This window comes from Tasmannia lanceolata, unplaced genomic scaffold, assembly GCF_043159265.1.
Source record: "Tasmannia lanceolata isolate RefF3 unplaced genomic scaffold, GAP_Taslan_0.1 ptg000012l, whole genome shotgun sequence".
NCBI classification, from domain to species: Eukaryota; Viridiplantae; Streptophyta; class Magnoliopsida; order Canellales; family Winteraceae; genus Tasmannia; species Tasmannia lanceolata.
Window position 1 is genome coordinate 42,071,624 of NW_027518689.1, and position 144,179 is coordinate 42,215,802.

General features: G+C 40.8%; 5 protein-coding genes across 10 annotated transcripts; 3 read left to right on the forward strand and 2 right to left on the reverse strand.

The window, feature by feature from the left end:
* Positions 1-64,137: 64,137 nt before the first annotated feature.
* Positions 64,138-82,389, forward strand: LOC143888262 (uncharacterized). Of its 3 annotated transcripts, none has more exons than XM_077392622.1 (3): positions 64,138-64,371; positions 64,485-64,632; positions 80,471-82,087. In XM_077392622.1, the coding sequence occupies exons 1-3, from the start codon at positions 64,278-64,280 to the stop codon at positions 80,544-80,546; spliced, it is 318 nt and encodes a 105-aa protein (XP_077248737.1). In that variant the 5' UTR covers positions 64,138-64,277; the 3' UTR covers positions 80,547-82,087. The 3 variants fall into 3 exon arrangements, with proteins under 3 accessions (XP_077248737.1, XP_077248738.1, XP_077248739.1); XM_077392623.1 differs by lacking the exon at positions 80,471-82,087 and adding an exon at positions 82,094-82,389 and having other exon boundaries at positions 64,144-64,371; XM_077392624.1 differs by lacking the exon at positions 80,471-82,087 and adding an exon at positions 82,109-82,389 and having other exon boundaries at positions 64,150-64,371.
* A 4,243-nt stretch (positions 82,390-86,632) lies between these two features.
* On the forward strand, positions 86,633-107,818 carry SHM7 (serine hydroxymethyltransferase 7). 3 transcript variants are annotated; one of them, XR_013254519.1, is made up of 4 exons: positions 86,633-87,920; positions 93,068-93,473; positions 106,645-106,922; positions 107,090-107,174. XR_013254519.1 is itself a non-coding variant. In XM_077392625.1 (4 exons), the coding sequence occupies exons 1-4, from the start codon at positions 86,886-86,888 to the stop codon at positions 107,511-107,513; spliced, it is 1,767 nt and encodes a 588-aa protein (XP_077248740.1). In that variant the 5' UTR covers positions 86,634-86,885; the 3' UTR covers positions 107,514-107,818. The 3 variants fall into 3 exon arrangements, 2 of the variants coding, with proteins under 2 accessions (XP_077248741.1, XP_077248740.1); XM_077392625.1 differs by lacking the exon at positions 106,645-106,922 and adding an exon at positions 107,290-107,818 and having other exon boundaries at positions 86,634-87,920; positions 107,090-107,191; XM_077392626.1 differs by lacking the exons at positions 106,645-106,922; positions 107,090-107,174 and adding an exon at positions 95,933-96,244.
* On the reverse strand, positions 98,838-101,805 carry LOC143888265 (uncharacterized). 2 transcript variants are annotated; one of them, XM_077392627.1, is made up of 4 exons: positions 99,915-101,805; positions 99,442-99,817; positions 99,022-99,353; positions 98,838-98,934 (listed from the first exon to the last, which is right to left on the reverse strand). In XM_077392627.1, the coding sequence occupies exons 1-4, from the start codon at positions 100,006-100,008 to the stop codon at positions 98,861-98,863; spliced, it is 876 nt and encodes a 291-aa protein (XP_077248742.1). In that variant the 5' UTR covers positions 100,009-101,805; the 3' UTR covers positions 98,838-98,860. Both variants share the same exon structure in this region; 1 of them encodes a protein (XP_077248742.1).
* Positions 107,819-112,468: 4,650 nt separating the features above from the next.
* Positions 112,469-114,465, reverse strand: LOC143888266 (uncharacterized). The gene is made up of 2 exons (XM_077392629.1): positions 113,564-114,465; positions 112,469-113,484 (listed from the first exon to the last, which is right to left on the reverse strand). Exons 1-2 carry the CDS (start codon positions 113,915-113,917, stop codon positions 112,879-112,881), a joined length of 960 nt encoding a protein of 319 aa, XP_077248744.1. The 5' UTR covers positions 113,918-114,465; the 3' UTR covers positions 112,469-112,878.
* A 16,660-nt stretch (positions 114,466-131,125) lies between these two features.
* On the forward strand, positions 131,126-137,501 carry LOC143887372 (inactive RHOMBOID-like protein 8). The gene is made up of 6 exons (XM_077391470.1): positions 131,126-131,607; positions 134,981-135,144; positions 135,593-135,756; positions 135,840-136,102; positions 136,198-136,324; positions 137,215-137,501. Exons 1-6 carry the CDS (start codon positions 131,312-131,314, stop codon positions 137,335-137,337), a joined length of 1,137 nt encoding a protein of 378 aa, XP_077247585.1. The 5' UTR covers positions 131,126-131,311; the 3' UTR covers positions 137,338-137,501.
* The last annotated feature ends 6,678 nt before the right edge of the window (positions 137,502-144,179 follow it).

A 144,179-nucleotide genomic window follows, 5' to 3' on the forward strand; every position in this document is an offset into this window, starting at 1 on the left:
CACCAATTAGGCATGGCACTCATAACCTAGCTATTCTTAGGCGACATATCTTTCATTTCGTTTGTGTGTGCTTCTTATTCATCTCCGAGACATGCATGATTAGCTAGACGTTATCTCGGAGATATTCGTTCCCATTTCGCATGATTTTCGCCCAAAACTCTTCAAAATTAATAATAAATGGCATAAGAGACCAGGTGCTAGCACTTGGGCGAATTGGGGGCGCCTAATCCCTTCCCCATTCGTCATCAGGCACGAACCCTATTTTATATCTCTGGTTATCCGTTGCAACAGAGCACAGCATGGGATCCAGGGCCCACTTCCTTGGATGGCGACTCTTCTTTGTTTAAGGTACGCCTCGAATCTGGGCTAGTCCCCGAATCGAGAGGTATCTCACTTTACATCGCCGCTCATGCTGTGAGGGGCACTTTTTCGAGAGTTCCTTGGTGGGGCTCTCCTTCACGTGGATGATCCTGAGACTCGCGCGGGGGCCCGTCCCCTCACGCCCGTCCCGGATCGGGGTCCACAGGCTGGCGACTCTGCTGGGGATTTCTTGAAACATTGCCTAACTCTGTAAAAATGGCATTGTTACTAATTTTGAGGAAATTTGGGCCAAAATCGAGTTAAATGGGAACTTTATCGTTAGAAATCCAGGGGCACCAAGTAGGTGCGTAAATAAAACAAGGGATTCACACACTGCACATCATGCATTGTCATATTCTTTATTTCTTTCATTATTTTCCTTATTGGCCTCAGGGAATAGATATGACGCGCACCAGATGGGAGCCGTTGTATCTATTTCCTAGCTATGCGCCGGAGCTGCAGCCGTAGACACTGGGTGTGCTGGTGTTCTACAGCAGCCGATGAGCAATGAACATACTCTGTATAATGCTGGGTGTGCTGGCGTTATACATCAAGGGTATGGTCATAGGCATAGTACCCTGCAGAAATGCCTGGGCCCTACTTTCATTTCATTATATTATGTATATATATTAGTTGCTCCCTTTAGAACCAAAATTAGGGAACCCTTGCTAGGACACTATATATATGTACTCATATAGGACGAACATGTGTTGCTCACACGTGTGGAGCCTAGAGTTAGGAGCTTTGTCCCCTTTGTAGACTAGGGTAGTTCATTTTGACATGGCTACAGCGGTCCTAGTACACTCATGTAGACACCCACATTTTGCTTTACTTTAACCAACAATAACCTAATATATGTTTTAGGTCATTAATATCTTGATCTGACTTTACGGATCATCAATCGGGACAAAATAAGATAGGGTCACTTCATAGCCCGAACCCTGATTCCATTCCGAGACCCGATTTCCGTAAATCGTTAGATCAATGGCAGATCTCGACCTAGGTCTAACCATCCAAAATCACCTAACCTCTCCTCTCATCCTAACCATCCAAACCTCACCTAACCTCACCTAACCTCTCCTCTCATCCTAACCATCCAAACCTCACCTAACCTCACCTAACCTCACCTAACCACCTAACCTCACCTAACCTTACCTAACCTCACCTAACCTCACCTAACCTCACCTAACCTCCTATCCCATTCTCCTATAAATACCCTCTCATCCCACCATCCAAAGGAGGAGAAGGAAGAAGAGAAGAAAAAAGAACCCCTCTCTTAGAAAATTCTTCCCTCTCCCTCATCTCTTCAAGGGTTCGGCCATCCTTGCCGGATCGGGTGATTTTATACGTTGGGTGATATATATCAAAAGCAGTCATTATCAAGCAAGGAATCATCTTCAAGGAATTAACATCAAAGAAAAATCAAACACAAAGTGGGTTTCCAAAGAGGTAGGCATTTATTTCAATTCTATGTAGGGTCTGTTTTCATACATATCTTTTACTTTAAAAGAAAAACCATGTTAGGAAGCATGTAGGGTCTGTTTTCCCCCTGGTTAGCCTCTGGTTAGACCCTGGTTGCACCCAGGTTCGCTGCTGGTTGCATCCAGGTTCGATGCTAGTTGCACCCTGGTTCCCTACTGATTCGCACCCTGGTTCCCTGCTGGTTGCACCCTGGTTCCCCTGCTGGTTCGCACCCTGGTTCCCTGCTGGTTCGCACCCTGGTTCCCTGCTGGTTCGCACCCTGGTGCACCCTGGTCCGCACCCTGGTTTGTACCCTGCTTCCTCCTAGTTAGACCATGGCTAGTCTCGGGTTTGCTCCTAACTTAGACCTGACTCACTTGACCCTAACCATTAACCCAATCCAACCAAGTCATATCCCAACACAATCCGAGTCGCATGTCTGAATCCATTTGGCCAAATCTCATAAGCCCGCCCACTTTGAATTCCGAAAATTCAAACCCTTGATGATTCCTATATGCTCAATTCTTTGATGCAAATTCCCAATTCCAAAATCCCATTGCTAGATCAATGTTTCTGAATCTCAAGTCCAATGCTCAAATACAAACCCGATTCCAGATCCAAATACCAATTCTGTCTTCCAAAATCCAAGCAACCTCCCCAGTGGAACTACGTGTGGCTTGATCCCCATCACGGGGTACGTAGGCAATTTGGCACTCCCAAGTTCAGTCGCACCTTTCTCTATCTTTCCCATTCCCTCACACTATTCATCATCTCGATTCATCTCGTGTCTCTCGGAACCATTGGATTATGGTTTCCGTCGTAAGGACCCTTAGAGCCCAATTTAGGAACACCGGTGTCGTGTCGTGTCCTAAGTTTTAGGGAGTCTTAGGTTTTAGGGAGTCCTAGAGTTAGGAGTCCAGCCTCATCACGGACGTTTGCTATGTATAGCAACCGTGCCATAGGTCTAGTTACACTAGTCACCCAATCTTTCCCTAGGACAAGCCTAGTAAACTAGGATGTAGGCAAACCTGCATTAGTCTAAGGGACCATTTGCATTTAGATGAGAATCATATAGCATCTTAGATGAAATCCTAAGATAATAAAATCCTCAACTTGAATTAAATAACTTCTCCTAAAACTGTTGAAACAGTCAATCCCGTCTAGGTCGGTGTCCTAGTTGAGTTAGGCATAAGTAGCTTAGCTTAGGTGCACCGAACTACGTCGACTCTGATCCCAGTAAGGCTTGGGTACGTAGGCAGCTTGGATGTCTGATGGCATACCACCCGCGAGTCGGCACCACAAACAAATTGTGGTGTTTTGTATATTAATTTTCTCGTAAATACTTAATCAAATCACTTAGGACTTTCCATGAAATTAGAATTCTAGGAGAACTTTCACTTAGATTGAATCCAGACAAATTAATAAATCAAGATACACATTTAGGATTCTCATTGAAATTAGATCATAGGATGCATGTCACTTAGTTCGCACATTAACATAGAGTTGAATGAGCCATTTAAAATAAATTTAAAAGAGTTAGCTTTTGGAATCGAAGACCGATTATCGGGCAGGAATGGTGCATGTGGCGGATAACTCCCCATACCTTCCATTCTCGTAACCAGGTAGCGAGTCTAGATTTCTGGTTAATTACGGGTCCTAGATCCCACATCTAGGTGGCGACTCTGTCAGTCTCTTTCGTGTGGAATTCGGATTGCCTTAGTGATCCCAAGTTCACAGGAAAGATTAATTCAAATCAACATTAAAATGCACACGCCAATCGCGTGGAAACGAGAGACCAAGAGAGAGTGCGAGGCGGCTCGCGCCCCACCCCTCTCGCGGGATCAGGGTACCACAGTCTGGCGACTCTGCTGGGGATCACCTAACTTCATTAAAACTTCAAAAGATAATTCATTTGAATTTAATTTTAAATGGCTCATAAAAACTCTATACTTGTTAGATTAGTTTGTCTTGTTTTATTTTCTCATCACATTTTACTCAAACTTAATTTAACAAAACCTGAAGGCATCATAGATTGCGCAAACATATTGCACACACTTACATCACTTGCATCTAAACCATGCATCTCACGTGCACACACATCCTATTTTAGGAACCCGGAGTGTTATCTAGCATGGTTGACTGGGATTTCATCACCTGGTGCCTCTGTGCTAGAGAAGCATTCCACCCTTAGCCTAGTACCTTTATGGTACGTAAACGGATCCCTTGTTCACGTACTGATACGCCGGACACTGGTACAGTATATCGAACATGGATTCGCGCTAAGGGAACTCTTGGCCTTACCCCTAGATTAACCCACACATGCATGTAATATACGAACACATGTGCATCACGTGTGTGAGCCTAGTTTAGGATATTCTACCTATTTGTGTCTAGATTAGGCCGTAGTCCATCTTCCAATGGCTACGATCGGTCCTTAGATACACGAACAAAGGCATGAGTCGAGATTCTCTCTCCACTCCGATAGATTAGGATTAGGGTTGATGCCTTCAGGTAACACTGATAAAATGTGAAAAAAAAAAAAAAAAAATTTCCCTTTGGGTTAGGATATAAATCCCATCATTTCCAAAAATCTCATAGGATTAGTCATTCATGATCTATCCGTTGAAAGCAATCTTATGCTATCTCATCTAATCTTTTGATCGTGCGTCTTTCGTTCTTCTGTCATACGATTCGATCGTATCTTCATGCCATCCCCTAACTGGCAGATGCAGAATCTCACAATCTTTCTATTATGCATTCTCATGATCTGATCATGCCTGGTCCAGATAATCCAATCTTGCTTGTACCCCTGGTCTCTTCCTCCTCTAGGGGCTACCTTTTCAAGATTATTTTGCTAAGTCCTTCAGAGTTCACTCTCAGAATCCTTGAGCTAGGGGCATTCCCCTATGCGAATCAGTCATCATTGTCCAAAATTGAAAGTATCAGCCATGATGATGTTCAGAACGAACCAGCCTTCGCCGAGCCTTCAACGCCAAACAGTTGCAGCAGTTAAAGTTTTAGTCACTTACTATTTTATGTTGAGTCAGTCATCATGGTCAGTATAATTGTTGAGTCCGGTCTTACAGTTAAAGGTCAATGCCTAGTCCAGGCAAGTTATCTTCTGTTTCCCTTTCTTATTTAGAGTTGTGAATCCTGAGCATGTTCAGGATAGGTCGTCTGATGTAATAGCTTTTCTTTAAATAAAATTTCAGTCAGTTCCAAAAAGTTCACTTGTGTCTGTTCTTAAGTGTGCTTCTGATCTTAAAATAAGACTCCCTCCTCAAATGAGGACAAAATTGACGAAACTCCACTTGAGTCACAGCAATTACTTGAACGAGAGGAGGAGCGCCAATCCCAACCTTTCAAAGATGAAATTGAAATGATAAACACTGGCACTGAAACTTTGATTCAGTGAATGCCGATTGAAAATACATTACCCTCTAAAGAGTGTGAAGAATTGATAAAATTATTTCAAGAATAAGAAGATTGTCTAGAAAAGCTACAACCGATACCAGGGGCAAGACATAGATGGAAAGCTCAAAGAAAATGAAGAAAGTGAGAAGATATATGCTATACAAGGGGCATAGAGTGGAAACAACTTTCATATTTCCAATCAATGACCTTGGTTCTCAAATTCATAAAGCCAACAAATTCAAGATGAAAAGTTCAAGAGCAAACAATGAAAAGTGATCATCAGATATCGAGAGTACGAATCCATAGATGGAGGATGTCAAAGAACAAGTTTCGCTCTATGAAAGTCAAAAGCACGTATTAGAATCTTGAAAGAAGAAGATCCATTATCTCTTACCTGGAAATGCCGTCAAACTCCGCGAAAAAAAAAAAACAAAAGAGAAAAAAAAATAATCAGTACCAGAGGGACTCTAGTAACCTAGATCGATTCCCAATCTGAACATCGAAAGGCCTCCTTTGGCCGATTAAATCCCAAAATCAAAACCCAATGTCAAAAGAATACCGATTTGCAAACCCTTCGAGCCTAAATCAAATTTTCTTGAAAACCCATCAAACTTGGGGCATTCCCCCGAACTACGCGAGACCTGATCCCTATACTGGGGTACGTAGGCAACTCGGTTGAACCGAGTTCGGTCGATTCAAAAAGGAAAAGAAATTCAATCCTTTCAAAAAAAAAAAAGGGAGGGACAAGTTCCAAAAGAAGAGAAGTTAATTGTTCCAGAAAGAAAAGAAAAAAGGAAAAAAAAAATCAAACAATTTATCTTCAAACTAGGGGCATTCGCCCTGAACTACACACGACCTGATTCCTACCTTGGGATATGTAGGCGACCTGTTCACAGGTTCGGTCGAAATCTTTGTTGAGCCTTAAGCCATTCTTTGAAAAGCCCTATCCTACCTATAAAAGTCCTTCTGGTGTTCAGAACTAATGAGCTAGGTCCTGAGATACAATAAAAAAATGAAATGATGATGAATAAGAAAAATAACGGAGTTTGAAGATCTGCTAGACTGAAAACCTGAAAGGGCGGTCTAGGCAAAATTTAAGATCATTCCCCTGCTAAGTTGAAAACCCGAAAGGGCGGCTTAGGCAAAAGCTAAGGGGATAGCCTGCTGGATCGAAAACCTAGAAAGGTGGTTCAGGCAAAAGTTAAGGCTAGCGCGGTCCGCCAAGTTAAAAACCCTGAAGAGGTGACTTGGTCACGGTAAGAGAATCAGTATAAGAAGGCAACAGCCGGTATCAAGACTGAAGATCAACTGAAGTTCAAGCAAATTCAAGTGATATCCTCAAAACTGGGGGCATTGAAGCTAAGCAATCTTAGGGGTCGTAATTAAATTCTTGAGGCATTACTATTTCGAGGAAGAAGTCCGGTGTTTACCAATTGAAAAACTATTCCTTGAAAGGATAGACTTACCAAACAAAACATTAACTAAGTCAGAAGCATCACTATGTTTGTCAGTATAGTCAGTCAATCTTTATTATTCTAAGTTCACTCCTTCAGGGCTGCTCAATCCTTTGAGTAGTGCCTTTCATCTAAGTTTTCTCTTTAGAAAGAGTCAATTGTCGTTCCTATGTCCAAATGATGTAACTGTCTTGGTGAAGGAGGCCAGGCCTAGGCAGCTCCCTGCAATTATACCTGAAAGAGCTCGAAAATTTAGTCAAACAACTTCATTTCAAAGAAGATCAGCTCAGAAAAATTCAGAAGTAGAAACATCAGAAAGCCCAGCTTCCGTAAAAAGATCATACCCCAGGAAGGCACCTTAAGCTTGGAAGAACCTCAGATGCAATGGTGGTTGAGCCAATTTCTCAGAAAGATGAACCATTCAAATTCATAATTCCCTTCCGGTTAGTTATCCTGGTCAAGAAATGTTTATCTAAACACCTGTCAAGAAGCAGATCCCGCTTTTCCATGTTAATATCCAAGAGAGTCGTTGTTCTAAATTACCAATCTCAAATGTCTTGTTCAAGGTTTCAGTTATCAAAATCCCCAGAAGACAAGACCAACAGTCTCATTGAGAAAAATCTTGTTGAAGTTTCATAAAAGTGTTCCTAATCCATCCTTGTTACTAATGGTTCTTCGTTCATAAGGTTGGACGTCTCATCATTCGTCAAAGTCTTGGTTTCCACTGTCTTTACTGGGCGCGATCTATAATGTCCCCGATTTCATTGAGTTCAAAAAAAAAAAAAAAAAAAAAAATCCAAGATTCAAACAAATCCAATCTTACGTCAAATTCAAGTTCATGAAAAATCTCATGTCCTCTTTGAGCCCTTTTGTGAAAGGTGCATCATTTCTCGAGTCCATTTGTGAATGGTCTCGTCTTCTCCTTGAACCCGTTTGTGAACAGGTTTCTCATTCTCTGAGTCCATTTGTGAATGGTCTCATGTCCTCTTTGAGCCCGTTTGTGAACGGTGCGTCTTTTCTCGAGGCCATTTGTGAATGGTCTCATCTTCTCCTTGAGCCCATTTGCGGACGGTACCTCATTTTCCAAAAATAAAAAAAATTATCAAATCCAAATCCTTAATTAAATAAAAAATAAAAAATCCAATCCTACGTCAAATTCAAGTTCATAAAAAATCTCTAAATTCTTCGAGCCCGTTTGTGAACGGGGCCTCATTTCTCGAGTCCATTTGTGAATGGTCTCGTCTTCTCCTTGAACCCGTTTGTGAACGGTGTCTCATTCTCTGAGTCCGTTTGTGAATGGTCTCATCTTCTCCTTGAGCCCGTTTGTGAACGGTGCCTCATTTTCTGAGTCCATTTGTGAATGGTCTCGTGTCCTCTTTGAGCCCGTTTGTGAACGGTGCCTCATTTCTCGAGTCCATTTGTGAATGGTCTTGTCTTCTCCTTGAGCCCGTTTGTGAACGGTGCCTCATTTCTCGAATCCATTTGTGAATGGTCTCGTCTTCTCCTTGAGCCCGTTTGTGAACGGTGCCTCTTTTCTTCGAGTCCATACAACTATGGTCTCTTATCCTCTTTGAACATCATACATCTATGATGTCTCATTTCCTTGGAATCCGTACAAATACGGTATTTCATTCTCTTCGAGTCCATACAACTATGGTCTCTTATACTCTCTGAACATCATACAACTATGATGTCTCATTCCCTTGGAATCCGTACAAATATGGTATTTCATTCTCTTCGAGTCCATACAACTATGGTCTCTTATCCCCTTTTGAACATCATACAACTATGATGTCCCATTCCCTTGGAATCCGTATAAATACGGTATTTCATTCTCTCCGAGTTCATACAACTATGGTCTCTTATCCCCTTTGAACATCATACAACTATGATGTCTCATTTCCTTGGAATCCGTACAAATATGGTATTTCATTCTCTTCGAGTCCATACAACTATGGTCTCTTATCCCCTTTGAACATCATACAACTATGATGTTTCATTTCCCAAAAATAAAATTTTAAAAAAATAAATTAAAAAAAATTCATCAAATCCAATCCCCGATTCAAAAAAATAATAATAAATCCAATCCTATGAAAAATCTCTAAATTCTTCGAGCCCGTTTGAGAACGGTGCCTCTTTTCTTCGAGACCATACAACTATGGTCTCTTATCCTCTTTGAACATCATACATCTATGATGTCTCATTTCCTTGGAATCCGTACAAATACGGTATTTCATTCTCTTCAAGTCCATACAACTATGGTCTCTTATACCCTTTGAACATCATACAACTATGATGTCTCATTTCCTTCGAATCCGTATAAATACGGTATTTCATCTTGCCCAAGCCCATTCAAAAATGATGCTGCGTTTTCATTAAGAATCTTTCAAAAGTCATCCATTATTCTCTCTGAGACCATTTGAAAATGACGTCTCATTTCCTCTGAAGCTGTTCAAAAGCGATATTCCTTTCCCTCCGAAAATCCATTTGAAAATGGTATCCCATTTCTTTCGTTGCCAGCGGTACCGCAGCGGGTTTGTTTTATTGCATTCCAATTCTAGGATTTCATCTAAGGTCTTGCATTATATTAGGTTGCATTGTGTTTAGGGGGTTCCTTTGTCGATTAAAGTTACGCAAAATGGTTCTGTCATTTTAACTTTGGTATTCGATGACTACGTCGTCTCTACCAAAGAGGGGCATCTGTAGACACCCACATTTTGCTTTACTTTAACCAACAATAACCTAATATATGTTTTAGGTCATTAATATCTTGATCTGACTTTACGGATCATCAATCGGGACAAAATAAGATAGGGTCACTTCATAGCCCGAACCCTGATTCCATTCCGAGACCCGATTTCCGTAAATCGTTAGATCAATGGCAGATCTCGACCTAGGTCTAACCATCCAAAATCACCTAACCTCTCCTCTCATCCTAACCATCCAAACCTCACCTAACCTCACCTAACCTCTCCTCTCATCCTAACCATCCAAACCTCACCTAACCTCACCTAACCTCACCTAACCACCTAACCTCACCTAACCTTACCTAACCTCACCTAACCTCACCTAACCTCACCTAACCTCCTATCCCATTCTCCTATAAATACCCTCTCATCCCACCATCCAAAGGAGGAGAAGGAAGAAGAGAAGAAAAAAGAACCCCTCTCTTAGAAAATTCTTCCCTCTCCCTCATCTCTTCAAGGGTTCGGCCATCCTTGCCGGATCGGGTGATTTTATACGTTGGGTGATATATATCAAAAGCAGTCATTATCAAGCAAGGAATCATCTTCAAGGAATTAACATCAAAGAAAAATCAAACACAAAGTGGGTTTCCAAAGAGGTAGGCATTTATTTCAATTCTATGTAGGGTCTGTTTTCATGCATATCTTTTACTTTAAAAGAAAAACCATGTTAGGAAGCATGTAGGGTCTGTTTTCCCCCTGGTTAGCCTCTGGTTAGACCCTGGTTGCACCCAGGTTCGCTGCTGGTTGCATCCAGGTTCGATGCTAGTTGCACCCTGGTTCCCTACTGATTCGCACCCTGGTTCCCTGCTGGTTGCACCCTGGTTCCCCTGCTGGTTCGCACCCTGGTTCCCTGCTGGTTCGCACCCTGGTTCCCTGCTGGTTCGCACCCTGGTGCACCCTGGTCCGCACCCTGGTTTGTACCCTGCTTCCTCCTAGTTAGACCATGGCTAGTCTCGGGTTTGCTCCTAACTTAGACCTGACTCACTTGACCCTAACCATTAACCCAATCCAACCAAGTCATATCCCAACACAATCCGAGTCGCATGTCTGAATCCATTTGGCCAAATCTCATAAGCCCGCCCACTTTGAATTCCGAAAATTCAAACCCTTGATGATTCCTATATGCTCAATTCTTTGATGCAAATTCCCAATTCCAAAATCCCATTGCTAGATCAATGTTTCTGAATCTCAAGTCCAATGCTCAAATACAAACCCGATTCCAGATCCAAATACCAATTCTGTCTTCCAAAATCCAAGCAACCTCCCCAGTGGAACTACGTGTGGCTTGATCCCCATCACGGGGTACGTAGGCAATTTGGCACTCCCAAGTTCAGTCGCACCTTTCTCTATCTTTCCCATTCCCTCACACTATTCATCATCTCGATTCATCTCGTGTCTCTCGGAACCATTGGATTATGGTTTCCGTCGTAAGGACCCTTAGAGCCCAATTTAGGAACACCGGTGTCGTGTCGTGTCCTAAGTTTTAGGGAGTCTTAGGTTTTAGGGAGTCCTAGAGTTAGGAGTCCAGCCTCATCACGGACGTTTGCTATGTATAGCAACCGTGCCATAGGTCTAGTTACACTAGTCACCCAATCTTTCCCTAGGACAAGCCTAGTAAACTAGGATGTAGGCAAACCTGCATTAGTCTAAGGGACCATTTGCATTTAGATGAGAATCATATAGCATCTTAGATGAAATCCTAAGATAATAAAATCCTCAACTTGAATTAAATAACTTCTCCTAAAACTGTTGAAACAGTCAATCCCGTCTAGGTCGGTGTCCTAGTTGAGTTAGGCATAAGTAGCTTAGCTTAGGTGCACCGAACTACGTCGACTCTGATCCCAGTAAGGCTTGGGTACGTAGGCAGCTTGGATGTCTGATGGCATACCACCCGCGAGTCGGCACCACAAACAAATTGTGGTGTTTTGTATATTAATTTTCTCGTAAATACTTAATCAAATCACTTAGGACTTTCCATGAAATTAGAATTCTAGGAGAACTTTCACTTAGATTGAATCCAGACAAATTAATAAATCAAGATACACATTTAGGATTCTCATTGAAATTAGATCATAGGATGCATGTCACTTAGTTCGCACATTAACATAGAGTTGAATGAGCCATTTAAAATAAATTTAAAAGAGTTAGCTTTTGGAATCGAAGACCGATTATCGGGCAGGAATGGTGCATGTGGCGGATAACTCCCCATACCTTCCATTCTCGTAACCAGGTAGCGAGTCTAGATTTCTGGTTAATTACGGGTCCTAGATCCCACATCTAGGTGGCGACTCTGTCAGTCTCTTTCGTGTGGAATTCGGATTGCCTTAGTGATCCCAAGTTCACAGGAAAGATTAATTCAAATCAACATTAAAATGCACACGCCAATCGCGTGGAAACGAGAGACCAAGAGAGAGTGCGAGGCGGCTCGCGCCCCACCCCTCTCGCGGGATCAGGGTACCACAACTCATCAGTCTGTCTTGAGTCGAGACTTCCTTGACTCCGCTAGTTAGACTAGGGTTGGTGCCCCTGGTTAGGATGTATATATATATATATATGTATATATTTATTATTAGATTAGGGCTTGCTTCTTAGTTAGGTTTCCTTCTAATCTAATCAATTTTTCCCCATCTATCCATTCTGTGGATTATCATCAGATTCTTGGCTCTTTTAGTCATGATCTGTCTTCCGTGAGCTTGATCATTTGATTGATCCTGATCAGACCGTGTTCCACATGTCGATTGTGAGTCTATCTTGCCATTATCATTACCGGAGTGTGTTCTTGCTGAGAGCACTGCTTTATCTTGACCATGACGGCATACTCTTCATGTTTAGTTGCTGAGACCATCCTAGTATAGCCGTCATGCTGCCGATTTTTTTTCAGAACCCTTGAGCGTAATCATTATCCTTTTGGGTTCGTTGACAACCATGTGCTTACCTTACCACATCTCCTGGTATAGCCGTTATGCTGCCGAATTTTTTCCAAATACCTTAAGTGTGGTCATCATCCTTTTAGGCTTGTTGACGAACCATGTACTTGCCGTACTACATCTTCATGTACAGTTGTTATGCTGTAGGATTTTTATCCAAGGGGAAGGATGTGTTTGTGCTACCTTTTGCTTCAACTTGCACATTACATTGTCATGCGATTAATTCTCATTGAGCCTAGTGTTTATGGTGTCCATGACAGGAGTCTTAGTCACTCGTCTACCATCAACCCCAAAAAGAGCTTCCATCTCTGAACTCGCTTGGTCTAGCCCGCTACCTGATAGACAGGGATCCCCTCATTCTTCTTGAACTCAAATGCTTCCGAGAACCCTGCACCTAACCATGTTGCACTTCTTTCACCCACCATGGGAACCATTTCACCCGTTCAACCCTTCACATATCTTACCACCTTTACCTGTACCACTTCTGGGCTGGAAAATAATTGGGAAGGAAAAAGAAAAATGTCAGAGCTTGAACTCCTTGAAAATATCATACCAGAGAAAGCCTTGCCATTGTCAGGTGCTAAAGAACAATTTGAGCTGGGTCAACAGAAACTTGAGAGGCCCTCCCTTCTGAGATTCTAACTCCAGGATTGCTCTCTCAAATCATTATCATCATTAATGAAGGCACGTTGCCCTTGAACTTTCAGCGCCAATCCGTTGCCTCCGATGAAGTGTCCCATCTTTGAAATTTGCTTTGAAGTGTGTATACCGACCCTCCTGTCAAAGTTGGTAAGTCTAACCATGTCAATATCAATTCTAAGTATGTCGTGTTTTGTGGTCTCTCTCATTGTGAGCCAATGTCCCATCTTTTGTTGAATTTGATGGAGAGCCTATCGTGGCGCGTCAAAAATCAATGTATGTACTTCAAACATTCAATGCAACGAACATTTGATTCCAGTGTCGTCAGTATTCTTGTATATGTTCACTCTTGGATCTAGTGTTAATAAACAAATTAAGACACCCCCCTCAGACGAGGATGCCGATGAAATTCTCCTCGAGATTTGAAAGCTGATCAAACGAGGGGAAGAGCGTCGAGCAAAGCCACTCGAAGATGAAATCGATACCGTGGATAGTGGTATCCAAATCCGAAACTCGGGAAATAAGGATTGGCAAAATCTCCCGAAGAGCGCAAAGAATCGATAAACCTATTTAGAGGGTTCAAAGAAGTGTTGCTTGGTCCTATGAGGATAAACCAGAAGCGTGCCTTGGCATTGTTCAACGTAAGTCACCCTCAGCTTCAGACATCGGGTCGAAAAAGCAAAAATTTCAAACGAAGAATACCAGATATCAAGTGAAGTTAATGAAAAATTGAGAGAAGACTTTCGGACAACAAAGTCATGAGCATAGAACATGAACCCCAAAAAGAATACTTGGGCTATACATTACGATGGAATTCTAAGTCAAAGTAATCAAAGGGTAAGGGCATTCCCGCATTTCAAATGAACAAAAAAAGAAAGATAGAATCCAGAGACGAAAGGAGAAGGGAGCATGCCCCACGTCAACTCCTTAGAAATATCAGAATCCCGAGAATTTGAGTCGGTTTTAAAGCATCTTCAGCATATAGAGAAGACCCTGAGTCTTAGAATACTGAGCATCAGTGCAAGATCCCAAAGACAAAGTGGGAATTCAATCAGTCTAGCTCGCACAGTGCAGATGAAGTCTTGCCAGGAAATGCCGCCAGACTCCTCAAAAAAAAAAAAGAGGAAAGAGAAAAAAGTTCAAAGCCATTGAACCTTAGCCATTCAAGAAGCTTGTATGCCAAAACACCAGAAGGCCATCCTTGGACGCCTGAGCCTTAAATGCCAAAATCCCAAGTTTTTAAAAAAAAAAAAACATTTTGCAAACACCTTCGAGCCTCAACAAAATCAAACATTATTTTCAAGCACCCACAAACCAGGGGTAGTTCGTTTCGAACTACGTCTGACCTGATCCCTTTCTACAGGGTACGTAGGCAACCTGATCAATTCAGGTTCGGTCAACCTTTGGAATAAAAGTCAAATTATTCCCTTTCAACCTTGGGAATAAAAGTCAAATTATTCCCTTTCAACCTTTGGAATGAAAATCAAATTATTCCCTTTCAACCTTTGAGCTTAAAGCCAAATCTTTCTGTTCCAAACCCCAGGAAACTACGCGAACCTGATCCTCCATTTTTGGGGTACGTAGGCAACCTGACCAATCCAGGTTCGGTTGAAACTTTGAAATCCAAAGAAAATATCCAACCCTTTTGTACCCAAACACACCTAGAAAGTCCTTCTGGTGAACAAGCAGAGGTTCAAAGTCAAAAAAAAAAAAACGATGGAGTCTGAAGACCCGCTAGGCTGAAAACCCGAGAGGGCGGTCTAGGCAAAATTTAGGGTCATTCACCCGCTAAGTTGACAACTGAAAAGTCGGCTTAGGCAAAAATTAGGGTATCAAGCCCGCTGGATTGAAAACCCGAAAGGGCGAACCAGGCAAAAGTTAGGGCAAGCGGTCCGTCAGATTGAAAACCTGAAAAGGCAATCTGGTCAATGGCAATGACTTCCAACGAAAAAGCGAATCATCAAGATGGAGAAACAGTCTTCAACCAGGGCAAAATCTCAGAGTCCAAGTAGTGCCAGCAAGCTTACTTTAACATTCCTCTAAACTGGGGGCATTGAAACCGAGCAATCCGAAAGGGATAATAACCATGACGGAAACACCGAAAGAGGAGAGTAGTGCCTCTTGACACGGTCTTCGAAATACTCTAAGAGTGGCTAAGCCAAACCCTTAAAAAATGACACATCAGATCCAAGAATGAGTCGAAAGTGAGGCTAGTCCTTCGAGCAATAAGAGTCTTCTTTGATTGAGTCCTTGGAAATCTGTTCCTCCTTCATATTTGTGTTCCCTTTCCTTGCAAAGTCCAAACTGTCAGGTGCTGGAAGAATGGGAGTGTGTCCTCCAAAATGCGAAGAAAATTCAGAGTAAATCCTGGTTTAGGTATCAGAAGGGGCGGGAGACATCTTGTTCAAACCTACCCGAGACCTTAAGCCTCCAAAAGTGAGCCATGCGAAAGAAGAGATTTTCAGACTCAGCCATCATGGTTATTGTCCTATTCTCTCCATACAAAAAAAAAAAAAAAAAAAAAAAAACTTTGCATCCTCAAGCCTTCATGAAACGAAACATCTTTTCTTCAACCATCATTGTCTTGCCTTCTTAAAACTCCTGTCATGGAAACACAATATACTAGGGGCATCTTTTATGACTTGCGTCATAAAAGATGTCAAGCGCACAAAGGCAATCAGTAACAATGTCTCAAGCAAGTAAGGATAAGAGGGGTACAAGCACATCTCAAGCCTAACCTCTAAACTCCTCAGTTGAGTCCTCTCTTCAGAAGAGTCAATTCTCTAAGAAAATCAGTTTCCCAAGCGGAGTCTAGAATTTGCTCGCGCAGCCTTCAATCCCCGGCAAAATCAGAAAAAATGGTCAATATCCAAATCCCTGCAAGTTATCTGAGTCCAATTCTCTGCAAGGAACTCATACTCCCAATTTCCTCGGCAAGAGGCAATCAGTCTAAAAAAAAAATCATCATTCGAAATCAATCAATTCTCAGCAATATCACTGTCCTTCCAAGGCTCTTCGTGGTTTGTCAGGCAGGCACATCATGGACCCTTGCTCCCTGAATGGCTCTTCGTGATCTGTCCTTTAGGATATATCATGGACCCGCTCTCCATGCTCATTTCATTCATCTCCATTACTTGTTATTCTTGTTGGGCTCTTCGTGGCTTATTGTCATGGACCCCAAATTTCATTCTAGGCTCTTCGTGGCTTATTGCCATGGACCTTAGATTCATTGCGTGGCTCTTCACGGTTTGTTGCCGTGGACCCTCGATTACTTCTTGGCTCTTCATGGTCTACCATTCAGGTATACTACGGACCCATGCTCCCCGATTGGCTCTTCGTGATATGTCCTTCCAGAAATATCATGGACCCACTATTCATAGTCATTCCATTCATATCTTTTACATGTCATTTGTTTCTACATGTTGGGCTCTTCATGGCTTATTGTCATGGACCCCAAATTCAATGTTTGGCTCTTCACGGAGTATTGCCGTGGACCCTTGATTCCTTTCTGCTGGGCTCTTCATGGTTTCTTGCCATGGACCTTAGATTCATTGCGTGGCTCTTCACGGTTTGTTGCCGTGGACCCTCGATTACTTCTTGGCTCTTCATGGTCTACCATTCAGGTATACTACGGACCCATGCTCCCCGATTGGCTCTTCGTGATATGTCCTTCCAGAAATATCATGGACCCACTATTCATAGTCATTCCATTCATATCTTTTACATGTCATTTGTTTCTGCATGTTGGGCTCTTCATGGCTTATTGTCATGGACCCCAAATTCAATGTTTGGCTCTTCACGGAGTATTGCCGTGGACCCTTGATTCCTTTCTGCTGGGCTCTTCATGGTTTCTTGCCATGGACCTTAGATTCATTGCGTGGCTCTTCACGGTTTGTTGCCGTGGACCCTCGATTACTTCTTGGCTCTTCATGGTCTACCATTCAGGTATACTATGGACCCATGCTCCCCGATTGGCTCTTCGTGATATGTCCTTCCAGAAATATCATGGACCCACTATTCATAGTCATTCCATTCATATCTTTTACATATCATTTGTTTCTGCATGTTGGGCTCTTCATGGCTTATTATCATGGACCCCAAATTCAATGTTTGGCTCTTCACGGAGTATTGCCGTGGACCCTAAATTCCTTTCTGCTGGGCTCTTCATGGTTTCTTGCCATGGACCCTAGATTCATTGCGTGGCTCTTCACGGCTGGTCACCGTGGACCCTCGATTACTTCTTGGCTCTTCATAGCTTATGGCTATGAACCCTTGATTCTCAGTTTTTCTAATCCATTAATCACTCAATATCTTTCTTGCAAGGTTCTTCGTGGCTTATTACCACGGACCCCGGATTATGGCTTGGCTCTTCGCGGTTTGTTGCCGTGGACCCTCGATTTCTAGTTTCCTAAAAATAAAAAAAATATAAATAAATTTCGTTCCGCGAGGCTCTTCGTGGCTTACTACCATGGACCCTCGATTCCCGTTTGCTTGGCTCTTCACGGTTCACCACCGTGGACCCTCATTTTCTGCAAGGCTCTTCATGGCTTATTACCATGGACCCCTGATCAAAATTTTCATTCAACTGTTGTTCTTCCTTGTCTAATTTGGTGAAAAGCTGGACAACAACTCTCTCTAGTTATTTTGTTGTCAAGTCATGGTCCGTCGTTCCACAGTGTGCCGTCACCCAAGTGTGGAGTCAGGAATACCTGTGTGACCGATGTGTTACTCGAGTGTGACCGATGTGTTACTCGAGTTATTTCTCTGGTGGGAGGCTATCTCACCAATATGTTTTGAATGCTGAGTTATGTGTCCAGCATTTCACCAAATTAATATTAAGTCATGTTGAATGTGAAATTTTAAAACGAAAGTCTCTCTGAGAGCATCTTTGAGAGCATCAAGCCAATAATCAAAATCCTTTTCATTCAAAACCCCTGAGGCATCCCTTCCCTCCAATTCGAGTGAGACCCCTGAGACATCTGTTCCCTCCACGAGTTCAATCTTTGTAAAATAAATTTTGGGCCAGTCAAAATGTGTTGTCTGTTCAGCTTTGACATTCGCGCGACAAGCACACTCTGCCAAAGAGGGGCATCTGTAGACACCCCATTTTGACAGGGCCCTAAACCCGCGTATTCGAATGGAATTAATCCGAGCAAAAGAGAATGTGGGGCCCACTTGTGTGGGACCCGTTTGTGTGGGGCCCGCTAATGTGGGATCCGCTTGTATTCAAATAGAGAATAAGGACATCATCATTTTCTTTTGATTTTTAAAACGGGCGTAATGATTATGTTTTTTGTTTTCTTTTGGTATCCTATGCATGTAATGATTTTTTTATTTTATTTTTTTTGAAAAATTAAGAAAATGGGGGGGACATGAGGGGGACAACCACTCTCATCATGATGGTTTTCTTCTCTCTCGCGAAGAAAAACCAGAAAAAAAAGAAAAGAAAAGGACAGTAGAAGAAAAACCAGAGGGGAGAGAGAGAGAGAGATCTGCAGAGGGGAGGGGGAGAGAGAGAGAGATCTGCAGAGGGGAGAGAGAGAGAGAGAGAGGAGAGATCTGTAGAGAGAGAGAGGGAGAGAGAGAGAGAGAGAGAGAGAGTCTTCTCCTCCGGCAATCCAGCCGGAATCCGGCGAGGCCAAACCCATCTCCGACCGGCCATCCACCGATCACCACCATCTTCTCCGGCATCCTCCCAACCAACCACTGGAGCTCCACCGGCATCCACATCTCCTCCACCCCACATCAGCGGGTCCCACAGCGGGTCCCACATCAGTGGGTCCCACAACGGGTCCCAGCGGGTCCCACAGCGGGTCCCACATCAGTAGGTCCCACAGAGGGTCCCACAACAGCGGGTCCCACAGCGGGTCCCACAACAGCGGGTCCCACAGCGGGTCCCACATCAATGGGTCCCACATCGGCGGGTCCCACAGCAGGTCACTCATCAGCGGGTCCCACAACAGCGGGTCCCACATCAGCGGGTCCTACTATGAATAGTAGTTTTGAATAGTACTTATAAATAGTAATTATGAATAGTAGTTTTGAATAGTACCTATAAATAGTAATTATGAATAGTATTTTTGAATAGTAATCTTGTATAGTAATTATAAATAGTAATTATAACAGTCTTCAGCACAGGAGTCAGTCCTTCAGTCAGTCCAGGAATTTTTCCTGTCATCATAGGGGTTAGGATTCTGTCCATCCTCCCATCAAGTTGTGATCTTTACCCGCTCCTGCAAGGTATAGGATGCTGTCCAACCCTTGCCGAGTTATTTTCCTGTTCGTTCCCCCGCAAAGTATAGGATGATGTCCAACCTTTGCGGGATTCCAGAAGTCTCCCTACCCTTATGATGATAGGATTTTATTCTCTGGTGTCAAAAACAATAAAAACATTTCAAAAATACTTGAAAACAACAAAAACATTCCAAAAAACAATTCAAAATCCAAAAACATTTTAAAAATCAAAATTTCAAAAAATCTTGAGTCATGTGCAGAGTAGTTAGGAATTCTGGTCCGAACTACGTTGGCTTGATCCCTTTCAACAGGGTACGTAGTGCAGCTTGGGATCCACATCCCAGGTCCAGCCAAACCTTTAAAAATAAACATTTCAAATATTCCAAAAAAATACAAAAAAACTTCAAAACCTTTTCAAAAAAAGATCTTCCCCTAGAGTTAGGAGTCTGTCCTAGATATTTAGGGTGTTTTAGAGTTAGGAGTCGGTCCTGATTTGTATTGATGTGGTGTGTCCTGTCGTGTGAGTGTCCCTAGAGTTAGGAGGCCTCAAGTCGATCGGTTAGACATTTAGTCGAACCGATGGCTAGACTAGGAAGCATATAGTCAACCCATGGTTTTCCTTAGAATGCACAGCCTAGATACACATAGGATATAGGGCCCACCTGCATTAGCTTAAGGCTAATCAACTTGCATTAGTTAGGACATATAGAGTCCTAAAAATTACAATCCACTTGAATTTAAGCAATCGCACAAAAAGCTTTAAATATCAGTCGAGTCTAGTGGATCGAGTCTAGGATAGCGGTCCTAGAGTTTTAGGCATCGTAGTTTAGAATAGGGCACCGAACTACGTTGGCTCTGATTCTTCCCGAGGCCGGGATACGTAGTGCAGCTAGGATGGATGGCCATCCTGGTCCGAGTCAAGTATTGCATTAGAGTCTAGGGTTTGTCGTGTCGGGTCGTGTGTCGAGTCGTGTTGTGTTGTGTGTTTTGCTGTGTTTTCTTATTTTTATGTACAGATCTTATACCTTTAGCTGTAACATGCATGTGCTTGTCCACCAGAACTTAGACACCAATTAGGCATGGCACTCATAACCTAGCTATTCTTAGGCGACATATCTTTCATTTCGTTTGTGTGTGCTTCTTATTCATCTCCGAGACATGCATGATTAGCTAGACGTTATCTCGGAGATATTCGTTCCCATTTCGCATGATTTTCGCCCAAAACTCTTCAAAATTAATAATAAATGGCATAAGAGACCAGGTGCTAGCACTTGGGCGAATTGGGGGCGCCTAATCCCTTCCCCATTCGTCATCAGGCACGAACCCTATTTTATATCTCTGGTTATCCGTTGCAACAGAGCACAGCATGGGATCCAGGGCCCACTTCCTTGGATGGCGACTCTTCTTTGTTTAAGGTACGCCTCGAATCTGGGCTAGTCCCCGAATCGAGAGGTATCTCACTTTACATCGCCGCTCATGCTGTGAGGGGCACTTTTTCGAGAGTTCCTTGGTGGGGCTCTCCTTCACGTGGATGATCCTGAGACTCGCGCGGGGGCCCGTCCCCTCACGCCCGTCCCGGATCTGGTTCCACAGGTACCATGATTGGCACTGATGCTGGACCCAAATTCATTTTTTAGCAAAAGCTCGACCCAAATTGCACCCATATTTAACCCCCAACAGAACCCAACAAAAAGAAGAATGTTGGGTAAAGATAAAACCCGCAACAAAACGAAACATATGTAGTGTTAGGCCTAAAATCGGTAACAGGTTATGGTAGGGCTGGATGGTCCGAGCTAACAAGTCACGATTGAAGGGCCGGTTGAGTCCTGCGCTGCACAAGGGTACAGACAAGAAGGAAAAGGGTCAGAGGACCAACCCGGAGTGATACTCCGGACGGGCGCTTCGACACTCAAGTCAGTATGAGCAGGAGTGCAGAGCAATGTCAGAGCAAAAGCTTAGAGTTTTGATTCTCAGATTTTCAGGACCCTCACCTTAGTACAAGTGAAGGCTATTTATAGTGATTCTGAGCCACCTGTCTAGGACAGGTGGTAAGTCTGAGCCACCTGTCCAAGACAGGTGGTGGGCTCTGTATGGACCAGGTCTCATACCTAAGAAGGGCAGGTGGAAGTCCCTGATTGGTCCAGGTGCCACACCTAGTGGGGACAGGTGTTGGCCTTCCAACGGTCCTTGTGAGGGCCACGTGCCAGCAGCCAATTGGATGCTGAGTTCGGACCCCTCAGAGCTGAGTTCGGACCCCTCAGTGCTGAGTCCGGATTCCCTCAGTGGTGAGTCCGGATTCCCTCAGTGCTGAGTCCGGACCCCATCAGTTGCCCCCTGGTTCTTCAAGCCATGAGAGTGGCTAGAAGAAGCAAAGAGAAGGTAAAGACAGCGTCGGGCCGGCCTTAAGGCCTCTGGGCAGCTTAGGCTGGGCCCAGATTCAGCTAGGAGAAATCGTGGCCGGACAGGGGCCTCCGGGCGCCCTGGCCTGGCCTGGAAGTTTGGCCTAAAGGAGCAAGGCCGGGCAGAAGGCTTTCGGCTATCCAGTACGGCTAAATGTTTGACCAGAGGTCTGGGCGGCCAGGCTTCCTGGACGTCCTTGGTTCAGGAGGTTATGCGGTCCTGTTCGGCTAAGGCTGTGAACGGCCAGCCGGGCAGGTCTTTGCTTGTAGCGCTTTTTGTCGTCTAGCGCTTTTGTCGTCTAGCGGACGCGCCATATCCTGTCCGGACAGCCGGACAGGTCTTTTGTCTTCTAGCGAATGCGCCATATCCTGTCCGGACAGCCGGACAGGTCTTTTGTCTTCTAGCGCTTTTGTCGTCTAGCGAACACGCCATATCCTGTCCGGACAGCCGGACAGGTCTTTTGTCTTCTTTAGCGAACGTGCCATATCCTGTCCGGACAGCCGGACAGGTCTTTTATCTTCTAGCGCTTTTGTCGTCTAGCGAACGCGCCATATCCTGTCCGGACAGCCGGACAGGTCTTTTGTCTTCTAGCGCTTTTGTCGTCTAGCGAACGCGCCATATCCTGTCCGGACAGCCGGACAGGTCTTTTGTCTTCTAGCGCTTTTGTCGTCTAGCGAACGCGCCATATCCTGTCCGGACAGCCGGACAGGTCTTTTGTCTTCTCTAGCACTTTTGTCGTCTAGCGAACGCGCCATATCCTGTCCGGACAGCCGGACAGGTCTTTTGTCTTCTTTAGCGAATGCGCCATATCCTGTCCGGACAGCCGTGTGGGACATGATCCCGCGAGAGGGGCGTGGGGTGCGGGCCGCCGCGCGCTCTCTCTTGGTCTCTCGTTCCCACGCGATTGGCGTGTGCATTTTATTTGTTGATTTGAATTCGTCTTTCCTGTGAACTTGGGATCACTAAGGCAATCCGAATTCCACACGAAAGAGATTGACAGAGTCGCCACCTAGATGTGGGATCTAGGACCCATAATTAACCAGAAATCTAGACTCGCTACCTGGTTACAAGAATGGAAGGTATGGGGAGTTATCCACCACATGCACCATTCCTGCCCGATAATCGGTCTTCGATTCCAAAAGCTAACTCTTTTAAATTTATTTTAAATGGCTCATTCAACTCTATGTTAATGTGCGAACTAAGTGACATGCATCCTAGAATCTAATTTCAATGTGAATCCTAGATGTGTATCTTGATTTATTAATTTGTCTGGATTCATTCTAAGTGAAAGTTCTCCTAGAATTCTAATTTCATGGAAAACCCTAACTGATTTGATTAAGTATTTACAAGAAAATTAATATACAAAACACCACAATTTGTTGTGGTGCCGACTCGCGGGTGGTATGCCGTCAGACATCCAAGCTGCCTACGTACCCAAGCCTCACTGGGATCAGAGTCGACGTAGTTCGGTGCACCTAAGCTAAGCTACATATGCCTAACTCAACTAAGACACCGACTTAGACGGATTTGACTGTTTCAACAGTTTTAAGAGGAATTATTTAATTCAAGTTGAGGATTTTATTATCTTAGGATTTCATCTAAGATGCTATATGATTCTTATCTGAATGCAAGTTGTCCCTTAGACTAATGCAGGTTTTGCCTACATCCTAGTTTACTAGGCTTGTCCTAGGGAAAGATCGGGTGACTAGTGTAACTGGACCTATGGTACGGTTGCTATTCATAGCAAGCGTCCGTGATGAGGCTGGACTCCTAACTCTAGGACTCCCTAAAACCTAGGACACGGCACGACACCAGTGTTCCTAAATTGGGCTCTAATGGTTCTTAGATTGGAAACCATAATCCAATGGTTCCGAAAGACACAAGATAAATCGATTTAAGTTCTCGAGGTTAATGAGTTTCAGATTTCGAAGATTTTCAGTTTCTAGACATTTAAGGATTACCAATGGTTCTAGGGTTCACCAATTTCGGCCTTGAATGGCATCCAAAGGAGGGAATCGTGCGCTCTTTCCTTGTGCAATTTAATACTTAGGTTATAGCATCTTATTGCCTGGCAGAATCTCAGGATTTCCGTGGACACTAACCTCGGAGCCAACAACATGCTATAACTTAAATATTCAAATTGTCAAAGATCAAGTTGCAATTGGGATACGATTATGGATGCACGGGCCATTTTTCCAGGAAAATCTAAAGATCCTAAAATTTCTGTTTCAATGGATTAAGGAGTGAACATGTGACAGAATTTTAAAGTTCTTTAGGAATTTTTATATGATTTTCAATTAATTTCGAATTTTCCATGGATTTTATCAATTTTAAGCATATGAGCGGTTTTACAAGTGAAATTGTTGCAAATGAATTCGAAATTATTTGAAATTTCTACAGCAGCAAGATGAAAATGTATGTAGCTTACAGGATGAGTTTTGCATATTTTTACATTAAATTCACATTTAATCTTGATTTAACAATTGATTGACCAGATTGCACAAATAACACAGAAACCACTAGAAATATGAATCTAAATTCAATGAAATTTCTACAGTAATAATATATAAGTAAAAATAACATACTGAGAAATTTTCATGAATTTTGGAAACCATTTACTATCAGTTTCAGATTTTTTAATTTTCAGACCAGATTATGAATTAACCCTACATCCCATATGAAAACAGATCCAAATCACTTGAAACTTTTACAGTAACTAGAAATGTGAGATTGAAGACTACTGTAAAAATTTTAAGAATTTTAGTTGTGATCTGATGTCAGTAACAATTCCTCCAAAAGCTGGTAAATTTCAAAGAAAGCATAAAATAATATACCAAACAAATTCTCAAAATTCTCAAAATTTCATGGTAGAATGTACTGGTATCATATTAGTTTCCCACGAAATTTCATTAATTTTGGAATTCATTTAGTATATATTTTATTTTTGAAACACTCATGGAGATCATGATTTTGAGCATACATATTTAATTTTCAACTAAATCCAATTAAATACTAAAAATCATGCAAATATACCAAATAATTCTAGAAAAATCTAAAAATTAAGTACCTACCTGTGATCGAAATCCTCGCCGAATCCGAGAGCCGAAAAATTCAAAAATCGCACCGCCGCTTGATCCGCTTCCGCTTTCTTTCTCTTTTTCTTTGTTTTATTTTCTTTTATATTTTTTTTATATGGAACAAGGGAGAGAGATGGGGAGAAACAAATAAGGAGAGAAAGTAGATAATGATAGTGTGAGAGTGAGAGAGTGAGAGATATTGAGGGAGAGAAAGAGAAAACTATCCAAAAACAATGTGTTGTTTTTTCTCTTTTTCCTCCTCTCATCACCTCTCTTTATATAGTGAAAAACTTAGTGGAGAGGTGGAAATAAACAATGAGAATGGTGGGTGTGGTGGAGAATAATGGAAATAAACAATGAGAATGGTGGGTGTGGTGGAGAATAATGGAATATATAATGGTAATGGTGGGAATTGTGGTGGGGAATAATGGAATATATAATGTGAATGGTGGGTGTGGTGGAGAATAATGGAAATAAACAATGGTAATTGTGGGAATGGTGGTGGGAATAATGGAATATATAATGGTAATGGTGGGAATGGTGGTGGGAATAATGGAATATATAATGGTAATGGTGGGAATGGTGGTGGGGATAATGGAATATATAATGGTAATGGTGGGAATGGTGGTGGGAATAATGGAATATATAATGGTAATGGTGGGAATGGTGGTGGGGATAATGGAATATATAATGGTAATGGTGGGAATGGTGGTGGGGATAATGGAATATATAATGGTAATGGAGATAATGGTGTTATTTTAAAGGGAAAAATGAAGTTAGTGGAAATGGTAGAGAAAGTTAAGTCATGCTAATGGTGAGTCCCACATCAGCGGGTTCCGCACAAGCGGGTCCCACATCAGCGGGCCCTACACAAGCGGGTCCCACATCAGCGGGTCCCACACAAACGGGTCCCACATCAGCGGGTCCCACACAAACGGGTCCCACACTAGCAGGTCCCACACTAGCAGGTCCCACACCAGCGGGTCCCACACAAACGGGTACAAATTCTCCCTAGTTTAGATTTTTCTGAATAATCCTTCTCAACATTTAGCGGGAAAATGCGAAACACGACGGAAATGACCAAAAATATTTAGAAATGTAACAAACGGATGCGGGAAAGAAAGACATTGGAAAACCGACGGAAAACAAACCCTAATTTCTTTATCGATTAAGGTAGAGCAAAATGGGGTGTCTACAGATGCCCCTCTTTGGTAGAGATGACGTAGTCATCGAATACCAAAGTCAAAATGACAGAGCCATTTTGCGTAGCTTTAATCGACAAAAGACTCTACACAAAACGGAGCCTAGACGCAAACATTTACTACCTAATGCAAGACCCTAAATGAAATCCTAGAATTAGAACATAATAAGAAATCCTGATGCGGTGCCGTTCACAAACGGGCAACGAGAGAATGAGATACCAGTTTCGAATGGATTCCGAAGAGAAAGAACAAAGATCGTTCTCAAGCGGTTTTTAAAAGAAAATGAGACATTTTTCACAAGCGGGCTCAAGGAGGATAAGAGACCATTCACAAATGGACTCAGAAAATGAGGTACCGTTTACAAACGGGCTCAAAGAAAACACGGGACCATTCACAAATGGACTCGAGAAACGAGGCACCGTTCACAAACGGGCTCAAGGAGAACATGAGACCATTCACAAATGGACTCAGAAAATGAGGTACCGTTCACAGACGGGCTTAAGGAGAGGACGAGACCATTCACAAATGGACTCGAGAAACGAGGCACTGTTCACAAACGTGCTCAAGGAGAACATGAGACCATTCACAAATAGACTCAGAAAATGAGGTACCGTTCACAAGCGGGCTCAAAGAGAAGACGAGACCATTCACAAATGGACTCGAGAAACGAGGCACCGTTCACAAACGGGCTCAAGGAGAATAAGAGACCATTCACAAATGGACTCAGAAAATGAGGTACCGTTCACAAACGGGCTCAAGGAGAAGACGAGACCATTCACAAATGGACTCGAGAAACGAGGCACCGTTCACAAACGGGCTTAAGGAGAAGACGAGACCATTCACAAATGGACTCGAGAAACGAGGCACCGTTCACAAACGGGCTCAAGGAGAACATGAGACCATTCATAAATGGACTCGAGAAATGAGGCACCGTTCACAAACGGGCTCAAAGAAACAAGATAGCTTCAACAACGAAGAATTTAGAGATTTTTCATAAATTTGAATTTGACGTAGGATTGGATTTGATGAATTTTTGATTTTTCAGAAATAAGGCACCGTCCACAAACGGGCTCAAGGAGGACATGAGATCATTCACAAATGGACTCAGAAAAATGAGACACCGTTCACAAACGGGTTCAAGGAGAAGACGGGACCATTCACAAATGGACTCGAGAAACGAGGCACCGTTCACAAACGGGCTCAAAGAAACAAGATAGCTTTGATTGATGAATTCAACAATGAAGAATTTAGAGTTTTTTCATGAACTTGAATTTGACATAGGATTGGATTTGATGAATTTTTGATTTTTCAGAAATAAGGCACCGTCCACAAACGGGCTCAAGGAGGACATGAGACCATAAATGGACTCAGAAAAATGAGACACCGTTCACAAACGGGTTCAAGGAGAAGATGAGACCATTTAGAAATGGACTCGAGAAAAGAGGCACCGTTCACAAACAGGCTCAAAGAAACAAGATAGCTTTGATTGATGAATTCAACAACGAAGAATTTAGAGATTTTTCATGAACTTGAATTTGACATAGGATTGGATTTGATGAATTTTTGATTTTTTAAACTTAATGAAATCGGGGATGTTACAGATCGTGCTTGACAAAGATATCGGAAACTAGGACTTTGACGAATGATGAAACGGCAAACCGTGACGAATGATGAAACGGCAAACCAAAGAACCATTATTAACAAGAATGGATTAGAAACACTTTTATGAAACTTCAACAAGATTTTTCTCAAAGAGACTGCTGGTCTTGTCTTTGGGGATTTGGATGACTGAAACCTTGAACAAGACACTTGAAATTGGTAATCTAGAACAACGGCTCTCTTAGATATAATCATGGAAAAGTGGGACTTGCCTCTTGATAGGTGTTTAGATAAACATTTCTTGACCAAGATAGTATTTAACTAACTGGAAGGAAATTCTGAATTTTAACGGTTCATCTTTCTGAGAAATTGGCTCGACCATCATTGCATCTGAGGCTCTTCCAAGCTTAAGATGCCTTCCTGGAGTATGATCTTTTTACGGAAGCTGGGCTTTCTGATGTTTCTACTTCTGAATTCTTCTGGGTTGATCATCTTTGAAATGAAGCTGTTTGACTGGATTCTCAAGCTCTTTCAGGTACAATCGCAGGGAGCTGACGAAGCCGGGCCTCCTTCACCAAGACAGTTACATCATTTGGACATAGGAACGACGATTGACTCTTTCTAAAGAGAAAACTTAGATAAAAGACACTACTCAAAGGATTGAGGAGCTCTGAAGGAATGAACATAGAATAACAACGATTGATTAACTACACTGACAGACACAGTAATGCTTCTGACTTAGTTAACGTTTTATTTGGTAAGTCTATCCTTTCAAGGAATATTTTTTTTTTTAATTGGTAAACACTGGACTTTTTCCTTAAAATAGTAATGCCTCAATGATTTAATTACAACTCCTAGGATTGCTTAGCTCCAATGCCCCCAGTTTTGAGGATGTCACTTGAATTTGCTTGAACTTCAGTTGATCTTCAGTCCTGATACCGGCTGTAGCCTTCTTACAATGATTCTCTTACCATGACCAAGTCACCTCTTCAGGGTTTTTAACTTGGCGGACCGTGGTAGCCTTAACTTTTGCCTGAACCGTCTTTCTAGGTTTTCGATTCAGCAGGCTATCCCCTTAGCTTTTGCCTAAGCCGCCCTTTCGGGTTTTCAACTTAACAGGGGAATAATCTTAAATTTTGCCTAAACCGCCCTTTCAGGTTTTCAGTCTAGCAGATCTTCAAACTCCATTTTTTTTTATTCATCATCATTTTTTTTTTTGTTTCGGGACCTAGATCATTAGTTCTGAACACCGGAAGGACTTTATAGGTAGGATAGGGCTTTTCAAAGAATGGCTTAAGGTTCAACAAAGATTTCGACCGAACCTGTGAATAGGTTGCCTACATATCCCAAGGTAGGAATCAGGTCGTGTATAGTTCAGGGCGAATGCCCCTAGTTTGAAGATAAATTGTTCGAAAGTTTATTGATTTTTTCCTTTTTTTCTTTCTTTCTGGAATGATTGACCTCTCTTCTTTAGGAACTTGTCCCCTTTTTTTTTCTGAAAGGATTGAATTTCTTTTTTTTTTTTGGATTGATTGAATTGCTTTTCTTTTTTGAATTGACCGAACTCAGTTTAACCGAGCTGCCTACGTACCCCAGTGTAGGGATCAGGTCTCGCGTAGTTCGGGGCGAATGCCCCTAGTTTGATGGGTTTTCAAGAAAATTTCATTCAGGCTCAAAGGGTTTGCAAACATGTATTTGTTTTGACATTGGGTTCTGATTTTGGGATTTATTCGGCCAAAGAAGGCCTTCCGATGTTCAGATTGGGAGTCGATCTAGTTTACTAGAGTCCCTCTGGTACTGATTATTTATTTTATTTTTTATTTTTTTTACGGAGTTTGACGGCATTTCCAGGTAAGAGATAATAGATCTTCTTCTTTCAAGATTCTAATACGCGCCTTCGACTTTCATAGAGCGAAACTTGTTCTTCGACATCCTCCATCTATGGATTTGTAACTCTTGATATCTGATGATCACTTTTCAATGCTTGCTCTTGAACTTCTTATCTCGAATTTGATGGCTTCATGTTATGAATTTGAGAACCAAGGCCATTCATTGGAAATATGAAAGTTGTTTCCACTCCATGCCCCTTGCATAGCATATGATATTCACTTCATTCTTTCTTGAACCTTCTATCTGGGTCTTTCTCCTGGCATTAATGGTAACGCTTACCGGACCATCTTTTTATCCTCAAAATGGGTTTACCAATTCTTCACACTCTTCAGAGGGTAATGTATTTTCAATCGGCATTTACTGGATCAAGGTTTCAGTGCCAGTGTTTACCACTTCAATTTCATCTTTGAAAGGCTGGGATTGGCGCTCCTCCTCTTGTTCAAGTAATTGTTGTGACCCAAGTGAAGTTTCATCAATTTTGTCCTCATTTGAGGAGGGAGTCTTATTTTAAGATCAGAAGCACACTTAAGAAACGGACACAAGTGAATTATTGGGACTCAAATTTTATTTAAAGAGAAAGTTCTTACATCTGACAACCTATCCTGAACATGCTCAGGATTCACAACTCTCAATCAAAAGAAAAGCAAAAGATAACTTGCCTGGACTAGCCATTGACCTTGAACTGTAAGACCGGACTCAACAATTGTCCTGACCATGATGACTGACTCAATCATAAAATAGGAAATGACAAAACTTTAACTGCTGCAACTGTCTGGTTTCGGAGGCTCGGCGAAAGCTGGCTCATAAATGGTACTTTCAACTTCTGATTCTTTTCATTGCAACCGGACCTGTGCCCCTTTGAACCTTCAGTTATTTAAGCATTGCGAACGGCTGGCGGCAGTACTGCATGATTTGATAATGGGTTATTGGTAGCAACGGGACTTGGCTCAAACACAAGGCTTTTATTGTCGAGCAACCTCTGGATTCTGAATTTTAGGGCAATGCAATTATCAGTGAGATGGCCAGAATTTCTATGGTATTCGCAGTGTTGATCTGTTCGCAAATTTGCTGGTAAAGGATTAGGAAGAGCCCTAATGTCGGGCAGGATTATGCGACCTGAAGCTAGACACTCCTTGAGTATCTCAGATGGCGGAAGAGGGAGAGGGGTAAATTCTGTCTGGGCCTGTGACCGAGGTGCGACAGCAGGTTGGGTATAATCCATCACCATGGGGTTCTGAGGTTTTGAAGGCTGAGGCTTGGAGCGGGAAAGGTTATTAATTTCAGCTGATGGAGGCTTCCTGAATTCTTTGGTATTCGGGTTACTTCGGTTGAACACACCTTGAGCCATAGCCTCCTCTATTTGGGTGCCTGCCACGATAAAGTGTTTGAAGTCCGGATAATACTGCAACGACATGTGATACTGGAGCTGGGGGGAAATATTTTTCATGATTATTTGGACCTGCTCTTCCTCAGAAGGGCGCTCCATCATCTGCGCTGCTGTTCTCCTCCATCTTTTCACAAAAATTAGGAAGGACTCCCTCGAGTCTTGCTTGGTCCTTTCCAAATCCTTTCTAGTGATTTCTGTACCATCATCATATTTGAACTGCCTGATGAATTGCTCGCCGATATCCTTCCATGTCTTGTAACGAGTCTTGTCCAAGACCATGAACCACCTCCTGGCAACCTTGGTCAGGGAAACCGGGAACAATTGAGCCATTTGCTCAGAAGATAAGCCTTGAGGCTGACACATGATGGTGAACATTTGCAAATGTGTGATTGGACAACCCACACCATCATATTTATCAAAGTCCGGCATTTGAAAATTGGCTGGGAGACGGATTTCTGGGAACAGTGTGAGATCACTCGGATTGAAACCACCTTGGTCTTGAAACTGAATGTCCTGAACCTTCCTGGTAAGACTTTCTAATTTCTCCATAACTACTTTATCAACCATGGACTGAGAAGGCCTGCTGCGATTTTCGCTGTACTGCTCTTTTTCAAAATCTTCTTCAGTTTTGTCAGGGATAGGAATGAACACTGGCTGGGCAGGTGCGGCTGAAGTAACTGTATGGTGCATGGACCCTTTATCTTTGGACAACGATGGCCCCAACTTTTCAGAAAGCTGGGCCTTGATAACTCGGTTCTCTTCTTTGAGTTCTTGAAGCTGCTGGAGAATCAAGGTAAGAGTATCGATAATGGCAGCGGGTGGAAGACCATCTTGGTTGTCTGCCATTGGCGAAGATGAGGTTGAGAAAGAAGGAGATGCTGGGATTCTCAGGGAAGGTGGCGGAGAGACAGATTTTCTCTTTAACCGTGAAGAAATCCGAACCCAAGGAGTAGCAGGGTTAGCTATGGTGTTTACTGCTCTGTCATGGAAATAATGAACACGAGGTATATGAGCTTGACATTCATGGAGTGTTTCTTCTCAATGACTGAAAAATATTACACGTTTAAGCAAGTAATTGGGATAATAGAATGAATCCTAAAGGACCAAGACATGACAATGATGACAGATTCGCATAGGGGAATGCCCTTAGTTCAAGGATTATGAGAGTAAACTCTGAAGGATTTAGCAGAAATATTCTTGAAAAAGGTAGCCCCTAGAGGAGGAAGAGATCAAGGGTACAGGCAAGATTGGATCATCAAGATTGCACGATCAAATGATTGAGACACAATTTCCGCCAATGAAGACACAATCGAATCCCACAAAAGACGAATGATAGACACATGATCAAAAGATGAGATTGCATAGGATTACTTTCAACGGATAGATCATGAATGACTAATCCTATGAGATCTTTGGAAATGATGGGATTTATATCCTAACCCCAAAGGGAAAGTTTTTATTCTTCACACATTTTATCAGTGTTACCTGAAGGCATCAACCCTAATCCTAATCTAGCGGAGTGGAGATAGGATCTCAACTCATGACTTTGTTTGTGTACCTAGGACCGATCGTAGCCATTGGAAGATGGACTACGGTCTAATCTAGACACAAATGGGTAGGATATCCTAAACTAGGCTCACACATGTGATGCACATGTGTTCGTATACTACATGCATGTGTGGGTTAATCTAGGGGTAAGGCCAAGAGTTCCCTTAGCGCGAATCCATGTTCGATATACTGTACCAGTGTCCGGCGTATCAGTACGTGAACAATAGATCCGTTTACGCACCATAAAGGTACTAGGCTAAGGGTGGAATGCTTCTCTAGCACAGAGGCACCAGGTGATGAAATCCCAGTCAACCATGCTAGATAACACTCCGGGTTCCTAAAATAGGACGTGTGTGAATGTGAGATGCAAGGGTTTAGATGCAAGTGATGTAAGTGTGTGCAATAAGTTCGCGCAATCTATGATGCCTTCAGGTTTTGTTAAATTAAGTTCGAGTAAAATGTGATGAGAGAAAATAAAACAAGACAAACTAATCTAACAAGTATAGAGTTTTTATGAGCCAGTTAAATTAAATTCAAATGAATTATCTTTTGAAATTTTAATGAAGTTAGGTGGTCCCCAGCAGAGTCGCCAGACTGTGGGACATGATCCCGCGAGAGGGGCGTGGGGTGCGGGCCGCCGCGCGCTCTCTCTTGGTCTCTCGTTCCCACGCGATTGGCGTGTGCATTTTATTTGTTGATTTGAATTCGTCTTTCCTGTGAACTTGGGATCACTAAGGCAATCCGAATTCCACACGAAAGAGATTGACAGAGTCGCCACCTAGATGTGGGATCTAGGACCCATAATTAACCAGAAATCTAGACTCGCTACCTGGTTACAAGAATGGAAGGTATGGGGAGTTATCCACCACATGCACCATTCCTGCCCGATAATCGGTCTTCGATTCCAAAAGCTAACTCTTTTAAATTTATTTTAAATGGCTCATTCAACTCTATGTTAATGTGCGAACTAAGTGACATGCATCCTAGAATCTAATTTCAATGTGAATCCTAGATGTGTATCTTGATTTATTAATTTGTCTGGATTCATTCTAAGTGAAAGTTCTCCTAGAATTCTAATTTCATGGAAAACCCTAACTGATTTGATTAAGTATTTACAAGAAAATTAATATACAAAACACCACAATTTGTTGTGGTGCCGACTCGCGGGTGGTATGCCGTCAGACATCCAAGCTGCCTACGTACCCAAGCCTCACTGGGATCAGAGTCGACGTAGTTCGGTGCACCTAAGCTAAGCTACATATGCCTAACTCAACTAAGACACCGACTTAGACGGATTTGACTGTTTCAACAGTTTTAAGAGGAATTATTTAATTCAAGTTGAGGATTTTATTATCTTAGGATTTCATCTAAGATGCTATATGATTCTTATCTGAATGCAAGTTGTCCCTTAGACTAATGCAGGTTTTGCCTACATCCTAGTTTACTAGGCTTGTCCTAGGGAAAGATCGGGTGACTAGTGTAACTGGACCTATGGTACGGTTGCTATTCATAGCAAGCGTCCGTGATGAGGCTGGACTCCTAACTCTAGGACTCCCTAAAACCTAGGACACGGCACGACACCAGTGTTCCTAAATTGGGCTCTAATGGTTCTTAGATTGGAAACCATAATCCAATGGTTCCGAAAGACACAAGATAAATCGATTTAAGTTCTCGAGGTTAATGAGTTTCAGATTTCGAAGATTTTCAGTTTCTAGACATTTAAGGATTACCAATGGTTCTAGGGTTCACCAATTTCGGCCTTGAATGGCATCCAAAGGAGGGAATCGTGCGCTCTTTCCTTGTGCAATTTAATACTTAGGTTATAGCATCTTATTGCCTGGCAGAATCTCAGGATTTCCGTGGACACTAACCTCGGAGCCAACAACATGCTATAACTTAAATATTCAAATTGTCAAAGATCAAGTTGCAATTGGGATACGATTATGGATGCACGGGCCATTTTTCCAGGAAAATCTAAAGATCCTAAAATTTCTGTTTCAATGGATTAAGGAGTGAACATGTGACAGAATTTTAAAGTTCTTTAGGAATTTTTATATGATTTTCAATTAATTTCGAATTTTCCATGGATTTTATCAATTTTAAGCATATGAGCGGTTTTACAAGTGAAATTGTTGCAAATGAATTCGAAATTATTTGAAATTTCTACAGCAGCAAGATGAAAATGTATGTAGCTTACAGGATGAGTTTTGCATATTTTTACATTAAATTCACATTTAATCTTGATTTAACAATTGATTGACCAGATTGCACAAATAACACAGAAACCACTAGAAATATGAATCTAAATTCAATGAAATTTCTACAGTAATAATATATAAGTAAAAATAACATACTGAGAAATTTTCATGAATTTTGGAAACCATTTACTATCAGTTTCAGATTTTTTAATTTTCAGACCAGATTATGAATTAACCCTACATCCCATATGAAAACAGATCCAAATCACTTGAAACTTTTACAGTAACTAGAAATGTGAGATTGAAGACTACTGTAAAAATTTTAAGAATTTTAGTTGTGATCTGATGTCAGTAACAATTCCTCCAAAAGCTGGTAAATTTCAAAGAAAGCATAAAATAATATACCAAACAAATTCTCAAAATTCTCAAAATTTCATGGTAGAATGTACTGGTATCATATTAGTTTCCCACGAAATTTCATTAATTTTGGAATTCATTTAGTATATATTTTATTTTTGAAACACTCATGGAGATCATGATTTTGAGCATACATATTTAATTTTCAACTAAATCCAATTAAATACTAAAAATCATGCAAATATACCAAATAATTCTAGAAAAATCTAAAAATTAAGTACCTACCTGTGATCGAAATCCTCGCCGAATCCGAGAGCCGAAAAATTCAAAAATCGCACCGCCGCTTGATCCGCTTCCGCTTTCTTTCTCTTTTTCTTTGTTTTATTTTCTTTTATATTTTTTTTATATGGAACAAGGGAGAGAGATGGGGAGAAACAAATAAGGAGAGAAAGTAGATAATGATAGTGTGAGAGTGAGAGAGTGAGAGATATTGAGGGAGAGAAAGAGAAAACTATCCAAAAACAATGTGTTGTTTTTTCTCTTTTTCCTCCTCTCATCACCTCTCTTTATATAGTGAAAAACTTAGTGGAGAGGTGGAAATAAACAATGAGAATGGTGGGTGTGGTGGAGAATAATGGAAATAAACAATGAGAATGGTGGGTGTGGTGGAGAATAATGGAATATATAATGGTAATGGTGGGAATTGTGGTGGGGAATAATGGAATATATAATGTGAATGGTGGGTGTGGTGGAGAATAATGGAAATAAACAATGGTAATTGTGGGAATGGTGGTGGGAATAATGGAATATATAATGGTAATGGTGGGAATGGTGGTGGGAATAATGGAATATATAATGGTAATGGTGGGAATGGTGGTGGGGATAATGGAATATATAATGGTAATGGTGGGAATGGTGGTGGGAATAATGGAATATATAATGGTAATGGTGGGAATGGTGGTGGGGATAATGGAATATATAATGGTAATGGTGGGAATGGTGGTGGGGATAATGGAATATATAATGGTAATGGAGATAATGGTGTTATTTTAAAGGGAAAAATGAAGTTAGTGGAAATGGTAGAGAAAGTTAAGTCATGCTAATGGTGAGTCCCACATCAGCGGGTTCCGCACAAGCGGGTCCCACATCAGCGGGCCCTACACAAGCGGGTCCCACATCAGCGGGTCCCACACAAACGGGTCCCACATCAGCGGGTCCCACACAAACGGGTCCCACACTAGCAGGTCCCACACTAGCAGGTCCCACACCAGCGGGTCCCACACAAACGGGTACAAATTCTCCCTAGTTTAGATTTTTCTGAATAATCCTTCTCAACATTTAGCGGGAAAATGCGAAACACGACGGAAATGACCAAAAATATTTAGAAATGTAACAAACGGATGCGGGAAAGAAAGACATTGGAAAACCGACGGAAAACAAACCCTAATTTCTTTATCGATTAAGGTAGAGCAAAATGGGGTGTCTACAAGCCGGACAGGTCTTTTATCTTCTAGCGCTTTTGTCGTCTAGCGAACGCGCCATATCCTGTCCGGACAGCCGGACAGGTCTTTTGTCTTCTAGCGCTTTTGTCGTCTAGCGAACGCGCCATATCCTGTCCGGACAGCCGGACAGGTCTTTTGTCTTCTAGCGCTTTTGTCGTCTAGCGAACGCGCCATATCCTGTCCGGACAGGTCTTTTGTCTTCTAGCGCTTTTGTCGTCTAGCGAACGCGCCATATCCTGTCCGGACAGCCGGACAGGTCTTTTGTCTTCTTTAGCGAACGCGCCATATCCTGTCCGGACAGCCGGACAGGTCTTTTATCTTCTAGCGCTTTTGTCGTCTAGCGAACGCGCCATATCCTGTCCGGACAGCCGGACAGGTCTTTTGTCTTCTAGCGCTTTTGTCGTCTAGCGAACGCGCCATATCCTGTCCGGACAGCCGGACAGGTCTTTTGTCTTCTAGCGCTTTTGTCGTCTAGCGAACGCGCCATATCCTGTCCGGACAGCCGGACAGGTCTTTTGTCTTCTAGCGCTTTTGTCGTCTAGCGAACGCGCCATATCCTGTCCGGACAGCCGGACAGGTCTTTTGTCTTCTAGCGCTTTTGTCGTCTAGCGAACGCGCCATATCCTGTCCGGACAGTCGGATAGGTCTTTTGTCTTCTAGCGCTTTGGGACCTGTGCCTTGTATTTAATGCAGACGGCGCATTTAATGCGGACGGCGCATTCAATGCGAACGGCGCATTCAATGCGAACGGCGCATTTAATGCGGCAGGCGACGTAGCGCACTCCGGCTGGCGGGAAAGGGGCGGGATTTTTCCCGCTCTTCCCAGCCTCTCTATAAATACTGAAGTTTACTCTTCATTTCTTACTTTTCATCTTTTACTCTCCTCCTCCTCTGTTCGGCTATTCAAGTTTTCTGCCCGCTTCGGATCAGTGAGCCCGGAGATCTTCGTCCAACACTTCAGTTCGGTAATCTCTTTTAGCTTTTCTTTTCTTCCCTTTTTAATGTCTAGCACTAGTTCGGAGACGGACTCCAGCTCAAAGGAGTCCGGTTCAACCAGTACCACCACGGGGTCCGGGGCGTCGGAGAGGGCGGTGCCGGCCTCACCTATAGTGGAGGCCGGTATTGAGGGCGAAGAGCTAGTAATCGTAACAGACGAGGAGAGCGGTGAGGAAATGAGTGTGGACTTAGACACAATCCCGGTCTGTGGGGACGGACCGGACCGGGTAGAAACCAGCGACGATGAAGAGGACGTCGAAGCGGCAGTTCCTCGATCGTCGCGCATGCCAGTCGAGGTGATAGCGGAGGCACAGATGGAAGCCAACCCACAGTATAACATCGGGGCCCTATACGAGGTGAACCATCTGTGGCCGAGCAGGCTTCAGACCGTCAGGGACAAATACTGTATTCCTAGCCGGTACATTCTGAGGGCGGCTGTTGAAGGGGATCGGGCCAGCAACGATAGTGCAGACCTCTGGAAGCTTGGTACTCAAACACTTAGAAAATATTTGAAGGTGGTTTCCACTGCGGGCGTCCTGGCTGGAACTGATCTCCAAGCCACTAGGATGAACCGGAGTGCACCACTACTGCTCGTCCTAAGTCTGCGAGAACCGAGCTGGAAGCTTGGTACTCGAACACTTAGAAAATATTTGAAGGTGGTTTCCACTGCGGGCGTCCTGGCTGGAACTGATCTCCAAGCCACTAGGATGAACCGGAGTGCACCACTACTGCTCGTCCTAAGTCTGCGAGAACCGAGCTGGAAGCTTGGTACTCGAACACTTAGAAAATATTTGAAGGTGGTTTCCACTGCGGGCGTCCTGGCTGGAACTGATCTCCAAGCCACTAGGATGAACCGGAGTGCACCACTACTGCTCGTCCTAAGTCTGCGAGAACCGAGCTGGAAGCTTGGTACTCGAACACTCAGAAAATATTTGAAGGTGGTTTCCACTGCGGGCGTCCTGGCTGGAACTGATCTCCAAGCCACTAGGATGAACCGGAGTGCACCACTACTTATTGTATGCTGATGTTTATATAAGTGACTCAAAGAGGGACACTTGTTCGAGAAACTTATTTTATTCATTCCAGAACTTGGATGATTACAGCAGTTCTTTACAAGCCTATGAAGGCAAACAAAATTACTGATAGTAGATCCGAAGATTTCTAGAATTCCAGGCGTGTGGTAGCATCTGTTCGTCAAGGGACTCTAACCGATAGCTTCCTGGGCGGATGACTTCTTTGATTCGGTACGGCCCTTCCCAGGTCGGAGAGAGCTTGCCCACGCTTCTTGGCTGGGAAACGGAGGCCTTCCTCAGGACTAGGTGGCCGGCACGGAATTCTCTTGGTCGGATCTTGACGTCATGATATCTGGATACTTTCTGCTTATAGGCCGCAGCCCTGATCTGCGATTCCTCACGGACTTCTTCAAGCAAGTCAAGGTTGGCACGGAGTCCGTCCCCGTTGAGCTGCTCACTGAAATGGACGATCCTTGGGGAGGGGACGCCGATGTCAACCGGGATCACTGCTTCTGTTCCGAAGGAGAGATTGAAGGGTGACTCGCCTGTAGCCGTGCGCGGAGTAGTCCGATACGCCCAGAGCACATGATACAGTTCGTCTGCCCAACGCCCGGCCTTGCCATCCAGTCTCTTCTTTATCCCCTGCGAGAGGGTCCTGTTCGTCACCTCTGTTTGCCCATTCGTCTGAGGATGTGCCACAGATGTGAACCTCTGCTCTATCTGCAGGTCTGAACAAAACTTTCGGAAATTCCTCGAGTCGAACTGCTTGCCATTGTCCGTTATGAGGACCCGGGGGATCCCGAACCTGCACACCACTGATTTCCAAAAGAAGTTCTGTACATTCTGCTCCGTGATCTTGGCCAGAGGCTCTGCTTCTACCCATTTGGTGAAATAATCGATGGTGACAACGACGAACTCACGGCCTCCCGAGGCCGGCGGGAAGGGGCCCAGAATATCCATTCCCCATACTGCGAAGGGAAGAGGACTGATGATCGGGGCCATCGGAACGGGTGGCTGGTGGACGGCCGGAGAGAACTTCTGGCACTTCTCACACTTTTTCACAAGGCTCAGCGCGTCCTTCCTCAATGTAGGCCAGTACAGACCTCTCAGGAGGACCTTAATGGCGAGGGCCTTGCCCCCGAGGTGCTCTCCGCAGATTCCTTCATGGGTTTCCTGCAGGGCTAACAAGGCATCACTGGGGCGAAGACACTTTAGATATGGGAGGGTATACGACCTCTTGTATAGAGTCCCGCCATCCAGTGAAAACCTCGCTGCCCGCTGCGTGACCTTGCGGGCCTCCATTCTCTCTCCCGGGAGCTCTCCGCTGCGCAGATACCTGATTATCTCATCCATCCAGCACGGCTCATCGTCAATCTGCATCACCACGACGGACTGGGCATCGATACTGGACCTCTTCAGAAACTCCATGCGAATTTCTCTGAGGGCGGTGTAACCTGATGCTGCAAGCTTTGATAGCACATCTGCCTTTACATTCTCTGCTCGGGGGATTCTGACGACCTCAAAGCTCTTGAAATGATCGGCCAGACTGCGAACCCTTCCCAAGTACTTGATCATCCGCTCTTCACGGGCTTCATATACTCCCTGGATCTGACAGACGACCAGCTGTGAATTGCAGTACAGCGAGATTCATCCCGGCTATGAGCGCTTCATATTCTGCTTCATTGTTGGACGCACGGAAACCAAACATCAGGGCATAGTTCAGGACGAAGTCCTCTGGTCCAGTGAGAACTAGCCCTGCACCACACCCTGTCTTATTCGATGACCCGTCCACATAAACTTCCCAGAGCGGCTCTTCCAAAACTGGATGCGCGATGACGGACTCAGTCCCGAGGGGCGGTGATGCTCTGGAAACGACTCGTGGCTCCGGCACAGCCAGCTCTGCTTCTGGAGACGGAACTGCTACCAGCCCGGGGTCTGGGTCCGGAACTGTGCACTCAGCTATGAAGTCAGCGAGAATCTGAGCTTTGATCGCCGGCCTGGGCAGATACTTGATATCGAACTCGCTGAGTTCCACGGCCCACTTGACAAGTCGGCCCGAAGTGTCTGGTCGGTGGAGGATCTGCCTGAGCGGCTGCCCTGTCAAGACCCTGATCGTGTGCGCCTGGAAGTACGGCCTTAGCTTTCTGGCCGCCATAATGAGGGCACACACGAGCTTCTCTACTCGCTGATACCTGGTCTCCGCATCATGGAGGACCTTGCTGACATAGTAGATCGGCTTTTGCTGGTTAGACTCTTCTCTGATCAGTACTGCTGCAACTGCCAAGGGTCCCGCTGAGAGGTACAGAATCAGCTCTTCTCCTGGCTCCGGCGTGGACAACAAGGGGGGGGAGGATAAGTACTGCTTCAGCTCCTCGAACGCTGCTTGACATTCCGGAGTCCAGGGCGCGGTTTTTATACCTTTGACCGCATTGAAGAACGGGAGGCATCTCTCGGCGGATTTAGAAATAAACTGCCCCAGAGCTGCCACCAGCCCGGTCAGCCGCTGCACTTCTCTGATAGTGTTGGGAGGAGTCAGCTCCATTACTGCCTTGATCTTCTCTGGATTCGCCTCTATTCCTCTCTGGCTTACCATGAAGCCCAGGAACTTGCCTGCTCTGACGCCAAACGTACATTTAGTCTGATTAAGCTTCATGTTGTGTTCCCTCAAGACTTGGAAGGCCTCTTCGAGGTCGGAGACGTGGTTGGAAGCACTTCTGTTCTTCACTAGCATATCATCGACGTAGACCTCCATGTTTCGACCGATCTGATTTCTGAACAGCTTGTTGACGAGCCGCTGGTAAGTGGCTCCCGCATTCTTCAGTCCGAAAGGCATCACCCGATAGCAATAAGTCCCCTGGTCGGTAACGAATGATGTCTTCGGGATGTCTGACTCGTACATTCTGATTTGATTGTATCCTGAGAAAGCATCCATGAAACTGAGCAGCTCGTGACCTGCTGTAGCGTCAATGAGCTGGTCTATTTTTGGGAGTGGGTAGCTGTCCTTTGGGCAGGCCTTATTCAGGTCTGTGAAGTCTATACAGGTCCTCCACTTCCCATTGGACTTTTTCACCATCACCACATTCGCGAGCCAGTCCGGATACTGGATCTCACGGATGAAATCGGCCTTCAAAAGCCTCTCCACCTCTTCTCTGATGGCTCTCCGCCTTTCTGGTGCAAAGTGTCTCCTCTTCTGCTTCACGGGCATGCAGGTCTGATCGACACCGAGCTCATGGGTACTAATCGACGGGTCGATGCCGGGCATGTCTGAAGGAGTCCAGGCAAAGACATCCGCATTAGCTCTGAGGAACTGAGCGAGATCCTGTTGCGCGGCCTCTGGCAGGGCAGAGCCGATCTGGACAACCCTCTGTTCGTCATCGCTGGTCAATTGAATAGAGATGAGGTCCTCGGCGGGCTCGTTGACTGTCACCTGCGCTTCGTCTCTCAGATCGTACAGCTCGATTGGCAGAGACTCAGACGCATTCTTCCCTTTCAGCGCCGCTGCATAGCATCGTCTTGATTGGGGCTGATCCCCTCTGACTTCACCTACGCCTCCTGGCGTAATGAACTTCATCTTCTGATGATAAGCGGAGGGAATAGCTCGGAGGAGGTTCTGGCCAGGGCGTCCTAGAATGGCATTATAGGCTGACTTGGCCTTAACCACCAGGAAGGTCACCATGGCGAAGGACTGGCGGGGCGGCTCCCCGATAAGAACTGGAAGCTCAATCTGCCCTTCGACCTTGACAACTTCTCCTGAGAACCCGAACAGATCAGAGTTGGCCGGCTTCAGACGGTCAGCTCCGATCATCATCTGTTCGAAGGCGTGATAGTAGAGGATGTCGGCGGAGCTCCCGTTGTCGACCAGGATCTTCTTCATCTCCCAGTTCGCCACTAACATGGTGACGACCAGGGCATCATCGTGCGGGAGGATCAGGCCGTCAAGATCTGCCTCCGAAAAGGATATCTCATTTTCCGGCTCGGCCTTCTTGCTGCAGGCATGGACGGCGTTGACCTGGCGGGCATAAGTCCTGCGGGCCGATGAAGAGGTCCCTCCCGCGGTCGGCCCTCCTGAAATGGTACCAATAACACCATGAGGTTGAGGTTGAGGTTGAGGTACCTGAGGAGGGAGAACGGCCGGGGCAGGAGCTTGGATGCGGTCGCCCAGAGGTTGGGCGTCTCGGGGGCTTCTGTCTCTGGGCCTCGGGTTGTCCTGGCGCTCCCTTCTGTTGTCATTATCAGCTGCTCGATCTCCTCCTTGAGATGAATGCAGGCATTGGTGTCATGGCCGTGACTCTTATGGAACCGGCAATACCTGGACATATCCTGCGTGCCCGCCTCTGGTGTCTGCTTTTTCGGCCATCGGATGAAGTCTTCCTTCCGAATGGCTGCCAGAATTTGGGCCCTGGATGCGGTGAGCGGCGTGTAGCGCTCCCTCGTCGGGGGGCTCCTCTCCTTCCGAGGCCGGGGGGAGCTCCTTTCCTTCCGGGACGGGCTGCTCTCCTTCCTCTGAGGTCTATCGTCCCTACGTTGCTTGGCGGGGTTCTTCTCCTCTGGTCTTCTCTTGCTGACGGAATCCAGGGCAGCGAGAGTTTCCTCGACGGAAATGTACTCTTCCGCCCCGGTCATCAGATCTGCCAGGGACTGCGAATTGCGCCGGGCGACTGCTCTTCTGAAGTCAGTGGACCGGGCTCCGGCCAGAAGAGCATTCGTTGCCGCGGAAGGATCCAGGTTGGGTACCTGCAGGGCCTCCCTGTTGAACCGGCCAACGAACGCTTTTAGGGCCTCACCGTCTTCCTGTCTCAGGGCCATCAGTGAAGCTGTTGTCTTTCGAGGTCTTCTGCTGCTCATGAAATGTCGGGCCAGGTCATTCCCGAAGTCGTCGAAATTGTCCACAGACTTGGGTTTCAGCCGCGAGTACCAGTCTCTCGCGGCTCCAGTTAATGTGGTGGGGAGTGCCCTGCAAAGGAACCCGTCCGACGCCCCGTGGAGAAGCATCGTGGTCCTGAAGGTCTGCAGATGATCCACGGGATCGGTGGTCCCATCGTACTGCGGGATCTGCGGCATCTTGAAGCCAATGGGGACTGCCGCATCGAGTACCCTGTCCGTGAAAGGGGGATTGCTACTGAAGATCCTCGAAGCAGGGCGGCCATGATCTCTAGCCAGCTCTTCGATTCTATTATCGATCTTCTGGATCCTCAGTAACATCGGATCATCCCTCTGCTCGGCCAGACGGGCAGGTCTACTCCTCACGGCTGATGGGCTCCTTGCGGATCCGGATTGGCTGAGGGGACTCCTTCGCCGGTGCCGCGATCCCTCTCCGTGCATGGGGTCTCTCTTGCTGCCACGCTTCTGCACGGAGGGAGATCGTGACCGGTGATGCTGACGAGGCTCAGGGCGCACGTTCCTGTCCCGCGAGCGGTGGTCTCTTCTTGTGGAGTGACGAGTTTGGTCCCGGGGTGGAGACGCGCGTTCTCTGCGGGAGCTTTCTCCCCTCTGAACGGGTCGAGAAACCTCGACTGGGTGTTGCTGGAGTGCGGGGACCGCATTCCTGAACTGCGCAACTACAGCAGTCATTTCTTGAAAAAGGGCCCGCATCTCCCTTGGGGTCGGGGTAGGGTCTGAACGGTCCGAGTGGGGCGACGTCCGCTCCACGGCCGCCCCGACCTCTACCTGCGAGGCCAGTCGCTCACTTCGTCCTTCGCGGGGGGCCGTAGCCCGGGTAGCCCGAGAAGTCGGAGGTGCTCGCTTGCCGGTCTGTCCTACCATTTTTATCTGAGTGAGATTTCGAACAGCTTTTTGTTGCGTGGTCCCACGGATGGCGCCAAATCTGTTAGGCCTAAAATCGGTAACAGGTTATGGTAGGGCTGGATGGTCCGAGCTAACAAGTCACGATTGAAGGGCCGGTTGAGTCCTGCGCTGCACAAGGGTACAGACAAGAAGGAAAAGGGTCAGAGGACCAACCCGGAGTGATACTCCGGACGGGCGCTTCGACACTCAAGTCAGTATGAGCAGGAGTGCAGAGCAATGTCAGAGCAAAAGCTTAGAGTTTTGATTCTCAGATTTTCAGGACCCTCACCTTAGTACAAGTGAAGGCTATTTATAGTGATTCTGAGCCACCTGTCTAGGACAGGTGGTAAGTCTGAGCCACCTGTCCAAGACAGGTGGTGGGCTCTGTATGGACCAGGTCTCATACCTAAGAAGGGCAGGTGGAAGTCCCTGATTGGTCCAGGTGCCACACCTAGTGGGGACAGGTGTTGGCCTTCCAACGGTCCTTGTGAGGGCCACGTGCCAGCAGCCAATTGGATGCTGAGTTCGGACCTGTAGACACCCCATTTTGCTCTGCTTTGATTAAAAAAGAAATTAGGGTTTCGCTGTCAATTTTTCAATGTTTTCTATTCCGGTGTTCGTCCCTTACGCTTTCTCAAATCTTTCTGGTCATTTCTGCATTGTTCTGATTTTTTCCGCTAAAGTGCGGAGAAGGGTTATTCGTGAGAATCCGAGCAAGGGAGAATTTGTACCCGTTTGGTGGGCCCGCATTGAACATTTGTTTAAAATTGAATCAACCGGGGGCCCACATTGTGGGGCCCGCGTTGTGGGGCCCGCGTTGTGGGGCCTCTTGTGAGGCCTTTTATGAAGAGCAATGATGGTAGCTCTCCACTAAGACAACATGATGGGCCCTCCACTAAGAACAATAATGATGGATTCTCCACTAAGAAACATGATGGGCCCTCCACTAAGAACAATAATGATGGATTCTCCACTAAGAAACATGATGGGCTCTCCACTAAGAACAATAATGATGGATTCTCCACTAAGAAACATGATGGGCCCTCCACTAAGAACAATAATGATGGATTCTCCACTAAGAAACATGATGGGCCCTCCACTAAGAACAATAATGATGGATTCTCCACTAAGAGGGACAACATGATGAGCTCTCCACCAACATATCTCTCTCTCTCTCTTTCTCTCCCTATATATATCTTCCTTCCCATCCATAAAAAAAAAAGAGAAATTTATCTTCCATTATCTCTTTCTCTTCCATTATCTCTTCTAATCACTCCCTCCAATCCCTTTCCTCAATATATTCTTCCATCCCTCTCCCTAATATTCTTCTTCCATTATCTCTTCACTCCCTCAATCACTCCCTCTAAACACTCCAGAGAAAGCGAAAGACGGCGGAGCGGATCGGCGGCGGCAGGATTTTTTATATTTTTTTGGATTGGGCGGAGATCTTCACCACAGGTAGGTGCATTGTTCTCAAAATATTTCTGTATTTTTCCGAATTTTTCTGATTTTTTCCGCAAATTGTGTTTTAAAAATGGAAAACTCTTCAAAAAACATCTTTTGACGAAGAAAAATTAAATTATATACCAAACAGATTCTAAAATTAATGAAATTTCGTGAGAAAATAATATGTTACTGATTCATTTTACCATGAATTTATAAAGATTTTTGGAGTTTATTTGGTATATTATTTAATATTTTCTTTGAAACTTATCAGATTTTAGGAGACTTTTTACTAACATCAGATCATCATTAAAATTCATACAATTTTTACAGTAGTCTTATCTTCCATATTACTTGTTACTGTAAACTTTTCGTGTTATTTGGATCTGTTTTAATATGGGATGTAGTGTTAATTTATAATCTGGTCTGGAAATTGTAAAATCCGAAATTGGTAGTAAATAATTTTTACAATTCATGAAAATCTCACTGCATGCTATTTTGATTCATATAGTATTTCTGTAGAAATTTCATAGAATTTAGAGTTATATTTCTACTAGTTTATGTGTTAATTGTGCAATCTGGACATTTAATGGTTTAATCAAGATTAAATGTGAATTTAATGTAAAAATATGCAAAACTCATCCTGTAAGCTACATACATTTTCATCTTGCTGCTGTAGAAATTTCAAATCATTTCAAATTTATTTGCAACAATTTCACTTGTAAAACCGCTCATATGCTTAAAATTGATAAAATCCATGGAAAATTCGAAATTAATTGAAAATCATATAAAAATTCCTAAAGAACTTTAAAATTCTGTCACATGTTCACTCCTTAATCCATTGAAACAGAAATTTTAGGATCTTTAGATTTTCCTGGAAAAATGGCCAGTGCATCCATAATCGTATCCCAATTGCAACTTGATCTTTGACAATTTGAATATTTAAGTTATAGTATGTTGTTGGCTCCGAGGTTATTGTCCACGGAAATCCTGAGATATGCCAGGCAATAAGGTGCTATAACTTAAGTATTAAATTGCACAAGGAAAGAGCGCACGATTCCCTTCCGTGGATGCTATTCAAGGCCGAAATTGGTGAACCCTAGAACCATTGGTAATCCTTAAATGTCTAGAAACTGAAAATCTTCGAAATCTGAAACTCATTAACCTCGAGAACTTAAATCGATTTATCTTGTGTCTTTCGGAACCATTGGATTATGGTTTCCAATCTAAGAACCATTAGAGCCCAATTTAGGAACACTGGCGTCGTGCCGTGTCCTAGGTTTTAGGGAGTCCTAGAGTTAGGAGTCCAGCCTCATCACGGACGCTTGCTATGAATAGCAACCGTACCATAGGTCTAGTTACACTAGTCACCCAATCTTTCCTTAAGACAAGCCTAGTAAACTAGGGTGTAGGCAAACCTGCATTAGTCTAAGGAACAACTTGCATTTAGATAAGAATCATACAGCATCTTAGATGAAATCCTAAGATAATAAAATCCTCAACTTGAATTAAATAACTACTTTTAAAACTGTTGAAACAGTCAAATCCGTTTAAGTCGGTGTCCTAGTTGAGTTAGGCATAAGTAGCTTAGCTTAGGTGCACCGAACTACGTCGACTCTGATCCCAGTGAGGCTTGGGTACGTAGGCAGCTTGGATGTCTGATGGCATACCACCCGCGAGTCGGCACCACAACAAATTGTGGTGTTTTGTATATTAATTTTCTTGTAAATACTTAATCAAATCAGTTAGGGTTTTCCATGAAATTAGAATTCTAGGAGAACTTTCACTTAGAATGAATCCAGACAAATTAATAAATCAAGATACACATCTAGGATTCACATTGAAATTAGATTCTAGGATGCATGTCACTTAGTTCGCACATTAACATAGAGTTGAATGAGCCATTTAAAATAAATTTAAAAGAGTTAGCTTTTGGAATCGAAGACCGATTATCGGGCAGGAATGGTGCATGTGGTGGATAACTCCCCATACCTTCCATTCTTGTAACCAGGTAGCGAGTCTAGATTTCTGGTTAATTATGGGTCCTAGATCCCACATCTAGGTGGCGACTCTGTCAGTCTCTTTCGTGTGGAATTCGGATTGCCTTAGTGATCCCAAGTCCACAGGAAAGACAAATTCAAATCAATAAATAAAATGCACACGCCAATCGCGTGGGAACGAGAGACCAAGAGAGAGCGCGCGGCGGCTCGCGCCCCACGCCCCTCTCGCGGATCATGTCCCACAGTCTGGCGACTCTGCTGGGGACCACCTAACTTCATTAAAATTTCAAAAGATAATTCATTTGAATTTAATTTAACTGGCTCATAAAAACTCTATACTTGTTAGATTAGTTTGTCTCGTTTTATTTTCTCATCACATTTTACTCGAACTTAATTTAACAAAACCTGAAGGCATCATAGATTGCGCGAACTTATTGCACACACTTACATCACTTGCATCTAAACCCTTGCATTTCACATGCACACACGTCCTATTTTAGGAACCCGGAGTGTTATCTAGCATGGTTGACTGGGATTTCATCACCTGGTGCCTCTGTGCTAGAGAAGCATTCCACCCTTAGCCTAGTACCTTTATGGTGCGTAAACGGATCTCTTGTTCACGTACTGATACGCCGGACACTGGTACAGTATATCGAACATGGATTCGCGCTAAGGGGACTCTTGGCCTTACCCCTAGATTAACCCACACATGCATGCAGTATACGAACACATGTGCACCACATGTGTGAGCCTAGTTTAGGATATCTTACCCATTTGTGTCTAGATTAGGCCGTAGTCCATCTTCCAATGGCTACGATCGGTCCTAGGTACACAAACAAAGTCATGAGTCGAGATCCTCTCTCCACTCCGCTAGATTAGGATTAGGGTTGATGCCTTCAGGTAACACTGTTAAAATGTGCGAAGACTAAAAACTTTTCCTTTGGGGTTAGGATATAAATCCCATCATTTCCAAAGATCTCATAGGATTAGTTATTCTTGATCTACCCGTTGAAAGTAATCCTATGCAATCTCACATTTTGATCATGTGTCTATCATTCGTCTCTTGTGGGATTCGATTGTGTCTTCATTGGCGGAAATTGTGTCTCAATCATTTGATCGTGCAATCTTGATGATCCAATCTTGCCTGTACCCTTGATCTCTTCCTCCTCTAGGGGCTACCTTTTTCAAGAATATTTCTGCTAAATCCTTCAGAGTTTACTCTCATAATCCTTGAACTAAGGGCATTCCCCTCATCATTTGGATTCATTCTATTGTCCCAATTACTTGCTTAAATGTGTAATATTTTTCAGTCATTGAGAAGAAACACTCCATGAATGCCAAGCTCATATACCTCGTGTTCATTATTTCCATGACAGGGCACTAAACACCATAGCTAACCCTACTATTCCTTGGGTTCGGATCTCTTCTCGATTGCAGAGGAAATCTGTCTCCCCGCCACCTTCTCTAAGAACCCCAGCATCTCCTTCTTTCCCGTCCTCATCCTCACCAATGGCAGAAAACCAGGACAGTCCTCCACTCGCTGCTATCACCGATACTCTTACCTTGATTCTCCGGCAGCTTCAAGAACTCAAGGAAGAGAACCAAGTTATCAAGGCTCAACTTTCTGAGAAGTTCGGACAATCGTTGTCCAAGGATAAAGGGCCTGTGCACCAAGCAGCTACTTCAGCAGCACCTGTCCAGCCAGTGTTCATCAATATCCATGATAAAACCGAAGAAGATTTGGAAAAAGAGCAGTATAGCGAGAATCGCAGTAGACCTTCTCAGTCCATGGTTGATAAGTCTGTTATGGAGAAATTAGAGACTCTTACCAGAAAAGTTCAAGACATTCAGTTTCAAGACCAGGGTAGTTTCAATCCCAGTGATCTTACTCTATTTCCCGAAATCCGCCTTCCTGCTAATTTTCAAATGCCCGATTTCGACAAATATGATGGTGTGGGTTGTCCAATCACACATTTACAAATGTTCACCATCATGTGTCAGCCTCAAGGCTTATCTCCTGAGCAAATGGCTCAATTGTTCCCAGTTTCCCTAACCAAGGTTGCTAGGAGATGGTTCATGGTCTTGGACAAGACTCGTTACAGGACATGGAAGGATATCGGCGAGCAATTCATCAGGCAGTTCAAATATGATGATGGGACAGAAATCACCAGAAAGGATTTAGAGAGAACAAAACAAGACTCGAGAGAATCCTTTCTGATTTTTGTGAAAAGATGGAGGAGAATAGCAGCTCAGATGATGGAGCGCCCGTCTGAGGAGGAGCAAGTCCAGATAATCATGAAAAATATTTCCCCCCAGCTCCAGTATCACATGTCATTGCAATACTATCCAGACTTCAAACACTTCATTGTGGCTGGCACCCAGATAGAGGAGGCTATGGCTCAAGGTGTATTCAACCGTAGCAACCCAAATCCTAGAGATTTCAAAAAATCCCCACCAGCCCAAGTCAGTAGTATCTCCCATTCCAATGCTCAATCCTCTAAATCCCAGGAACCTCTAGTAATGGACTATGTTCAACCCGCGACCGCACCTCGGCAACAAGCCCGGGTAGAATTTACTCCTCTTCCCATTCCATCTTCAGAGGTGCTTAAGCAATGTCTGGCTTCAGGTCGCATAACCCTACCTGCCACCCGGCCTCCCCCCAATCCTTTACCTGCCAATTGGCGAGCTGACTTACACTGTGAGTATCACAGGGGTCCTGGTCATCTTACAGACAATTGCATCGCTTTGAAATTTAGAATCCAAAAACTCATTGATGAGAAAGTCATTGCATTCCAACCAAGACCCAATGTTACCCAAAACCCGCTACCCGGTCATGCTAATCCTCCCGCTGCCGTTAATGCCATAACCATAGGAGATCCTGAGTTTGACCCTCTCACCCTCATATGTGCTTTAGAACCCATTTCTGAACCCGAAATCATCTTCTGTGATGAATCATACCTGAGGGAGTCTGTACCTCCCTTGGTAATCACCTATGAGCCACAAGTCCCTCAAATTATCACCTATGGTGAGCCAGAATTGGATGAAGTCAGACATGTGACAAGGGGTGGAAGAATTTTCAAACCTGCTGAATTAAGAGTCGAAAATCCAGGAGCATTGGCTCGAGGAGAGGAGCCGCAATACGTGAAGGACCCAGATAATGAAGTTGTTCAGCAGTTGAAGAAAACTCAGGCTGTCATATCTGTTTGGGGGTTGTTGATAGCATCGAAGAAACACAGAGAGGCTGTGTTGAAAGAACTGAATACCACACAGGTGTCCTCAGAAATATCTCCAGAGCAACTAGCTGAAGTTGTCGCTCTGACACACGCCACCAGGGCCATTAGTTTCTCAGACCAGGAGCTGCCTCCTCAAGGTCGGAATCATGCTAGAGCTCTTCATGTCACTGTTGTTTGCGAAGGCAAGAAAGTACCGTCTGTGCTGGTAGATAATGGATCCGCGTTGAATGTATGTCCATTAAGAACTGCCATTACCTTGGGTTTCGGTCCCACTGATTTTGCCGAATCAACCCTTGGTATCCTCGCATATGACAATACCCGCAGAAATGTGGTCGGAGTCCTTACCACCAGGATCGTTATAGGCGGTCAAGAATTTGAGGTGGAATTTCAAGTTATTGATATCAAGGCCTCGTTCAATATACTTCTAGGACGACCCTGGTTGCATAAGGAAGGTGTTGTTGCCTCAACCCTTCATCAAAAACTGAAGTTCATTAAAGAAGGAAAATTGATCACTGTCAGAGGCGACGAAGAGCCAGAAATAGGGCAGATAACAGGAGAAACTCGGATCCTTCCAGTTACAAAAGCAGATGATTACAACTTGAATGGTTTCGCATTCGATGTTACTGCTATTTCCTATGAAGATGCCTCTCGGGAGGAGTTGTATTTGCCTTTTGCCATCAGTCCTGTGGTTGCCAAGATGATGAGAAAAATGAACTACTTTCCGGGTATGAATTTAGGCCGTGATCCAAGCAAAGCGTCTCACTGGCGCCCAATCAAAGCAAACTCTGGAGCTTTCGGTCTTGGGTATATACCTACTGAGGAGGAGGAGGAATCCATGAAAGAATTGTTAAAATTGAAGGAAGAAATCCGCCGCACTGGAAGGATACTCCCGATGACTCCATATTCCTTATCAATGAATGGTCACTTTATCAAAGAAGGTGAGACTTCTCCATACTATGGGTTTTCTGAACCATGGTATGACTCAGTAACAGGGATCATGATACCGGGTTTTGAAATATTCAGTGGCCTTGCTCTCCCAGAAACAGAACCGCCGGTATATTGTGTTGAAAAAACTGTTGAGGATTGGATAGTCTGCCTTGAGCCAGATATGTTGGGGTCTTTGTTCGAAGAAGATGTGCCTGATGTTGTTTGTCAGGAGTTGCCCGTTTTAGATCATTCTAAAAAGCAAGAAGAGACTGACTGTGAAGATGTGCTAGTGGCGGTTATTCAGGGCGATGCTACCTTTACTGAACCTCAGAGTCAAATTGCACCTGCAACAGAAAATCTTTCCAACTGGAGTTCTGATATTTTTCCATCTTATTTTACGGCTAAGTCAAGTCTAGTCAAGCCAACTGAATCAGTGTCAGTGCCTAGTCCAGGCGAGTCGTTTTCTGAGTTTATTTACTATATGAATCCTGAGCCTGTTCAGGATGAGTCCAAGAATAATGATGTAATTTCTTTCAATTCAATGAAATCCGATTCTCAGTATGTCTCTGTGTTTGCTTCTGACTTTAATAATGATAACACTCCCTCCTCAGACGAGGAAGAAGGGATCGACGAAACTCCCCTCGAATTGCAGCATATGCTCAAACAAGAGGAGGAGCGCCGAGCCCAGCCTCTTAAAGATGAAATCAAAATTATAAACATCGGAACAGAAGATTTAATACAGGAAATACGAATTGGAAATACTCTATCCTCTGAAGAGCGCGATGAATTAATAAACCTACTTAAGGAATATAAGGAAGTTTTTGCCTGGTCCTACAAAGATATGCCCGGGTTGAGCGAAGACATTGTTCAGCACAAGCTACCTTTGTTGCCAGGAATTAAACCTAAAAAGCAGAAGCTAAGGAGAATGAAGCCCGAGTGGGTCTTGAAAGTAGAAGAAGAGGTTACTAAGCAGTTGAATGCTGGGTTCCTGCAAGTGGTGGAATATCCGGAATGGCTTGCAAATATAGTACCTGTACCGAAGAAAGATGGAAAGGTGAGAATGTGTGTAGATTTCAGAGATCTGAACAAGGCAAGTCCGAAAGACGATTTCCCTCTACCACATATCGATATCCTGGTAGACAATACGGCCGGGCATGAATTACTATCCTTCATGGATGGTTTCTCGGGCTACAATCAAATTAAGATGGCACCCGAAGACATGGCTAAAACCTCGTTCATTACACAATGGGGGACATATTGCTATCGGGTAATGCCATTTGGTCTTAAGAATGCTGGTGCAACATATCAAAGAGCAGCTACAGCTTTACTCCATGACATGATACATCGAGAAGTCGAAGTTTATGTCGATGATATGATTGTAAAAGCCAAGGAAAGGAGAGATCACATCCCGAACCTCAAGAAGTTCTTTGAAAGAATACTCAAATACCAGCTTCGCTTGAATCCTAGCAAGTGTGTATTCGGGGTTACCTCTGGTAAGTTGCTTGGATTCATGGTGAGTCAAAGGGGCATAGAGGTGGATCCTCAGAAGATTAAGGCTATCCAGGAGATGCCGCCGCCTAGAACCGAGAAGGAAATTCGGGGATTCCTAGGAAGGATACAGTTCCTAAGGCGATTCATCGCTCATCTGACATCAACTTGTGAACCTATCTTTAAGCTCTTAAAGAAGAACTCTTCCAAAGAATGGACAGAGGAATGTCAGCAGGCCTTTGAAAAGATAAAGCAAAGTTTGTCTGAACCACCGATAGTAGCACCAGTGATACCGGGACATCCATTGCTGCTTTATTTGTCAGTAACAGAAACCACAATGGGTTGTATGTTAGCGCAGCAAGATCCAGAAACCAAGCATGAAAAGGCTGTGTATTATCTTAGCAAGAAGATGTTGGAGTATGAACAGAAGTATACTGTCCTAGAAAAAACCTGCTTAGCCTTGGTTTGGGCTACTCAGCGACTCAGGCATTACATTTTATCACATAAGGTCTTGCTCCTGTCAAGGATGGATCCTCTGAAATATCTCTTTGAAAAACCAGCCTTGACAGGCAGGACTGCCAGATGGTTATTGTTGTTGTCTGAGTTTGACATCACCCATGTAACCCAAAAATCAGTAAAGGGCCGAGTCATTGCTGAACAATTGGCAGAAGCACCCCGAGAAGAAAATCAGCCTTTCAAGACGATGTTCCCAGATGAAGAGATCATGATGGTAGAAGATGAATATCCAGAAACTGGTTGGACCCTCTATTTTGATGGAGCAGCAAACCAAACAGGGCAAGGAGTAGGGGCATTGCTTGTGTCACCCCGAAATGAGCATGTTCCCCTTGCAGTTAAGTTACAATTCAATTGCACCAACAATATGGCAGAGTATGAAGCATGCATTGTTGGGCTTGAGGCAGCATTGGCCTTAGGCATAGAGAATCTTGACGTATATGGAGATTCAATGTTAATCATTTGCCAAACCCAAGGAGAATGGAGAACCAAAGAAGAAAAGTTGCTGCCATATCATGAATACTTGGATATTCTCGCTAAGCAATTCCAGCACATCACTTTCAGTTATTTGCCAAGGTTGAAGAATAGATTCGCCGATGCCTTAGCGACGTTAGCTTCTATGATTGACATACCTCACAATATGAAAATGAGGCCCATCACGGTTCAAGAGCAATGGGCTCCTGCATATGTTGATGCTATAGAGATAGCTGCAAGATGTCCCGATGGTAAACCATGGTATACGGACATAAAGAACTACATCTCGGGCCAGGGGCATCCCAATGAGGCGTCGAATAAGGAGATAAGGACTTTGCAGAGATTGGCGGCTAACTTTGTCATTTGTGGAGGAGAGCTGTATCGACGGTCCTTCGACGGAATTCAACTCTTATGTGTCACTGAAGATCAGGCAGAAGAAATTCTCGCAGATGTTCATGAAGGGGTGTGTGGACCTCATATGAATGGGAAGATGTTGTCAAAGAAGATCCTACGTCTGGGGTACTATTGGCCAACATTGGAAGCAGATTGTCACACATTTGTGAAGAAATGCTATAAATGTCAGATACATGCGAATCTCATCCATGTACCACCTACCGAATTGCATTCTCTTACTTCTCCTTGGCCGTTTTCGGTTTGGGGAATTGACATTATTGGCAAAATTTCCCCTAAGTCATCTAGTGGTCACGAGTACATACTCGTTGCAATTGACTACTTCACTAAGTGGGTTGAGGCCGCTTCTTATGCAAAGCTTACATCCGCATCAGTTGCTAAATTCATACGAACCAACATCATATGCAGATATGGAATTCCCCATGAACTTATCTCAGATAACGGATCTCATTTCAAGAAAGAAGTTATCACTCTTTGCGAAGAGTTCAAGATTAAGCATCATAAATCTTCACCTTATCGGCCGCAGACAAATGGAGCGGTGGAAGCTGCAAACAAAAATGTCAAGACTATCATTAGCAAGATGTCAGAAACTTATAAGGATTGGTCGAATAAGTTGCCGTACGCATTGTGGGCTTACAGAACATCAATTAGAGCTTCAACTGGGGCAACCCCTTACTCTCTTGTTTATGGTATGGAAGCAGTGCTACCTGTGGAGATCCGTGTACCTTCGCTCCGAGTATTGACTGAAGTCAAGTTGCCAGAAAATGAATGGGCAGACGCCAGATATAAAGAGCTGAACATGCTAGATGAAAAGAGGTTAAAAGCACTTTACCATGTGCAGGGTTATCAGCGCAGAATAGCCCGGGCTTTTAATAAAAAGGTTAAAATCAGAGATCTCGAAGAAGGCAATCTTGTTCTAAAAGAAAATCGAGCACCAGTGCTTGACCCAAGAGGCAAATTCAAGCCTAATTGGTCAGGGCCATACATCGTGGACCAAATCTTACCCGGAAAAGCCGTCAAGCTCCGTAATTTAAATGGAGAAATATTGCCGGAACCAACAAATCTTGATCAACTCAAGAGGTTCTATGCTTGAACACCAGAAGGCCGTCTTTTGGCCGAATAAAACCCAAATTCATAACCCAAAATCAAAAAATATATAACCTTTTGCAAACCCTTTCGAGCCTACATAAAATTTTCCTTCAAAACCCAATGTACTAGGGGCATTCCCCTGAACTACGCATGACCTGATTCCTACACTGGGATACGTAGGCAACCTGTTCACAGGTTCGGTCGAAACTCTTGCAAAACCTTAAGCCATTCTTTGAAAAGCTCTACCTCACCTGTAAAGTCCTTTTGGTGTTAAAAAAAAAAAAAAAAAAAAAAAAAAAAAAAAAAAAAAAAAAAAATGGAGCTTGAAAATCCGCTAGATTGAAAACCTGAAAAGGCGATCTAGGCAAAATTCAGGATCATTCCTCTGCTAAGTTGAAAACCTGAAAAGGCAGCTTAGGCAAAAGTTAAGGGGGTAGCCTGCTGAGTTGAAAACCTAAAAGGCGATTCAGGCAAAAGTTAAGGTTGAACGGTCCGCCAAGTTGAAAATCTAAAAAGGAATACTTGGTCGTGGTAAGATGGGGTTCACGCCAGAAGAATTACATCGACCTCTGAACTCTCAGTAGGTCAGGCAAAAATAACAATGATTCCCGAAACTAAGGGCATTAATTTCAAAACAATCCGAAAGTTGATAGAAGGATATATGAAGTATCACTGTCTTAAAAAATAAGTGAAGATGTTTATCAGTGGAGAAACATTCTTTAAAAGAGGCTAACCTAACCCAAAAGAAAATACTGATAAGTCAGAAGCATCACGAGATCACTTGAGTAATCTTTCTTATTTTGTCTTTTTATTACCAATGTCTGTGGTTCTATTTTTAGAAAAATTTACAAATGCTATTTTAAAGAATTGTTGTAGGGTGCAATCACTCTGAAGGCAGGTTCATTAACGGATTCCGAGAAACTTGGAAAAGGTGCGACTGTCACGAATGGTGAAAAATCGTTGCAAGAATGATCTCTGGTCAATGAATAGAAGAAGGTTAGAAGGCCTTAAACTGGGGCAGGTTGCTAATAAAGTGGCATCTCATATTCAAGCCTTGAAAGACCTTTGCTGCATGGTGGTATTGAATCATTTGCTTCCAAAATTGTTAATTGGAGATTCCAGTTCCCCCTTTCCTGATAATCTCTGTTATCATATACTCTCTGAGTCCATTTGAAAGTGGTCTTCTTTCTTTGAACATCATACAAATATGATATCTCATTTCCTTGGAACTCCGTAAAAATACGGTATTCCATTTTCTTCTAAGTCCAATCAAAAATGTTCTCTTATTCTCTTTGAGCATCATACAAATATGATACCTCATTTCCTTGGAATTCCGTAATTCATCAAATCCAATTCTACGTCAAAATTCAAAATCCCAAAATTCATCAACTCCAATCCTACGTCAAATTCAAATTCCCCAAATTCATCAAATCCAATTCTACGTCAAATTCAAATTCATAAAAAAACCTCCAAATTCATTAATCTCAACCGAAGATTGAAGCCGTAAAAATACGGTATTTCATTCTGAGTCCATTAAAAAATGTTCTCTTATTCCCTTTGAGCATCATACAAATATGATACCTCATTTCCTTGGAACTCCGTAAAAATACGGTATTCCATTCTCTTCTAAGTCCATTCAAAAATGTTCTCTTATTCTCTTTGAGCATCATACAAATATGATACCTCATTTCCTTGGAACTCCGTAAAAAATACGGTATTCCATTCTCTTCTGAGTCCATTCAAAAATGTTCTCGTATTCTCTTTGAGCATCATACAAATATGATACCTCATTTCCTTGGAACTCCGTAAAAAATACGGTATTCCATTCTCTTCTGAGTCCATTCAAAAATGTTCTCTTATTCTCTTTGAGCATCATACAAATATGATACCTCATTTCTTTGGAACTCCGTAAAAATACGGTATTCCATTCTCTTCTGAGTCCATTCAAAAATGTTCTCTTATTCTCTTTGAGCATCATACAAATATGATACCTCATTTCCTTGGAACTCCGTAAAAAATACGGTGTTCCATTCTCTTCGAGTCCATACAACTACGTTCTCTTATTCTCTTTGAGCATCATACAAATATGATACCTCATTTCTTTGGAACTCCGTAAAAATACGGTATTCCATTCTCTTCAGGTCCATACAACTATGGTCTCTTACTCTCTTTGAGCATCATACAAATGTGATGTCTCATTTCCTTGGAAGCCGTAAAAATATGGTATTTCATTCTCAGTCCATTCAAAAATGGTCTTTTCTCTTTGAACATCATATAAATGTGATGTCGAGCGGCACCGCAGCGGGATTTTTTTACTACATTCCAATTCTAGGACTTCGTTTTGGGTTTTACATTAGGTAGTAAATGCTTGCGTCTAGGTTCCGTAGAGTCTTTTTTCGATTAAAGCTACGCAAAATGGTTCTGTCATTTTGACTTTGGTATTCGATGACTACGTCATCTCTACCAAAGAGGGGCATCTGTAGACACCCCATTTTGCTCTGCTTTGATTAAAAAAGAAATTAGGGTTTCGCTGTCAATTTTTCAATGTTTTCTATTCCGGTGTTCGTCCCTTACGCTTTCTCAAATCTTTCTGGTCATTTCTGCATTGTTCTGATTTTTTCCGCTAAAGTGCGGAGAAGGGTTATTCGTGAGAATCCGAGCAAGGGAGAATTTGTACCCGTTTGGTGGGCCCGCATTGAACATTTGTTTAAAATTGAATCAACCGGGGGCCCACATTGTGGGGCCCGCGTTGTGGGGCCCGCGTTGTGGGGCCTCTTGTGAGGCCTTTTATGAAGAGCAATGATGGTAGCTCTCCACTAAGACAACATGATGGGCCCTCCACTAAGAACAATAATGATGGATTCTCCACTAAGAAACATGATGGGCCCTCCACTAAGAACAATAATGATGGATTCTCCACTAAGAAACATGATGGGCTCTCCACTAAGAACAATAATGATGGATTCTCCACTAAGAAACATGATGGGCCCTCCACTAAGAACAATAATGATGGATTCTCCACTAAGAAACATGATGGGCCCTCCACTAAGAACAATAATGATGGATTCTCCACTAAGAGGGACAACATGATGAGCTCTCCACCAACATATCTCTCTCTCTCTCTTTCTCTCCCTATATATATCTTCCTTCCCATCCATAAAAAAAAAAGAGAAATTTATCTTCCATTATCTCTTTCTCTTCCATTATCTCTTCTAATCACTCCCTCCAATCCCTTTCCTCAATATATTCTTCCATCCCTCTCCCTAATATTCTTCTTCCATTATCTCTTCACTCCCTCAATCACTCCCTCTAAACACTCCAGAGAAAGCGAAAGACGGCGGAGCGGATCGGCGGCGGCAGGATTTTTTATATTTTTTTGGATTGGGCGGAGATCTTCACCACAGGTAGGTGCATTGTTCTCAAAATATTTCTGTATTTTTCCGAATTTTTCTGATTTTTTCCGCAAATTGTGTTTTAAAAATGGAAAACTCTTCAAAAAACATCTTTTGACGAAGAAAAATTAAATTATATACCAAACAGATTCTAAAATTAATGAAATTTCGTGAGAAAATAATATGTTACTGATTCATTTTACCATGAATTTATAAAGATTTTTGGAGTTTATTTGGTATATTATTTAATATTTTCTTTGAAACTTATCAGATTTTAGGAGACTTTTTACTAACATCAGATCATCATTAAAATTCATACAATTTTTACAGTAGTCTTATCTTCCATATTACTTGTTACTGTAAACTTTTCGTGTTATTTGGATCTGTTTTAATATGGGATGTAGTGTTAATTTATAATCTGGTCTGGAAATTGTAAAATCCGAAATTGGTAGTAAATAATTTTTACAATTCATGAAAATCTCACTGCATGCTATTTTGATTCATATAGTATTTCTGTAGAAATTTCATAGAATTTAGAGTTATATTTCTACTAGTTTATGTGTTAATTGTGCAATCTGGACATTTAATGGTTTAATCAAGATTAAATGTGAATTTAATGTAAAAATATGCAAAACTCATCCTGTAAGCTACATACATTTTCATCTTGCTGCTGTAGAAATTTCAAATCATTTCGAATTTATTTGCAACAATTTCACTTGTAAAACCGCTCATATGCTTAAAATTGATAAAATCCATGGAAAATTCGAAATTAATTGAAAATCATATAAAAATTCCTAAAGAACTTTAAAATTCTGTCACATGTTCACTCCTTAATCCATTGAAACAGAAATTTTAGGATCTTTAGATTTTCCTGGAAAAATGGCCAGTGCATCCATAATCGTATCCCAATTGCAACTTGATCTTTGACAATTTGAATATTTAAGTTATAGTATGTTGTTGGCTCCGAGGTTATTGTCCACGGAAATCCTGAGATATGCCAGGCAATAAGGTGCTATAACTTAAGTATTAAATTGCACAAGGAAAGAGCGCACGATTCCCTTCCGTGGATGCTATTCAAGGCCGAAATTGGTGAACCCTAGAACCATTGGTAATCCTTAAATGTCTAGAAACTGAAAATCTTCGAAATCTGAAACTCATTAACCTCGAGAACTTAAATCGATTTATCTTGTGTCTTTCGGAACCATTGGATTATGGTTTCCAATCTAAGAACCATTAGAGCCCAATTTAGGAACACTGGCGTCGTGCCGTGTCCTAGGTTTTAGGGAGTCCTAGAGTTAGGAGTCCAGCCTCATCACGGACGCTTGCTATGAATAGCAACCGTACCATAGGTCTAGTTACACTAGTCACCCAATCTTTCCTTAAGACAAGCCTAGTAAACTAGGGTGTAGGCAAACCTGCATTAGTCTAAGGAACAACTTGCATTTAGATAAGAATCATACAGCATCTTAGATGAAATCCTAAGATAATAAAATCCTCAACTTGAATTAAATAACTACTTTTAAAACTGTTGAAACAGTCAAATCCGTTTAAGTCGGTGTCCTAGTTGAGTTAGGCATAAGTAGCTTAGCTTAGGTGCACCGAACTACGTCGACTCTGATCCCAGTGAGGCTTGGGTACGTAGGCAGCTTGGATGTCTGATGGCATACCACCCGCGAGTCGGCACCACAACAAATTGTGGTGTTTTGTATATTAATTTTCTTGTAAATACTTAATCAAATCAGTTAGGGTTTTCCATGAAATTAGAATTCTAGGAGAACTTTCACTTAGAATGAATCCAGACAAATTAATAAATCAAGATACACATCTAGGATTCACATTGAAATTAGATTCTAGGATGCATGTCACTTAGTTCGCACATTAACATAGAGTTGAATGAGCCATTTAAAATAAATTTAAAAGAGTTAGCTTTTGGAATCGAAGACCGATTATCGGGCAGGAATGGTGCATGTGGTGGATAACTCCCCATACCTTCCATTCTTGTAACCAGGTAGCGAGTCTAGATTTCTGGTTAATTACGGGTCCTAGATCCCACATCTAGGTGGCGACTCTGTCAGTCTCTTTCGTGTGGAATTCGGATTGCCTTAGTGATCCCAAGTTTACAGGAAAGACAAATTCAAATCAATAATTAAAATGCACACGCCAATCGCGTGGGTACGAGAGACCAAGAGAGAGCGCGCGGCGGCTCGCGCCCCACGCCCCTCTCGCGGGCCATGTCCCACAGGACCCCTTAGAGCTGAGTTCGGACCCCTCAGTGCTGAGTCCGGATTCCCTCAGTGGTGAGTCCGGATTCCCTCAGTGCTGAGTCCGGACCCCATCATGTAGATTACCCCAACAAGATCCGACCACCAAAAACATGAAAATCAAAATTCAGCAATCAAACAGTTAACAAATAAAAAACAAAAAAGAAACCAGGAGGAGTAACCACAAACCATCGATACCCATGTATCAAAAATTAAAGAAAAGGTCCAACTAAAATAAATACCTGAAAGATCCATTTGTTCATGATAATAAGAGTTACATTAAATCCCCACCATTGAAGAATTGAAAGAAGGAATCTGAAGACGCTCCACTGCCACAGCCGATTCTCCTCCATGCTCGTTTGATACATAATATATTAGTAAAAGAAACAGAAGAGAAAGGGATTGTTGTTTTGGGGAGTGGGAAAGAAAAAAAGAAAGGCTGTTGTTAGGAATATTCGAAGAAGGGGAGTTGTGTCGTGAGTGCGTGTAAAAGGCCTGCAACGGTGGAGTCTGTTTTTCCATCTGGTGGGGATGATTCCATGACAGAGTTAAAAAAAGTCCATTACAAGCCGTCTGTGTTTTTAAGCAAGGAAAACACTTTGAAAACGGATTCCGTTTTGGAAATAAAAACGGGCTTGATATGACCGTTGATATGACCGTTGATATTGCTTTATGAGATTTGTGCCAAAGTAATTGGCCTTTTAGTGGACGTGGCTCTAATAAATAATGCTGGATTTTTCCCGCAAAACAGAATCCCGTTTTCCTAGCAGTTCTTAACGAGGTTCAACCAGACCTGAGAAACCCTTTTTTTTCCAACCAAAACCCGACCCAACCACAGTTTTTAAGCTTACAAAAAAGATATTTTGATAAAAAAAACGTTGGGTTTCACTGTAGTTGAATGCGTTGCCCAAACCCTCAACCCGAGCCTGACCCAGACTCAAACTGACCCGATCGGGACTTTTTTTCGGGTTGAACCTGACCTGAGTTGCACCCCTGATGTTCCCATATGGTACCTTTATTTTTTATTCCCTACTTTATTGTGTCATAGAGTCAAGTAGACATTTTTGCCCTCAAGTGCAAATAAAGAAAAATGTCACCTTCTCTAATTATTATTTTTCCTGTTTATTCATCTCTGCAGCTTGAAAGAGGAGGAGGAAGAAAAAATGAGGAAAACAGAAGAATCGGCACCGAAAAAATAGAAGACCCCAGAAAAAATGAAAAAGAAGAATAACGAAAAAAAAGACGAAGAATCGGCGCGCCAAAAAAATAGAAAAGAAGATAAAGAAGGAAAAAAGAAGAAGAAGAAGAATCGACGTCGGAAAAAATAGAATGCGCGGGAAAAAATAGAAAATAAGAGGAAGAAACAGAAGGAAAAAAGAAGAATTGACTCGGAGTCTTCTCAATATGACTCGGGGTCATCTCGACTCGGGATCATCTCGTTCAGACTCGTGCTCATCACTCATCTCGATCAAATGTGGGCCCAGATTTTTTAAAGCCCAAAACTCGGCCCGTTACCTTAAACTAACGAGAAATGATAACCACACAGCATAAAAATACAATAATTTTTTTTAAAGTCAGAAATAAGCGAAAAAATAAATCCAATAACTCCTAATAAATCTAATATAGTGCCAATAAACCATTATCGAAGTAAATAAAATCCAACCCATAAATAAAATAAATCCAATGCTAAATGTAACCAAAGAAACTTTCCTAAGATGGATCCAAACAAATTAAAATATAGGATAAATTAATAGTTCCAACTTAATTCTCTAAATTAGCCAAATAGCTTCTTCACACTCGTTCATTGTCGATCCACTAATGAGCCCGCCTCATCGTAAGCAACGTAACCTATTGAAAATTCGGTGAGTCACTAACATGAATCTCGGTAGGGTCGAGCTCACCATTTTACCCCTAACGTTATTGAAGATTTTTGACATAGGGGTAAAATACTAGCAATATATGCTAAACATGTATCTTACATTTATTATCTGTTTCCTTTCTATAGTCAATATTTACAAAAATTCTATTTTCACGGAAACATTTTATTTGAATTTTTATGGTGTACTATTACACCTCATGTCAACTTACCAACTTCTCCAAAAGCTTAAGCTGTTGGAGAAAGGCATTATTTATCTTTTATACTTTTAACACTCCCCCGCACGTGTGGCCCACTTGGCAAACACGTGGCACATGTGGCCCCACTTTGGGCCGACCATCACATGTGGGTTTTTGCTATTCGGGAGGTTTGAACTCGAGACCTTTGGCTCTGATTTAACTTACTAACTTCTCCAAAAGCTTAAGCTGTTGGAGAGAGGCATTATTTATCTTTTATACTTTTAACACCTCATGAATAGTATGGTTGGGCCTATCATTTTACGACACATGTTTTGATAAGTTGTGGCCCATCATTTTACACCCATAGTATCCACAATCTTTCACAAATCCATGCATATGGTGGGGCCCACCATTTTACACCCATGAGAGGGTCCACATCTCTACCTAAACCCATACATAGGATGGGGCCCCACCATTTTACACCATGTTTTGATATGGTAGGTCCCACCAACTCCACTCAAAACTCAAAACCCATCCATCAGGTCCGCCCCACCATTTTAACTCATCTTTAGATCAGATGGGTCCCATGATCTCTACCCAAACCCATGAACTGGGACCCACGATTGTACAGTTCATGTTTTGATGGGGCAAGTAGAGGTAAAGTGATCCATCGTCTCTTTCCTTGAGGGTGGATTCAGTAGTCCGCGCAACTTTACCAAATTGTGTGACTCGCACAGCGTGCAGGGAGTTGAACAGGGACTATTAAAGAGCCCCAGTCGATCGACGCCTTTATTTGTTGTCCATGGAGTCTTCTTATTCTTCATGGGATTATATCTATCTCATTATTCTCCGCCCGATTCTAGCCATCGTCTTCATTCTATCCTTGATTTTTCTGAGTAAGTGAATCCCACCCTGTCTCTCCTTCCAAACCCCTTAAATTCGTAAGAATTTTGTTTTTCTTTCATCTCTCTATGGGTTGAATGATTTTTCCCTTTTTGGACTGATTTAGGTTGGTATTTGGCATGGAAATTGGTGCTGGTTCACGTTCCTATTGTTCAAGAGATCTGCGGTATGCGCAAAAAACCCTCACAGCCAAAACCTGCAACTCGTCGCCTTTCTAGATACTACAACACCGTTATTCATAATTCACCTTCTGGGTAATTTTATTTCTGTGATTGAAGATATGGGTTTTCTTTTCTTTCTCTCTCTCTCTCTTTGATTTAAAGCTGAATTCTGGATTTTCAGTTCTAGTCTTTTGGGAAAATCTGTTAGTGGGCTCTTCTCTTTTTCTCTTTTGGGTTCTGTATGTTCTGTTCTGCGTATTATCTTTCTAGTCATGCTTTATTTCCTCATAAAATTTAAGACTTTTACATGATTACAAGCGAGCTCTCTAATGCTTTTAAGTTTTTGGATAAATTAAGCATCATTCGGTCTCTTATGTTCCCTTTTCGCTCGATGGTCGGGTTACATCTTAATAGTTTGATGCATTATGTTGGTACTGACGGAGTGTTGTTCATGTCCAATTCTTGTTGATGATTGCATCTAACATGCCTAACAATTATTTGGAGATCTTCAGAACATCAATAATTAATTGCAAGACCAATATCTTGTGCAATCTCATCAAGATGTTGCTTTTTTCCCTACTGAAATTGTTGTTAAGACATCTCATCATATTTTGCGTAAATTTCTTTATAGCTATTAAATACCTAATAGATATAAGTATCTTTGTTGAGTAAAGTCAGGGGACAAATCCAAACTGAGTGTGCACAAATAAACGAAAAAGCAAAAATAAACACAACCCATAAGATGAACACGAGATTTTTATGTGGTTCAGTCAAGATGCCTATGACCACATGGGAGAACACGATCTTCCACTATGAGAAAACAAAATTACAAGTATTACAATGAGACTAACTTGCAAACCCACAAACCCACAACCCTTTCCCTTGACCTCTCAACCAAGACCGTACACAAGAGAAACCCGAGAAAAAACCCAAGTGAAAAATCCAAGAAGCACTCTTGTCTCTCTCATTCTCTCTTTTTCTCCTCTTTGCAGCTGCCACACAAAGAACCTCCCACCCAAGAGAAACACGTTTTCTCTCCTTTTTATTAACCTTGGTTTTTTTTAGCAAACCTAGAAAAACTTCCTTCTTTTGTTTCCCACCACAACTAGGTTGCCTAATTAGTTTAGGAAACCGGGCAACTTTCCCAACATTCTCCACCTTTGCTCAAGATTTTTCGTTGATGTCGTCACTGATCTGCTGTCGTCGTAAACCACCATTAGTCTTTTGAAAGTACCAACTACATACCATTGAATCATCCTGGTTCTAACTCCATCTGGCTCGATCAACATGGCTAATGCTGATGGGACCATCCTAGGACTCATCTTCTAATTTTTAAGTGTTTTTAGGTATTTTTATGTCCCTTAAGTTTTAGGAGGGGTGTCACGATCTTTTTCCATCAAAATCACTTATGTTCTTTGAGTCATGAGTGTTTTAACTATGGCCCACATATGTATTACGAAAAATTTAAGTTAATAAGTCATTAGAGGGTATTTTTGTTCAAAGTATTAGATATTTTTTAAGGTTTGAGAACTTTCTAGTTCTCTTTATCTTCTTACACTTTTCTGCGATATTATGGATTGGAATGAAAAAAAGATTTGAAGTTTCTCTCTCTCTCTCTCTCTCTCTCTCTCTCTCTCTCTCTCTCTCTCTCCGTGTGGATGTAATGCCTCTTGAAGTGTGATGCTTCATATTAGGTAAGTTTTCTATCCCTAAACTCTTCCTTTTTTCTCTTTATTTATCTTCTCTTTCCCTTTTCTCCCATCAACTTTCTCACGCTTTCGGCAGGTTTGTAAACCACTCCTTTCTATCTCTAGTCTTCTCTCTTTTTTATCTTGTTCACTCTTCTTGATCGTGATCTCTCATCTCGATCTTGATCTCTTTTCTTGATCTTCATCATTTTTCTTGATCTTGATTCTCTATTTCCTTTCTCTCTCTTTCAATCGATTGTCAAGGGCTCACATCATTTTGGCCATCAAAGCTCAGTGCTTAGGTCCCTTGTATACTTCATTCATTTTCAGCCCCCAAGTGTTCGATGAAAGTTCAGTTTGAGTCTCCCTTAATTAAATGCCTTAGGTAAGTTCATCTAGCGCCCTTCAGGTGTTCGATAAAATTCTCGATAAGATCCTTGAATCACATCAACTGCACATGTGTGGCTGTCAATCTGTTGACTAGCCTAGTCAACCATGAGAGGATCTCGATCTTCCTCCCCATCGCAGGCACCGTCACCTCCTCACCATCGTCTGCAACCTGAAAATCTATCCTTGCAACAACGGCCAAAGAGACCCTACGCGTGCGCACGCCACTCCGTTTCCAACCAGCCATCGAAATCTTAGGAACACTTGTCATCGTATCTTTGACCAGACAATATGATCCGATACACTCGATATTCGCCATCTTCTCCAGCTTCCCATCATTTTCATTCAACACCTTAGTCAGGGCATGTTGAACAAGGACGTCCTTCACCCTCATATGCCATAGGGTGAAACTACCATTTTTGTCAAACCTGTCAATGTTGACCCGGGCATAATTCAGTTTTATTGCTATCTCAGATTACCCGATGCGAAGCTCCACCTCGAACCAGAGTTTCTCAGACAATCTTACTAAAATTCGACGATCATTATAACCGCGATCCAATCACAACACATATGATCACTCCACCCAGCCTCGACCATCTCTCCAACCTGCCTTTGACATCACTTGTTGAGTAAATCCACCTGAAAAATCTGATCTGATCGTGCACAAATAAACGGAAAAGTAGAAATAAAGACAAACCATATGATGGACACTGAGATTTTTACTTGGTTCGGTCAAGATGCCTACATCCACAAGGAAAAACAAGATTTTCCACTATGAGAGAAAAAAATTAAAAGGATTACAATGGAACTAACCTCCAAACCTGCAGAACCCAACCCTTTCCCTTGCCCTCCTAATCAATACCGTTCACAAGAGAAACCCGAGAGAAAAACTCAAGAAGAAGCACTGTTCTCTCTCCCTTTCTCTCCTTTTCCCCTCACCCAAGAGAAACACATTATCTCCCCTTTTTATAAACCTATGTTTTATAAAAAGAGCCTCCCACCCAAGAGAAAAACTCACCATTTTCAACGGCTCTTTGAAAATCCTCTAGTTTCTCTCCTTCTACACCGTCCAAAGAATGGCAAGGAGAGCTAGATTCTGTAGAATCTTGCATCTAATTGGCCAATTAAGAAGATCCAAACCTCAAAAACTCTGCAATGTCATCCGGCACCTATGTCACAAATATCGTTCTTAGGAATATCTCGGCAAGGGAAAATCTCGGGATATATTAGATTTTTTAATTATTTTTTGGAATTATACCGGGAAAAATGTTGACATAAAATTATTAGAAATATAAACTTATATATCTGGGATTTGCTAGCGTCCATCGCAAAAGGCATTTCACGGATGGCCTGTTGCATGTGAGAACAGCTACACAGGCTCACTTTTCAGCAGATTTTGTCTTCATTCACGAGGTGGCTGCTCTCACATGCAACAGGGCATCCGTGAAATGCCTTCTGCGATGGACGCTAGTAAATCCCTATATATATATATATATATATATATAAAGCATAATGGAGGTTTTATTGTTCACCCTTGAGCAAGTTCTTAAAAAATAAATAAAGTTGGTTGTTTGAGCATAAGCAACCAAACTTATTAAATCATTATATCCTTGGTAAAGTGCAAAAAAACACACTAAAGAACCTTTGCTACTAAACCCACGAGCCAATTCCCTAATGTGAATGAACAAACTAGTATTGTTGCAAAAACCCAAAAAGCAAAGAAAATTAGAATTAGAAAGCAAATCCCTGATCCAGTAGACTTAGGCACTCTTGTTTAACTCAACAGATTTTTGAAAGTTTAAGCAGTCATCTTGGTCTTGGTTGATAATACATGTGCTGCTGCATAATCACCATGCATTCTTTGGAATTCATTTCTTATCTAAATAAGATAAATGAAAATAGCGAAAATAAAAATACAACCTCCCCCCCCCCCCCCCCCCCCCCCCCCCCCCCCTCTCTCTCGCGCAGATAGACCCTTGACTAGGAAAAATCCAATAGAACAAGAGAACCCTACAAAACCAGGCGATTTTTGTTTCCAATTGCAGCGGTGTTTTTCTCCTGTTTAGAAGCATGGTGTTGGGTTGGCTAGATTTGCGGTGGAGGAGAGAGAGGGAGAGAGAAAGTCCTACCATTGCCTCCTTCCATTGCTAAATGCGGTCGGCCAGAAACTCTAGCACAAGAAGCGGAGAGGAGTTTCTGTCGAGATAGGGGAGGTTGGGGCTTTAGGACTCACGATAACGGTTGTCGGGGCGTCGTTAGTTTCTGTAGGGGAGAGTTCGCGAGAGATGTTTATGTTTTTTAAGGTTTTCCAATTTTAAGCTCGATGAGGGTTTTTAAAGGTAAAGTACAACTACAAATGTTGCGATTTTATCACTATAAAACTGCGATTTTTATATTTTGCCCCTATGATCTGTAGACACGGACACCGTAATCCCCCAAACACCACCCCCCCCCCCCCCCACACCACACACACACACACACACACACACACACACACAAAAAGAAGGAAAAAAAAGAAAAAGAAACGGGGACACGGCTATAATAGAAAGTATATATGATATAACAACAAATGTTATTTAAGAAGAGCTAAAGAGAGTTTATAATAAAAGCGGTAAACACAATATGCAATAATAAAAGAGAATGTCACACTTGACACGGCACAATGAATGCCAAGTATGGTAAACATGAAGCCCAAATCACGTTCCTGAAGCCACAGTGAATAAACATGTGACAGACTGTGTATCTGTGGTACACATGATGCATTGGCTGATAATGACCCAATTCCGATTATGCAAATGATCCACCTTAAGGATTTTGTTGAGGGAGCTGTCTAACAAATAGCAATCACATGAGGCGGAGTGAAGACCTTCCACCCACTCTTGAAGGGGTGGAAAGATTAGAAGACCCGATCAACTGGTGAAAGAGAGAGTGGGCCGAGAAAGACCAGTCAAGACTCCATTTCCACACATGCTTGTCAATGCCCCACCTCTTAATGGACACCACCTTATCATCTTCTCTAGAAAATGACTCGCAATGCTTGCGCCCCGAAGTATGGCACTCTGAATAAAGTAGGAAAAGCCTCATTGAGTGGACAATCATTGCATCACGGATCATGCCAAAGACGAACAGCTCACCAATTCCAACTCTGAATTTGATCCCATCCTGCATCACCTCCACAGATCTTATAATGCGGAACCCAGGGCCATCAGAAGTCGGAGGTGTTCTGAGAGATGCCCAAGGTTATGTTATATGGGCTTTCTCGGGACCTATTGGTGTGTTAGATTCCAACGAGGCTGAGGTGCGTGCTATTCATCATGGTATCAAGTTATTAGCATCTATGGATCTCTCCAAAGTAGAAATTGAAGGGGACTCTAAGAACGTGATCAGCTTGTTCAATAGAATGCATTCTTTTCCTTGGAGATTTGCTAGGTGGTTTGATGAGATTCAAGATATCATTGCTGAGTCTAGTGCCCAGGCATACCATGTAAGAAGATCTGCTAATGGTGTGGCAGACAAATTAGCCAAAGATGGAGTCATTAGGGATAGCATTCATTAGGGATAGCATTCAATTGTTCGACTTTCTCCCTCCTTGATTACTCTATTCTCATGTTGTATCTATTACCCTTATGTTCTTTTGTTGGGCTTCGGCCCTTTTATTAATATAATCACCATTCAAAAAAAAAAAAAAAAAATTGTCTCGACGACCAACCACCCCAACCGAGCCTATACCTCTCAGGCCTATTCTCTCTATCTTATTTTTGTAAGATTTATCTTTTCTAAATTTTACTCTTTCCCTTCCATCTTATTTCTGTCTTGAGAATTAGATTTTTAATTTTTTTTTGCGCCTTGCAATACTGAACTGTTGTCATTGTGAATCCAGTTTAGTCAAGCACTTATATTCATTGAGCTAACGATTAGTTCTTGTTCCAATTTTGAGTTCTTTCCCTTATACTTGGCACATCATATGAAACTTTCAACTTTCAACCAATCCAATGGTTGTATCTTACTCTGATTTTGGACTATGAACCTGCAGATTTAAAAATCTTTAAAGCTGGCCAATTTGGTTATATTGTTTTCAGATTTGAAACAACTTCATCTACCCTCAGTCTTTGATCTGGAATCCACAATTAAACTTTTTGATCCCTAGTCCAGTTGCTAATTTTAGCATATTTTACCTATTCCTAAAATTCATTTGATATTTTGTATTAAATTCTTAAATTGGATTCCATGTAGTTCACTTCTAGAAACCCCCACTAGGCCTTCTAGCATCCCATCCTCATAGAAATCCTACCTCACTTTCTCATTGAATGAGAGTGCAAAAATATTATGCATACAAACATGCATGGTAACAGATAAAGCACTGACTTAAGCAATATAAACATTAAACATCTGACCAATTATCTCTGAAAAATCCCTTTTAGATATGCCGATGAGTGCCTAGTGGCGAACCGACTTAATCTCCGATATTTTCAAATTATAGCGATTTTATCGCGACATTATGATAAAACAACAAAATCCCGAAAAAATCCCGAGAATTTAAAAATATAGTGATATTTTTATTTACCTCGGTAATACTGCGATTACATCATGATTTTTTACTGTATTTTTATGTTATTTTTAATTTTATATTTTTTTTTCTTAATTTATATAATTTTATTTTTATTGTTTTTTCCCGATATAAACTCAACAAAATAAAAGAAATTTAATATATCCTTAGATTTCCCTTGCCGAGAAATTCCCGAGAACGATATTTGTGACTTAGCTCCTGAGTCATTAAATACAATCTTATGTACAATCTTCAGTGAAGATGGCAGCTAGTTGATCCTTGAACTAAAGTACTTGCTTACAAATAAAGTGATAGTCGACTTAGTGTGTTTTGTACAAGTGTAAATGATTGCCATAGCAGTAGCGGTGACAATACTAAGATCACACAATAAAAACTTAAACCAATTTTCTTCAGCAGTTGTAGCAGCCATAGACTGGTTTTCTACTTTCGCACTGGAGCAAGCAACCATGGGTTGATTCTTACCTAGACTAAGTGAAGCCTCAAAAAATCTGCCAAAGCAACTCTCTCATGCAAAGTTATAGTTGATTTCAATGTGTTTTGTGAACATGGGAAACCAGATTAATCGTCGTTCATATGTCAAAAACACTTGTGGCCATAGCCCATTTCATATGCAAGCCCACCGTTTTCTCTCCATCACATTGAACACCTGTAACGAGCCGAATTTTTACTGCAGGCAACAAAACATATTTATTCTTGTAATCACGCAGCGAAAGGTTAAAGTACATCCTGAATTTACAAAAAAATCCCAAGTACGACATACTTAAAACCTTTTTACATCTGAGGAGATTGACTAGGTTCATCATTTCCGTATTTCCTCAAGTTGCTTTCACACTTCTCATAACTAAGGGTCCTCATTAACAAATACTCCCGCATCCAAATTTTCAAATTCTGGTGGGAAAAAGTGGGTTAGGAGAGCACGTATATAGAAGCTTCGACAAGTAGCTGAAATCAATAATAAGAGACAGTTCTATAAAAAATATGCAGTATTTTGTATAGAACATAATGTGAATTTAAAACTAATACTAATAAGATTTTTTTATAGAATCAATTTAACCAGATAGTAAAACAAACCATTTAAAGCCCAATAGTTTCCAATTATTTCTATTTCTGAAGTTTCATGTAACGATCCGTCTTACCCTCGTATCGTCCGCTTTGGACTTGGCCCGCTAACACTTTTGGGTAAGTCGATGGCTCAGAGGTACAAACACGTCACACGAGAGAGACCATCGCACATTTACCTCTTCCATTTCTTTCATTTCTCATTTTCGTTCAAACTTTTCGTGCACATGAAATCCAACATTTCATTTCATTTTTCAGAATGAAACACATTTCATCACTTTGAAACAAATATGATTTAATATTTCCCAAATGTAAACAATGAATATTCGAAGTAAAACAGATAAGAAATATCTGAATAAAACAATATATAATCATATCCCCATCACTGTCATTGAGAAAAGATACCAGTTGAGTCTAGCTATTACCTGCGTTATCAAAACTGAGAAGTGGGAATTTGAAGATGCTTGACCTTGAAGATGACAACGATCAGGGAGAAGTGATTCTCCTAGCATTTTCCTTCTTCTCCCTCTCTTCCTCCCTTTTCTCTCTTTCTTCCTTTTCTCTTCCTAGTTGCTCTATTTATAGGAAAAACTGAGGGGAATAGTAACATGTGAATAGTTTTTATGCATAATACCTGGTATTACAACACCGAACCCCATTGAAAAGCTCATTTCAACAACACCGTGGAGTCCAGCCCACTACACAATCTTGTCTCCTTAATTATTTTGACAGCTTTATCTTCTTGCCTTTAAAAGGTCATCACCCCCTCCACAAAAAACATTCCAAATTCCCATTTTCCATTTCCTTTACAGAAAAGGAAGAGAGGAGAAGCCGTGGGTGATCCTCGCAGCCTATATGCTCCCGATGACAAAAAAATCCATTATGATCAATGTATTGGATAGTTAGTTTTAAATTTCTTTAACGAAGAGCTCTTTTTTCTTCCATTTTTATATCTCACATGCATTTGTGCATATTGGATACAGGTTGAGGAAACCTGCCATCTTTATTTTCCATCGAAGTGATGGGTGTCGATCTGGTGTGATCGCACGCCCCAATGGATCTCTGATCCACGCTACACATCAACCTCCATCGACTTTATGAATACACCGTCTTCCATAGAAGTTGCGCTAGGATTATCACTATGAAGACCTAGGAGAAAAACACCAAGGGCAAATAATAAAAAGTCCACCTAAGTGACTTCAACAGCAGTAGAGGTCATAGACAAGGATGCTACTTCTGTGTGGGAATGGGAAACGTGGGTCGCTTCTTAGATCACTTAGGAGCCATTTGGATACGTGGATTTTAGAATCTTGGATTTCCTCAAAAACTTGGATGGGAGATGAGAGAAGAAGGAGACCGTCCGTCATTATCTGATTTCTTGCCCCTCTTTCCGTCAGCAAGAGAGTAGGAGATCCCATGTTTCAAGGTTTTAGAAATCTTAGGATGGGGGAGAGATTTCTAAAACCTGGATTTCGTACTTAAAATCCAGGATTCTAAAGAGAAGTGAAACGGACGGTCTCCTCCTCTTGTGTCCCATACAGGATTTTGAGGAAATCCAAGATTGTAAAATCCTCGTATCCAAATGGCCGCTACGATTTTGAGGAAATCCAAGATTCTAAAATCCGCGTATCCAAACGGCCCCTTACAGATTAAGTTAGGCCTTTGTAATGACCCCAAAAAACTAAGATTCTATGGCCTTTCTCCCAAGCTTGTTAACACATAAAATGCATGACAATTCACTCAGACATTTCATCAAACACTTTCAATAAGTGATTATATAGAGGACTGTTTTGCATTTCCCTTTAATTCAACCCACCAAACATGGCATTACAAAGAAAATACAGCTATAGCTTCCTTAAGATGATGACTGGAGAGGTCCAAATTCGTCAATTACAAAAGTGAAGAGCAACAAAAAGGGAAACATTAGATCTTGAGATGGAGAAGTTTGCTAGCTCCATCATGGAATTTGGTGGGATGGAAGAGGTAACCACTTAAAGTGGTGATGGAAAGGATATGCTCCAAGTGCACACTGCCACAAGGAGGAAGGGTGCTCACTGCACCAATTGCTAGAGGAAGTAGAACGCACTGTTCATTCCTCTTGCTAACACACGACTTCACTAGTCGTAGGGTGTTCTTGGTTACAAAGGAAAGATAAAAACATGCATAATCCCTTCTCCCTTCACCACAAGGCACTTATAACTCCCCAATTACACCTACCCAAAACATATGGAGTGCCTCTACCAATTTAATGCCCTCTTGAAAGCAACCACAAGAGGGGCCTTTGCCCCCAATGGACAACAAAAAGGGGTGCCCCTATCATTTCAGCACGGAAGCATAAATAGTTCAAAACATGGCCCATGACATAGCCTCTTTAACACTAGATGGCACCTTGGCCCGTATTCTAGAGAGGGTCTCCCACTCCATATGCCCCACAAGTGGACCACCTCCACACGATCCGGCCCCACGGATGATGCCCAAACACACAAAAGGGGCCCCACACGGCTCAAACCTTGTACCTTTGTCTGATCTTCGGCCCACTGAGTGGTCCCACACGACCCAATCCCTGTGTTTCCATTTGATCCATAATACTTGATCAATGTTCCTAAAAAGGAACATTACAAATCTCCCCTTCCCGAATTGCTTGCCCCCAAGCAATTGGAAAAGAAATGATACTACTATGTCATTGTGACGCCCGCGATCGAATGGGAACCTGGGTGGTACGTTGGGATCATGTGCTTGAAGTTGCCCATGAGAATGGAGAAAATAGCGACGACAGCCCTTTGGATTGATGTTGGGGTCCCATGTCGGTTCCACAAGATAGGGGACAATTACGAATTGATCTCCTCTATACGGCATGATCACATGTGCCCATGCCAATGTGAGGGTCAATGAGTGCGCGATGTGCCAAGAAACATCCCCATCATGGGCCACAGACTCTTGTAATAAATCACGTACCTTGATTGCTTCCTCTTTATACGGAGGAACATCAATGATATGCACTTGAACGCTTAGTCCCTCGTTTGTAGCATCACCCCTACTATCACTGTGATCATCAACAACCACTTCACACTTGGTCTTTGAATCAGCCCCAATCATATCAATATACACTAGCGTATGCTGTGTTAACGGTGGTGTTGGTGTCGTCATGCAAGTTAGTAGTGGTGGTGTTGGTCTAGGAGTGCAAGTCACCATCGCACTCGCTTCGCTCTCGACCGATGTCGTAGTATCCTTTCGAGCCATTGGCATGTGTGGATGGAGGGTTGGTGTATCTATATTAAGAGGAGTAGAAATGGCCCTCTCCAAATTAAGGGACTTGGTCACTGCCCCGAAATTGTCACCCCTACTAGAGTGAGTTGACAACCGCTCCAAAGCCTCAAGTATGGTGCTTTCAAGGCGGGCAAAGCGAGTGTCGATAGCAGCGGCGAAGCATGCTACCAACCGCTCCTCTAAATCATTGTCCCTAGACCACCTCTGTGTTGACTCCATGAGGTCTTTCCGAATGAGTCCACTTAGGCGAAGGTAGTCAATCTAATAGCTGTAGTTTTCTCACAAACCACGCAACAAATAGTTGGTATGCAGTCCCTCATACGCCACACAACAAATAGTTGGTATGCAGATTAGAAGACCTTGCTACTCCTTTGTGGGAATTCTTGCACAACACTCACATTTGTAGGATCCACACCCCACAATCATTGCTTCAAGATCTAGCGCTTGATGCCTCACAAATTACCCAACAAGAACTGGTTGTGCAGGTCCCTTAAAATATTGTTTGCGTAGACATTTCTCTCTTGAGCATTTCATCAAACAGCTAGGGGTCTCGTTGGCAAAGTCTTTCTGCAGCCCAAAGTCATCCACAATGCGTCTTGCACCGGGCCTTTCCTCAAACACCTGAGGGTGTTAAAACTCACAACTAGATGCTTTTGATCTAACAGATGGCAGGCTTACTGAAGCATTTCATCAAACATACAGAGGGCGTCCTTGGCTGGGCATTTCTGCAGCCCAAAATAGTCCAGAATCGTGTATTTCTGTTAGGCTTTTCCTCAAACAGTTGGTGGTGCCAATGATGGAATGTCACGACAACTCACAATTGGGTAATGTCACTCGAGCAATTCTTCAAACACTTAGGAGGCGGCATTTGCAAGGCCTTTTTGCAGCCCAAAAACTGACCAGAACATGTTTGCTCTTGGGCCTTTCCTCAAACAGTTGGTGGGCGTCGTTGCAAGAGTATTTCTGCAGTTCTAAACTGCCCAGAACTGTTACCTTCACTTGGGAATTTCCTCAAACACCTAGGGGGCGTAATGGATGGAGCAATCAAGCAACTAAAAGCTGTCCAAACGTGGACCAATTTTCTCGCAGCGCATTTCTGAGTTCCCTTGGGCACCAAGGCTGGCAGGATGATGCTTTGATACCACTGTAATGACCCCAAAAAACTAAGATTCTATGGCCTTTCTCCCAAGCTTGTTAACACATAAAATGCATGACAATTCACTCAGACATTTCATCAAACACTTTCAATAAGTGATTATATAGAGGACTGTTTTGCATTTCCCTTTAATTCAACCCACCAAACATGGCATTACAAAGAAAATACAGCTATAGCTTCCTTAAGATGATGACTGGAGAGGTCCAAATTCGTCAATTACAAAAGTGAAGAGCAACAAAAAGGGAAACATTAGATCTTGAGATGGAGAAGTTTGCTAGCTCCATCATGGAATTTGGTGGGATGGAAGAGGTAACCACTTAAAGTGGTGATGGAAAGGATATGCTCCAAGTGCACACTGCCACAAGGAGGAAGGGTGCTCACTGCACCAATTGCTAGAGGAAGTAGAACGCACTGTTCATTCCTCTTGCTAACACACGACTTCACTAGTCGTAGGGTGTTCTTGGTTACAAAGGAAAGATAAAAACATGCATAATCCCTTCTCCCTTCACCACAAGGCACTTATAACTCCCCAATTACACCTACCCAAAACATATGGAGTGCCTCTACCAATTTAATGCCCTCTTGAAAGCAACCACAAGAGGGGCCTTTGCCCCCAATGGACAACAAAAAGGGGTGCCCCTATCATTTCAGCACGGAAGCATAAATAGTTCAAAACATGGCCCATGACATAGCCTCTTTAACACTAGATGGCACCTTGGCCCGTATTCTAGAGAGGGTCTCCCACTCCATATGCCCCACAAGTGGACCACCTCCACACGATCCGGCCCCACGGATGATGCCCAAACACACAAAAGGGGCCCCACACGGCTCAAACCTTGTACCTTTGTCTGATCTTCGGCCCACTGAGTGGTCCCACACGACCCAATCCCTGTGTTTCCATTTGATCCATAATACTTGATCAATGTTCCTAAAAAGGAACATTACAGCCTTGAAAATATAAGATACCCCTTGGTGGATCCAGTCATTTGGAAGTCAGCTTAGTGAGCATCAGAGTTGTGTAGATGAAAAGAGGTGTTACGGTGGATGAGAAGACCATGGCCAATGACACCCTTCGCATATTGAATTGGAAATGTGAGATTAGATCATATAAAATAAAAAAGATATTGGAGACAGGAATACTGTGATAGGAAGGATAGTCAGAGAAGTGCCTTCACTATAAATTAGCTTCAAGTTCTGGGCAAGTAAATATCAATTGTTTTTCATAAGAGAGTAGTTTCATACTTTGTGAGAGAAGGTCACTGCAATATGCGAGCTGCTTCAACTATCTAACAGAAGGACAATGGCTTGAGATCAGTCATATCGACTTTTCAGTGATAACAATAGCAACTTTTATTATGGTAAAGAGAAAACAGTACTAGATAGAAAGGGCTGAGCTTCTTCAACTACCTAAAAGAAGTGCAATGAGTTGATATTATTCATGTCGAATATCTTCTTTTTTCTTTTTTTTTGGTTTGGTAAGCTGGGATCATTGTTTTAAATTTCGGCCGGATTTCTGAAAATTTCGGACTTCGGTTTGGATTCATCAGAAATGACCGAAATTTGAAAAAAAAATCGGTTTCGGTAGGGACCAAAACCGAAACCGAAATTTAAATCCATGGCTGGGATTGAACCTTCAATCACAGGGTTGAAGAACAAAGCCTTGACCAATTGAGCTAGAGGCTCAATCCCCTTCATGTTGACTTTCTATTTCTCTCTCTCGAGTGGCAACAAAATAAATTTTTTTTTATTTTTAAATGATAACAAAATAAATGTTATTAATATAAAGAGAAAACAGTTCAAGATAGAAAGGGACAAGGTGTCCCACTAAAATAACAAAAATGACGGTGGTAATCCATGAATGGTATTGTATCGCCAATGACAACTTCAGTCCCATACACTAGGCACACACACCATCTCATTGGCAGATCTTAGAGCATATTTAACAGTCGGATATATCACCATACTAATATCAAGCATTTCCTTCATGCTTTATGGCCAGAATGCTGAGTGCTTTTAGTATACGAGATCTATATTCAGACATGATATAATCATCAGCATGTAGGGAAATATTGGATCATTTGCTGAACAAACATGGAATGTTCACTCATGTAAATTTAGCTCAATAATAGAGGAATTGAATTGTTGGAAACATGCTCGAAGTGATTGTTCAAAGTCGATACGTGGCTTTGCAAAATTGATCGAGTTGCTTGCTTAAGTGGATAGATAGCTTTTGAAAGAATTTAAACGTAGTTTGGATGAGTGGGATCTGTGTAGTCATGTGGTTGTTGTATATAGGCTTCTAGTAAGTGTCATGAAGAAAAGAATTCCTGGCATCAAGTTGATGGGTATACCATCAATGAGATATGGTAAAAGAGAGCACATTTGAATGATTGGGAGATGACAATTGAAATAAGGTCTCATTGAAGTCCACAACCACGGTGATGATTGTATCATTTAGCCACTACACGAGCTTTGTAGCATTCAGGCAAGAATGGAATCAATATTCATGTCTGATTCAGATGCTAAGCATTAAATTTCATCCTACAGATCTGCTTGCTATAGAAGTTTTTTGCTACTAAAGGTGCAACTAGGTTGAGATTGGGTTGAGCTTTATCTGGAAATTAATTGGATTCAATCTGAACCCATTCCAATTTCATGGTAAAAGTTCAACCTGAGTTCCCAAAATTCAACCATGCACCCATATTTGCCACCTGTAGTGATAAGTGAGAACTCCGTGACAGTGAGGTTACTGATGTGCTTACATTACTTCAGAAAAATGATGGAAATGGTTAGAAGTGTAATGAAAAGTATAGGTTAATAGCATTATGCTATCAGACTAATAAAAGTTGCTGCTCTTCCTCTAGTTAAACTTCAGTAGAAAATGCAGAAGCTTGACTTGAGGTTTGTGATCTTATTGACAATGAATTCTGAAAGAACAAACAACAGATTGAGATAATTGAAGATACACGACAGAGGAGGTAATTTAGAAGAAGGATTTGTTGATCATAGGTGTGAAAAGGATGCTGACATCTAATGAGAGAGATGCAATTGCAATGTCATGACAAGTTATGTAATGGGTTAATCGGTAGTCCAGTCCATTGGCACCATCCACCTGTTGCAACTGGTGCTATGGGCCACGCCTTTACAGCATTCTACTGCACCATATTAGAATTAAACGACTTGGTCTGTTAAAAAATGGATGGAAATGTGGATGCGTGAAGTCTTTACTATTGGTCTTTTTTTAGAGCCTTTTGGAATCTGTTACGTGCCTAATTGGCCGTAACACAAACAAACAAACGGAAAATAGAAAAAGAGGGGGAGAGAGGTTGAGAGAGGCAACCGGACCTCCTAATGGCTCAAATTGAGAGGAGCCATGACTCTCCAAAACAAAGTCTCCTTTGCTGTTGTAAAAATCTTCTCCTTTCATTTCGTTGGATTACTACTACATAAATTCAAGCAAGAGAGAGTGCCACATCACAAGCACACTTACCCACTAACAAGACACATCACAAATAACTAACCCCACCACCCTAAACTACATACCATTATCTACATAACTACTACATTAAAACTATCCACAACATAAGCACATAACAGAATCCAACTAAATACCTCTTTGTTGTCGTAGATTGGTTTTCAAAGCCCAATCTTTCATTGGTAATTATTTGACTCCTGTTCAAAGCCCAATCCTTCCTTTCATTGTGAAGTGTGATTGGAGATTGGAGAGCATGTGTTTTCAAAGCCCAATCTTTCATTGGTAATTATTTGACTCCTGTTCAAAGCCCAATCCTTCCTTTCATTGTGAAGTGTGATTGGAGATTGGAGAGCATGTGACGATACAAGAGCGAAACATCAGTTGGTTACACAGAGAAATTTGTATTGATACAAGTATCAGTGCTCATTTCGTATAATTTAATAGTAAATCTACTGGGAGGAACCACATAAAGTAGAAGACCAGGAGAGAGAAAGATAGGGTTTCCTACTTCTCCAATATAATTATGGCTGGAACTTGAGATGCAAATGAGGCGGGGGTAGAGCATTATTATTTGGCCTTCGATGGCTTCGCACTCACAATTTGGGATCCTTAATAGTGGAAGGGGACTCTTCAAATGTCATTGCCTGAGCATCTAACCGTCGTGGTGGCCCATGGCGTCTTGCTCCGGAGATCGATGAGATTCGAGATCTAGTGTAACTATTACAGCTGACCCTACAACATAAAAGGCGTTCGGCAAACTCTTTGGCTGATCGTTTAGCGAAAGAAGGGGTGGCCCTTCAGGATAATATTGTTGTATTTAACTCTTCGGTTGCGTTGACCACTTGATACTTTTTTTTTTTGGGACATCTTGTTCCTCTTCATGTATCATATTTTCTTGGAATATATTGTTACTGTTACATAAAAAAAAAAAAAATAGTAAATCTACTGAAGTTTCTAAAACTATACGGTCTGTTTGGATGTATGTAATATAGAAGCTGAAGGAAGGGAAAACAGATTCCCATTTCTTTACTTTCCATTTCTCTTGATTTAAGGGAAAAGTCAAAAGGTAGAAAATGGCTTCCACTTGGAAAATTTACTGCCAACAAGGATTATCCCGTGAATATTAAATGGCAACAAAACCATGCTAGGAAAAGGAATGTTTGTCCTTTTACTTTCGTTTCTCCTGTTTTAGGCGCAAATACTTTCTTTCTCCTATTTTGGTTGCAACCAAACCGAGGGGAAAGGTCAGCAGCATTCAAAACATTACATGCTTTCAGTGGATAGAATATTGGATAACACTGTATATCATGTTGGTATTTACGAGTGAAGCAATGCACCCTCCGCTTTAGTCTTATAATGAAATCAATACATCGATCTATGTAAATTTGATTCGTGTTAAAACAATAGGATTGAAACTTGATATTTTAGTGCACGTGTGGGAAATATGTGTGTGTGTGAGAGAGAAGAGGGGGTACGTATGCGTATAGAGTGAAAAGTGGCTAAAAAATAAGAAAAAAAATCAATCATATTTTGAGTGGAGTTTTTTGTTTTTTAATTTTCAGACTTTCTCACCCTCCTACTCATCCGTGCCTTCTCAAATCTCTCCTCCTCCCACTCGCGCTACCCACCTCTCACTAAATGATTTCAACACAAAATTTTTTGATATAAGACAGTCATGTTTCTTGTCTTTTAGTATTTAAAGAGCTGTAAAAGGGTTTTACGGTTCCAAAAACCGCTTACAGGACAATTAAATACTAAAAGACAAGAAACACGAGCGTCTTGTATCAAAACATAGTTGTGCCGAAATCATTTCCCAAAAAAAATCATGGTTGCCAAACATGGGTATGATAAGGTAGCAAACATACCTCTATTTTGATACACGTGACAATATGCTTTCCTATTCTTTATTGTCTGATATTTTTCAAATTGGTTACATGGGTTGAATTTTGTTGAAGGCCACAAATCTGCAGGAACAACAATTTGGGAGCAGAGGTGGGAAAATCATAGAAGACTCCACTGTAAGAAGGCTTTTTTCTTTTCTTGCACAAATACAAAGTTAACTACTCTTCAAGAGAAGAAGGTTGAAGCTAAAGCTATGCCAAAGTTATGCACTTATGCCTCTAATATATGTAGTATTATACTTTTTATGCTATTTAGCTAAAGCTATGTGTGAAAGTGAACCACATGGGTGCATCAATGGTACACTCTGTTTATAGCAGAGCCATGAATGAATGTTCCCAGTTATTTTGTAGGGCTGCAACTCGGGTCGGGCGGGTCGGGTTTTGGAGAACCCAACCCTACCCGAGAAATATCTCGGGTCGGGTCGGGTCGGGTTTTTTTTCGGAAAACCCACGATTCCCAAACCCGGCCCTACCCATGATAAATCTCGGGTCGGTTCGGGTCGGGTCGGGTTTTTTCACGTTGACGCAAATTTTTAAGGAAAATTCTTGTTTGGCAAGGCAACTCAACTCATAGAAGCAGAAATTACACTCACATTACACTATCAAACAATGATGTAATTACACTCACATCACACTTGAATCAAACAATGCTGTAATCAAACAATGTTGTAATTACAATCAAATGCTGAATCAAACACTTGAATCAACTCAACTCATAGAAGCAGAAATTACACTCACATACAGTAACAGTGGGTGCATGGGTTTTCACTTTTAACTTTGGGAAAATTACATTTACACCCCCTCTAGTTTCTGACACATCCACTTCTACCCCTATAGTTTAAAACGTGACAAATACACCCCTGTAGTTTCAATTTATTTAAGGTTTGCCCCCTCAGCTGAAGGTTCGTCCATAGATTGAAGGGTTAGGATGATCCGATGGAGCTGATTTTTTGGGCACACCATATCTATGTCAGGACCCATCAAATGAACGCTTTGGATCATCCAAATAATGTGGGCCCCTACCCGAATCTAAACACTACCAAAAAATCATCCAAATAATGTGGGCCCACATTGTTTGGATGATCCAAAGCGTTCATTTGATGGGTCCTGACATAGATAGGGTGTGCCCAAAAAATAAGCTCCATCGGATCATCCTAACCCTTCAATCTATGGACGAACCTTCAGCTGAGGGGGCCTACCTTAAACAAATTGAAACTACATGGGTGTATTTGTCACGTTTTAAACTATAGGGGTGGAAGTGGATGTGTCAGAAACTAGAGGGGGTGTAAATGTAATTATCCCTTTAACTTTTAACTAACAATAGAAAAAAATGTACATACTATAACTTATGTAACTCGGGTCGGGCCCCTTCAAACCCGGCTCGACCTGAGATTCATGCGGGCTTTTGAATGCTGAACCCGGCTCGACCCAAAACCCATGAAACCTGAACCCGACCCAGGCTATTTTCGGGTCGGGTCGATGCGGGTCGGGTAAAACCCGGCTCGAGTTGCAGCCCTATTATTTTGTCTCCATGTGTCTTCAAATAAAAAATAAATGACCAATTTATTTCATAGGGATTTAGTATGCTGTCGCCTGAAGTCCATTATTTTTTCAAAAGTACTGTATGGCCTACTTCATAGGATGATCCAAACCGTTCATTTGTTCGGCCACGTCGTAAATAGGCTGTACCCTATAAATCATAACAAACTAGGATGATCCTAACCCTCTGATCTATAGAGGTTTCTATAATGTGTAGTACTAAATTCATCAATAAGATTTCAAAATTTTTTATCATCGAGAGCATCACAATACCAAACTAATGTTCGGTCAATCAGAATAATATGTGGTGTCTACAGGGTTGCCTAATATTTTATATAAGATAAATTTAAAAAATATTAATCACCCCATTCTTCCCCATCTTCATTTTTGTGTGTGGCTAAAAATTAGGGCTGCAACTCGGGTCAGGCGGGTCGGGTCGGGTTTTTTTCCGGAAAACCCACGATTCCCAAACCCGGCCCTACCCATGATAAATCTCGGGTCGGTTCGGGTTTTTTCACGTTGACGCAATTTTTTAAGGAAAAATCTTGTTTGGCAAGGCAACTCAACTCATAGAAGCAGAAATTACACTCACATTACACTTGAATCAAACAATGATGTAATTACACTATCATTACACTTGAATCAAACAATGCTGTAATCAAACAATGTTGTAATTACAATCAAACAATGCTGAATCAAACACTTGAATCAACCCAACTCATAGAAGCAGAAATTACACTCACACGCAATAACAGTGGGTGCGTAGGTTTTCACTTTTAACTTTTAACTAACAATAGAAAAAAATGTACATACTATAACTTATGTAACTCGGGTTGGGTCGGGTTGGGTCGGGTCGGGCCCCTTCAAACCCGTCTCGACCCGAGATTCATGCGGGCTTTTGAATGCTCAACCCGCCTCGACCCGAAACCCATGAAACTTGAACCCAACCCAGGCTATTTTCGGGTCGGGTAAAACCCGGCTCGAGTTGCAGCCCTACTAAAAATACACCAGTATTATCATCTGACTGGTAGCCATGGTTTTAAATTTCGGTTTCGGTATCAGTTTCGGACCTCACCGAAATTGAAATTTCAGCCAAAATCTGACGAAATGTAAAAAACAATATTTTATTTGTTACAAAATTTTGGTAATTTTGGTCGAAAGTTTGGGAAAATAATAAAAAATTTAAAAAATCTAGAATTTTGGTCGAATTTCCTAAAATTTAGGATGAAATTTTGGAATAAACGAAATTTCGTTGGAAATAAAGTAACGTTTCGGGTATGTGTCATTTCGGTTTGGGCCTCGACCGAAACCCAAAATTTCGGACGGAAATTTCGGTTTTCGGTCGAGATTTAAAACCATGGTGGTAGTTGATGGTCAAGATCCAGCAAAATGGCCGATAGACAAAAAAAAATATTCATAAACTATTTTTTTCTATCTTTTCTCTCTGCCTAACTCTTAAATCCTCGAAGACCAACCCTTTCGTTCTCTTGTTGGCCCCGCATTATCGGATGAACCTAACCCCTTAATTTATTAGGCCTAATTTTAGGTTTCATTGAAAGAAGTTAAATTGTTGATTCTTGTAGGACTCACTTAACAGGATGGATCATGGATGGGATGTCTGTTAGCCAATGGGACTAGGAACATCTGGGTGACAAGATGGGTCTCCCCGAATTAAGTTATAGTTGTAGCCTTGTATTGAACCCCACAAGAATGGGATAATCGATCTAGGCATGGATTTGGTGGGCCTCGATTTGGTGGGCCTCACCAATCTAACGGCATGACAAGCATTGATAAATTTTAGAGGAGGGAGGAGGTGTAGGGGGTTCATGAAAATTTTCTAAAGAATTCATTAGCCAACCCAACTAATTTGGGACAAAGGTTGAGTTGAGTTGAGGAGGCCTGGGGGGTTATTTGTTAGGCAATTTTGCGTAAACTCGTAAAGCCATTTGGGGGCTCATTTTTGTAGGAGAGGACAAGCACACAGGCTCACTTTTTAGCCGATTTTGACTTGTTCATTCAGTTCACATGAGGTGGCTGTTTTCTCTAGCAAAAGTAAGCTGCGATATGACTTCCCCCAAATTTGTCTACCAAATCTCATTTTAGGATGTCATTATAAAATAAGACCACGTTTGGATACCCACAAGATTTAGGATTTCCAAATTAGCTACAACAGTGAAAAACAAAATCCGATTTTCAAATCTGTTATGCAAGACATTACTTGGAAGAGAAAACTGTTTCTACGCACAAGTGTAGATAAGTTATCTACACAATAGCTTAAAATACAATTGAAGGCATGTTGTTTGGGTGATCCAAACCATTCATTTGATTGGCCATCACATAGATAGGGTGTCCACACAAAATCAGCTCCATAGGATCATCCCAACCCTACGATTTGTGGAGGTAAAATGGACGTGTATAAACCTTCACAAATCTGTCCAGTTTTTGCCTCCACAGTTCGAAGGGTTAGGATGATTTTTTGTGGACACCCTGTCTATGTGAGGGTCAATCAATGAATGGGTTGGATCACCCAAACAATGTGGGCCTCTACTGTATTTTAAGCTAGTGTGTGGATAACTTATCTACACTTGTGTGTAGAAACCGTTTTCTCTATTTGGAAATCAATATTTGTCGCAATTAGCTTCACCCTCGCTGTAGTGAAAAAAAATTCGATCTTCAAATCTGTTCTGCAAGACATTATTTGAAAATCAATATTTGTGGAAATTACCTTCACCCTCGCTGCTCCTCGACCTTACAACAGCAGCTGCAGCAGCAACCCTCTCTCCCTCCCTCCCTCCCTCCCTCCCTCGTATAACAACAGCAACTGCTCCTAGACCTTGCAACAGCAGCTTGCCCCTTGCCTACCAAAAAGACAGAAGAAGGAAAAAAAAACCAAAAAAGGAATCCTCTTAACTACCTCTCCTTTGCCAAGTCACACTAGGTGCACACATGACACATCCATCAGCCAAAACAAAGGAAAAGGAAAGAATCTGGCAACCGACACCTTCCGGTCACCAGGTCGTCAGTTCCGTACATCAAGATTTTCCCAAAATCCCGAAATCCCATCTAGGTTCATCCCTTGCCCATATTAGGGTTAGGGTTTCTTCCTTCCATGGAACCTGCTTCTGCTCCTTCTTCATCAACTCCATCCACCTTCCGATACTCCTACTGCCGTTTCTTCAGACGCTGGGGTAGCTGTTTCTGTTGTTGCTACTGTTCTCGTTCTACAGTTTCTTAATCCCCCCAAATTTTCTAGGGTTTCTCTCTTTCTTCTTAATTCTCTTCTTTTGTGTTTCTCCTCGCTCTCTACATGGATCTTTCGAATCCTCAATCCAATCTCTCTCTAGGGCTTCATTCTCACTCTACCCCGATCGCCGATGATTCGATCTCGCTCCAGATCGATTCGAGCTTTCGAGATCCGTCTCATCCTATCCGATCGATCCCTTTGCAATTGCTCGAGGAAAATCCTGAGAAGTGTAGGGACGATTCTGTGACGGATGATCGAAATGAAGAGGAGGAAGAGCAGAGAGAAGAAGAATTCAGCATTCTAGGTTATCCGATGTGCTTGAAGAGGCGAAAAGATCGAGAATCATCAATCTCTTCTTCTTCCTCTTCTTATCCTCCAAAGAGGGTTAGGGTTTTGGACGAACCAGGGTTAGAGACTAGAAAAGCCGCAGTTCGAGCTTGGGGTAATCAGCCACTCTCTGTTGCGGACCCCGACATTTACGAAATCATGGAGAAAGAGAAACAGAGGCAATTCAAAGGAATCGAGCTTATTGCGTCTGAGAATTTCGTCTGTCGTGGTGTTCTTGAAGCCCTAGGCAGCCATTTAACAAACAAGTATTCGGAGGGAATGCCAGGGGCGAGATATTATGGTGGAAATCAGTACATTGATCAGATTGAATTGCTATGTTGTGAGCGTGCTTTGGAGGCTTTCAATCTCAAAGCTGAGAATTGGGGGGTTAATGTTCAGCCTTACTCGTGTACCTCGGCCAATTTTGCTGTTTATACTGGGCTTCTTCTTCCTAAGGATAGGATCATGGGGTTGGATTCTCCGTCTGGTGGGCATTTGAGTCATGGGTACTATACGCCGAGTGGGAAGAAGGTTTCTGCTGCGTCGATTTTCTTTGAGAGCCTTCCATATAAGGTGAACCCACATACTGGGTACATTGATTTTGATAAGCTTGAGGAGAAGGCGCTTGAATATCGTCCTAGGATATTGATTTGTGGCGGAAGCTCGTACCCGCGAGAGTGGGATTACGCCCGATTTAGGCAGATTGCAGATAAGTGTGGGGCGGTGTTGATGTGCGACATGGCTCATATCAGTGGTCTTGTTGCTGCTAAGGTGTGTGTTCTTATCAACTTGTTTTAATTGAAGCGAAGGTGTTTGCTTGTACATTTGATACTGTATGCTATGGGGATTGGGTTACTTTGTTCTTTTATTCGGTCAAACATTGAAGAAATCATTTTGCATGCAAGTTTTAGGAAATCGTTACCTCTGACTGCTTATATTGCTTTTCAATGGTGCTGCTTGTGATAAGATTTTGCAATTTCATGCCTTCATTGTGTATGTGAATATACTGTTTTATTTTGAGCTAACACATTGGTTTGAAATTGCTGTACCATGTATGCTCTTAAAACATTGACATGTCTGTAGTTAATACCTGAAGGGTTGGAAACTTGCTTCAGAAACTAAATTCTTCTCGCTTCCAAAATTTAGTAGAAGTGCTCCCAACATGCTTCCAGTTATTAATTGCACACTTTTTTTAGGTGATTATTTTACTCGAAAGAGGTTTTTTGACATTCAGTTAAAGCCAAAGGAATGTATTTAAAACTTGAAATGCTATTTTTAAATACACTCTATTGAAGTGTATTTTAAATCCCTTGTTTTAATAATGGAAATCATCTCTTTATTTTACAATTTTCTAATTAGCTGTAAAGGCTATTACAATTCCCAAACAATTGTCAATTGCCATTCAGAAAGGTGTTTAATAAAGCGAGTATTTCTGAAATGTATGATTTCATTTTCCTTTTGGAATAGTCTATGAGAACTTAAATTTGAAATGAAACACATGCAAAGTTTTCTTCAATAACTTATGCTAACTCCTGAGGGTAAATTTTGGAATAGAGTTTTAAGAGTTTAACATTAAATTTTTAAATAATGAAGTAGATGAAAGGACTGACTAGGGTTCTAGGAGGCTAACTTGACGAAAGCTATGTAATAGGATTAAGAGAACCAGGAACAAACCGTCTTAAATTCTTGATAGGGTCCCAATATCAATATTTAAAGACTGCCCAGGGATTCAAATAATATCTGACCATTGGGTCTCTTTCAGATTTTAATCTAAAGGCACTTGATAGATGGAAAACATATTGGGTTTAAATTTGGGGTTGATCAGATCAATTGATTACAAGATTAGATTACTGGTTTACCTTTAAAAAAGAAGAAGATTAGATTACTGTTTTGTAATTTTTAACCACTTGGGAAGCAGGCCTGGAATTTACAGTCTTCAAGAAACTTTAATTTTCTTAAGGAGAAATATTAAATTCGGAACTGGAAGCCAATCTTAAGGTTGAGAAATATAAACCAAGGATCGAAAAATTTGCTCTCAGCAAATTTTTTTTTAATAACTCCTCCCAAAGGATGGCCCTAGGCCTTACAAGTATAGACCCCTATGACATCTAGAAACTTCCAAAGTATTCATGGAGGCCTGCTTCTAATTAGGAATCCCAAAGATCCTACAACTACCTTGGTTGCCCATCAAATCTAAATTACCTTTTTGAGACTCACTAAAGTAAAAACTGTTATAAATACTACCAACTCAATTGAAAATGACAATAGTAAAAGAATAGAAACTCCCATAACTTGGACGCTGATCGTCACATAACTTCAAAATAGAAACAAACAATCAGGAACTACTTAACTTCAGTCAACTTAATTGGAAACCTTCAAGGACTCTTGTTAAACAATTCCAACTAACTCTTTCAAGTCTTCGATCAAACCAAGTAGCCCCTTTTCATTTCTCAAAAAACCAAATAAAGGGAAAACTGTGCAAGTTTTACCTGGGTCAAACTTATAGCAAATGTCAATTCTATCCCTATGGTGAATTTGTGTCCTCTCTAATCCTCTAGTGGGACTACATTCCAAGTATAATCCTTACAAAAAGCAATCCGATCATTTTGCAATATTGACCATGGTATAGCTAGAAAATGAATGGTTTTAGAGGCTCTCTCTAAGACCTCAACATTCATTTTGCTAATGATTTCTTTAATGCTATTTTTAGGCTGTGTTTGGTAACCATCCTGATCTTACTATTTCTGGTGCTCCAGAACCACTTCCACCAATTTTGCATTCTCCTGAGTAGTTCGAGAAAATGGTATTTTTGTAAGATTTTATACTCTGGAACTCCCAGAATTAGAGAATCGCTACAAAAAATGGTTACCAAATGCAGCCATAATTCCTTGGAAAATTCAATCATTCATTCCTTCCTTGCGAGTCAAACCACTGACGGTTACAAAATATCCCAAATACAAGATATTCTTCTGTTTCCTATAGGTTTGCTTCTCCACCATATCCATAAATCTATAATAAGGAGCAGTTGTCTATGGGATCTAGGCACTATTACTATGCTATTGTACTCTTTACAGTGCCTAAAAGAATAGTTAAGACTCTAGAAGAATATTGTGACATTATGTATTTGCTTTTATTAGCCACCTGACGAAAGATTTCCTTAATAAGATTGACTAAGTCAGTAGGGCAACTATTTGGTTTTGCCTTGATTCATTTTATTTTTTTTTCAGATGAAGAGCTTGGCACCTGCACCTTTTTCTTTTCCACATCAAAATTATGATTTTATTCTTTGGAATTTTTGAAAAAAATAGGGGGAAAACAGTCTCTGTTAATAATATAAAGCCCCAAAGGAGCATTTTCTGTTTATGTCATCTCTTTTTTTTTGAAATGGAGAAAAAAAGAGAGATGACATCTCTGTTTATGTCATCTCTACATTATTTTAACAAGAGAAAAGTGTTGGTGCACTGACAGCGCACCAAAAAAATGGTGCACTTAAGTTTTTAAAACGTTTCCTATTGGTTCCTGTATGTGGGACCCAAACGTTTAGCACAATAGGAAACATTTTAAAAACTTAAGCGCACCAACACTTTTCTCTTTTAACAATACCATTATAATAAAAATTGCACCTAAAGTTATACCATGCCCATGCTTTGCCACTGGACCATGAGATTTGTACTCTGCACTTGTGAGTCTATGTATAATACCTCAGGGATGCAGATTAGTATGGCTGAGCATGCTGTCTTCATTTTGAATGACTTGTGGTTGAGACAGGTCAACATTTAGCCAGCATTCACTGTCCTCTTGATTGGTACTATGTCCACTGCGACACTACAACTTTGCCATTTATGTGATATTTATTTTTGCACCCATAATTTTGATAGTCCTTGAATGATACAAACATGATGTAGACTGGTTCGGGCGGCAGCGGCACAGAGGGGACAATCAAGAATGGTTCCATTGCTTGAGAAGTTCTATGAAGAATTTTCGAAAGAATCCTCAGTTGTATCCTAGAGGATTTGAAAGTGATCTCTTCAAAATGAATTTCTCGCAACGTTGGTAAGTAGGGGAAGCCCAGAGATTGAGGAAATACAAGTGAAAACTCAGGATTAGGGTCTGACAGAGAACTATGTCTGTGCTCAGAAGTTTGTGACACAAAACTCCCAAAAGTTACAAGTTCTGATCTATTGGAAGAAGAGCAGGCCTCTTCACTTTAGATTTTGAAGATCTACTGAAGATAAACTCAGAAATGTTGTGGTGTTCCCAAAACCCCCCGAGGAAAAGCCCATAAGGTAGAACGAACGAGACGACCCTTTTGAGAATGCGTTTAGCAACCGATATGGGAAGATGTTGAGTCACCGGACTGATTTTTTGTATGATCTCTGATCTTAAGTCACGCCTTAACGATGAAACTAGAACCGTATGTTAGCAGAAACTACAGAAATTTCATGAAGAAGAGGAAACAAAAAAAGAATTTTCGAGAGGATATTCAAGAACCAGTATTAAAACAGAAACAATTTGATCCATGTGATGATTACATCCATGGTTTTAAATTTCGTCCAAAATCCGAATCAAATTTCTGTATGGACCGAAAGTTAAAACTGAAACCAAAATTTAAAAATTTTGGCTGAAATTATAAGATTTACACTGAAATTTCCACCGAAACCGAAATTGCCATCGAAAAGGCATTCCAAAATCTCCATTAGAGGAAGAAAAAGACCTCCTTTCCTCGAACCAAATGGCTCAGTCCACGAACCATGCTCTCAACTCTTCTTTCAATATTTCCAAAAGCTCCTTTTTCCAGCCCCCTTAGGTTCTATTTATAGTTGCCTAGGGAAGGATCTAGAATTGCCAGATTGCATCCAGCTCCTAATGCTGTGATGGCTGATGATGTGGCAAATGGCAGATGTGGGCCACTTGTAGCCTGAGCTATATATACACTCATGTGCATTTGCACATGTTACATCATTTAGATTTACACTTAAGGGAATCCTATGTCTAAATACAAATCAGATGCATGTCCATGACAATTCTTTGTTCCGTTGGCTTCCACTTCCAACCGATAATAGATATGCTCAATTTCCTCATCACCTAGTCCCTGTCAATGTTTTTGGCTGCCCAAGCATATCCCATTCTTCTTGACTTTGGCCTACTTGATTTATTTATCCTCCCTTTACCCTTTTTATTTCAAAAGAAAAAAAAAAACTATCTACCAATTATACTATGCCCATACTCCAAGGCCGTACCAGTATCTACATCAAAACACTTCTGTATGAATGAACGCTTCTGTGCTATGCAACAATCAAACTACTTAATATAAACTTGTCATTGTATCCATGGGTGTTGTACCCATTCAAGTATTGGGTACATGTGTGACATGGGAGCCGGAAGATCGGAGCAGATCCTGTGGTTCAATGGTTTCACTTTTTTGCACATTTAGCGATAGTTTGCTAGTTGAGCAAGATCTCTTATTGTAATTGTTGGACCAAACTTTTGTGCATGTGTTTGTTGTCACTTTGTCATGGGTGGGTATGCACATGCATCAAGAACACATTTCCTTTGTGCTCATACATTGACATCCATGCTTTCTTCATATTGATTTGTTGATTCTATAGGTTCTCAGTATTGAATGTTTGAAACTGATTCTCAAGTATTATCTCTTTTTTTCATATTTTTGAGCTGCAACCAGGTCTTTTGGCTGAGTGAAATCATTTGTATGTATTTCAGCTTTTGAAAGTTTTATGATTATCTGGTAGTAATTTATGATTTCTATTCTGCATGCTTTTAAAAGTTTCCATTTCCTTTTATTACAGGACTTCTAAGCTTTCACCAATAAATATGCATTCTAGGGTACTTAAGTTTTAATTGCCTGTCCAAGTTAATTGTGTAAGAGGTTCTGATATTTGTCTGGTGCCTTTTTTCAGGAGTGCCTAAGCCCCTTTGATTATTGTGATATTGTTACCTCAACGACGCACAAAAGTCTCCGGGGTCCTAGGGGAGGTATAATCTTTTATAGGAAAGGGACAAAACCGAGGAAGCGAGGGACGTCACTGTGTCAAGGAGATGAAAGCGATCAGTATGACTTTGAGGATAGGATAAACTTTGCTGTTTTTCCATCATTGCAAGGCGGACCCCACAATAACCACATTGCGGCTTTGGCAATAGCACTAAAACAAGTTGCTACTCCTGAGTACAAAGCTTATATGCAACAGGTCAAGAAAAATGCTCAGGCTCTTGCATCTGCTTTATTGAGAAGAAAGTGCAGATTGGTAACCGGAGGTACAGATAACCATCTGTTGCTTTGGGATCTAAGAACTCTGGGCTTAACAGGTATTCAGCATTTTGATATTTTTTTTCTTATTTCCTTCGCTTTATAATCCTTTATGGGATCTAAGAACTCTGGGCTTAACAGGCGTTCATCATTTTGATATTTTTCATAATTTCCTTGGCTCTATAATCCTTTAACACATGCTCTCCTTGAATTCCAAGATATGATAGAAATATCTTTAAGAACTCCTGTTGTTTCTGGTATGGTGGTCATGTTGGTAGAGTTGATTTTGTTGATTACCTTTTTTTCTTCAAATGGTGAAAGCCTTTTCAGTCGTGCTTCTTAAAGTACGGTGTAATTTTTTAGGGATCGGGTTGAAGAATTTTTATCTCATTGAACCTACAAAAATGCAGTGTTAGAGTTGATATCGTTTGACTACATTTCTATCAATTAAAATGGATATGATCTTTATATAGAGTAGGAGGAATCAGCTGCAAGCTCAGAGAAACTACAGGAAACCACACGCTAGAAAACTAAACTGATGGTCATCCAACTTTTGTAGATCGATCCTAGATACTTATCCTAAAATGCCAAAATTTCAGATCTGATCCAAATTTGCTCCCTATTCGAACACCTCAATTCTTAGGTCCCTATCTCTCCTCTCCTTCCCTAGATCATCGTGCATCACTTGCGTAGTTAGTTTATTTTCTTTTGATTATAACATATTGTATGTACTTTTACTTGGATGAATTGAATTCTATAGATGAAATAATTTTAAATCTTTAGATATTATGAAAATTATAGCAGATTTAATTATTATGTGTTGTTTATTTTGATTTTGTTATGTATGCTGTTACTAATTTGAATTAGAAATCATTCTTAACCTCCAAAGTTCCCAGAAGATGATCTGCGAAATCTAGTTTTACACCAGCTTTGCATTAATGAGGTCATCTTATCTGATGAGGATCGAATGACCAGTTTTGAGTTTCTCTGGGGCAGCCTAAAACACTATTTTTTGCTTGGGAGTCGTTGGGTAATACTAAGGGTCCAAAGGGCAACATGATCAATGTGAATCATTTTCTTTCGCCCTCTACTTGTTTTGTTTCGGAGGTTCTACCACAAGACTTCGATTCGAAAATAGTTATTTCCATGAACGATGAGTGCGCTTGCGAAGTAGGTTTGAGCTCAACATTCAAGGTCCTCATCATCCAAGTAGTGATTACTGATTAGGGACCAAACTGTTATGGAATCTCTTTGTGTAGTTCAATTCACGTAACATTTCATGGTTTTTAATTTCCACCAAAACCAACAAGAAACAACCGAAATGTTTCCGTTTCCATCCCCACCAAAACCGAAGCCAAAACGACTGAAATGCATAACCCAAAATCATAAGTGTAATAGTGGTACTATATTGGTATGGGATTTGCTAGCGTCCATCGCAGAAGGCTTGCGGATGGTCTGTTGCATCTGACAGCAGCCACCTCATGAATGAAGACAAAATCTGCTGAAAAGTGAGCCTCTGTGGCTGCTGTCAGATGCAACAGACCATCCACGAAATGCCTTCTGCGATGGACGCTAGCAAATCCTATTGGTATATATTACATAATTATATTTATATGACTTGCATGCAAAATGTGGTGCACGTGTTACGTATAAATATTTATCCGAATTACATATGAAATTTGGTATGTACTAAATTATCATACATGTGTGATAGTGCATGTCAGCCGAGCCCAACAGGCTTAGTTGAGTTGAATTGAGTTGAGTTGTGAGATAGTGCATGTCACTAGGTGCTCAATATTTTTAAATCATTATGGATGGTTTTTAACATTTCATGAAGTTTCATTTTAAACTCTGCCATTTGCACGTGTTTCCATATGTTTCTGTGATTTTACACGATTTCCACCGAAATTTCTAGCCGAAATTGAAACGTTTTTGTTTCCGTGGCAACCGAAACCAAAATTTAAAACCTTGAATATTGTGATGAAGTTTCGTGGAAGTGGGTTGAAAGAGGGGGGGGAGGCGGGGGGGGGGGGGTGAGGGGGGGTTCTTTATCAGTGTTTGAAAACTCGTACAGGCAAAAACTTCAGGTAAAATTTAGTTGACTCCAGCAAGTCAAGAGTTTTTGGTTTGAAGCCATAAAGCCACACTTAACTTGGACGAGAAGTCAGCAAAATAAAACTATTGATTCAGTGATTGACTTTGGGAGTGTTTAAAGATTATTCCTTACGGTGGATGGTCTACACGAAGATGCACAAGTAAAGAAGTATGTCTAATGGAGCAACAAATTGATGTTGAAGGCATGGATTTAAATTTCGGTTTCAGTTTCGGCCGAAATCTGGGAAATCCGAAATCCGAAATTTTGGATTTCGGGAAATTTCGGTTTTGGTCCCAACCGAAATCTAAAACCATGGTTGAAGGTAATTGGTGTTGTCGGTGGACTGTTGGTGGAAGTATGTATTCCACCCCCTTTGAGTTCTTTTTTTCACTGGTGACGTGATTAATTTATTTCGTGATCTAGAGGCAGCCGTTGATGTTTGAAATTCCTTTGAAGATGTGGAAGAAATCATAGTTTTGGAAGGTGCGGACGACAATGTTGAAAGAATCAAGCCGAGATTAGAGATCTCTCCTCTGAGCTCATTCTTGTTAATGGAGAAATGGAGGTTACGAGGATCTTTTCTCATGGAGGATGGTATCTTAAATGGAGTTTTTTTGCTGCGCTTCATTTTGAATGGATTGTATTCTTAAATGAAAGGGATATAATTAGGATTGTAAAAGTGTAGCTTACCTCTTTATGAAGTAGAAAAATCCAATCAAGCGTTTATTTTTCTTCTCTCTCTTGTTGTAGAAGGCCTAGGCATGCAATGCTTGGTTTTGCTCAAAGTGGTAGGGACTTCTCACTTTCTACTCTTCTATAACCAAACAAACCTAAAATGGTTGTGAGTGTGGTGCTCTTATAGAATCATAATCACATGCCATTAAAAACCGTGATCGTATGTGTTGGTGGGTGCACGTCTTTGATTTGCAAAAATTCCCCGATTAGGCGCAAAATACCAAGTTGACTCAGTTGAGTTCTGAGTTGAATAGGCAAGTTTTAGAACAATGATTATAAATGTGAAGGGAGTAGTTATCAAATCCTTCAGAGCCCTATTGGCTTGTAGGATTCCAGGGAAGTGGAATCCTTAGCACTACCCCAGATTTTTCAGATTTTTCAAATCTGCAACGAACACATTTTGGATCCTTTATTATATATTGAGGGGGTTTTGGCTTCCAAAACACATTTTGGATCCTTTATTATATATTCAGGGGGTTTCGGCTACCATGATCGTTTGGAATCCAAAGCTACCCTGGGCCCATGGAACCATGTCAACACTATCTTGGAGATTCTCAGCATTTGCAATGTCCCATCGATTGCCCTCAAGCATATCATGTGTAGTACGAAGAAGTTGTGGATTCACTTGGCCATGAAGGAATCTAGACGATTGAGATTGTGGTGGGGCAAGAGGTTCCCCTATGTGCCATTGCATACTTTTGGATTTATAATATTTATTCATTTCATCTAGTAAACTTCTAAGTACTTTTGTGTTTTAGACTTTTTATCTTGTACATTTGTGTTTCTTCTAATAAACTTCTGAGTTTACTCTTGTCACGGATTACCAGTTGAGCTCTTGTCGAAGCTCAAATGACTGCCGGTTTTCTAAATCCAACTCAAGGTGGCAATTGGGCCGTGCCGGCCCGTGGCACGCCCGGCACGGCATGACGTGGGCCGTGCTGGCATGGCACAAAACTGATTTTTGAACGGGCCGTGCCAGCGCGGCACGAGGCAAGATGCCTTGCCGGCACGAACCGGACGACACGCCACTGCCCGGCCCGTGGCACGACCCGCCACCACCACCCCATATTCCCAAGTTCCCAACAGAGATTCCTTTTTTTGAGGGAATTTTTGAAATCCCCCCTTAAAGTGAGAAAAAACGGCTATGAATCGTATTTTTGGAAATAACAAATTTAAATTTTGAATACCCCCTTAAATTCAAAAAAACGGCTAGTAAAGGGGATATTTTCGGAAATTGCTTGGTGTTTTTTATTGTCACAAAAATACCCTCCAACAACTATTTTTGTGGGGCAGTTTAGTGATTTTGCGTGTTTTTACCAAAATACCCCTCCCAACAACTATAAACGACTAGTTTTGGGGGGTATTTTGGTAACTTACTATGTTACAAACTTTATAAATATCCCTCTCCTCCCCTTCATTTCTCACCATCAATTACCATCTCTTCAAGGTGGCAAATGGGCCATGCCATGCCGGCACGGCACCAAAAATGACAGCCCACATGGCCCCCGGGCCAGGCACGACATGACACGAGACCTTCATGGGCCGTGCCGTCACCCGTGCCGTGACGGCACAAATTGGTTTGGGGCTAGGCATGGTACGTCCCGCGGCCCACTCGTGCCTTGTCTTGCTAGGCCGTCTGTCTTTGGGAAGAAAAACATTTCTGTTGGAAAATTTATTCTTGAAAAACCTTTTCTTTTCACAATTTAGAGGGAAATAATTAGGGGTGCAACTTGGGTCGGGTTGGGTTAAACTTTTGCTTAAAAAATGAGTAGGAATCAACCCGAACCCGACCCGATTTTAAGGTAAAAGCTGAACCCGATTTCCCAAAAGTCTACTTGAGTTGCACCCCTAGAAATAATATGATTATGGATAATTTAGAGGGATATCATCATCAATTAAAAGCCCCTCTAAATAAAAATTGAATGGGTTTGGTCAAGTTATTTTTGTTGGTGTGTTAAAAGGTAGGACATTTTCGAATATTTTTCCTTTCCAAGGTAGGAAAAAAGAAAATAATGTATTTTGGTGAATAAAATATGAAAAATATTTTATTTTGGATAAAAATTCCATAGAAAATGAGTACACCGAACACTAGAAAATTCTTTTTACATGGGAAATTTTTTTAAAATTGAGAATTCTATGTGCCTGGAATATTTATCCAGGAATCCGGGTGGCACCTTAAAATTTTATTTATATAAAAATTTGTTACAAGAGGAGGACATAGAACCTTGCTTCTAACCAAGGTTGCCAGCGCGGGATTCGAAATCGGGATTCGATTTGGGAATCGAAAGCGGGATTCGAAGGTTCCGGGGATGGTTGGAAGCGGGATTCGATTTTTCGCCGGGGATTCGCCGGGGAGTCGTCGGAGAGCGATACAAAATTAATAAAAGATAAAATTTAAGGAAAAATACCTGAAAATGAAAATCTAAGCATTCAACTGTACACCATTAAACATAAACATCATTCTTCAAATACTGAAATTATAACAGTTTTTCATTCAGGAGCCAGGAATCCAGGGACCATGACTCCACCATTAAACAAAAAATTTAGTTTCCAAAAAGTGAAATATCAAAATTATTACAGAATTTCTCAAGTATTTAAAAAAAAAAAGAAATAAAGTTAGGCTTTTCTCTTTCCCTTCGAATAAGCATGATCATCTCGTCCTCTTCCTTCTCCTCTTCCTTCTACATTTTCTGTAAAGGAAAAGTTTAAATAAATGAATTAATATTTATAAGACTAATATCTTCACTGGGAAATTGCAAGTGTTAAAGATTTTGTACCTCCCCTTGTACGTTCTCCACGCCCCAGGAAACTAGTAATACGACCTTGAGTGTTGGATGGTCGTCCAATTTCAAGTTCCGAGCTACTGACCACTGTTGGAGTCCCAGATCCTACAGCTTCGTCATTGTCATCTAAGTCACGAATAGTGAGTGAAGGACTTGAAAGTAATGACTGAGATGACGCACGAAATGTAGAAGGTCTAAGGAAATCATCATCGAGATCCTGCCATCGCATATCCTCCATTCTGATAGAGGATTCATCCATAAGTGGGAGCTCTGGGTTGATGTCCCATTTTCTATTTGGTCCTTCTTTGTATGCAGCCGCATTAAATCTAAATAATAGATTCGAAATTAAATAAATAATCTGACATAAATAATAAAAAACAATTATTGCATGCAAAAACGAAACAAACTTTAAACCTGGATAGGAGTCGAAGATTTGAGTGAATGTACACAAGAGTATCAGCACGATGTGAATTTAAGCGATTACGCTTTACATTGTGAATGAAGCTATACGTGCTCCATACTCTCTCTGCAGAAGATGTGCTGATAGGCTGTGAGAGAATTTTGATGGCCACTGACTGTAACTCTGGTACATGACTTCCATGAAAGTTCCACCATTTGGTCACACACACATTGGGATCTTTCGCATCATCCCTGGCAAATTTACTGGAAAACCTTCCAACCCTTCCTATGAAATCATATAACTGACGTCTAATCATACCACTCATCTCATCATCAGGGGAGAGATCCCTAATGGCTTCATATACAGCATCCATGATTTCAGGGTCTTTATCTGAAAATAAAATTGAATAATCGATCAGTCGATAACATAAATGAAGATAAATACAATTACATTATGAAAATTCACAATATGAGAAACAATTACATACCTGGGGTGACTCGTTTACCACCGCCTGGTGCTGGAATATTGAGATATGCAGGGTCATAATATTTTGGAGTGAGTACATGAGCCAAGGCATGCATTCAAACATTCATCTTCCCCCATCGTCCCACCACAATACCATGAATATGATTGTACATGTCAGGCACATCTTTCAAGTTATCTTTTATTTGTCCTAACATATTGTCCATGCCTTCGTACACTTCTGATATCAGACAGCCTTCCTGGTCAGTGAACTTAATCATTTTATAGACGGGCTTCGTAATTAATAATGCCAATTTTATGTTCGTCCAAAATTCATCAGAGACTACACAAGTAGTTGTCATCTCGCCCCTCTCTATCATCACTTTGTCGGTGCAAGCATTCAACCAATCTTTCCAAGCATCTGTTAATACTGTCATCTGCAACGCCTCCCTTACATCAAGAAGTCTCTTAAGTGTAGTATAATGAGTTGCAAATCTAGTCTTCGCAACTTTCAGCAACTCAAACTTCGAATTGCTTCTAAATATAGCAAGAGCCTGCGAATGATTGGTAATATATTTGACGACATCCTTGCAGGAACGGTAAGTCTCTCCAATCCAACCTAGGTGTTTATGCTTGGTCAAGTCTTTGAATATCAGATTTAATGTGTGAACCACACAAGGAGACCAAAATATGTGGGGATAAACTTTATTAACCTCTGTCCCAGCAAGCTTGCAATTGGCTGCATTATCTGTCAGCACTTGCACAACATTAAAAGGCCCTACTTCTTCAATAGCATTCAACAAAAACTTTGCAATGTTTTTCCCTGATTTCTCCATGGCAGAGAAGTCGTGCGCATAGAGAAACATTGAACCGAACATATTCGATGCCAGTACATTGATCAGGGCTTTGTTCTTCACGTTTGTCCATCCATCAGAGACAATAGATAGCCCATGTTCAGGCATTTTTTCTCTCACAACACCTAGATCTTTTGTTACATTATCTTTCTCATGGTCCAATAAAGTTGTTCTTGCTTTCTCATAAGAAGGCAACTTGTATCCAGGCACACAATTGGCGGCAGTTATCATCTCTTGAAAATATGGAGATCGGAGGACGTTAAAGGGAATCCCATTGGCGGCCAAAAATCTCAGCACTTTATGATCAACATCGTCTCTATCCTTTGCTCTAAAAGACTTGCCAAGTGGTGATTCACCAACCTTACTTGAAGAAGTCGCACCGAAGCTGGAAGACTTGCCAACCATGTCTAACCGTGATTTCTTCAGTGGCAGTCTCCCAGGTAAATTCTCTGCTCTTTGGACTTGGCTTCTGATGTGGTCTTGTAATTGTTTGTCTTTTGCAACTGCACTGCAATATGCTATTCCTTGACCTTGACCTCTTGGTGCTTTCACAAGGTGTGCGTGCACCCTTGTATAAGTCCCAGTGTAAACCTTCTTACAATGCTTACATTTCCACTTTTTGGTTCCCCCATGTCCTTCGCTAGCTTTCTTTCCTTTGACTACGTGTGACCATAAAACTGTCGCTGACCTTGCGTTCGGAGTCAACACTATGTCCTCGTCATAATCTTCTTCCACACATTCTTCATCATAGTTGTATTCTAAGTCCCCTTCAAAAACTATGTCATCATCACCTACACCTTGGCCTTGAAATTCTTGGTCGACAGTCTCGTCCATCTTTCCTCAATTGCCTCCTGACAAAATCAAATTGTAAAATATTTGAATAATATATATCAGCACTACTGTATTTTGATGCGGGCACTCCTCAGTCCTCAGTCCTCACTTTATTAAAAATTTAAAAGTATGGTATGGCCTGCACTACAGGATGATCCAAAGTCCAAACCGTCCATTAGATGGGCCACGGCCTAAATAGGTTGGGCCCCAAAAATCATTTCCAAAGGTTGATCCTGGGACCTGAAACTCAGCCCCAAAGTGTTGTAAAGTAGAAAATCTGAAAATGAACAAGGCTGTGCCACCTATAACAGCAAACCTCTACCATGTAAATAAATTTTGATATCCCAAACATTCCAGGCAATAGACAAAATTCTCAAGTAGCACACCAAAATCATGACCATGTGTTCAACTGAAAAAATGAAAACTTCCTGACCCTCCGATCTATAGAGGGTTAGATCAACTCTCAAACATTCAGATGGGAGGGTTTGAGAGTTGATCCTAACCCTCTATAGACCCTCTAATCTATAGAGGGTTAGGAACTTAGGATCAACCTATGGAAATGATTTTTGGGGCAAAAAAAAACGTTTTTAGGCCACCCATCTAATGGACGGTTTGGATTATCCTCTGGTGCGGGCCATGGCCATGCCATACTTTTTAATAAAAATACAAAAAATCAAAAATCATGGATTTTCCAAACTCCAAAGTTCCAAACCGTGAGGATAATCCACGGTTTGGATTATCCTGTGGTGCGGGCCATGCCGTGAGCCCTCATCAAAAATCAAAATCAAAATCAAAATTGTGCATTTCACAGAAACTGTGTGAGAATGGTTTCTCACAGAAACCATCCACACAGAAACCCTCTTTTTTTTAGTATTTAAAAAAAAAATAGAAAAAATTATATACATACCCGTCCCTTCTTCTTCTTCTTCTTCTTCTTCTTCTTCTTCTTCTTCTTGCCGGCGGGAATCGCGGCGAGAGAGAGGGGCGGCGGTGAGAGAGGAAAGGGGGAGAGGGGCGGCTGTGAGGAGGAGGAGAAGAGGGTTTTTAGAATTTAGGTTTTCTGATTTTTTTCGTTTTTTACGGTTTTTTTTTAGCTTTTATAGGTTTTAAAATGAAATTACCAAAATAACCTCACTCAAAAAATAACCCTTACCGTTAAAAATAGGCTATATATGTAATTTCACGTCAAAAAGTTGGGATTCGCGATTCCCATCACTAAAAGACCGGATTTGATCTTATGGGAATCGCGATTTTAAATTTTGTGATTCCCGAATCCAAATGAATAAAAACCGCGGATTTTATTTCCATAAAACTCGTTTTTACTATTCCCGAATCGCGATTCCGGTGGAAACAGAATCGCGATTCCCAAATGACGATTCGCGATTCCGATAGTATGGATTCGGGATTCCCCAAAATCGGGGAATCGAATCGAATTGCGATTCCGATTCGCGATTCGGGGAATCGCGAATCCCCAACTCCGGGTGCGAATCCGGCTTCCTTGCTTCTAACACACCAAGATATAATAGAAAAAAATTAAGTACAATTACATTCTGAAGCACAAAGTAAAAATTACAACTTAAAAATTCAAAGTCTTCATCAATCTTCAGGCGACTTGATTGAGTCATCTTCTCTTCCGCTGTGTGCTCTATCATCTGCATCTAACCAATCCTTGAGGGACACACATACCTCTAATGTTTTTGGTGTCATTCTGCTCCGTCTACCTGTACTAAAAGCAGACTCCGATGCTACCGTGGACACCAGGGGGTTAGTAGATCACATGCCGCGGCGGATAGTACTTGATATTATTTTTTTCATGTGCTTTCCACCATGTCAAAATATCAAAACTCTCCTATTCTTCTGAACTAAGGAAGCTTGAATAATCATTTCCCAAATATAAAGATAGCTCATCAGAAGAGGTACCACCACTACGTTTTTGTCTTTTTTGGTTTATTAGTGTCCAAAGCGGGTTATTTCTGGGTTGATGGTTCCCTGAAGAACTTGGTCTTCTATTTCCATGTTCTGTCTCATACAAAGCATGCATAGAATTTAATATTGATCTAATTTCATCTGTATTATACCCAGATTCATTACCCAAGTTTTCATTGCACGCCTCTAAACAGGCATCTAAACCTTGTAATTTAAACTCAGAGTCCATTATTGTACTTAAGCAATATATAAGTAGAATTTCTTGAAAATTCTTTTTAAATTTATCCTCTATTCTATCAATTATATTGTCATATTCTAATCTCGATCGTTGGCTTTTAAAAAATTCAGTAATTTTTATATATTTGACCCAAAATTAATTGCGAAGTTGGATATTTAACACCTGAAAAGAAGATCAGTTGCAATGTAAAATACTTCTAATAAATCTACAACAATTTCACAGGCGTTCAAAGATTGTAGAGATAGATTGTAATTGGAAGTGCATGCATATGTTCATGGCAAAACGATGTAATTATATTTTTGAATTCAAATGATGTTTTTAACATTTTATATGTTGAATTCCACCTAGTTTTAACACCTAAGGGGTTTCTTATAAACTTTTCCATAGTTTTTACACAGTTTAAATTCTTGTCTTCTGTGCATTGAAGACAATAAAATGAAGACAATCCTTAACAGTTTCTATTTGTGGTGCACATAAACCATCTTGCACAATTTAATTTAAAATATGACCTGCACATCTAACATGAAATAGTTTTTCACCTAAAGTGGGTTGCAGTTGAGATTTTAAATTTTTAATAACTCTATTGCTGCAATATTATTACTCGCATTATCAAAACTAATAGAATTTTTTTTATTTTGAATATTATTTTGTAGAGCAGTAGATAATATAGATTTTGATATAGCATGACCATTATATGGGAATTCTAATTCACTAAAACTAAGTATTCTCTTTTCTAACATCCGGTTGGAATTAATATAGTTTGCGGTTGCACAAATATACCCTACACTTTGTTTACTGGTCCAAATATCATAAGTGAAAATTTTCCATTAAAATCTGCAAAAGTTGAAATCCATCGTTCTTTATATTCTTAAAAGAATCTGAATTTACAGTATTTCTAGGCACTTTTTTAAAAGCAGGATTTATAGCTGAATGAACATATTTTTCAAATTTTTATCTTCGGCCAAAACGAATGGTTTTCAAAATGTATGATATATGATGCTAGTTCTCTCCTATTCTGATCTTGAGAATAAGAAAAAGCTTCTAATAAACTAGAAGTGTGGCTCAATTGGGTTTGTTTAGGGTCTAATGACCCATGTCTTGCTCTACAACTTTCAGAATGTCTTCCTAAGTGGCCTGTCCCACCTTTAGTCTTACAACTAAAGTCTTTTTTACATAATTTACAAATAGCCCTATCTTCTAAAACTCCCTTAGAATCTATCAATTTTTCAATAGTAAAGGTCTTCAATACTACTGAAGTCCTACCTCTATGGGACTTAGAACTAGGAATTTGACTCTCACTAGTACTACAAGTCTCTTGGTCTTGGGGTAGGTCGTTGAGGAATTTGATATTCAGATTCAGGACTATGTATCCTCAGTCCAAGGTTCTACACAAGCTTCCATAATTCTTCATTTCCCGTGATTTAGTTGGGGTCAAGGCCATGGTCGTGGAAAAGTGGTTGTGTGAACCAGCCATTTAAAAAAAGAATAAAGATAAGCTTGAAATAAATCTAAAAAAATAAAGGCTAAATACCTCAACTTATGTAATCAACCGACTTTAATCGCCCACGAATTTACGTAAGTTGTTTAATGACTCCCTCTTCTAGTCTTCTTCTTAATCGCTAATCGAAGTGAGTAATGAAAATTAGAGAAAGAGAGAAGTAAATTGGAGGTAATTACAGAGAAGGATTAGAGATAAGTAAAGAGGAAGAGGTAATTAGCAAGGGGGAAAATGTAGAGGAAACGAGAAACTGGGAAGCAATATAAAATCGTATGAGAAATGTCTTGGAAACGTTTAAGAAGCGATACAAAAATGTCAAAGGAAACACGTTACGCATACGTAACACAAGGGAAACATGAGAGAAATATGAGAGGAATTAGAGGCATACATAGATGTATGTTCCTTACTTCATAATTTTCATTTAAATTAGAGGCATGCATAAATGATTTACGTATGTTCCTTACACATTTTGTTTTATAGAATATGTTTGTACTTATTAATTTTTTTTATTTCTATTTGTACTGTTATTTTCCTTTTTAATACTGTATTCCACAATTTTTTTGGTGTGGTTTCTGCAAAATATTTCTCGTATGTTTCATACATGTTTTACATATGTTTTCCACATGTTTCTCATGCGTGTCACTCATGTTTGACATAGGCTTCAGAAACATTTCTCCTAATTTTGTTTTTCCTAACTTTGTTTCATGTTTCGGAAATGTTTCCTAAATGCGTTTCCAGGAAGCACATTTCGAAAACGCCTCATGGTGTTTCTGGCTACTATGGGTGAGAGTGAGATTTCAGATTGTACTAAGTTAGGCGAACATGAGATGGAGCTGAATTTAGAGAAAAAATTCTCTGTTTGAAGTAGATATTTCCTTTTCCTTGTTTTCTAGCCCCTTGTGCTCTCCTCGCTCATTACCCTCTCAGTCTCTCTCTCGTCTATACCCCTTTCTCACACTTGGTAAACAAAGATTTCATGAATTTATTTTCTTAGTTTCCAGACATGCCCTAATTTTCTCGTTCGATCTGTTGATTCAGACTTCAAATCTTGGTTGATTTAGGTCGTATAACCTTAAATACCTTAACCCCTTTGGAAACAAGCAAGAAATGTCAGAAATTAGGTTTTAAGTTTTTGTTTCTATGACCTGAAAAGGCGCACAATTGATACACATGTTATTTTTTGGGAAATGATATTCAACCCCCTGTTCCCCCCCCCCCCCCCCCCCCCCCCCACGTTAAACGGATAAAATCCCCCTCTTTAACATTTTTCTTTGCCTTTAAAACTTAACGAATAAAGTTAAGGGGGTGGGTGGTGGTGAGGGGATTTTATCCGTTAGAGGGGGAAAAATATCATTCCCCTATTTTTTGTTTGGACTAATATAGGGTTGTGTTTCTGCATTTGTCACAGCTGATACGGACATGTATTGGTTAATACGTGCCTGCGACAGCCAATATTTTGAACCATGATGGGACCTGAGAAAATCAGTCTCATTACCCCTTATTTCCGCCGATACCCGCTGTCCCACAGATTACCATAGCTTGAGACATTAAAATTTTGTTTGTTGTAATCCTGTGGGCGGCCTCTATCTAGGTCACAAACCTCTCCATATGCCCGCTGCTGAGTTGGACAAACAACACTCTGATGGCCAGCTCAGTAGGCTTCTAAGACTTATTTGAAATATACAAGTAGGCTGCTTCTCAAAACTATAGGCGTCCATGTGTTCGAATGCATAGATGTTCCTTATGTTGATTTTTTTTAGTTCCTCATTCTTCCATTAATATATACTCAGTTGCATTTGTGGGTTCACTCCCTCTTCGTTTGAAGTGAGAATTCTGATCATCCGTTCTTATAGGTAAGAACTTTGAGAAGGTCTGTGAGATATGCTGCATTACTCTCAATAAAAGTGCTATATGTGGTGATAACGGTGCCATTTCTCCTGGTGGTGTCAGGATTGGTAAGGCCTTATGTCCATTCATTTTCTAATCCTATAAAACTTTCTCATTAATTGTTTGGAGGGCATGCATAACGCATTGATGGTTTTTCTATCTTCAGGTACCCCTGCTATGACATCAAGAGGTTGCCTGGAGAGTGATTTCGAGACAATTGCCGAGTTTCTTTTTAGGGCAGCTCAGATTGCAAGTGTTGTGCAGAGGGAACATGGTAAGTTGCATAAAGACTTCCTTAAGGGTCTGCAGAATAACAAAGATGTTGTTGAGCTTCGAAACCGTGTTGAGACCTTTGCTTCCCAGTTTGCAATGCCGGCATTTGATACTTGAACTCGCTGAAGGCTTACTTACTCACAAGGTGGTCATCCTCTAGCTATATCTACCTGTCTGATGTTAACAGATCCGTATTCCTTGTTTGCTCTTTGTTTTTCTTTCCCTAGTCTTTGTAAATTACAGAAGGTCAATTTCTCATTAGTCATATACATAAGTGCATTTTGCTGTATGTACCGAAAGGTTGAGGCCTAGATTTGTCTGCTATGTTACAGATGGTAGAAACAGAGTCGATTTTTTGTAAATTTGCCTTTGGCTTTTACCCTCATATCATTTTATAAATTATTAATGGTCTTTATCTTTTATATCGATGTAAATGTATTTTTGAGTTGCTATTGGGATGCTGAAGATTTGAGCTATCCATGCTTCTTCAGTTATAAAGAATTTTGTAGCAAGTGGTTGAAGGTTGTATCTACTGTTTTGAATCGTTTGCTATCATGCCAGAATTTAAGACTGCTCAAATTTGGTTTCCAATGTTGTATGATCTTTATGCATATGGGTTTTTTTTTTTTCAATAAGCGCTTTGCCTGTGCTATATATGTCGTTTAATGGGAAATGATATTTACGCCCCTTTTATCACCAGGGACACCCATTTGCCAGTGTACTTTGCAATCAAAGCCTCTGGATTTTTCTGACATAAAGTACATGAGCCCCCTTTTTGCCATTGATACACTGACGCTGGGTGTCCCTGGTGATGAAAAGGGGCGTAAATATCACTTCCCCGTTTAATTTGTATGTTTCCGTTGGTTTCCTAAGGTGGAAGCATCAGGTTTTCTCATACAATCTGGGGATTTGCCTCTTCCAATCACGAACCAGGGAGTTGAAGGACTTCTGAAACTTCGAATTCTTTAATCACAAGTCATAGGCATTAGTTTGAAATTCACTGGTTTGAGTTATGGTTGATTATGTTGACCTCTAACTTTCCAGGAAGCATGCGTGTGTTTTTTTCTTGCAATCCAATGTAGGATGTGCATAATTTCCATATTTACAGATTCTGGCAAGAATGTATCAATCTTTCAAGAGAAGCAGCACATATGGCCTAGGGAGGTGAAGTCTGATTAGAATACTCAAATCAGTTGTTGGCAATTGCAGATTTTGGATGGTTTGTAACCTCTACACTTTTGTGGTCTTATGTGCAACACCACTGTTATGAATGATTAAGTCTTTATCTGCCCGTGTGGACCAATCGGTGATTGAAGTGTCATACTGGTGGGTGATGGTTGCTTCTGGTAAGATATCACTGAAGCAATGAGGAACTATTGTTCAGATATGCTAATCAATTATTGACAGAAGATTACTTGTGAGGGATGAAAACTTGGATATGATATATGAAGTGGTTCTAGAGTAGGGGTTACTTTTGTAAGGTTTAGTTTGATGGTGGCTGCGATGTGACGCTGCACCACCACCAAGTTTTGAGCCTAATCTGTGGATGGTGTTAAAATGGTTGAGGAGTCGTGTTTTGATTTGATTACCCTATGTTTTTGATAAAGATATTGTCTTCTATGAAGGGGAGCTGTGGCAAATGATATTAGATTTCCTCAGACATTCAGTGGTGAAATGCTAGTTTCTTATCGTATGTTGAACCCCACATGGTTTGACTTAGTGGCAAGTGATGGGATGAATTGGGGGACCTACTCTTTTATACCACCACTCAACACCAAACTCTTTTTTACAGACAGATCTTTCCGTATATAGTACTCTGATGCTCTCATCTTTGCTTTTTACATTGAACAACAATCAATCACTGTGTTATCCCCTCCTTCTGGATGCTTTAGATAATCATTGATTTATGGCCTTTCTTTAGAAGGACAGGCCACTACCATGGTTGTGATTGGTGCCCGTTCTGTGGTTTAAATTCTATGAATAGTCTTTTTCAAACTGTGAATGTATCCTTGTAGTTTTAAGACTGGCGAACCATTGTTTTTTGCCTTCAGTCATAAAACCAACAAGAGCCAAGAGGGAATGGGGTGAGCCTATAAGAAAAGGAGGGTGAGAATCAATTGCATCCGGTGCTGTTTGTGTGGGGCTGGCCATGATTGATCTAAGCCGTTGAGTGTAATAGACGTCACCTTAGATGGTTCAATTCCCAATAATCGTTATAATTAGTGGATCCTAAATATCCGACCAATGTCTTTAAAATAGAATACAATATGTGCAAGGAAGCAACAATCCAGATTTAATGGCTAAAAGTGGTCAAAATGGTTAATAGCTGGTCTAAGCTGAGCCACGACATGCCAGATCATGTTTTACATGATAGGAAGCATCATAATACAATGCATCCATCTAGCATTACATAATCTCTCTCTAGTGGGCCTACTATTTTACACCTTATTCTATGATGTGTGGGCCCATCATCTCCACCCAAACCCCTGCCTTAGCATGGTGGGCCCCCCCATTTTACACCTCATGTGTTTTGATGTGGTGGGCCCACCATCTCCGAACAAAACCCTTGCATAGGTTGGGGCCACCATTTTACACATGTTATTGAAGGGATGGGGCTACACTTTTACACCTCATGTTTTTATGGAATGGGGCCTAGCATTTTACGCCCAAGGTTTTGATGGGGTGGGTTCCACCATCTCTACCCTACGAATTAGGGTGGAGCCTGCTATTTTACATGTTTGATGTTGTGGGGCTCATCATTGTAGTATGCTGTAAAACCTTTTCCTCTAGAAATGCTCTCTAGGCCCCACCCCATAAAAGCATGAGATGTCCCATCCCATTAATAACATGACGTTTAAAATGGTGGATTGGTGGGTCACACCCTACGCATGGTTTTGGTTGGAGATGATGGGCCCACCAAAGCATTCCCCTTTATATTTTGATGGGGGCGGGACCGGCCCACCATTTTATAACCTTGCATAGCATGGGCCCTGAATTATATTTATATTATGTACATAACTACATAAGTAGCCACAATATAAAGAAGATGGGTGAGTCAATATGGGTTTCTTGACCAGGATAGGCCCTACTTTGAATGGCCTCATTGTACAAAGTCACACCAATTTTGTCCAAAAATTAGGACATTGGACTTTTGCTCTCTGATTTGAAGTCACCAATCAAATAGAACGAACGGTCTAGATTCTCCACCTTACAGATTCATTAACGGTGGTGATGAGTGGTGAAGCCATCGTTTGAAATGAATGAGATCACTGAGGGGGTTTAAAAAGGGGTGTGCTTTTAGTCATAAAAGCGACCTGTTTGTAATAATACTAAGTTCTGCTACAAAAATATCTTTGACCTAGTTTAATAATAAGGACCAATTACCAGTGGGGGACAAACATTAGGCAGAATTATCAACTGGACCCAGGCTTTTCAGAAATTATCAATGGGAGACAAAATCTGTCTTTTCAGTAAAAGCTGGACGAAAATACCCTTTGGCATATAAAACACGTTTTGACTTTGGAAGGGGGTTTTCAAGTCTCTACGATTGGGGTTATTAGGTATCAAAATGGGGTTACCAATTTCATAATGGGGTTTTCAAGTCTCTACGATTGGGGTTATTGGTAACCCCATTTTGATACTTGATAACCTCAATCCTAGAGATTTGAAAACCCCATTCCAAAACTCCAATACCCTCGGCCAATTTTCAAGGACTTGATAAGCCCATTCAGAAATTGGTAACCCCATTTTTTATACTAGATAAGCCCATTTCTAAAGACTTGAAAACCCTCTTCCAAAACTCCAGAACTCTCGGCCAATTTTCAGGGACTTGAAAACCTCGTTATGAAATTGTTAACCCCATTTTGATACCTAATAACCCTAATCGTAGAGACTTGAAAACCCCCTTCCAAAGTCAAAATGTGTTTTATATGCCAAAGGATATTTTCGTCCAGCTTTTACTGAAAAGACAGATTTTGTCCCCCATTGGTAATTTCTGAAGAGCCTGGGTCCAGTTGATAATTCTGCCTAATGTTTGTCCCCCATTGGTAATTTTCCCTAATAATAACTAAAGTAAGAGTCTAAAAATAAAATATTTTTATAGTGGGACCCATCTTTAGATAACCATAGGAACATTTTTCTCATTAGAAAAGGGAAGAGCACTGCTTGGTCGCCCCCATTTCTTCCCTTGGCCACGCCCTTGTAGTGTAAAAAGAGTAGTCTTAAATACACTAGAGGGAGGTGGACCTATTACTTCCTTTAGAATAGGAACTAGAATACACTGACTAAGATATTTAACGGCAGTAAAATAAAAAACACACTGGGAAAGTTTTTTTCTTTCTTTCTTTCTTTTTTGTTTGAAAGAAAACTGTTTTAATATAAACCAAGCTTGGAAAGAAAATTAGATCCTCCTTGATGTGGTTTATATCTCATCACATTGATTATTTTGAACATGAATGTAATCTTATCTTCAAAGTTTCTCATTGATGTAAGGGTTATAAATGTGCAGATTTCTGTTGCTTTCATCTTAAATTTGTACATCTGGCTCTCTTTTCTTTTTCTTTTTTTAAATCTAGAATGTTATTGAAGTTTTATTAAAAAACTTGAACAAAAAATTCAAAATTCTCATTAAAGTGGGATCTGGGTTTTGTTTTTCACTCATCATCTTAGCTGGAAAAGATAATGGGTGCCAGTAAAACTTCCCATTTGTAAGAAAGATAGGGGGTGCATTGTATATTACAAAGGCTACCTTGTCACTTTGTCAGTGCCATTTTTCTGACAAATTTTCTTTATAAACCTTCACTTCAAAGGGAGGCAGCAATTTCTGCAGAATGGGTGAAATTCATTTTCATGAATTTCAGTTTTGAGCTAAAAAGAAGGAGACATGTCAGTCTGTTAAGAAGCTTTCATAGTGATCTGCATCCATTTCAAAGGAATCAAATCAGACAAAAGCCTCAAAGAAAATTGCTTTTCAAATTTCAGGCACTCTAAGAAGAATCTCCAGCCCCCCCCCCCCCTTGTCATTTTAAGAACTAAAAAAGCCCAAATAAAAGTGTAAAGAGGAAAAAGAAATCAAGACCAGAAAAGGGTTTTCTCTATTTCTATTTTTATATTCCAATTCTCATATTTTTCACATATACATCTCTCAGTTTTTTTAATGTGACAAAGCAAAATAACTTCCTTTAGCTATTATAGAAGTTTTTTTTTTACAGGGAGAAAAGGCCTTTCAAATGAGAAGCTTTCCTTTTTTCTTTCCATTTGGAGCTGATGAGAATCTTTTTTTTTGGGCTTCCTTCTCTGCATATGGGTATTTCTGCACAGCAAAATTTCCTTTCCTCAAGGCCTAAATCACATTTTCTTTTGGGTGTTCTTTAAATTCTCTCTGCAAATCTTCAAGGGTAGCTGCAAAACAAGGAAAACAAAAGAGAAAGAAGAAAACAAAACACCCCCACCAAAAAAAGACTGTTTTTCTTCCTCCTCTGTTTTACCTATGACTGCAAATATCCAAGAGCTTCTTTCTCCCTTCAACAATCTCATCAAAGAAATCATCCAACTGCCCAACAATACTTTCAGTACCAGATTTCAAAATCCCAAAACAACCCTTCAAATTCTCGACCCTTTCGCGAATTCCCCCACCCTCTGATTCATACTCTGTTATCCCCTGTGCTCTCCTGTCCATATCTGTTCTCAGTTCACCCATCGCAATCCTCGCCCTTCGAAATTCGTAAAGCAAAATCCCCGGCCGCCCATCAATTCGATTAATCTCTGCAGCAACCATTTGTTGTAATCTCGCGGTTGAAACCATAAACGCCGACCCAAAGATCAAGCAAGCTTCAATTCCCCTTCCAAAGCTTGATTCAGGCCAACAACAGACCAATCCCCATAACAAGATCATTAGAAGAAGAGAACTCACATTCCTCATCGCGTAAAGAACACCCCTAAAACCATTGAATCCATTGAATTTCGATTCCATAGAGACCTTCTCGTCGAATCGGAGAGACAAGGGTTGAATTCTAGTCTCCATTAGTACTCTGTTTTCCTCTTCCAATCCTACTCCTTCTCTATGACATACTAAAATTGCTCTCATGATCTATAAAAAAAATGTTTGTTTATAAAGAAGAACAAATAAGCACAATAAGTAGTAAAAACCAACCAAGTACTAGACTGACCTGGCGAGCGATTTGAGGGGTTGGATTCCGGTGGCCTTCGAGGGAAGAGGCGACATTGGCTCCGGCCGAGTAATAATTTTCCATGCCAGAGATGCCCGATTTGATGACATGACAAGCCTCCCAAAGCCTCGAGCTTTCGTCCATGTATTCTTCGAGCCATTTTTCTCCCATAGGCAAATGAAGTTTTTGGACTAATTGGTGGAGTTGCGAATGGAATGATCGAAGGAGCGAGAGAACCCGTTGAAGGAATTGAATTGACATGAAATTAGTAGAGTTGAAAGAGCGTTCGAGATCCTCGAGACCCCGCGTTAAGAAAGAGTAGAACCCATTAACAGAGGTAGAAGAAGGATCCATGGAACAAACAAGAAAGACAGATTTTGAGAAGAAGAAGAAGAAGAAGTTGGTGGTGGCTAAAGGGAATGATTTAAAAGCTATGGTTCCTATGTGAAAAGGATGGTTGGGGGGCAATGATGGGTGTTTCCTATTGAGGAGAAAAGATGATTAAAATCTGCCATTTTCATTGTTTAATGGGAGAAAGGGGTAGAAAGAGAAGCAATTCAAGCAAAACTACTTAATGGGTTATTTTCTTTCCCCCCTTTTTCTTTCATTTCTTGACAGAGAAAGAGAACAAAGAGAAAGAAGATTTGGAGTGGTTTGTTCTTCTTCTTCTTGGTTTCTCTCTATGTGATGTTGTTTCTTCTTTTTTTTGCTAACTGGGCTTTTAAAGTCGGAGGTTGTGTTTGTTGTAGGATTGGGAAAAGAATAGAAAGAAATTCATACTATGTAAAAGTTGACTCATTGACTGGAATTCCCGGAAACCCTTCAAACTTGAGTGCTTTTGCTTCTTTTTAATGCCTCGAGCAACTGGCTAGTCTTCTTTTCTTTTTCTTTTTGGAAATTTGTTCTTCCCTCTTTCTAGATTTTTTCACTTTATTTTACCATTGATTCTTAGAAGGAAATGAATGATTCCTTGTATGTAGATTTGTATCATCTATCTACAATGCAAATCTTCTTTTTAGGTTAGTCTTTTGTTATTTTTCTCTCTTATTTATTAATTAAATTTTATTCTATTAAGGTGGGTGTTGTTCTAGGTGGGGAACTACGAGAATTCTACTCATGGGTTTAATTTTTATTTATTTTGTTTTTGTAGAGTGCTCGTGGGTTTTTGAAGAACGGGATACTTGAGAGCATGTTGGTCTTTTGAGATTTCATTGGAAAGTGAAGAACTAATGAGTGCTCTTTTCCTTTTTTCTTTTCTCCTTCCTTTTGCCAACTATGCCTCTTGATTTCTTTGATGCAAACCCTCTTTAAATTCAAATTCCAATCATGGATAGATAGATATCCACCGATACCACATGTATATGGTATTGATGATACCATGGACACCACAGTACTACGGGTGCAACTTGGGCCGATTGAGTCGGATCGGGTCGAGGCCAGTCCTAGCCTAACCCGAGGTAGCATTACTTCAACCCTAACCCAAACTCTAAGCCTAACATGGCCTAACCCGAGCCTCAGGTCAAGAGCCGATCTCTCAGCCATATTCTAACCTATCTAACATGATTTTTCAAAATGGGTCGGATTGGGTTCGGGTTGGGTTGGAATAAAAGTAGAAAAAAATACAAAAAAATCATAGCCCCAACATTTTGAAAATCACAATAAAAATTTGGCTTGGGTTGGGTTGCCCAAGGCATCAACCCAGAAATTAAATGGGTTGGCTTTTCCTAGCCCTAACCAAATCCACCAGGAGGAAATGCCAACCTAACCCGAGCTGAAATCGGATTGAACCCATTCGGGTTAAGCCTGGCCCAATTTGTGTGCACGTGCACAGACAATATATAATGTCTGAGGCAATTTTGGCCACTCATTTTAGGAGAGAAGAGCCCCCTCATAGCTGGATTTGTTTTATTCATTTAAATCATATGAGGTGGCACTTCTCTCCCGAAAAAAGGGGCTGCTGGGATTTGCTAGGCAATTCCGCAGAAAGCCATTTCGCGGTTCACCTTTGCAGGAGAGAACAGCCAATCAGGCTCGTTTTTTAGCAGATTTTGTCTTATTCATTTAATGCATATGAGGTGGCTATTATCTCCAACAAAATTAAGTCTCAAAGTTGTTTTCCGTGTAAATTGCCTAGCAAATCCCTTGCAAAAATGAGTATGTTAGTATGTTCTATATCTAAAGGGAAGAAAAAAAGTGGAATTCTAGTGTGGAAAGGACATCTGTAATTTACAAATGGGAAATTGAAACGAAATTCTTCTCTAAATAAATAGACTGTTGCCAATTGATTGTGGAGGAATAATCCCATTAGGTGTACTTGTGCTGCATTGGTAGTTAGACAAGCTGTTTGGATGAATGAATTCCTTCTTTTTTTTCGGAATTTTTTCCATGGAAAATGAATTTTCCAACACTTGTCAGTCCCATTTTCCATGATTTTTTTCAAAAATCTAAAATATCCCTTTTTTTAGAGAAAATTGCAAGAACTTTTTTCCATTGATTTTTTCCCATTTTCCTTAGATCCAATGCAAGCTATGCCGTAGTGTAGGACCCAAAAATTGCTTTAACCATGATGGCAAAAGTAGCTTTCTGAGTAGTCGTTCTCAAGCTACATGTAACTTGTAAGATTAAATTACTTTGAGAAGACAATTCCTAACCATCAGATCAATAACCTGCAAATTGAAGATAAAAAGAAAGAAGAAAGAAGATATGGGTTCACCTTCAAAGGTCTAAAAACACTTCTGGGGGATCAAATCGATGTGATTTTTTCAGGACATGGGAGATCAACTGTGAGACCCACCAAGCGAGCATTATTGATAGACCTATGCAATTTTGGCTTGCTTCATTATTCTACTCAAATGACGACACGCCTCACTGCATCATCTTCATTATTTCTCTTAATCAGAAGAGCCTATCATCTTGTTTGGGTCACACCAGATGAACGGTTGAGATCACTACAGGAGGCCACCTGATACATGGGGACTGTGAAACAACTAATTTCTCCAAAAGCTTAAGCTATTAGAGTTGGTGATTTAAATACACTTTGGTGATTTACAAGCAATGGGGGCGTCCTTTCATCCCTTTTTTGGAAGGGTGCCCTTCAGTTTAGGCTCTATTCGTTTTGGATTATGAGAATTGAATTTGAGTACAAAACTAATTGTTGTACTAAAAATCAAATGCAATTTGAATCCAATAATCAGTTTTGCACTTAGAATCAATTTTAAAAACTATTATAGGTCTAGGTTTTTTGTGTTGGGGAAGTTGCCTTATTTCCCACTCACCTTAGCTTGCTTGGGTGAAAAGGCAAGAGGCAAAAAGGAAAAAAGTAGTGGGTTTTCTCAAGTGAGAGAGAGAGAGAGAGAGAGAGAGAGAGAGAGAGAGAGAGAGAGAGGGAGAGGGAGGGAGAGAGTGGGTTTTTCTTGGGTTCCTTTGGAGCCTTTCTCTTGGGTTTTTTTCTTGGGTTTTCACTTGTGGGTTTCTCTCGGGTTACTCTTCGGTCTTGGGTTTGAGAAGTAAGGAAAGGGTTTTGAGTTTTGGTTTAATCCATAGTAATCCTCGTATATTGTTTTTCTCATAGTGGAAGACCGTGTTTCTTGCTCGTGGAGTAGGCTTGGCCGAACCACGTAAAATCTTGGTATTCATCTTGTGGCTTGATTTGTTTATTTTACTTTTCTGTTTAATTTGTGCACGATCAAACCGGATTGTCCAGCGGATTTTCTCAACAAGTGGTATCAGAGCCGTGGTTGGAGCGATCATTGGGGTCAGGTGGAGTGAGCATGGGTGTTGTGGTTGGATTGCGGCTACAACGATCTTTGGGAGTAGAAAGATTCTTGTTCGAGGTGGAGCGCTACACCATGAAGTGCGAAGTAATCTGAGATGACAGTAAAATCAAGTTCTACTCAGTTCAACATCGACAGGTTCGACGGAAAGGACAGTTTCACCCTATGGCAAATGAGGGTGAAGGACATCCTAGTTCAACAAGGATTGGTTAAGGCATTGAAGGGAAATGATGGCAAGTTGGAGAATATGACTGGTGCCGAGTGGGAAGACATAGAGTCGAAGGCGGTTAGCACGATTCGACTATGTCTGGTAGATAGCGTTATATTTAACGTTATGAAAGGAGGAGATGCACCTAAATTATGGGAGAAGTTGAAAAAACTTTACATGTCAACAAGCTTGGCCAACCGGTTGTATCTGAAGCGACAATTGTACTGGCTGAAGATGCAAGAAGGCGGACATCTTCTGGAACACACCACGGTGTTCAACGGGCTTGTGGATCAGCTCCACAAGGTTGATAAAAAGTTGAAGGAAGATGACAAGGCTCTTTTGCCTCTTACTTCGCTTCCTGATTCATATGACAACCTGGTGACGACTTTATTGTATGGTAAGGATACAATAAAGTTGGAGGAAGTCACGGCGTCGCTCTTATTGAATGAGATGCGGAAGAAACTTGTTCTTGGTGTAAGTGAAGAGCATGGGTTGTTTGTTTATGGTGGGAATCAAAGAGGAAGGTCATCTGACATGGGATCAGGAAAAGGCGGGTTAAGATCTAGAGTCGGCGGAAAGGGTGTGCAATGTTACCGTTGCAAGGAATATGGCCACATTAAGCGGGATTGTCTGAAGCGAGCTTACCAGGCGGACAATTGTACTATGAATACTGTGGTTGCGGTAACTGATGAACATAGCGAAATATTTGGAGACGTTCTCACAGTCTCCACAGGTAATCACACTTCTCCTCATGATGAGTGGATTTTAGATTCAGGGTGATATGTTCATGTATGCTCAAGGATATAATATTTTGTTATGTTCCAGGAGATAAGGGCATGTCACATGTATAGTGTTCTTGGGTGACGGGCTTACTTGTGACGTCATGAGAGTTGGAACTGTGAAGATCAAAATGTTTGATGGAGTGGTTCGTACATTGGGTGGTGTGGCGTATGTCCCAAAGATCAGAAAGAATCTAGTATCTCTGGGCCGGTTGGACTCCAGAGGTTGCAGGATTTCAGCTGTAGGTGGTCCATGAAAATCACACGCGGCTGTCTGGTTCTGATGAAAGGAGAAAAGTGTGGCGGATTATATCGTCTGGTCGGGGACATGGTGACTAGTGTTCCTAAGATCTCGATGGTTGATTGAAAACAGAGTGGTAGCGCGTGCACCCGTAGGGTCTCTTTCGTAGTTGGTGCAGAGACAGGTTTTCCGGTTGCAGACGATGGTGAGAGGATGATATTACCTGCGTTGAGGAGGATGGATCGAGATCCCTCTCCAAGGTTGACTAGGTGAATCAACGGGTTGGCAGCTACACATGTGCATTGGCCGTGTTGATCGAATCATGAGTCAGAACCAATGTGATTCGAGGGTGTGTAGCTTGTACTTTGGAAGGCCAATTGTGGTTTGCGGTGATAGCGGACCGGTGACGACATCAACGGAAAATCTTCAGGTGGCTGGAAAATAAGCCAAGGTGGAGATTGTTGGGAAAGTTGCCTTATTTCCCACCCACCGTAGCTTGCTTGGGTGAGAAGGCAAGAGGAAAAAATGAAAGTTACTTTTTTAGGTTTTGGGGAAAACCTAATACCAAAAAGAGTGTGGGTTTTCTCAAGTGTGAGAACGAGCAAGACAAGAGAGAGAGAGAGAGAGAGAGAGAGAGAGAGAGAGAGAGAGGTGAGAGAAAGAGGGAAGAAGGAGAAGAAGAAAGTGGGTTTTTCTTGGGTTCCTTTGGAGCATTCTCTTGGGGTTTTTTTCTTGAGTTTTCTCTTGTGGGTTTCTCTCGGGTTACTCTTGGGTACGGTCTTGGGTTTGAGAAGTAAGGAAAGGGTTGTGGGTTTTGGTTTAATCCATTGTAATCCTTGTATATTGTTTTTCTCATAGTGGAAGATCGTGTTTCTTGCCCGTGGAGTAGGCTTGGCCGAACCACGTAAAATCTTGGTGTTCGTCTTGTGGCTTGATTTGTTTATTTTACTTTTCCGTTTAATTTTTGCATGATCAGATCAGATTGCCCGGCGGGTTTTCTCAACATTTTTAATTATTGCATGGAAAAGGTCATAATTGGCATTGAGTAGACATCCTATGTAGGGGATTGGTTGGTTCGTATTAGGGAATTGAGATATTCTTCCTAAGGCCAACCCTCTCAAATGTATTTAACTATTTATGACTACTCTTTTTACACTACAAGGGTTGGCCCGGGGAAGAAAAGGGGCAAATATATCACTTCCCTTGTTTCTAGGAATTATTAACCTTCAATCTAGTTAGCTTGCAGTCTTCACCTCCCTCCCTCTCTCTCTCTCTCTCTCTCTCTCTCTCTCTCTCATGTCTTTCTTAACAGTTTATAGTCAACACAAGTTGACATTTGATGCTCTAAATTAAGAAACTTAAAAAAATGCCCAATTGCAAAAAAAAAAGGTATAAAAAACGATGTCTTGGATTTCTTTGTTTTTTTAGAATGTTGCATTTAGGCCAAAGATGATAAATGCTCACACTTTATTTACTAAGAGCATCCCCTTTCGGCAGTTTTATGGCTTATAAAAAAAAATGTTTAGCATGGTGGATTTATAGAAACCAAAGATTTGATGATCGATGATCTTTGTGCAGTGGGAATCGAATGTCTGAACACTATCTACTCCCTATTCAACCTTGAGACCAATTGGTGTTCTCTTCCAAATCTTCAAATTCGAGGGGGATATGCCCATTTTTTTTTTAAGTTTTCAAGGAGTGGAATCTCAATAGATTTTATTGGCTTTCATAAACCCTGGACTTAAGGTTAAGTCCCATTGGTAAAATATCCCTTTCTACGCGTAAAATAGATCCTATAACCAGTACTAAAGTTATCTAAATAACCCTCTCCGACTATGTGATTACAACGAATACCACTGTATATATGTACAATTTTCCTCAATAGTTTTTAATTAATATATTTAATAAATTCTTATTTTGAATTATAATGTGGGATTTTTTCCAATTTTTAATGTATCCAATTGTTTTTAGATTTTTTTTTTTCAAGTCAAAGTGCTCCTCCATTTGACAAGCTTAAACAATGTACTTGATACAGGGGCGATGCCAGAAATTTTGCACAAGGGGGACAAAACTTATAGTAAAAAGATATTTTTTAGAAGGAAGGGATATAAAAATGGTAAAATTGAAATTTTAAACTTATTTTCTATCTTAGGGATGATTGGAAAGGGGGGCATATTTTTTTAAAAAGGGGGTAAGTATAAAAAAATATTAAAATATAATGGTATATATTTTTTTCCCAAGAAATTAAGGGGGGCAATTGTCCCCCTTCCCTTTCAAGTGCCATCGCCCCTGTTTGATATTACCCAAATTCTCATGACATCATTATTTGATTAAGCTAAATATAGAATAGTACATTTAATTTTGAAAATGATGTTGATAATTTTTTTATACCAACTCTGCCAAAAAACAAGATTTCATTTTAGCTCAATCAAACATCAAATGTAATCAAAGTAATAATATCTAATTCTTGTGCATCTGCTGAGGCTCTTAACACACTCAAATTAATTCCTTAATGTCAATTAGCTCCACCACAATAAATCCCAACATGTACATTTGTCACTACACCATGTGGTGCTATGTCTTACACCAAAGAGTTTATCCCATTGGCTTCTTTAGTTAAGTATTATGTGTGGAACTTTGGTGCATACCAACATACATAACCACATGGTTTCGTTGAATTACTTTATGATCCTCCATATATTTTTATACTCCCACATGTTGTGAATGAGTATGCCTAGCATGAGATACAAACACAACACACATCTATGCATTTTTTTAATCACAAAGAGTTAACTATCTTCATGAGTTAATCGCTTCAAATAAACCTTAACATTATAGTCAAGGTGCCACATTTAAGCCCTGTTCGTTTGAGGTTGTGACTTGATTGTGGGGACCAAACCGATTATTGAACCACATTTAAGCCCTGTTCGTTTGAGGTTGTGACTTGATTGTGGGGACCAAACCGATTATTGAACTCAAAATTAAATGTAATCTTGAGTCCAATAATCGGTTTGGCCCCACAATCCGTTGTCACAATCTCAAATGAACTGGGCCTTGGTATTTAATGAACTTGTCTCATTTCACATTAATTTGTTTAATACCCATTCTTGACTCACTAAGGCCTTGTTTGTTTTAAATTTTGACAGCTGATTGTGAGTTCAAAACTGATTATTGGACTCAAGACTCTATACTAGACATAATTTTGAGTCCAATAATCAGTTTTGGACTCAAAAGGTTGTCAAAATCTAAAATGGACAGGCCTTAAATGTGAAAATATAGGTCCCAAATGACTTAGAGGTTTTTAAACTATTCCATCGGGTGCAAGAAGAGAGGACTCTAGAGTCAGCTTCGAGACTGCATTCTTACCAATAAGAAGGAAGAAAGAAGGAGCCGCTCGTCCTGGTAAACGAAGTATGCTTTGGTATTGAATGGTAAAATAAGAGATAAGTGAGATTACTAATAGTAAAATTATCTTACAAGGTCACATAAAATATCAAACAATCATGGAATGCGCGCATATATAGATGGGTGTGTGCACTAAATCAACTAAAAGGGACACCTTGTACACCAAGTTGTGGTGTAGAAACATTCATCCACTCTAGTACACATAGGAAGGTGTCAAATACATATCCATTTGCAATGTTAACAATCTTGAATTCTTGATAGTGGAGTCAGCCATATATCCACTCTTCATTTTTAAACTTTTCTAAGTTGCTTTTGGAGGCTGTTATACTTCCCAAAATGTCCTCTATATCCAACTTAAAAAGAAATTAATGAGTGTAGAGTGCCGATATCAAACAAGGGTGTGCATATACGTGTAGCTAACTTAGCTACACTGACGGCTTAAAATACAGTGGGCCCACATTATTTGGGTGATCCAAACCATTCATTTGATAGGCCCCCATATTGATAGGGTGTGCCCAAAAAATCAGCTCCATCGGATTATCTCAACCCTTCAAACTGTGGAAGCAAAAATGGACAGATTTGTGAAGGTTTTTACATGTCCATTTTTGCCTCCACAAATCTTAGGGTTGGGATGATCCTATGGAGCTGATTTTTTGGGCACACCTTATCTATGTGAGGGCCCATCAAACGAATGGTTTGCATCACCCAAACAATGTGGGGCCCACTGTATTTTAAGCCGTCGGTGTAGCTAAGTTAGCTACACGTATGTGTAGCTACACTTTTCTCATATATATATATATATATAGAGAGAGAGAGAGAGAGAGAGAGAGAGAAAGAAAACGGTTCCTACACATATGTGTAGATAAGTTATCTACACACTAGCTTAAAATACAGTGGGGGCCACATTATTTGGGTGATCCAAACCATTCATTTTTAAGGCCCTCACATAGATAGGGTGTCCATAAAAAATCAGATCCATAGGATCATCCTAACCATTCGAACTGTGGAGGCAAAAAATGGACTAATTTGTGAAGGTTTAAAGACATCCATTTTACATCCACAAATCGTAGGGTTGGGATGATCCTATGGATCTGATTTTTTGTAGACACCCTATCTATATAAGGGCCTTTAAAATGGATGGCTTGGATCACCCAAACAATGTGGGCCCCCACTGTATTTTAAGCTAGCGTGTAGAGAACTCTCTACACATATGTGTATGAACCGTTCTCTCATATTATATATATATATATATATAAGAGTTTTTATATGGTGGCCGACCGTCAAGTACCATCAAAACGGTACCCCCCTTGATATTTGATCCAACAGCTGCCCACTTTTTAAGAGGCTGTTGTTGGATTAAATATCAAGGGTGGTACTTCAAAAGTACCACCTTCATGTGACTTAATGGTCGGGCATCATATAATTTCTCATATATATATATTCACACACATACGCATATTGGACCCTTTTATGGGCTTCTTATACGATTGATGAGCTTATTTTCCGAAGAAAAAATATGAGCGGGCAGAAGCATATGTGGGGCTCTCTTTTTCATGATCCAAATTCCATATCTACTATCCTACTTCTACCCACCCATATTTTTCCTTGGAAGAATATGCACTTCCATGTTCCATCATATACGAACTCCCCTTTATGGGAGGCCATGATGCTATCTAGAATCCTTACCCTATTTTGTTGTCTGTACAAATTCGTGGCCTTTGACTCATTGATGGGTAAGACATAAGTGCCTTTGTTCGACAATCTGCCCATATTTGGACTCCCTCAATCATTTCTATGCTCTCTTGGGAATATGCCTCTTTTTATAGAATTAAATAGAATGTATTGACTATTTAATTAATTAATTGGTTAATCACCCTACTTAGCATTGATCCTAATGTAGGATTGGTACTAGGCTTAACAGGTATGAAGAACTTAGATTAGTTCCTCAGTTATGTTTGGACAAAACAGGGGTGGGACCCGCGCTAACCTTGCTCTCGATTTAGAATATAATTATGTGGAGAGACATAATGTCTTGTGGAACCCGATCAAGAGTGGATATATCCACTCAAACCAAGTTGGGTGCATTGGGAGGTTGCCTATGATTAACCATAATTTTCTTTCTTTTATTCATGTCCCTTGGAGTGCCAATGATCTTGGCTAAATCCTGCACATTGAGAGACTCGGTTTACTCAGGGTACTCTCTCCCCCATTGAAGTGAATCTGTGATCTCTTTTAGTCAAAAAAAAAAAAAAAAAAGGTGCATTGGGTTTGGGCTTTTGACATTTGTGAGAGACAGGTCAAGATAACCAGTCTCATGACAATCCAATCGATCTCTTCTCTGAACCAACATGTGATATACATGATTTTCCGTGCATATTCGCAAGCCCCACTCCATGATTTTGCTCTATACTTCTACAATTCAAGTTACACCTTAGGCCGTGTTTTGGCAACCATGGAAATTTTGTTTCATGGAATATTAGTTTGCCAAGTGGTGAGATTAAAGTAGGGAGAAGGAGAAAGTGAGAGAATTGAGAGGGCACGAATGAGTAGATGGTGTGAAGTGGCTAAAAAGTAGGGAAAACAAAACTCTATTTTGAATAGGTTTTTGCTTTTCCCGTGTTTGAACCACTTCTCACCCCGCCTCAGTAGTTAACAAAAAAAAAAAAAGCGTTTTATTGGGCTGCCGTTTAAAACTTGAAACGAATAAAACTCTCTCTTTTAGGCAAACGTTTTAAACACGTTTAAAATGCGTTTTAAAAACTTTTTTTTTTTTTGCCAACTTTCCAATTTTATATACAAAAAAATTTCTTGGCTGCAAAAAATGGCCTTAGTTTGGGTGTTGTGCTACTTTAGATTCAGTCAATAGGCAGACCCTGGACTAGCCGAAATTTGCACCATTAACGGGAGTTTTGTGCATTGGGTCTACATCAGATAGGCCTATGGAGAGGGTGTTGTGGTCAAATGAAGAGAAAGAGAGCAACTTTCAGTCTAGTTGGCCTATGTTAAAGAGAAGGGAAGATAACAATAAAGGGGAGGTTTATTGTTATTAGAATGTGGTCCAAGGGGAAGCAATAGGCACCAGCGTAGTACTTTTGATCTTTTAATCATCTGTTAAAGGAGTAGGGCTAAGGCCAAAATTAAAGAAAGACAATTGATTTGAGCCAAAAAACGCCAAGTTGGTATAAGATAATATGGTGTATATTAAACACTAAAAGGTGCTTTGTTAATTTCTTCGAGAAACCCGCATTTATATGGCATAAAGTAGAAGATATAAAAAATTTCCGGGGTACTGAAGAAATGGTCGAAATCTCTACAATCCAATGGATAAAAATTTTGGGGGCTTCTAAGTCTGACATTTTAATTAGTTGGAAAGAAGTTGCTTTCTATAGAGTTGGAGAGATGGAGAAGATGATAAGGCCATGTTTGATGCATTGAATAGTTGTAGGTTTTGAATTGTGGCCCATTTGGTGTCTCAAACATATGTGGTTTGTAGTAGTTCATTGAGAGAAGTTTCACACAACTCTTGTGGGTCTCTTGACCAAAAGGGATCATCTCTACCTCTTTAATGTTTCCAATGTCATTTTCTAGTTGTTTTACTAAAGGGAAGTGATTTATTCGTCCCCTTTTCTTCCTTGGGCCAGCCCCCTCTAGTGTGTTTATGACTACTATTTTACACTACAAGCGGGCGGCCCAAGGAAGAAAATGGGACGAATATATCATTCCCTTACTAATTTAGTTAAATAGTGGTCATCTTTGAGCTGGTGATTCCAGAATTTCAAGTGTGCAGTGTGCCCGTGAGTGAAAATCGATTGATTAACCACTCTCTCTCTCTCACACACACACACAATCGCGGGACAAGGTATGTTTCTCAACCATACAATACAACTTAAATATCACCTGAACAGTGTAGAATTGCATCCTTATATAATATAGGATGTCATCCAAACAACGTAAAACCTATTTCAACAAAAACTTTTGCACTTTTTACAAATTTCAGTGAATTTGATACTTTCAGCAAAATAAAAAACCACATATCCAAATGAGCCCGTAGAGGTATCAGTGCTCTTGAATTTTGTTCCATATCTCCATAGTCAATTCTTGAGGGCATGTTTGGCAGCGTCAAGTAATTATTATGGAAACTTTTTTCCTTTGAATTTTTAGTGAAAAAATTTCCCAAGAAAAAAGAATACAATTATACCAAGAGTTGTTTCTTTCAATCTTTTTTATGATAATTTTTCATTAGATAAAACATTTACCTAAAGAAATGAGTTATGCTGTGAAACAACCAATTACTCTAAAAGCTTAAGCCGTTGGAGATGACGTTATTTAATCTTTTATACTTTAACACTCCCCCTCATGTGCGGCCCCACATTTTTAGGGTTGTCCTACACGTGGCACATGTAGCCCCCCTTTTGAGTTGGCCATTACATGTGGATTTTTAATATCAAGGAGTTTTGAACTCGGGACCTTTGCTCTGATACCATGTGAAACAAGCAATTACTCGATCCGAAATCTTAAGCCGTTGGAGATGGTGTTATTTAATCTTTTATACTTCAACATATGGAACATTGGAATTTTATTTTCATTGAAAAAGCATGAAGTTTTTCATTGTAGCAAACATTCACTAAGTATTGATAAAAATCATGTGAGATTAACCCAAAAATTAATACCAATATGTTTTGGGCTAATATATATGACTAATGTTTATACGTAGGCCATGCTTGGCAGCCATGAAAAATAATTCCATTGATCATTTATGGGCTCAATTGTGTAAGGGGTGGAGAAAGAGAAAGACAGAGAGATTTGAGTCAGGGTGGAGATAGCATAAAAAATCCCAAAAAACTAGTGAAAAAAAAAAGGGGTTTCTCCCTCTCCTAACTATCTCTCACAACTGGCCAAACATATATTCTATGGAATATTTTCTCATGTGGCCAAACATGGCCTTAGATTTAACACTACAATGTATAAACACAACCAAGAAGATTGTATCTCTTTTACTTGTTCTTTTCTCTTTGCAACCCTCTTAAAAATGAGAACATATAAACTATTGGTGAAGAAAGCTAAATTCGGGAGCGCAGGAACCTAGGTGCATAGGTATTGCTTTTTTGAGGCATCTAGGAGAATTTAGAAATGGGCATTCCCTGTTTTTGTACTTAAGTGGGATGGAAAAGGAAAGCTCAAATGGATCCAGGGCCGATCCATTTGGTATGGTGTTGAAAGCTTTTCAAAGTGCTACCAAATCCTGACATGAGAGTTTTTTAGTGAGCACCCATGTAAAAAAGCTATAGCACTTTTGCTTCCTCTCGGCCTTTCTTTCTTTCCACTTCTCCTTTTTCTTTTTGGGTCATGATTGAAGATTGGAGATGCTTCTAGTTTCGAAACCAAAGGTCAAGTAACCATCTCTCTCTCTCTTTGCATTTTTAATGGATCGGGCCGGACTAAATGATGGGTCTGACCAAAAAAATGAATAGCCCAAATCTGAATCCAATCCAATTATAAGATAAAGATTTGACTGATAAGTGAATCCGGCCCATTGACACCCTTATGTCTTTGGCGCCGAACGCAATGGACTGTGTGGTGTCATAAAACTGAAAATGTGAAGTCACAAAACCAGATAAATCAAGGTAGGCCCATTCAGCCCATAGGCCAGCCAGGTCGACCTGTCTTACACGGGGAAGAGTGTACCTGGAAATGCAGCCTCATGAAGTACATAGTTGAGACTACATGGCCGGCCCATGGGCTGAATGGGCCTACCTTGCTTTTATCTTGTTTTGGGCTAGGTTGGGCTTTTCAGGTTTAATGAACATTTGGGTCTGGCTAGGGCCCTAGATGATTCCTTAAGTTCCAACCAAAACCCACTGCTGCCAACTAGCTTGGACCAAGCCTAACCCAATCTTTGTCAGGTTTGGGCTGAGTCATAGGTCCATCATGCTACTTTCAGGTAGGCTTTGACCCAGCCCAAATCTAATTGTTTACTCTTTGAGGGTATTGATCGTAGTTGTCAAACTGGAAAGTGAGTGCAAGAAGCATGCCGGGAGCGAAAACGGGAAGTGATGGGTTTAGAAAAGAGAAAAATGCCGGAAGCGAAAATACAGAGAAAATGTTTGGAAAGTGCTACTGAGACTTAACATGGAGCATATGAGGCTCAAGTGAACAAGAGGTACATAGAAAGTGTAGGATTATAGTAATTTCAGGAGGAATGGTTAATCCTTATACTATATATAAAGCGTGAATTAAGGGTTAAATTCTTCCTCACCTTTTCTTTCTTTCCATTTTTATATATAAAGGCAAAATGATGGGTTAAGTTCTTCCACCCTTTGCCGTTATTTCCGCTTGTTTCACACTGCCATAATTCCAATTGTATCCCACATGTAAAGGCATTTGTGTCATATGCCGTTATTTCTGCTTGTGTCCCACCTTTTGATCCACACATCAGCATTACTCTTTTACCATTAACCCCTTTGCTGATATCTAACATGACAAATTATTTGAGGGGAAAATCGTAATTTACATACAAAAAGTAATGACATGGTACTGACAATTACGGAAAAAACTACCAAGAAGAGGTAAAGACATATGACAATGACGAAAAAACTACTTTATATTACTCATACATGACATTTGCAAAATATTGATGGATTGCGGGCACCTGAAGAGGAACAAAAGAAACCCCTATCGATTGGAGGGCTAGGATCAACCTATAGAAATGGTTTTACGGGCACAACCGATTGATGTTGTGTTCCATCACATGGACGGTTTAGATCAACCTATGAAAATATAGAATGGAGGGTCGGATCAACCTATGAAAATTATTTTTGGGGCACAACCTATGTAGGAAGTGGCCCATCCAAAAGAAATTTCTTTTCTTTTTGTCTGGGATTTACACGTCAGCAATTTCTTTTCTTTTTGTCTGGGATTTACACGTCAGCAATTTCTTTTCTTTTTGTCTGGGATTTACACGTCAGCATTATTGTTTTACCATTAACCCCTTTGCTGATATCTAACATCTATCTATATGAGAAATTATTTCAGGGTAAAATCGTAATCTACATACGAAAAGTACCGACACGGGTACGGGCCATACCGTACATTTTAATAGAGTGAGGAGTGTCATCATCAAAATACGGTGAGTAGTGCCATTATAAAATATGGTAGTGAGGACATTAGCACTATATATAATTTTAAACCGTCGTTGTTACTTGGATGTTCCCACGCAGGTCGGGTTCAACCCGAATTTGGGTTGGGTCAGGTTAAGCTTTTTCGCAAATCGGGTTGGGTTGGGTTGGGAAAAATCAACCCCAATTGGAAATAGGGTTGGGTCGGGTTGGGCTGTCGGGCAACCCGACCCAACCCGAAACCCGAATTTGGTACCATATCAAATCGGGTCAGCCCGACCCAACCTAACCCGAATTGGGTCGGGTTAACACCCAAGTTGCACTCCTAATGATGACGAAAAAACTACTTTTCCTTATTCACTATGTGCGGGTCAAATTACAGAAATGTTGATATTACGAATGCAGGACACCTTTGAAAATATTGACGAATTATGGGCACCTTAAGAGGAACAACAATCATGGAAACCTCTATAGATTGGAGGGCTAGGATCAGCCTACGGAAATGATTTTATGGGCACAACCTATTGATGTTGTGTTCCATCACATGGACAGTTTAGATCAACCTATGATGTGGTCTGTACAATTTTAAATGGATAATTTAAATGGATAGCGCCTGCATTGCACGTGCATTTTTACTAGTATAGATAAGAATTACAAGTATAAAAGAAGACTTCTCAACTAATTAGAATTATAAATTTTAGGGATTTACAGTTTCACATATTTTATTCATGTATATTTAATGTTATGTTTTTGGAAAAAAAATCCACATAATTTTCATTTGAAAGTAAAAATGACTTATCAAGTTTTAAATGCATTGTTTTTTTTAAATGCATTAATTTAATTTATTTTTTTTATAGGTAAGTTGGTGTTTGCATAAATGCGTTCTTTCAAAATTATCAAAAAGAGAAAATATATTTTTAGGAAGAAATAATCACCTAAATAGGAAGTTCACTCTCAATTAAGAGGAAACACGTGGAAAGCATCTCCAAAGCGAGTTTGCCCTAAACTTGGGAAGCGAGAAGAACTTAGCTTCCAAAGGGTGTTTTTAGTGAAGCAAGCTTCCCATCCAGGTAGGAAGTTTCTGGTTATTATGGTGCTAGTAACTATGGTATTGATAGTTGCACTTTCAATAATGGCACTCTAATTTTTACTTTGTTTATTTGGTTTTGAATTTTGAGAATTGATTTGAGTCCTAAATTGATTAAAAATTGCGTTTAACTTTGTGTCCAATAATCAGATTTGACATGAGACAATCACTACATGGGTCACCTCATGATGGTCCACCAGATCAAGGGTCCTGATTGTATGCAGAACTCTCTGAGTGGGACCCACTATTAAAATGTCTGGCGATTTGTGATTGGAACTGGTGGCCCACCGGGTCCCAAGATGGGAGTATCAATGCAAAGATTGCACTGTGAACCAAAACATTCGATAGTGAACTTCCGGCCAATTCTGCGTTAACTCATTTGTTTACGTATCATTGATTCGAACATTAACGGTACAGATTCTGTATGGGTTACATCTATGGTGGACCCACAGGATGAACGGTTCTTATCAGCGAAACAAGGGCCCATATATTGAACAGAAATCATATGAGTGCCACCAATTCAGGATGTAAGCCGAGCTACCATCCCACAAGGCCAAAGCCTTTCACAGGGGTTCAGCTCAGGTCGGGTTGGCCTCGACCCGACCCGAGGAACCCATTTTTCCAGCCCGAACCCGACCTGACCTGAATTCCAACCCAACCCAACCCGTGGAACTATTTCTTCGCCTTTTCGCCAATAAATCAGAATTCTTGTGGAGAATGGCAGGATATATGAAATTCTTGAAACCCGAACCCGACTTGACCCGAGTTCAACCCGAACCAACCCGACTTTTTAAGCTACTTAAATAAAAAATGTTGGGTTTCACTCGGGTCGGGTTGCCCAACCCCTCAACCCGAACCCGACCCCAACCCCAACTCAACCCTAACCCTAACCTGACCCGGCCTGACCTTTTTCGGGTTGAACCCCACGGGTTGGGGTTGAATCCGACCCGAGTTGCACCCCTCCAAAACCATGTACATTCAAATAACAGAAAACCAACGGTTTCTTGAAAGAGACACCCTTCTCTTGAACAGTTAAAAACAGGGATACAAGTTCTCAATCCAAGAAACAAAAATCTCTCCTCTCCTCCATTTTCTTTCAAAATTTCAGGAGACCCACCTGCATTTTCCTTAGAACACTCCATGGCAGAAGAACAAAGCATCAGTCTCCAGATCAAAGCGCTCGATCCAATCGTCTTTGAAGAGAATGAAGAATCTCACAAAGAAGAGATATTTTTCTTTGGGTCTCGATTCCAAAGAAAGGAGAACACATGGGTCATTTCCTTCTTCGTTGTGATCCATATGGTGGCCTTCATTGTCACAATGTTCATCAATAACTGTCCCCAAAATTCGCACGGCGATTGTATGATGAAATCTCTTCGCAGATTTTCATTCCAACCCATCACAGAGAATCCTCTCGTTGGCCCATCCTCTTCCACGTGAGTTCTCTTTCCTTCATCTGGGTCTACTTGTTTCTCTTTCTTTCAAGAAATCTTTAGGGATTGTAGTACCTTTTGGTTTTTTTTTTTTTTTTTTCATTTGGGTTTCTTTTTTATCTTGTTCTTTACCAATCATTTTAACTAAATGAGGATTTGGGTGGCTGAAATTTCTGGGAATTCTGTATTTTTGGACGAATATAGCTGATTTTGACAGGGAATGTGAGTTTCTTTTATAGAACTGTCAAGATGACTGTTTCTTTTGCAATGGGAACTCAAAATGGCAAACATTGGATCTTGAACTCCATCTAAAATATGAAAATTTGCAGAATGTTGGGATCTCTGATTAGCTGAATTCTTTGTTAGAGCCATCTTTTTAAGTTGCATGATTTCTGTTCTTATTGGTTTGATTTTTATCTGTAAATCCTATTTTCTTGTCTTTGGCTCTTGCAAGAGTATATGACAAATATGGATGCAATCTGCTGTATTTTTTGCTTCTTAACGATTGACATTTCTGTAAAGTACCAAAGAAATTACATCAATTAGAAAACATAAGCTAAATTCAAGGTTACGCATGAACTCAGCAATTTCTGTGATCAGAGGTGGTGTGTGCTCATTGATCATGGGATTAATTTATCCTTGATGACAAGGAACTTCCAAGCAAAATTTGGACTGAAAACATTGTTCTTTCCCTATTTCAAGGGACATGACACATAATGATGCTCTCTTACGGCCATGGTTTTAAATTTCGGACCAAAATTTTGGATTTCGGTCAACACCGAAACCGAAAAGGCTGAAATCCGAAATTACCGAAACGTACTGAATTTCAGTAGAAATTTTGGTAATTTCGGCGAGATTTCAAAAGAAATATTAATTTTTTATTCCTTTACAAAATTTCAGCCGATTTGGCCCCAAAAACCAACATTTCTCGCGTCTTTACCGAATTTCGTCTGAAATTTCTGGATTTTGGCTGAAATTTCGGTTTCGGCTAGGTCCGAAATATACGCCGAAATCAAAATTTCAAACCATGCTTACGGCCCACTAGCTTTAGTGAAGCTCAGTGAATCCCCATGTTAAATATGTAGAAACCATTTGAAATGTTGGGCGCCTAGAGCCCAGTTAAAATGTTGGTAGTAGTTAAGTATCTACAATAACAGAATTCAGATCACACATGTTGGGGGATTCCACACAAAAGCAAGATCCCACATTGGAAAAGTGTAGAGATGTGGATGGGCTTATAAGGGAATGGGCACCCTCCCCTTAATGGCTAGCTTTTAAGGGTGAGTTCTCGACAACACAGTCCTTAAGCTATAACTGTCCCACCCTACAGAAGCTTCTCAAGTTATTCAGGAAGGATGTTCATCAACTCAAAGTGTTATCTTTTAGATAGCAGAATAAGTAAGAAGCTTGGAAGGTTTGCTTTCAAAGATATTGTGTGGTACATCTGTAGATCAAGAAACGGTCTAATTTTATCTGGAGACACGGGCTTGTGCTATGTTGTCATCTGCTGGAGTTTTGTCTATTTTGGGCCATTAAACTACAAACACAAAGTGTGTAGTTAATATTCTTCTGAATCATTTTAAAGCCGAGGAAAGTGAGAATCGATCTTAGAATGCTTGTTGCTGTAAGCACTGAGAATGCCACATAGATATTTGTGACGTTCGATTTTAATATTTGGAAGTGACAGGAGAGAAGGATTTAGGAGAAGCATGACCAGAGAGGTTAGTAGCAGGAGAAGGATTAGAGGAAGCAAAAGCAGAGGTGTGTATATTTATAAACTGATATGATTACATCAAGATCATATGATGAGACGATAGGGCTACTGGCTACATAATAAGGTTGTTAAGAATTTGAATTTAGATAAGAAACGACAACCCAAGTCAGTTTGACTTACGCCCTGTTTGTTTTGGATTTTGAGAACAGAATGTTGGTCCAGAACTGATTATTGGACCCAAGATTTACGTTTAGTTTTGAGTCCAATAATCAGTTTTGGACTCAATCGTTTTTCAATATCCAAAACAAACTGGGCCTTAGTGTTCCACATATTTTGAGCCTGTCAAAGTTGTTAGTTGAAGTTAAACTCTGCAGGTTGTATTGAAGGAAACCTGGACAGACCAAGCTAAAGTGGTGGTATCTTAAAAGATCTAATTGGAAAGATGGAGACTTGTATCATGATATGCCGTTGTTTTATGGGAAACATAGACCAGTTCTTATTTCTATGATACTTTTGCTAATGGCCTAATAGTTCTTACCCAAGTTCTTTTGAGTGCTATATTCAATTCTTCTCAGGAATGGTTTTCGGGTTGAAGGCGACTTACAAATGTAAGAAACTGCTAAATTGTTCTGAATTCTTGGTAATCCTAGAAAGATGTGATTCTTTGATTAAGGTGTGAATCATAGAACATTCTAGAGTGAGTCTAGTATATTTATCGAATGTGATTCTTTTATGAAGGTCTTCGTGCTTCACCCCCCTTGTACAGTTCCTTTGTAGCTTTGCCTTGTCTTTTGTCTTCATTCCATCTAGCGTTGCAGAAGCGGTAAGTCACCCAAAGTGGAGGGAGACTATGGAAGAAAAGATGGAGGCATAAAAAAAAAATGGAACTTGGGAACTAATTCCTCTTCCTAAAGGAAAGAAACCACTGGGATTCAAGTGTTATTTACAGTGAAGTACAGTGCCGACGAGACAATGGAAAGATAAGGCCAGGTTGGTTGCCAGAGGGTATGCACAAACATATGGTATTTGATTACCAAGATACATTTTTCCCAAAACGAAACCTCTTTCTTCAACCAATTTCTTTCCTTCTTCCCATGTACAACCTTTCATTTTCCTCTTCAAAGCCCTCATATCCAATTTGAAGTTTGGTTATTGTATTGAGTTTTTCTTTAGGAAATTTGTGAATTTTCCTTCTTTAGTCATTTGTACTGCTTGCTCAATTTTGGGAATGTAGGACTGTGAACATTGAGAATCTGATTTTGGAGTTTAGACTTTGGTGTTCAGGGAAATTCAGGTCGTAAAGAGCTCTTGATTTCTTGACATTTTTCCCATTTTAGGTGTTTTTCATTCTTTTGTGTGCAAATGTTGAATCACAAATGGAATTTAAAGTTCATATGTTCTCATTTCTTGTTTTATCTTCAAAAAATTTTGGTTCTCTATCTGTTAGATTCTTGATATATTTGTCATGTCTTCTTTCAATTCCATAGTTAGGAAAGCTTTTTTTGCCAGTTCATGACTCTAATAACTACTTTGGCATACATCCATGAAGGTACACTTGTAGAGCTTAAATGATAATGGAGATGCATGCTTACTATATTGCACAGCTTTGCTATATGTGGTCAGCCCTTTCAATAATCTATTGCTTTGACATTCCTGCTCCAGGTTGATTAAAATGGGGGCTCTTCAATGGACATTGGTAATGCAACACCACCAAAGATGGCGTATTGTGACTTGCCTATGGTTGCATGCAGGGGTCACTCATCTAGTTGTTAATCTATCCAGTGTTATGTTTGTAGGCGTACATTTAGAGCAGATGTTTGGACCATGTGAGTTTTGTTCCCTTATTGTCAACATTATAGAGTTTAGTCACCATTGTGCCTAATGAACCATGAAAAAGAAATGTTTGAAAGGACCCCTGAAGCTCATAAATGCTCAATAATCTTCTAATTAAGAGAAACTTTTAAGAATGTATCTTGTGCTAGTATCATAAAAGGATGGAGCTATCTCATCACGTCGGTTTGATATTCGTCATTGTCATGAAAGATCGAAAAATACAGGGTAGAAACTTTTGCCCAGGATTCTCATGTGGAGCTTTTGAATAGCTTTGCTCCACATGGTTCCTTCCATGTTTTTTTATTTCTTCAGTTCTTTTCAATTGCTTTAAATATTAAAACTTTCTTCATAGTGTCTTACTCTTTATTTCCTTTGAAATTGAATTCATTATATCTTAAAGTGCAAATAATTGATCTCCTTGTTTTGGCTACTGTTTTGCAGTGAGGATTGGAATAATCTACCTATTCTCGGCTTTCCTTGGTAGTTTTCTGTCTACACTTTTTGTCCAGTATAGTCCATCAGTTGGGTCGTCTGGTGCTCTATTTGGATTGCTTGGCTCCATGCTTTCTGGACTTATCCAAAACTGGGGGCTATATGCTGATAAGGTCATTAACCTCTGTCACCAATTTCTCCTTTCTGTTGTTTTAGAATATTTGTAGCTTACATTTCTTTCTCTGCTTGACGGCAGTTCGCAGCACTACTGGCACTATCAGTTGTTGCAATGACCAATTTTTCTCTTGGATTGCTGCCCCACGTGGACAACTTTTCGAACATCGGAGGCTTTATATCTGGTATTCTTCTTGGTTGTGTGCTCCTCTTCACTCCTCAGCCAGGTTGGTTAGATCGAAATAAAGGCATATTCGAGTTTAAAATCAAAAGTTCTGATAAGCTCAAGAAGAAACTGGATAAGCCAGCATTGAGGATTCTTTCTCTAGCTCTATTTGGTGGAGTGTGAGTTTTTGTTGCATTCCGATGAGACAACGTTTCTATTGTCTTGTTGACAACCTACATAGACTAACTCGTTAGAGAGCTTTCCATCGATGCAGGGTTGCAGGTTTATGTGTAGCAATTCTTCACAGGGTGAATGTGAATGAGTATTGCAGGTGGTGTCACTATATTGATTGTATTCCCTGCAAAAGATGGAGCTGTAATGGAAAACCAGGTGGTTGCGAGGTATGTATTCAGTATAGGCAAACATGAAACTGACAAAAACAACATATGCTTTTGGAAGCTGACCAAGATGCCCTTTCTTTTCTAAGAGATTAGTAAATATGCTTTTAAATAATGTGGATCTTATGTTAGAAAGTAATGCACACTGTCAACAACATCTGAGGAAGAGTTTAGTTTCATGGATACTTGGGGGATCAGGGGACCACACTCTGTGGTTGGACTCATGGGGAGAGCAATAACAAGAACTAAGAAGACCTAGCAAGGTAGATAATCTCACTATTTCACCATCTTTTAAGTTCCTTCTAAGCCTAATGTCCCACGACACTTTCCCATTACCCATACCCCTATCTATATAATCACTTACCCTAGACTCGCTATTGGTCACTAACCAGTGTAGGTTCGGAAATGCATGGCACAAACTAAACTCTCCTAGCCAATGGTCTACCCAAAACCGGACCTCATCCCCTCTCCCCACACAACCGAACCAGGGACTTAAACTGGACACGAGGGACACAAATGGACTTCCATTCACCTGAACCTTTTCCTATGACCGGATTCTTACTATCCCAATCCCCCCAACCCCGCCCATCTGAGGAAGAGTTTAGTTTCACGGATACCATGTTTTGATAATGGAAGGAACTCACCTTGTCTTTTCTTTTTTATTTGGCTGGTGAGAGCTTTTTGGGAATTGTGGTAGCCTTTAACAGCTGGTTAAATAATATAAGACATGGTGAGTTCGTCTTATTATCAAAACATGGTAGTGGGAATATTAGTAGTCTATATATATTATCCAGTTGTGTAACTGGTTTGGTTTGGCTTGTTTCTTATATAATCCAGTTATGTAACTAGGTTGGTTAATCTTGCTGGTGTATAATGTTTTTTGTGTAATGCAGGCAAAGGTTAGTGAAGGGAGATTGACTTTGACATGTAAGATTAGTGACAAATTTCAGATTTACCCTTTTGCTGACATCTCACAAGCAAGGGTGGAGGACTTGTGCAGTCAGATCTGCTCCTAAAGCTTGTGAATGGATGTCTGATACATTTTGTTTCTGTGGTTTTGGCAAACCCGAATTCTGTTGTTTCTTTTAATGCTTTAACATTTGTTTCTTCTTTTTTTACTTCTTCCTTTTATGAGGAATGATAATCTGTTGTAATCACTTACACCTAGTTTGATCTATGTGAGCATAAAAAATGCTTTGATCGTGATCAAAGATTATTTCACATGTGAGGCCTGACACATGACACTGGTGATTTAAGTATGCTTACACAAAAAGTCATTTATCTTATTTGTTGGTTTAATCATGTTTTGAGCTCTAATTGGCACCTCTATTTGAATTGCCTGTTTTTGGGGAAAGCATAAAAATATCCTAAAAGCTCCTAAAAACTAGGAAAACAAAAACAAATTAAATATCCTAAAAGCTCCTAAAACTAGGAAAACAAAAAATAATAATTGTAAATAGGTAATTTTTTTCACTAGTTTTTAGGTAAATATGACTGGACATGAGGTACCTAAGAAAATTATCTTTCGCTATCTTGGTTCAATCCTACATAAGGAATGAGAGATTGAAGAGTACGTTAACCACATAATAAGAGTAGGTTGGTTGAAGTGGAAGCATGCTTCAGGAGTTCTGTGCGACCGCAAAATACCTATCAAGTTGAAGAGAAACTTTTATAAGACAACTGTGAGGCCAACCATGCTGTACAGCTTAGAATGTTGGGCCACCAAGAAGCAGCATGTGCATAAGATGAGTGTAGCGGAGAAGCGAATGCTTAGATGGATGTGCGGCCACACAAGGTTAGATAGAATTAAAAATGAAGACAACCGTAAAAAGGTGGGGGTGGCACCAATTGAGGAGAAGATGAGAGAGTACCGCTTAAGATGGTTTGGGCATATCCAACGTAGGCCTTTGGATGCTCCAGCGAGAAGAAGTGACTCGTGCCAAGTTGATGGAGTAAAAAGAGGAAGGGGCAGACTGAAAACAACTTGGGTAGAAACAGTGAGGAAAGACTTGATGGCTAGAAACATAAGAGAGAATATGACCTTGGATAGGAGAGAATGGAAGATAACGATCCATGTAGACGAACCCAACTGGTGTCAGGATTAGACTTAGTCAATTTGAGCCGGGTAGGTTCTTTCACCTTCTTCATGAAATTTTTTTAAAGGATTCATTTGCCGACCCCAACTAGTTTGGGACAGAGGCTTAGTTGAGTTGAGTTTTTAGGGATTTTTATGCTCTCCTCACTCAATTCTCTCCATGCCAAACATGCCAAAGTTTCTTTCTCATTCTCCTTTAACTTCCTATTCTACTCAAACCCTACTTCTCATCCTACTAAAACTAAAATACATCGTCTACTATGACTACTATTACTACTAACTGATCTTTTTATTCAAGTAGTTTTCTGTTTTTTGATGGGTAAGTAGTATTCTAACTTGCCTAACTTAGGTAAATTAGAAACAGAAAAGGAAATCCAAAGAAACCATCCTACATCAGAAACGATGGATAATTTGCAGTGGGAACATAGTTTATATAACAAAATGTCAAGAAATCGTGGGTGAAAAAATGTTAGGTCTTGTTAATAAAAAGTGATAAAAATTGTTTGTATATATCTAAAATTCTAAAATACTTATCCATACTCAATACATGTCATTAAATTCTAAATTCTAATATAATAACTCATGATCCATCCATTCCTCATCATATTTAACTAACTAAATATGGAAAAATTAAAACATTTTTAAGACTTATGATAGTGGTAGAGTGTTCATATGAACAAAAGTGTCTAGCTTCGGCTCTTCAATAACTTAGACTAAGAAAGAACCATATTTTTGTAGTTCTTATGATGCAGTTGGAGCATATCGGCATATAATCAAATCTAATTATATATAAGTAAGCTGAATGTTGCACTACGTGGTGCTGCCATGTCGCACCCCTCCTATAATCTCTCTCCCCTTTATTAGTTACCTTTTAAGGAGAAATCAACCCCTCTTTCCACCGTCTACTTTGCAGGATTTCTACAACTTCCTTATTTCTCTCCATAGCAACCCAATTAAATCTAATATAATCTCTCTCCCTCTTTTTTCAGTTACGTTTTAAAGAGTTTTACGTAAGTAAACAAAGTGGGATGACGCGTGCAAATGCATGTGTTGAAATATATTTCATTATCAGCACTTCTGTATTTTGATGAGGGCACTCCTCATTTTATTAACAGTATGGTATGGCCCGCACCATAGGATGATCCAAACCGTCCATTAGATGGGCCACAATCTAAATAGGTTGCGCACCAAAAAATATTTCCATAGGTTGATCCTAACCCTCTGATCTATAGACGATTAGGATCAACCCTCTAACATTCAGATCAGAGGGCTAGGATAAACCTATGTAAATGATTTTTCGGGCACAACCTATTTAGGATGTGGCCCATCTAATGGACGGTTTGGATCATCCTACGGTGCGGGCCATACCATACTTTTAATAAAGTGAGGAGTGCCCTCATCAAATTAAATACAGTAGTGCTGATAACATTTCCCTTTAAAAATTCTAGGACCCCTTTGAATGGCAGGAAACCTATCAACAACAAAAATTGAAGAAAACAAAAATATCAATTACAAAGTGTCACAGACGCCCATGTCACTTCTTCCATTTTTAGCTTTTCTATAGGAACTCTAATGAATACTGTAGGTAGGAGTGCAACTCGGGTCAGGCTGGGATCGGGCAAGGAACCATTTACTCAATCTGAATCCGAACCCGACCTAACCCGACTTCCAACTCGATGAGGTTTTCGACCCGACCCGTGGTTTAAAATACCATTTAACCCAACTTCCAACTCAGTGAGGTTCAACTCGACCCAACCTGAGGAACCTTTTTTTCCAACCCGAATCCGACCTGAGACGAGTTCCAACCCAACTCAACTCGAGTTTTTTAGCTTACTAAAAACTAAAAATGATAAAAAAAAAAGAAGAAGAAAGAAAGTGTTGGTTTTCTCTCAGGTCGTATTTTGCAAGCCCTCAGCCTGAACCCGACTTTTTCGGGTTGAAATCGACCCAATCGAGTTGCACCCCTAGACGTTTCCATCTAGACGTTTCCATAATAAGCAATTCCTCTATAGATCGGAGGGCAAGGGTAAACCTATGGAAATGATTTTTGGGGAACAACCCATTTACAGTGTGGCACATAAAATGGACGATGTGGATCATCATATCCCGAAATTAGGCCTCATGTTCCACCCTGTATAGGTTAAAGTTCAAAGATTTAAACTTGCATTGATTGGATGAAGCTGACCATTGATTGCATGTAGATAAAACATAGATCTTGAACAAAGAAAAACTGTACAACCTTCGGCCCTATGTGGGCCATGGGGAAATGACCCTATCCATTGATCCAGCGGTCAAATATGTCTGGCCCAATTCCGTTGCCCCACCTTGATCAGATGATTCTATCACCTTGATCTATACTCCCAACTATTTTAGTGTTGGTTTTTGTGGGCCTTAATCTTATGGATGTGAAGTATTTTTACTCACACACTTGCATGTATCTGAAATCAAGAGGGTTGATATTTTTTTTCCAGATTTACCGAAATTTTAGGCAGTAAAAGGGTTCTGGAGAGAGAAAGAGGTGTAAAGATCTTCATAGATTTATCCATCTAAATAGAAAGGGATGTATGTGAAATCAAGAGGGTTGATTTTTTTCAGATTTACTGAAATTTTAGGTAGTAAAAGGGTTATAGAGAGAGAGAGGTGTAAAGATCTTCTTAGATTTATCGATCTAAATAGAAAATGATTCCATTTTTTTTTCATACTTTTCTAAACGAAGACGTATAGATTTTGCGAAAATAATACAGTTTGCTAATTTCCAAAACTCTAAGGTTTGCTGATTTTTTGGGATTTCATGTTGGTTTTGTGAAACGAATACGGGTTTTGTGTTTTTTAAGGACTATGCCTTCAGACTGAGGCCGGTTGCCCCCATCAGCGTGAACAGTGAAACCCCTATCCTACTATAATATAATAGATAAAAACATGGGTTGAAAAGCCGGAGAGGCTAACATTGTTATAGGAAAAATTGCACTGGGCTATAAAGAAAAAATAAATGGTGAGACCCTTTGTGTAAAACCAACATATACCAATTCAATATCCTAATAATCTGGATAATAATTTGCCCCTTCTTTTTCATTTTTTTAAAATTTTAGCAGTTTCTTTTCTTCTTCTTTTTAAATTTTTTTTTTTTTTCATCTTTCTCTATATCTTTTCCTAAAAATAGTTATAAAGCTTTCTTTTTTTGGGCCGCCCGTGCGGCGATGGGTCTGCAACTAGTTATATTATTTATAAGCAAATACTAGCTAATTGAGATAATCTATACAGTATTTTTTCTACATAAAAGAACTCAATTCAGCACATCTTATATTTCCCATAAGACCTTAGAGTGAGATTAGAAAATCCTTGTTTGACTTGATCTTAATGAATTTCATCAACGAGAAGAACAAAAGGAACAATGACAAACAAAAAGGAAGACAGAGAAGAAAAGCCAAGGAGAAAACAAATCTCAAGGGCATGATGCACTTCAAAAAAATTGGAAAAATAAATAAAATAAAATAGAGTTTTTTTTAGGGAAATGATATCAGCACAACCTTGTTTTGATATTTTCACTAACGCATCTTGTCTTTAAGTATTTAAGGAGATGTCAAAGGTTATTACAATCCCCAAAAAGTATTGGGACATGAGTAAAACTCACCCTCAAAAGCTAGCTGTTAAGGGGAGGGAACCCATTCCCTTATAAGCCCATCCACATCGTTACACTTGTCCGATGTGGGACTATTTTGCTTTCACGTTGAACCCCCCAACAATCTCTCCCTCCACGTGGAAGCAGCGTGGACAATCTCGCACCTCAACGCGGTAGGAAAGTGGGAACTACGAGATCTTCCCCGTGGGATTTTTCCATCTTTGGAGGCATACCGGGGTTACCGAGATCTTCCCCGAGGAATATTTCCATCCTCGGAGGCTAAATTGGGGTTACCACGTGCCCAACTCTGATACCACTTGTTGAGAATCAAACCGGGTAGAACTCACCCTTAAAAGCTAGCTTTTGAGCGTGAGTTCTACCCGAGTCCCAACAAGTGGTATCATAGTTGAGCACGTGGTAACCCCGGTTTAGCCTCCGAGAATGGAAATATCCCTCGGGGAAGATCTCAGTAACCCCAGTATGCTTCGGAGGACGGAGAAATCCCTCAAGGAAGATCTCGTAGTTCCCACGTTCCTGCCCCGTGGAGGGGCGAGATTGTCCACGGTGCTTCCACGTGGAGGGCGAGATTGTTGGGGGGTTCCACGTGAAAGCAAAATAGTCCCAGATAGGAAAAGTGTCACGATGTGGATGGGCTTATAAGGGAATGGGTTCCCTCCCCTTAATAGCTTTTGAGGGTGAGTTCTACCCGTTCCCTTATAAGCCGATCCACATCATTACACTTTTCCGATGTGGGACTATTTTGCTTTCACGTGGAACCCCCCAACAATCTCCCCCTCCACGTGGAAGCACCATGGACAATCTCGCCCCTCCACGCGGCAGGAACGTGGGAACTACGGGGTGAGTTCTACCCGGGTCCCAACAAAAAGCACTCACAAGCCAATTAAAAAAGGAAAGACAAGCTGGGTTTGTGTTTATTAAAACATGGTTGTAATCATGGTTTTAAATTTTGGTTTCGGTACCGGTTTTGGACCCCACTGAAATCGAAATTTCAACCGAAATCCTGTGAAACGTTAAAAACATTATTTTATTCGATACCAAATTTCAGCCGAAATTTCAAAAATTTCAGTAATTTAAGTCGAAATTTCGGTAAAATATTAAATTAATTAAAAAACAAGTTTTTGGGTGAAATTTTGGAAAAAAATGAAATTTCAACCAAAATGAAATAAAACACCATTTCGGGATATGAGGTTTCGGTGTCGGTCCAGACCGAAACCCGAAATTTCAGGTTTCGGTCGAAATTTAAAACCATGGTTGTAATAATCAAGGTTTTAACTATTTGTGACCGAGTGGAGTGGAGTGTTTGGACTATTTGTTGGGGCGTATGGGGTTTGGGGACCGGTGGAGGGGGTGGATTAGAAGATGCGTTGAATCTGCATGGTTTTCAATTTTGGTTAACGGGTCTCCTCAGGGGTTCTTTAAATCTTCTAGAGGATTGAGGCAGGGTGATCCTCTCTCTCCTTTTTTATTTGTTATTGTTGCTGAAACTTTGAGTAGATTGATGGCTATTGGAAGTAGCAAGGAGTTATTCCGAGGTTTCATGGTTGGGCGTGATAGGGTGGAAGTGTCGCATCTGCAATTTGCAGATGACACTTTATTATTTTGTAGACCAAGTGATTTGTACATCTTAAACTTGAAGGCGACCATCAGATGCTATGAGTTTATCACTGGCGAGAGGATAAATTTTCATAAATCATGTATGTTTGCTATCAATATTCCGATTGATAGGGGTCTTAGGTATGCAAAGTTGGTGGGGTGTATGCTGGAAGTTCTTCCATCCTTGTATTTGGGATTGCCGTTGGGTGTGGGGAGACCCAAGAAGCATTTGTGTGATCCTATTGTGGATAGAATTGAAAGAAGGCTTGAAATGTGGAAGAGGAATCTTATTTCTAGAGGGGGGAGATTGGTCCTAGTCAAGGCTGTGTTGGCTAATATACCTATTTTTTTTATCTCTATTTAAATGTCCGATCAGTATTGTATTGAGAATTGAGAAGATTCAGCGTAGATTCCTATGGGGGGCTCAAGTGAGTCCAAGGGTATTCCGCTTGTGAAATGGGAGACTGTGTGCTTGCCCTTTAAAAATGGAGGTCTTGGGATTAGAAGAATCCGTGAATTTAATAATGCCT

What these genes read in the sequence shown, in the direction of transcription:
- SHM7 (XM_077392625.1), top strand. Translation starts at nt 86,886, where the DNA reads ATGGATCTTTCGAATCCTCAATCCAATCTCTCTCTAGGGCTTCATTCT. An exon ending in GTGGTCTTGTTGCTGCTAAG is followed by an intron (nt 87,921 to 93,067) that starts GTGTGTGTTCTT and finishes GCCTTTTTTCAG; the next exon opens with GAGTGCCTAAGCCCCTTTGA. An exon ending in AAGAACTCTGGGCTTAACAG is followed by an intron (nt 93,474 to 107,089) that starts GTATTCAGCATT and finishes CCGTTCTTATAG; the next exon opens with GTAAGAACTTTGAGAAGGTC.
- LOC143888266 (XM_077392629.1), bottom strand. Translation starts at nt 113,917, where the DNA reads ATGGATCCTTCTTCTACCTCTGTTAATGGGTTCTACTCTTTCTTAACG. An exon ending in CCCCTCAAATCGCTCGCCAG is followed by an intron (nt 113,485 to 113,563) that starts GTCAGTCTAGTA and finishes TTTTTTTTATAG; the next exon opens with ATCATGAGAGCAATTTTAGT.
- LOC143887372 (XM_077391470.1), top strand. Translation starts at nt 131,312, where the DNA reads ATGGCAGAAGAACAAAGCATCAGTCTCCAGATCAAAGCGCTCGATCCA. An exon ending in AGAGCAGATGTTTGGACCAT is followed by an intron (nt 135,145 to 135,592) that starts GTGAGTTTTGTT and finishes ACTGTTTTGCAG; the next exon opens with TGAGGATTGGAATAATCTAC. An exon ending in GGGGGCTATATGCTGATAAG is followed by an intron (nt 135,757 to 135,839) that starts GTCATTAACCTC and finishes GCTTGACGGCAG; the next exon opens with TTCGCAGCACTACTGGCACT.
- LOC143888265 (XM_077392627.1), bottom strand. Translation starts at nt 100,008, where the DNA reads ATGCATGCCTTGGCTCATGTACTCACTCCAAAATATTATGACCCTGCA. An exon ending in AATCTTCGACTCCTATCCAG is followed by an intron (nt 99,354 to 99,441) that starts GTTTAAAGTTTG and finishes TCTATTATTTAG; the next exon opens with ATTTAATGCGGCTGCATACA. An exon ending in TGGAGAACGTACAAGGGGAG is followed by an intron (nt 98,935 to 99,021) that starts GTACAAAATCTT and finishes TTTCCTTTACAG; the next exon opens with AAAATGTAGAAGGAAGAGGA.
- LOC143888262 (XM_077392622.1), top strand. Translation starts at nt 64,278, where the DNA reads ATGGAGTCTTCTTATTCTTCATGGGATTATATCTATCTCATTATTCTC. An exon ending in TCTATCCTTGATTTTTCTGA is followed by an intron (nt 64,372 to 64,484) that starts GTAAGTGAATCC and finishes GGACTGATTTAG; the next exon opens with GTTGGTATTTGGCATGGAAA. An exon ending in ATTCATAATTCACCTTCTGG is followed by an intron (nt 64,633 to 80,470) that starts GTAATTTTATTT and finishes TTCATTGTGAAG; the next exon opens with TGTGATTGGAGATTGGAGAG.